Source organism: Abramis brama (assembly GCF_963993115.1).
Source record: "Abramis brama genome assembly, chromosome: 11".
NCBI lineage: Eukaryota > Metazoa > Chordata > Actinopteri > Cypriniformes > Leuciscidae > Abramis > Abramis brama.
In genome coordinates this window covers 12,210,328-12,354,506 of record NC_139973.1, presented here as the reverse complement: position 1 = coordinate 12,354,506, position 144,179 = coordinate 12,210,328, and the positions used below count along the sequence as shown (strand labels likewise).

General features: G+C 37.7%; 2 protein-coding genes across 3 annotated transcripts in view; both read left to right on the top strand.

Moving 5' to 3' along the window:
- Positions 1–31,665, top strand: part of herc2 (HECT and RLD domain containing E3 ubiquitin protein ligase 2) — a 69,912-nt gene extending 38,247 nt beyond the window's left edge. For both annotated transcript variants that reach the window (XM_084128558.1, XM_084128559.1), the window contains exons 44-92: positions 3,380–3,522; positions 3,814–4,078; positions 4,396–4,538; positions 4,651–4,749; positions 5,327–5,495; positions 5,653–5,778; positions 6,024–6,132; positions 6,219–6,358; positions 6,476–6,666; positions 7,223–7,328; positions 7,411–7,502; positions 7,588–7,763; positions 7,848–7,959; positions 8,183–8,264; positions 8,535–8,678; positions 9,307–9,397; positions 9,490–9,667; positions 10,182–10,263; positions 13,651–13,822; positions 13,941–14,085; positions 14,250–14,475; positions 14,574–14,745; positions 14,862–15,048; positions 15,258–15,395; positions 15,660–15,851; positions 15,969–16,122; positions 16,840–16,947; positions 17,041–17,172; positions 17,257–17,415; positions 19,748–19,866; positions 19,971–20,096; positions 20,182–20,337; positions 20,497–20,612; positions 20,741–20,939; positions 21,154–21,368; positions 22,117–22,294; positions 22,794–22,955; positions 23,045–23,136; positions 23,241–23,380; positions 24,348–24,535; positions 24,656–24,853; positions 24,951–25,034; positions 25,894–26,035; positions 26,151–26,345; positions 26,480–26,592; positions 28,972–29,162; positions 29,260–29,365; positions 29,453–29,665; positions 30,664–31,665. In XM_084128558.1, coding sequence (XP_083984684.1) covers positions 3,380–3,522; positions 3,814–4,078; positions 4,396–4,538; positions 4,651–4,749; positions 5,327–5,495; positions 5,653–5,778; positions 6,024–6,132; positions 6,219–6,358; positions 6,476–6,666; positions 7,223–7,328; positions 7,411–7,502; positions 7,588–7,763; positions 7,848–7,959; positions 8,183–8,264; positions 8,535–8,678; positions 9,307–9,397; positions 9,490–9,667; positions 10,182–10,263; positions 13,651–13,822; positions 13,941–14,085; positions 14,250–14,475; positions 14,574–14,745; positions 14,862–15,048; positions 15,258–15,395; positions 15,660–15,851; positions 15,969–16,122; positions 16,840–16,947; positions 17,041–17,172; positions 17,257–17,415; positions 19,748–19,866; positions 19,971–20,096; positions 20,182–20,337; positions 20,497–20,612; positions 20,741–20,939; positions 21,154–21,368; positions 22,117–22,294; positions 22,794–22,955; positions 23,045–23,136; positions 23,241–23,380; positions 24,348–24,535; positions 24,656–24,853; positions 24,951–25,034; positions 25,894–26,035; positions 26,151–26,345; positions 26,480–26,592; positions 28,972–29,162; positions 29,260–29,365; positions 29,453–29,665; positions 30,664–30,936 — 7,439 coding nt within the window. In that variant the 3' untranslated portion in view covers positions 30,937–31,665. The remainder of the gene's footprint in view (positions 1–3,379; positions 3,523–3,813; positions 4,079–4,395; positions 4,539–4,650; positions 4,750–5,326; positions 5,496–5,652; positions 5,779–6,023; positions 6,133–6,218; positions 6,359–6,475; positions 6,667–7,222; positions 7,329–7,410; positions 7,503–7,587; positions 7,764–7,847; positions 7,960–8,182; positions 8,265–8,534; positions 8,679–9,306; positions 9,398–9,489; positions 9,668–10,181; positions 10,264–13,650; positions 13,823–13,940; positions 14,086–14,249; positions 14,476–14,573; positions 14,746–14,861; positions 15,049–15,257; positions 15,396–15,659; positions 15,852–15,968; positions 16,123–16,839; positions 16,948–17,040; positions 17,173–17,256; positions 17,416–19,747; positions 19,867–19,970; positions 20,097–20,181; positions 20,338–20,496; positions 20,613–20,740; positions 20,940–21,153; positions 21,369–22,116; positions 22,295–22,793; positions 22,956–23,044; positions 23,137–23,240; positions 23,381–24,347; positions 24,536–24,655; positions 24,854–24,950; positions 25,035–25,893; positions 26,036–26,150; positions 26,346–26,479; positions 26,593–28,971; positions 29,163–29,259; positions 29,366–29,452; positions 29,666–30,663) is intronic.
- Positions 31,666–40,006: 8,341 nt separating this feature from the next.
- On the top strand, positions 40,007–140,780 carry oca2 (oculocutaneous albinism II). The gene is made up of 24 exons (XM_084128008.1): positions 40,007–40,184; positions 51,875–52,130; positions 67,646–67,741; positions 70,373–70,546; positions 71,461–71,518; positions 71,651–71,723; positions 72,256–72,416; positions 73,231–73,313; positions 73,624–73,777; positions 77,816–77,887; positions 78,659–78,724; positions 79,843–79,899; positions 85,150–85,274; positions 86,973–87,111; positions 96,642–96,774; positions 105,744–105,891; positions 106,633–106,690; positions 107,458–107,566; positions 116,824–116,951; positions 117,955–118,014; positions 119,633–119,737; positions 122,824–122,917; positions 126,022–126,115; positions 139,401–140,780. The coding sequence occupies exons 2-24, from the start codon at positions 51,901–51,903 to the stop codon at positions 139,486–139,488; spliced, it is 2,505 nt and encodes an 834-aa protein (XP_083984134.1). The 5' UTR covers positions 40,007–40,184; positions 51,875–51,900; the 3' UTR covers positions 139,489–140,780.
- Positions 140,781–144,179: the final 3,399 nt, after the last annotated feature.

The window sequence follows — 144,179 nt, the reverse complement described above, 5'->3', positions numbered from 1 at the left end:
TGTCTGGATGTATCCCATCACTACCCCCTGGTGGTCATGTGTAGATTTTTTTTAAAACACTCCACCCATTTGCATTAAGCTTTGCAATGTTAGAAACCCAGTCATACTATTGAATGGTCGTGCAACATTTTCTCATTTTCCCCTGAGACGAGAGAAATCTGTATTTACCTCTTTACACTTCCTCCTACAATGACGCAAAAATCGTCATTTTGCGTCATTGTCGGAGGAAGTGTAAGAGGGGGGGGATTTCTGTTAAGACTACAAGCACTAGTTCCCACGCTTTCAAACCCGCCCATAGGGAGTTGGACCTAATGCGCTAACAGACCTATCACAGATTAGTGCCAGTGCGTTTGGCCTCGTAGAGCAGCGAAGCAAGTGCATTCTGGGAGTTGTTGTCTTTCATCCACATGAGCCAAAAATACATTTTCTGGCTTTTCTCAGTCTAGAAAGCTCCAAATTCAAAAATAATTTCACATTTCTTCTACATAAATGACCCAATTTAAATACACATTCATCTTTCCAGAGGTGGAGTGTCCCTTTAAATATGGTGCCTATAGAGTGGTGCAGGGATTATGTCAAAACCGGGAAAACTAATTCTCCAGTGGTTCCCTCGAGATATTCCTATGGGTATTTATAATGGGGTTTTTGATTTTATGAGTAAAATTAGGTCTGTGGTTAACATAACTCAATGACACTTGGACATTTTGTTCTACAACGTAAACTGTACACACTTAAACCCCAAACGTTCTTATCTAGTTTAAATGTATGTATTAATTAATTAAAACACTTTAAAAATAAATAAACAACAGCTTTAAAATTCGCAATTTTGTTTTGACTGTGTAATTAACATTGTAGAGCAAAACGTCCAAGTATTGTCAAGTTATTTTTACCACAGACCTTATTTTAGCCATAAATTGGAAAACAATAGGTTACTGTCGTAACCCCGGTTCTCTGAAACATCGAGTGGAGAGATCCACCTATGGGAAGGGCATCCGTACCTGACCTCTGCAGAAGCATCCAATTGCACCAAGTCTGGCAAAACAGACAGAAGCGCGCAGCCAATGCCAGGTAAGGCCCCACCCCCTTACCTGCGGGCATATAAAGCCTGCATGCGGTACTGTTCTCCAGGAAGTATATTCGCTTCTCGTGTGGTAAGCGGGACAAAGTTGGTGGATGTCTCCACTCGATGTTTCAGAGAACCGGGGGGTTACGACAGTAACCTATTCTCTTTCATCATCTCGCGTTCGAGATCCACCTATGGGAGAGACATGGACAGCTCCCTGATTGCCCAATACATTCACAGTGAGATTCTGTAAGCCAGAGAAAGATGGTCACCCAAAGGGGCGGTGCCTGACATGTCCCATAATCATGAACCCGCCATACTGACGCCATAACTGCTGTGTACAGGCAGGACATGAAACGTGTGTGGCACACACAAGAGAAGGAGGGGTTAAGATGACCTCACCCCCAAAACAGAATGTGCCACCGAGGTTCTGGTGACATCTAGCCGGTAGTAACGCACAAGCGTATGGGGAGAAGCCCAGCTGGCAGCAGAGCAAATGTCCTGCAGCGATACTCCCCTGAACAGAGCCCAAGAGGCGGCTAAGCCCCTCGTGGAATGAGCTCTGATGTCCCCTGGGGGCTGCACTCCCTTCGATTCATGTGCCAAATTTATAGCGTCCACAAGCCAATGTGAGAGGTGTTGCTTAGATATGGGATTCCCCTTGCAAGGGGGTGCCCATGAAATAAAGAGCTGGTCACTCTTCCGGAAAGCACTGGTCCTAGCCAAATATGTCTGTAAGGCATGGACAGGACACAGGGCATTCAGCCTTTGATCCTCCGCAGAAGGGTGAAAAGCGGACAGCTCTAACACCTCCGATGTGAACGCAGGAAATCATTTCGGCATGAAGGCCGGATTAGGCTTAAGGAAAACCTTATCTCCTCCAAGAGAGAATTTAGTGCACGAGGAATGGACTGAGAGTGCATGTAGCTCACAGACACGTTTAGCTGATGCCAAGGCCAAGAGCAAAGCTGTCTTGAAAGACAGCAGCTTTAGGGAAATATTTCCCAGGGGCTCAAAGGGGAATTGAGACAGAGCCTCCAGCACCATAGAGACCGTTCTTCTGATGACTGGCAAAGAGCAAAAAAATTAAAAGAAAAGAAAAGGAAAGAAAGAAAGAAAGAAAGAAAGAGAGTGGACATAAATCTCCCTTTCCTGGTCAGTAGCGCTCTGTGGAGCCGGCTACTCAATGTTGAGGCGAGCGGCCACTCGCTCACACACTTCCAGGAGGATGGACTGAGGCAACACCGTGGGGGTGTTGGCCTGGGGAACGCCGAAGGGCGGGATGGCCTCCTTGTCCTCTGAGACCCCGAGAAGGCCCGTGTCGTCATAATCAACAGAACCGGCCGGTTCGTCGACGAGCGGGTTGCTGGGATGTCCTCTTAGAGTAACGCAGGATTAGACTTGTCAGCCCAGATAAGAGAAGTCGCGCCCCGGGAGGCCCTGGTAGCACGTCACAGTGTCCCCCATCCGAGTCAGAAAAGCCGAACTCGACACGCTGGGTCGCAGCAACTTTAAAGCAACGTCGCAGGAGTTTTTTCGGCAGCATCAGGCAATGACTGCAGTTCTCCGGGTTCTCCAAAGCCTCTTCCGCGTGCTTAAGGCCCAAGCAGACCACGCAGAATGGGTGAAGGTCCTTCGCGGCAATCAGCGCACCACACGTGGCTGGGCAGGCCCGTGATAGGCTGTTCCCGGGAGAAGCGGCAGATTTAGAGCGACATACCGGCAAAAAACTGCCTCGGGCAGCCATGGATAAGGAAACGGGTGATAAGATGCGAGAGCGTGGGCGGCTCAGAAGCAAACACAGCTAAACTTAGTAGAAAAACAACTGTCATGCTTGGCGGAGGCTGATCTGGCGATTTGTCCTCCTGCAGACACGTAAGTGAGCAGCATAAATCCAACCGAGCTGTGTCAGTGCAGAGATCGCGAGAAGCGAATGTCAACTGGAGAACAGTAGCGCATGCAGGCTTCATATGTCTGCAGGTAAGGGGGTGGGACCTCACCTGGCATTGGCTGTGCGCTTCTGTCTGTTTTGCCAGACTTGGTGCAATTGGATGCTTCTACAGAGGTCAGGTACGGATGCCCTTCCCATAGGTGGATCTCGAACACGAGATGATGAAAGAGAATCCCATTATAAAAACCCATAGGAAAATCTTGAGGGAACCACTAGCAAATTATTCTTCTGTGTTTTGTCATCATCCCTGCACCACTCTATTTTGACTAAGGTCTATATGTTGCTCTCAGTAACAACAGTCTATTTACTTTGTGAATGGCAATTGTGTGATGTGCTTATGTAATATGTTCTGTGTTTATGTTCAGAGGATCAGTGTGTGTCATCTCCTGATGTGGGAGAGTTGTCTCCTGAGGGTCCTCAGCCTCCCCTCATCCTCCTGCAGCAGCTGCTGTCAGCATCCACTCAACCTTCCCCCATCAAAGCCATATTCCACCGCCAGGAGCTAGAGGTGAGAGACCACATTTACACTTCCTTGATATTTGTATTAAATGCTTGTTAAATTACATCCTTTGACATGCTTTTGCTTTCTAATATAATACGTTTTTTATTATCATTGTACAATATTTTTATTCAGCAAGGGTGCGTTAAATTGATCAAAAGTGTTTCATATGTTCATATGTGAGCTTTCAGTTACCAGCTCCAGATGTACCAGATGTTACATCACAGAGTTCCACCATATTTGTTTTTTCCTCTGAATTTCAAATGTCTTTACTCAGTTTTTGTGTGTATGTGTGTTCAGGCAGCAGCTCTGGCTGTGTGTCAGTACCTGGCTGTTGAATCCACACACCCATCCTCCCCTCTGTTTGAGGACAGTAGCTCTAGCGAGGCCACAACACCGGTCACTGTGCAGCATATGCGCCCACCCAAGCAGAAGAAACACAAGACCTCACCTGTGCCCCCTGCTCCCATCGTCCTGCAGCTGATGGAGATGGGCTTTCAAAGGAAAAACATTGAGTTTGCCCTTAAATCACTTTCTGGAACCACAGGCGCTTCTGGAGTGCCAGGTAATGCTCCAATAGCTCACGTTTTTTAAATGTTAAATTGTCGTATGCTGTATTCATTGTTAGCACTACATGCTTGGGTATTCAGTTCTTTCTCTTGCATTTCTTGCATAGTACCATAGAAATGTCATGGTCATTTGTACACTAGCATGATGGTTATACTGTTGTTTTTCATGTATCTTGGAGTAAATACCATGTCATATGAATATTGTAATCATACAGTACAATATATCTCTGTCATGCTATCCCCACATAATTTTTTGTAAGAATACATAGAGCATTTTTTGCTAGCAACTCATTCATGATTGCTTGGGTTTCAGGTGTAGAGGCATTGGTGGGCTGGTTGTTGGACCATCCAGATGTTCACATTACAGATCTGTCAGATGCAGATACTGTATCAGATGAATACTCTGATGAAGAGGTGCTAGAAGAGCTAGAGGAGCCTGAGCCAGCTTTCCCTGTGGTGTGTATAATTACATGTAAACACAAACTGATCCGTCACACACCAGACATGAGGTGCAGATTCACTTGTAGTCATTTATTGTGTGACTAACGATGTTTCTTTTGCATGTCAGCCTCCTGGGGTTGTGGTAACTGAGAGTCAGACGTTTAAAAAGAGGTCGGATTTTCAGAGCAACGATGATTATGCTGTATATGTGAGAGAGAACATTCAGGTGAGGATCTTACTAACTGGTTTGCATATGCACTTAAAAAATTAGTATTTTGGGTTTCCTGTATAAGTAGTGAAACATTCTTAAAGCTACACTGTGTAATTTTTTAAGTTGATTCTTAGCAAAAAACACTTTGTTCCTTCAAAATGATATGTGCTCATTAATGTGTAATTACTTCTACCAGCTAATCAAGTATTCTCGTAAGCATAGAATCTGCCATTTAGAATACATACGAGCGAGTCGCTCGAATGGTGGCAGCCATGTTGCGCCTCCATCTTGAAAATACATTAGCCAAAGAGGGACATACCTGGAAATTCAAGCTTCGCCTTTCGCGTTTTTACACTCAGTGGCACCGTGACGAATGCGAGGGGGAGATTGCTCGCGACTGCCGGCAGATTTGAAATAATACGGTCACCGCAGGAGTTAAAACGCCCTCGGAATGGGAGGGGCTAGAAAGTAATATTCAGTTGGTAGTCATATACAATTTCATCGCTAGATGGGAGAAAATCCTACACAGTGTAGCTTTAAAATGAGATTAATCTACTTAAGAGGCAACCTGATTGAACTAAGTGTGTTACAGGTGGGCATGATGGTGCGTTGCTGCAGGACGTATGAGGAAGTATATGAGGGCGATGTGGGTAAAGTGATAAAGCTGGACAGAGACGGCCTACATGATCTGAATGTGCAGTGTGACTGGCAGCAAAAAGGAGGAACTTACTGGGTCCGTTACATCCACACTGAGCTGCTGGGTAATACTCTTTCTGTTCTGCTATGCTCTTACACACTATAACGGACAGCTTTAATAAAATTTTAAAAAAAATCGAATGACAAAAAATTTATATTAGGATTTAGGTCCTTTTTTTTCTTTTCTTTTTTTTAAAATAAATGTAATTCTGTATTTCCCAGGATTTCCTCCTCAGAGTTCTCCGTCTCATATAAAGATTGGTGATAAAGTACGAGTTAAGCCCTCGGTCACAACGCCAAAGTATAAGTGGGGATCTGTCACTCACAGGAGTGTGGGTGTGGTCAAAGGTAACATAATTGTTTAAACTATTTCTCTTCACCGCTTTAGAGGAACAGTTCACCCCTAAAATGAGCAGATCACCCTCATGTTGTTCAAGACCTGTTTGTTTTCCATTATTGAGTGAACTATCCCTTTTTGTATTTAGCAATTTGTTTCGCTATATATCTCAAACCTGTAGAACAGGGCTGTCTATTCAGCTATAATTGAACCGTTGTATTTGGGTTTCATCATAGTGTGTAACATTTGTGTCCAGCCTTCAGTGCCAATGGGAAGGATGTGATAGTGGACTTTCCTCAGCAGTCACACTGGACTGGACTGCTGTCAGAGATGGAGCTTGTGCCCAGCATACATCCTGGTGTCAGGTACACAGAGTACAAGTGAAAATCACGTCAAGACAATGACTAAATAAACAACTTATAAACATTTTCTTACCTTTCACTTTCCTTAGGTGTGACGGATGTCAGATGTTCCCTATAAACGGCCCCAGGTTTAAGTGTCGGAGCTGTGATGACTTTGACTTTTGTGAGAGCTGCTTCAAGACCCGTAAACACAACCCTAGACATTCATTCGGACGAATAAATGAACCAGGTCTGAGAGAATTCTGTGTATTCTTTAATAGCTTCTTTATGTAGTGTAGCATTACAACAGTGTAAATTTCTTTATGGGATGTAACCAGTCTGGTTTGACCTAATCATTTATCTTTAGGTCAGTCATCCACCTTCAGTGGGCGCTCAGGAAAGCAGCTGAAGAGACATCACAACAGTCAGCGTGGGATGCTGATTGACGAGTGGTCCAGAGTGGTGAAGAACCTCAGCGTGTCGTCCTCCGTTAACCAGGCGTCGAGGCTCATAGACTCTGGAGAGCAGTGCTGGCAGTCCTCAGGCTCTCAGGGCAAGGTCTGTCTCATTATAGGCATACACTACCATTCAAAAGTTTGTGGTCCGTAAGATGTTTTGAAAAAAAAAATTATACTTACAATAAAGTTACAAGTTAGTAAAATAACAATTTAGTTACAGCAAAGACATTAATAATATCACAAAAAATATTTTGAAGCACAACTGTTTTCAACATAGATAATAATAAGAAATGTTTCTTTAGCATCAAATCAGCATATTATAATGATTTCTGAAGGATCATGTGAGACTGAAGAATGGAGTAATGATGCTGAAAATTTAGCTATACCATCACAGGAATACAGAACATTTTAAAATATATTAAATTAGAAAAGTTATTTTTAAATTTTTCAGTATTATGGTTTCACAATATTTCTGCTTTACTGTATGTTTGATTAAATTCAGCCTTTCTGAGCATAAGAGACTTTAAAACAATATAAAATATATTATTGACCCCAATCTTTTGAATGGTTTTGAGTGTATCTCGCATATCAGAGATAAATTGGAAACATTTTTGAGGAAAAAAATCTATGTGTTTTGTTTTGCTGGTTTTCAATAGCACTGGATCAGGTTGGAGCTTTTCCCAGATATCTTGGTCCACAGACTGAAAATGATTGTAGATCCAGCTGACAGCAGCTACATGCCTTCACTGGTGGTGGTGTCAGGTAAAAAAACGTGAAGCCTTTTCAGGTCAGTCATAGTCTAACCTTTTATGGATGACCTGATTTAACTGTGGTTGTCCTCCAGGTGGAAGCTCGCTCAATAACTTGATCGAGCTGAAGACCATCAACATCAATCCCACAGACACCGCGGTCTCCCTACTCAATGACTGCACAGATGTTGGTTTGAATTTCCTCACAAACATCTGTTCTTTGGGGTTGTTTCTTTAGGAATGCTGAGCACTCTTGTTATTTGTGTGTTCAGTATCACAGGTACATCGAGATTGCCATAAAACAGTGCCGGAGCTCAGGGATTGACTGTAAGATCCATGGTTTGAGCATTGTGGGTCGAGTCCGTGCAGAGGATGAAGATCTGGCTACTGTGCCTTTCCTGGCATCTGACAATGAGGAAGAGGAGGATGAGAAGACAGTGACTGCAAGGTGTGTGTGATAAAGATGGTTTAGTATAGAAGAAAACATGATCTGGTATGTCATTGAGTTTCTTTTTTCGTCCACTCTTTGCAGTCTGACTCGAAAGAGGTTGTCAGGGCTGGAGTCTGCTGCCACCATCAGAACTAAAGTCTTTGTCTGGGGTCTCAACGATAAGGACCAACTTGGAGGACTTAAGGGGTCCAAGGTCAGTAATGTGTAAACATGCATTCAGTTTTGTAGTTTATTTAATTTTTTTAAAAACATATATATTTAAAATAAATTTTTAATGTATTAAATACATTTTAAAAAGTAAATAAAAGAGAAATTAATTTGATTTAAAACAATATTTTTGCTTGAATGCTTGATAGCATAACTTTTTTAGCTATAGCTTGCATTGACAAATCTTATTGTCTTGCTCTCTCTCTCAGATCAAAGTCCCATCATTCTCAGAGACGCTGTCTGCTCTGAATGTAGTGCAGGTTGCTGGAGGCTCTAAAAGTCTTTTTGCTGGTGAGTTGTTTAAAAATAACAAAAGCAGGCCTTTGTTCTTTTGCTTGCTGCATAATAAAATGTGAAATTTTTACGGAAAAAAATGTAAGGCTGGTGTATTATACTGCGGTTACTGTCATTTTGCAAAAGGACACTGAATGCCCTGTTACAAATGTGTCTTTCTAGTTGTATTTTAAATCTGAAATGATTTGCCATCGCATTGGATGCATATAATTTTAGTAAATTTTTACTCCTTTAACCAAAAGAATGATTGATTCTTTGTCTTTCCAGTGACTGCTGAAGGTAAAGTATATGCCTGTGGAGAGGCCACTAACGGAAGACTTGGTTTAGGACTGTCCAGTGGAACCATCCCTATACCAAGACAGATATCTGCCCTCAGCAACTATGTGGTCAAAAAGGTTGCTGTACATTCAGGTATGCCCTTTTTCTGTTTTAAAGGGGACCTATTATGATCATTTATTATACCGTGTTGAAAATGCCCATTTTTGAGTGCAAGTAAAAACATGTTTTCATGCATGTATCTTTAAATGCAAATGAGTTACTGTTCCCCGCCCCATCCAGAATAGTGCTGTGCCTTATGCCTCGGATACTCTGCCAAAAACGAACAAAACATCTTTTCACGTCTAATTGCTCATAACCTTGTGTGTATTTGACCAAGTTCACATAAAAACAGTCGGTTATGTCTGTGAATGTAAACAGATCTAATATACACATGCACATTTTTTCCCCAGCTGTGTATTAAATTGACAGCAGCATAATATACATTACCTACAAGATATATCTAACTGCTGAACCTTAGAACCATATGTCACAGCAGTCTGAGGCCAGCAGCCTCAGACCCGAAGTTAGGGTGGTGCTGACAATCACGTATCCCGCCCCAAACACTTCACTATAATTATAAGCTGTACCTTAACGAATTCCCAACCACATAGTTATGTTCAAAAACAATATTAAAGTGAATTTTGCATAATAGATCCCCCTTTAAGGAAAGCATCCCATGTTGCCAGAACTTGTTTAAAGTGGATAAACTGTTTGTGTGCAGGTGGAAGGCATGCCATGGCGTTGACTGTGGATGGGAAAGTGTTCTCTTGGGGTGAAGGAGATGATGGCAAGCTTGGGCACTTCAGCCGAATGTAGGTTATTTGCACCTTCTCCCGCAGTAATGTAGAACATGAAGAAGATTTCTAGAGGGATCTGATGAGAATAATTATTATTTTTAAACCAGGAACTGTGATAAGCCACGGCTAATTGAGGCATTGAAAACCAAGCGCATTCGAGACATCGCCTGTGGCAGCTCTCACAGTGCTGCCATCACCTCCAGTGGAGAATTGTACAGCTGGGGTCTGGGTGAATATGGCCGCCTGGGCCATGGGGACAACACCACTCAGCTCAGACCCAAACTGGTATTTGTTTTACTTGCCTCAGTAAACTCAGACCTCTCGGTTCAGAACTGCAGGGTTCCAGTATATTTTGTAGAGCAATCCCTATAAGGTGGAGGTGATGTACAACTTTGAAAATTGATTTGGAGAAATTCACAATAATGCTTAATACGTCGGCTCCAAAAGTCCAAAAAAATCAGGATATATCTAATACAGTTTTAAGTGTGATTTTGAACTAAAGAAACACATTTTATAATGTAATTATTGTAGGATTTTTTTATATATGCAGTTAAAACTGAATCTTGACAGTTTTGGAGATTTCTGTCTTTCCCTATTCATGTAAGTAAGAGCTGTACTTGAATGCCTGTTGCGTACATAGAAAACAACTATCAAATTGCCAAGATGACCGTAGAGTGAACTGACTTGTTTTAAAGAGACTTTACTTATGCTCTTTGTACAACAGTTGAAATAAACTTGATGCTGTGTAGTACAGTGTGTCCCTGATGGCAGTAGATCAAACTCTATATCTGGTTCGCAGGTCAAGGTGCTTTTAGGCCATCGTGTTGTCCAGGTTGCTTGTGGAAGTCGAGATGCCCAGACTCTTGCCCTTACAGATGAAGGTAGATACCTGCATTTTGTTTTGTTGATTTAATTTAAAGGTCCCGTTCTTTGTGATCCCATGTTTCAAACTTTAGTTAGTGTGTAATGTTGTTGATAGAGTATAAATAATATCTGTAAAATTATAAAGCTCAAAGTTCAATGCCAAGCGAGATATTTTATTTAACAGAAGTCGCCTACATCGAACGGCCCGTTTGGACTACATCCCTCTACTTCCTTCTTTAACCCTCAGAGGTCGGAGATCACGCCGGCGTGATCTGCTCGCTTTTTTCCTTATGAGTTGAATTGAGACCCGAAATACTCTTTTGACTTTGATTTTACAAAACAAGTTTCATACATCAATCGATTCTGTTAAATGTGTATTATTTTTGTGTATACTCACAATAAAAACAAAGTGTTTTGCTTTTTGCCAAACAAAGAAAAATAAACACGAGGCGAGTTCTGCCTTCTATCTGTCCGTGTAGTCCATTCTGAAACGCGTCCGAAAATCTGTCGTAACTCAGCGAATACTTCTCACACAGGCACGTGAGATATGTCTTTATGAAGATTGGATTCTCTTCTTTTAAATGAAGTAATTTATATAAAAAACAAATATTCTCATCTTGTGAAATCTGTATTAAAAGAGAGCGATTCTAGTCCACCTCATTAGAGCTCATTCAAATGTAATGTGACACGCCCACGGAGAGCGTGCGCTATTCAAACGCAAATGGCTGAGGTAATCCGCGCAATCCTGTGAACGCCCCCCGTATCAGCTCGAGAAAACCAAAACACAAGTTTATTCAGAACATTACTTGCTTACACCGTCGCAGCGCTGTGAGGAATAATGAGGAATCCGAGGAATACGAGCTGAGGAATACTAGTAAGTTTTTCCTTCTCGGGTTTCTGTTTATGAATGAATGAACGGCATAGATGCGCGCTGTTTACCACAGCTGGCAAAAAACAATATTACGTGACAGTTCTCCATTATGGACGCGAGCTCTAAAAAAAAACACTAAAAGACTTTCAAACTTTCACAGAGACCTCAAAACAGAAAGTACAAATCCTTCCTTTAAAACGAATTTCGTTTTGTATCAATTGTCTCTTAATTTTAATAATTTTTTCATTATCAAATTTCCTGGATTTAAAGTAAATAAGCCTATCGTCAACGAATGATGATGTTTTAGCAAACTGTATTGCTATACTGAGATGAGTAAAAATCTGAAATATGTTGAAATAAAATGTAGGCTATTTGTATAAGCAACGTAAACTGCAAACTAACATTTATATGCCCTAATATTTCATGAAAACAACTTTACAGTCAGGCGAAATATGAAAGACAACATTTTGTTTAGTAGATCTGGGTACAGTTTTTACTGTAGAATATACTGCCTCATCAAATAAGCTTTTGTTTAGCAATTTCTATATATAAAATAGCCTAATATTTTTGTCAAAAATAAAGTCATCAACTAAGATGTTAGCTGTTCCAATGTTGGCTATATTCAAAGTAATGAATACATAGATAAAATGTAGGCCTATAATCTTTTTTTTGTTTTTGTTTTTTTACAAAGAAAGAGTACACTTGAAATATTGTTGAAATTGTAATTATTTTTGTAATTGTAACCTTTTTAATAAAATAGCAAAACTTATGTACAAGATAGATGTAAGCAAAATCTTAAATGGTCAGTATAGTAAGTCTTCTAAATATCTTTTGTCCTTGCATTGTGGCTCAGCCAGTGTCACACCTGTGTGAATGGCTCATCATTATGCAGAGTGGGTGGTAATTCAGGTGTAAACCACTCCTCGTTCACGCCCCCTCGCATATTGGCTTTCCAAGCAAAACCTGTTTTACATCAATTTAAATCAATGTATGGTTTTATTTGAACGATAAAGCAAGACTATTTTCACATAATTTTGAAGAAAAAACAATAGGCGATGACATCCATTGGTCAAAAGTCTTATTGACACATATTTACTATGTGTTTTGTGGCCTTATTTCAGAAATTTTAGTTTTTAGTTTTTTCAATATCTACGCATAAACATTATTCTCTCAAAAATGAAAACATGTACATACACGTGGCTCACATATTATGTTAGCCCTGTTTGTGCTTTATAGAGTGAATTTACACCTTTGACATTAATATGTTTATAAGCAACTGAAAAAAGCACAAATGTCAGGGCTTGTCAGAACATCTCAAGGGCCCCAAAAACAGCTCAGACTCCAGAGGGTTAATGACGTCACTAGAACCGTTTTTTAACTAACCTCCGCCCACAGAAATGCTCCCTCAACTCTACCGAAATTTGTTTATGTACTTGCGCACTTCTTATAACTTACTGTGTTTACTCAGCTCTTACAGTGATTTTCTGAAGTAAAACTGACGCTTCATCTTTTGTGTGGTGTACAATAAACTTTATTAAACTCATCAGTATATGTTTGATCATCATTCGGACCTGGTCCGAAACAGCAGACTTATAGGCTATTAATAAATAATGGGTACATACAAGCAGATGACAAATACGTTATAATAACCGTAATTAAACTACTAAACTATACCTGTTTAATCTCTATACAGCACTCTGACTCTGTAGGCATTATTGTCCGACTCGAAATGAACACCGTTACTGAGAGTTTCTGATATTATCATCATTCCGTGAGATGAAATTGTCCTGAGAGACTGAGCGCGAGCTCATGAAGCTCCGCCCCCTGGGTCGTCCAGCAGCAGCTTATTTGCATTTAAAGGGCACACACTAAAACAGCACGTTTTTCTGAGCCCCAAAAAATGACAATTTAAACATGCTGTAAAAAATGATCTGTTGGGTATTTTGAGCTGAAACTTCACATACACACTCTGGGGACATCAGAGACTTATTTTACATCTTGTGAAAAGGGGCATAATACGGGACCTTTAAGGTGGTATTGTTTTGGTGTGTGTGCTCGACCTTAATGCTCTGCCATGACATGACACTTTAAGCTTGACGTCGCTGGTCCTGGCCAGTAGAGGGTGCAACAGGATAAGGAAATCTTGGAAGTCCACTTTAAACCTCTGTGTCCAAACAGTTTAAATGACAAATAAATGCATTCTCTGAGAGTGGTCCACAATATGTTTGATAATGATTATACTATCTATATGCTCAAAATTGATCGGGAGAATGCACGTTTTAATTAAACAGCTTATTGTACACGTAAGTACAAGGTGCTGTATTGTAACGCGCACACACATACAGAAGCTCGCGCATCACGTGCAGATTGCACACACAGAGAATCATTCAGTTGCGCAGAAATGTATTGTCAACACTTTAGTCACATAAATGTAGACTTAAAAAAAAAAACACACACACACACTAGGGGTTGAACGACTTCAGATTTTATTTTTTTATACATAGCTGAAGTTATATGAATGTGTATTTTGTAGGAATGGTGTTCTCATGGGGAGATGGAGACTTTGGGAAGCTGGGCCGTGGCGGCAGTGAAGGCTGTAACATTCCTCAGAACATTGAGCGTCTGAATGGGCAGGGAGTGTGTCAGATCGAATGTGGAGCTCAATTCTCCCTCGCCCTCACCAAATCTGGAGTTGTGTGGACCTGGTAGGAATTTAAAAGGATATTTGTTTTTTTCAGAGGCATTACAATACAATTCATGATTTATGAGTTAGCTTTTTTAATCCCTAACATGATTGAAATTTCATGTTGTTGCATTGTGCAGGGGTAAGGGCGATTACTTCAGACTGGGTCACGGCACAGATGTTCATGTGCGCAAACCCCAGATGGTTGAAGGACTGAGGGGGAAGAAGATTGTTCATGTCGCTGTAGGGGCTCTGCACTGCCTGGCTGTCACAGACACTGGACAGGTGGGCCAACCAGTTTGTTTTTTGCACAAGAACTCCTTCCTTTTACTTTGCATCATGAGTTGTTTAATTTGCCAAAAAAACAAGCATAGTAAACAACTCTCCTTTTATTGATGAAAAGCTATTTCGCTTTAGTGCTTGTGTAAGATGAAGTGTTGTTTTGGTAGGTGTACGCGTGGGGGGATAATGACCATGGGCAGCAGGGGAACGGTACAACCACGGTCAACAGGAAGCCTACGCTGGTGCAGGGTCTAGAAGGGCAAAAAATTACCCGTGTGGCCTGCGGCTCCTCTCACAGCGTGGCCTGGACCACTGTAGATGTCACCACACCCTCCGTCCACGAGCCGGTCCTCTTCCAGACTGCCAGGGACTCTCTTGGAGCCTCTTATCTTGGTAAAATCTTCCCTATGTCCATTACCTTGGTGTCACTGTGTGCCTGTTTCTTAAAATCTAAGATTTTGTGGGTGGTTTTCTTTCTTTTTCTTTAATAGGTGTGCCATCAGACAGTGACCCATCTTTACTGAGTAATAAGCTGAATGGTGTGAGCAGTGTGAAGCCCAATAGGCCATCTCTGGCAAAGATCCTGCTCTCTCTGGATGGTAATCTGGCCAAACAGCAGGCCCTGTCCCATGTGCTCTCATCCCTGCAGATCATGTATGCCAGGTATGACTTAAATGGCTTCAGAACTACTTTGCATCCCAGGTTTATTTGTTTTTCTGTTCCATAAAATAAAAGCTCTGGCATCACTTAATCACTCTCATGTCATTTGAAATCCGTAGGGATGCAGTGGTGGGAGCATTGATGCCTGCCTGTATGATTCCATTGGAATGTCCCTCCAGCTCTCCGGTGCCACCGTCAGATTGTTCATCAGCTTCCAGCCCCTGTGAGGCTGAGGGTCCAGCCCTGCTCTCAGAGACAGAAGAGAGGGTCAGTCCGCACCCCTGGATGGACAGCAAACGAGGAGAGGTGAAGAATTCTGCCTGTGCACGACTGCATCATTCACGTTTTTTTTATTTAATGCTTATTTGTTCAGTATCCCATAATCTTCAACTTCTTTCGTCTATTTTTTTTATTATTTTCCTTTTACGAAACAATCCATTTAAATGTCAAAACAAAAAAGTGTTCATGCTCTGCATTTAAATGCGCATTCTGTCATATGTTATTGTGTGGTCTAGGTGACCACATCTGAGGATGCCACTACCCCGTCTTCAGTGGTGACCCCTGCCTCTGCCTCATCTCGGCCCTTCATCCCGGTCACAGATGACCCTGGTGCTGCCAGCATCATTGCTGAGACTATGACCAAAACCAAGGAGGTCAGTCACAAATGCTTTCTTGCAATACTTTTTATAAATTCAAACAAATATTTGTTTAATTTATTTAAAAAAAATATATTTTAATTAGATTTTAATTGATTGATTTAAATGTTCCTGTTGATCATACTTTTTAGATGTTTGTTCCTGATCATTAAAATGAAATGCATTCATTTTAAGTCTGTTTGAAAATTGGATTACATTTGCATGTTGTGCCACAATCCTTTACATAAACTGAAGTTAGCCTGGTTTGATTTATTGAAACAGGACTCTGAGAGTCAGAGTAAAGCAGTGGGCCCAGAGCCACAATATCTGGATGAGTTCACCGGTCTGCTGGTTCCCGATGACACGCGTGTGATGGTGGACCTGTTGAAACTGGCCGTGTCTCTGCGCTCAGGTGATAAAGGCAAGGAAGTGCTGTCTGCTGTGCTATCTGGCATGGGTACAGCTTTCACACAGGTAAAAAAAACAAACAGCTCTTTGGTTACTCACTACATGTTTTCCTAGCTAAATTGGAATCATTTCATCTTTTCGTGCTTTGTGTACTCATATCTGAATGTATTTGTTTGCACGCAGGTGGCAGATATGCTGCTGGAACTGTGTGTGACTGAGTTAGAGGATGTGGCTACAGACTCTCAAAGTGGACGACTGTCCTCGCAGCCTGTGGTGGTGGAGAGCAGTCACCCGTACACTGACGACACTTCCACCAGTGGAACTGTGAAAATACCAGGTCACCTTATGCTTTTCTGTTTATGTAGCATCCTTCATTATGTAGCAGCCATTACAACCTCATTAGTGGTGCTTGCCAAAGTGTCATTATTGCTCAATTGAACACATCCCTAAACCTAAGTGTTAACTTTGTCACAATTAAGCAAAGCAAAGTTCTTCAGAAAATGTAAAGCTATAGTATTTTAATGAGGATGTGAATGAACCAACCCATTATTATTCAATGATAAATACAGTAAAAACAATAATATTGTGAAATTATTACAATTTAAAAATTTCCATTTAAATATATGTTATGTATTCCTGTGTTGGGAAATGCTGAATTTTCAGCAGTCATTACTCCAGTCTTCAGTGTCACATGATCCTTCAGAAATCATTCTAATATGCTGATTTGATGCTCAAGAAACATTTCTTATTATTATCAATGTAAAAAAACAACTTCATGGTGCATAATATATTTGTGGAAACCATGATACATTATTTTCAGGATCCTTTGAATAGAAAGTTCAAAAGAACAGGATTTATTTGTTTGTTTTTGTTTTTTAAAGTCGTAATGACTTTTATTCAGCAAAGATGCATTAAATTGATCAAAAGTGCAGCAATTTCTTTGAAAAATATTACTGACCGCAAACTTCGAATTGTAGTGTAGATGCTCTGTGGAAAATAATGAATAATTAAAAATATTCAAATCTCATAAGAAATCTTATTTAAATGATTTCAGGTGCTGAAGGTTTGAGGGTAGAGTTTGATCGCCAGTGTTCAACAGAAAGGAGACATGACCCACTTACCATTATGGACGGAGCCAATAGGATTGTGTCTGTTCGATCAGGTGACATTCTTTTGTCTTTTTATTTAAACACCAGTCAAAAAGTTGTTGTTTGAACTACTGGCCACATAACTTTACTTGTCTCCACCCCTTCAGGCCGTGAGTGGTCCGATTGGTCCAGTGAATTGAGGATTCCAGGAGATGAGCTCAAATGGAAGTTCACCAGTGACGGCTCTGTTAATGGCTGGGGCTGGCGCTTCACTGTCTATCCCATCATGCCGGCTGCTGGTAATATGACCTCTCTTCATTTTTCATGCTTCATATGTATTATGATATTCTGAAGTACTTGACCTTTTATTGAATTATTCGCAGGTCCTAAAGACCTCCTGTCAGACCGTTGCATTCTGTCTTGCCCTTCGATGGATCTAGTAACATGTCTGCTAGACTTTCGCCTGAACTTTGCTTCAAATCGCAGCATCGTGCCGAGGTTGGCAGCTTCACTTGCTGCTTGTGCCCAGCTCAGCGCATTGGGTAAGAGAAGAACCATTGAAAGAAGCGTTTACAGTTTTTATATTATCATACACACAAACTCGTCTCATTTTGGCAAAGTTTTCCTTTCTGACATTGAAGTAGGCCATTCATAATGAAAATCCAAGTTGTTTGTTTTTTGTACAAAAAAAATGTATCTATGGATGGAACTGACTGTTTTCAGAAATGTTGTGATGGTATTTTGTGCCACCTATTGACGAATGCAAAAAAATACAAATTGATTTAATTAAATAATAATATAATTAAATATATATATATATATATATTTATATTTATATTTATATTTGTTGGAGCAATATATATATATACATACAGTGAGGAAAATAAGTATTTGAACACCCTGCTATTTTGCAAGTTCTCCCACTTGGAAATCATGGAGGGGTCTGAAATTGTAATCGTAGGTGCATGTCCACTGTGAGAGACATAATCTAAAAAAAAATATCCAGAAATCACAATGTATGATTTTTTAACTATTTATTTGTATGATACAGCTGCAAATAAGTATTTGAACACCTGTCTATCAGCTAGAATTCTGACCCTCAAAGACCTGTTAGTCTGCCTTTAAAATGTCCACCTCCACTCCATTTATTATCCTAAATTAGATGCACCTGTTTGAGGTCGTTAGCTGCATAAAGACACCTGTCCACCCCATACAATCAGTAAGAATCCAACTACTAACATGGCCAAGACCAAAGAGCTGTCCAAAGACACTAGAGACAAAATTGTACACCTCCACAAGGCTGGAAAGGGCTACGGGGAAATTGCCAAGCAGCTTGGTGGAAAAAGGTCCACTGTTGGAGCAATCATTAGAAAATGGAAGAAGCTAAACATGACTGTCAATCTCCCTCGGACTGGGGCTCCATGCAAGATCTCACCTCGTGGGGTCTCAATGATCCTAAGAAAGGTGAGAAATCAGCCCAGAACTACACGGGAGGAGCTGGTCAATGACCTGAAAAGAGCTGGGACCACCGTTTCCAAGGTTACTGTTGGTAATACACTAAGACGTCATGGTTTGAAATCATGCATGGCACGGAAGGTTCCCCTGCTTAAACCAGCACATGTCAAGGCCCGTCTTAAGTTTGCCAATGACCATTTGGATGATCCAGAGGAGTCATGGGAGAAAGTCATGTGGTCAGATGAGACCAAAATAGAACTTTTTGGTCATAATTCCACTAAACGTGTTTGGAGGAAGAATGATGAGTACCATCCCAAGAACACCATCCCTACTGTGAAGCATGGGGGTGGTAGCATCATGCTTTGGGGGTGTTTTTCTGCACATGGGACAGGGCGACTGCACTGTATTAAGGAGAGGATGACCGGGGCCATGTATTGCGAGATTTTGGGGAACAACCTCCTTCCCTCAGTTAGAGCATTGAAGATGGGTCGAGGCTGGGTCTTCCAACATGACAATGACCCGAAGCACACAGCCAGGATAACCAAGGAGTGGCTCTGTAAGAAGCATATCAAGGTTCTGGCGTGGCCTAGCCAGTCTCCAGACCTAAACCCAATAGAGAATCTTTGGAGGGAGCTCAAACTCCGTGTTTCTCAGCGACAGCCCAGAAACCTGACTGATCTAGAGAAGATCTGTGTGGAGGAGTGGGCCAAAATCCCTCCTGCAGTGTGTGCAAACCTGGTGAAAAACTACAGGAAACGTTTGACCTCTGTAATTGCAAACAAAGGCTACTGTACCAAATATTAACATTGATTTTCTCAGGTGTTCAAATACTTATTTGCAGCTGTATCATACAAATAAATAGTTAAAAAATCATACATTGTGATTTCTGGATATTTTTTTTTAGATTATGTCTCTCACAGTGGACATGCACCTGCGACGACAATTTCAGACCCCTCCATGATTTCTAAGTGGGAGAACTTGCAAAATAGCAGGGTGTTCAAATACTTATTTTCATATATATATATATATATATATATATATATATATATATATATATATATATATGGTTTAGGATGTTATATCATAGAAATAATTGTTTCAAAACCACAATGCTACCTAAACGTGTAGTTTATTCAAATTGTAACATTTTCAGAATAATTAAAAAATAATTTGCTTTATTAGATACGAAATGACTAATAATACAACTAATTATTAGTATTAATTACTTTTCCACCAGTCTGGATTTTGCATTTTATATTATATTTTCCAACATTATACAAGCCTCATTTTAGTCTAAATTTTAAATGTCTTTGTAAGGATATATATTACAAGATGATTTAATGCTATTCTGAAATCTCACATTAGATGTTTTATAATACATTTTTGTTTCTGTCTTTCTGTTTCTATGTGCATGGTCAGCGGCTGGTCATCGTATGTGGGCCCTGCAGAGACTACGCAAGCTCCTTACCACCGAATATGGACAATCCATAAACATCAATCGCCTCTTAGGAGATAGTGAAGGAGAGGCTCGCTCTATGGTTAGACAATGTACATTTTTGTATTGTATGGTTGTATGTGTGTTAATGTAATATAATTTCTTTATTTTTAGTTGTATAATTAACTTTTTCTGAATGTTGTGTAGAGTTTTACAGGAAGTGCATTAGCTGCTCTGGTGAAGGGCCTTCCTGAGGCTTTACAGAGACAGTATGAGTATGAGGAACCTATAGTCCGGGGTGGCAAACAGCTACTCCACAGCCCGTTCTTCAAGGTGTGTTTGTCTGCCTAACAGATGTACTTCGTAAATTTGAGAGATGAGTTTTCCAGAAATAATGTTTTATTTTTGACATGTTTAGGTGTTGGTGGCACTTGCATGTGATCTGGAGTTGGACACTCTTCCATGCTGTGCTGAGACACACAAGTGGGCGTGGTTCCGCCGCTATTGCACCGCCTCCAGAGTGGCAGTGGCTCTGGACAAGAGGACCCCTTTGCCCCGCCCTTTCCTGGATGAGGTAGGCATTTCTAATATTGGTTTGAAATTAGAGGACTTCTTGATGGTTGAGATTCTTGACATCAACTTGAAGCATTTTGCAAAGCTATTTTATACATTTATACCTTCTTTTATATACATGTATATGCATCTGATCCTAAATTCTCTTCATTTTCACCAGGTGGCAAAGAAAGTCCGCGAGCTGATGGCAGACCATGAGAACATGAACACGCTCCATGAGAGTCATGACCTGTTTAAAAGAGAGCAGGACGAGCAGTTAGTTCAGTGGATGAACAGGTAATGTATTGTTTCAGCCAGTGAAGCATAAGCAAAAATGTTGTACCTTTTAAGTGATGCTTTAAATGGTTGGGATTCCAAAGTCATTTGTTAAATTTTGTGATTTGTTCATGTTTACTGTTATACAGACGACCAGATGATTGGACGCTCTCGGCGGGTGGCAGTGGGACCATCTATGGCTGGGGACACAATCACAGGGGTCAGTTAGGTGGTATTGAAGGGGCAAAAGTCAAGGTTCCCACACCAACAGAAGCTCTTGCAACACTGCGACCTGTTCAGCTGATCGGTGGAGAGCAGACCTTGTTTGCTGTCACTGCTGATGGGAAAGTAAGGCTTCATCTGCTTTTTACATTTTAAAAGACTTGTGTAATTTCCAACCAGCATGGTTTCTTTACATTTTTCAATACAAATTTAATTTGTATTTTTTTTTCTCTTCTTAGCTGATACATAATTAAATACAGACCTATGTTGTATAATCTCTAGTGTCAGTCACTATGTCAGCTGAATAATGTCCTTAGTAACTTGTCTTTGCTGTTCTCAGCTGTATGCTACAGGATATGGTGCCGGCGGTCGGCTGGGAATAGGAGGCACAGAGTCTGTCTCCACTCCAACCCTGCTGGAGTCAATCCAGCATGTTTTCATCCGGAAGGTGGCTGTGAACTCTGGGGGCAAGCACTGTTTGGCTCTCTCCTCTGAAGGAGAACTGTACTCCTGGGGAGAGGCTGAAGATGGGAAACTGGGTCATGGAAACAGAAGGTCAGCCTCATACTGTGGTTACTACTGTTGTCTTTTCATATGGGCACCTTTGGTTCATCTTCATGCAGTGACTTTCTGCATGCTTAACTTTCATTATTCAGCTGTTTTCCATTTTCACAATGCTTAGAGAAAAGTATATTATTGTACGTGGTACCATAGTTGTACCATGGTTTTTAGAACCATACAGTGGTATTCTTTTGAAGTGTCTTTGGTAACACTTTATTTCGATAGTCCACTTTAGACATTCTGTTGACTATGAGTAACTTTGTAACTACATGTCAACTACCAGTTATTAGAGTATTAGTAGACTGTCTGCTTAATATCTGCTAACACTTTATTTTTATGTTTCCCCAACATACATTCTACTGACTTTAAGTAACTTATTCTACTATCCCTAACCTAACTGTCTTCTAATACTCTACTATCCCTAACCTAACTGTCTACTAATACTCTAATGAGAGTAAGCTGCAAAGTTACTTGTAGTTTGTAAAATGTCTAAAGTGGACTATCAAAATCGTTCACAGTGTCTTTAAGTATCATGTAAATTCTGAATTTTATACCATGGGATATGTCAGAATACCATTGTTTTACTAGCTGATACCATCACTGTATAGTACCACAGTTCTTCCTGTAGTTCCTTAAAGAACCAAAAGTCATTACCCACTCAAATATGTGTGCTGGACGATTATCACTGATTTGTTATAGCAGCTTGTATTAATCAGTACAGTATGTGTGGTCTTTTCCCCAGCCCTTGTGACCGTCCACGCGTGATTGAGTCTCTCAGAGGTGTGGAAGTGGTGGACATTGCAGCTGGTGGGGCTCATAGTGCCTGCATCACATCCAGCGGAGAGCTCTACACATGGGGGAAAGGGCGTTATGGTCGCCTTGGTCATGGAGACAGTGAGGACCAGCTTAAACCAAAACTGGTGTGTTCATTAGGCATTTTGATTGCATATTTATCTAGCATGGAAACAATGAAAATTGCAATTAGGGAATAACATAAATGTACACCTCATTTAAAAAATAATATAATACATTATATCATAATTTCATATTGTACTTGTATAATATTTTATGTTCAGTAATTATTAGTTCATCAGCAATTGCTATGTACAATCTCTATATTTAGAAAAAAAATTGTTTTAATGAGTGACTGGAAAAATTATCTAAATTCATTTATAACATGCATAACAATAATAATTTTATTTTTTACATCTTTTTAAATTATTTTTAAAATATATAAATAACTAAACTAAGCAATCAAACTGAATTACTAAAATTAGTCAGGCTTGTTAATGGTAGTTCAATTTATTTAATTTATTTTATTTTTTGAATATTGGAACTGGACATTTTTGGAAAGGGATACTTTTGTTAAAAGTATAATATATCATGTATAATATGTGCATTGCCTGTGCATGTGTATAGGTGGAGGCTCTGCAGGGTCACCGGGTGATAGACGTTGCATGTGGCAGCGGGGACGCCCAGACTCTGTGTCTGACTGATGATGACATGGTGTGGTCATGGGGGGATGGAGACTATGGCAAATTGGGCCGAGGAGGTAGTGACGGATGTAAAGTGCCTATGAAGGTGAGACTGCTTGTGCAGATACTCAAGTGTCAAAGGTTTTCTTGTTTAGTGATTCCTGTATTCACATCTCATTCTCTTTCTCTGCTTAGATTGACTCATTAACTGGGTTGGGTGTTGTGAAAGTGGAATGCGGCTCTCAGTTCTCTGTGGCTCTCACCAAGTCTGGAGCAGTTTACACATGGTAATCAATCCCTCAATACAGTTGTACCGTAAGCTAAACTTTTATTATTCTTTTTTTTATTTAGGACACATATAGAGTAATTTAAATGTTCATGTGTGTTTTAGGGGGAAGGGTGATTACCACAGGCTGGGACACGGCTCGGATGATCATGTTCGCAGACCCCGGCAGGTCCAGGGTTTGCAAGGCAAGAAGGTCATCGCTATAGCAACTGGTTCTCTTCACTGTGTATGCTGCACAGAGGACGGTAGGTCATCTGGACTATGTTTTTAAACCTTGTTTTTATTTGTGTTAAGCAGGCCTTTGTAACCCTTATCATAATCTTGTTTAAGATCTGTAGGGTCTTTATAGCATTCATATTTTATATATAGGGTCCCCACGGGTCCTTAAAGTCTTAAATGTAGTTGTATCAAATTTAAGGCCATAACAAGTATTAAGTATCTTAAATGGTATAAGAAAAGTCTTTAATTATAATTTCAAGAGGTCTTAAATTTGGGGGCAATAAAACTGGAATTGCGAAATGGCTTGTGAATATTAAAATTCGAAAGGCGTTTATTTAATGAAATAAATGTGACTGCTGCACGTTTCAAAGGAAAAGCTGTTGCACGTTCTACAAGTTTCAGGGCTGTTTACAAATTATGAATACTGTGCATTTATGCCAATCGATAGCTTATGCTCTACTGTTAAAGAATTATGATCATTTTTACCTTATATCGTTTAAATCATGCCTACAAACTCGTTGCATTTCTAAAAAGTGCAGCTGCATTGTAAACGGGTTACCAGGGTAATCGCTATATTTCTGCGCCATCTGCAGAAATAAAGCGCCATCTGCATTTTCATTCAGCCGGTGGATCGAAAAGAAGCTAAATATTTTTAGAATTAGGATATGAATCATATTTTAAATAATATAAATGTACTCATTTAGAATTTTGACTCACCCCTTTTCTTAAAAATGGTTTAAAGGCTGAAATGTGAGGTTTAACATTTTGTTTTTGTCAAAACCTTTATTATTTGAATGGTAAAGTTGTTAAAATATTTTTTAGAGATTATGCTCTACCCATCTCATATGTATTCATTTTATTTGTGCAGGTCTTAAAAAGCCTTAAATTGATTTTTTTTTAAACTGCAGATATCCTATATATAGAGATTTAGTATTTTCTTTTGTCTTGCACTATTTTGTGAAGTATGCTAAAAACATGAATGTAAACACACAGGTGAAGTGTACACATGGGGTGACAATGATGAGGGTCAGCTCGGCGATGGGACCACCAATGCTATTCAGCGGCCTAGGCTGGTGGCAGCACTGCAGGGCAAGAAGATCAACCGCGTGGCTTGTGGTTCAGCACACACACTTGCCTGGTCCACTAGTAAACCTACCAATGCTGGAAAACTGCCTGCTCAGGTACCGTGCCACCAAATATAGCTCAGACTACAAAAACTTTTCAAAGAACTAAATATTTAACCATTCAGCCTTTTAAATGTGCTAAATGCTGCATGTAAATAATTAAATGCTTGTCTATAGGTTCCTATGGAGTACAACCACTTGCAGGAGATTGCCATCATAGGCCTGAGGAACCGATTACTGCTACTTCACCACATCTCGGAGCTCTTCTGCCCCTGCATCCCGATGTTTGACCTGGAAGGACGACTGGGCGAGACTGGACACGGTGTCTCCGTTGGCTTTGACACACTCCGTGGAATCCTCATATCACAGGGCAAGGTGAGGATATTTTAGAGGAGTTTTATTTATTTTAATTACAATTCCTAAGTATATTTATTTTACTTTTTTTAATTTTTTAATTTTTTTATGTCTATAGGAGGCAGCATTCCGTAAGGTTGTGCAGGCCACTATGGTTAGAGACCGACAGCATGGCCCAGTGGTGGAGCTGAACAGGATACAGGTACACATGCATTAAAAACTACTCACTTGGTTTGAGATTTGCATTCAACCATATCCTAATTTGGCCTCAAATACAGTAAATTTCACTGTCTTAACTAAATAAATTAATTCATTTTGGACATGTATTTATAACATTTAAAATGTGTTGCATATTTGCAATAAACAGGTGCTCATGTCAGTAAATTAAATAGTTACCCACAAGTTGTTGTTGTTATTATGATGTTTCAACATTATAATAATTTTTTGTTTTTGTTTTTTTCATTAGTAAGAATCAGGCGATCATTCTTTGTTGCAATTTTAAAATTGATTTAAATGTATTTGTTTTAATTTTGAAAAACTTGGACCAAAAATGCATGTTATTTCCTCACCAAAGCTAATTTTTACTTGCGTTTCCCACTTGGTTTGAGAGTTCATTAGGATGGTAAGCAGAATCCAAAATGAACAATTACTTTTAATGGGCAAAAATAGCTAGCGGGTCCTCCGTAAAATTGTCTCCCTTTCTCTTATCAACGTAATTACGATTGCATTTTCTGCGTCTTCCTGTCGGCATGGACACACACAAATTAATTCATTTTATTTTCGTTACCATTTTGAGTGAAAGTTAGCAGCCCTAAATCTTAATATTTTGAGAGATGTTCATTAAACATATGAATTCGTTATTTATTTTTGGACCTGCTCGTCATGAGATTTACCCCCAAATATGTATCTTTATGGGTCCAGTGTCCCTCTAATAGGGCCCCTGGAGTCTGGCAGGGATCTGCTGGAAATCTTAAGAGTGATGTTTATACAGTACTTCAGAGCAGAAGTGCTGTATATGGAGAAGCCTGTAATAATTAATCCTTTCTCATTCTTTGTATCAGGTCAAGCGTTCCCGCAGTAAAGGAGGACTGGCAGGGCCAGATGGCACCAAGTCAGTGTTTGGGCAAATGTGTGCGAAGATGAGCTCTTTCAGCCCTGACAGTCTGTTGCTGCCACACCGGGTCTGGAAGGTCAAGTTTGTGGGTGAGTTTGTATTTAGAGAGGGATGATTCTACATGAAAGAGTGGAATTGGTGGGGAACAGACCCTTAGATCATGGCCCATCTACACCATGTTTCTGACCTTGTGTGTGTTTGTAGGCGAGTCGGTCGATGACTGTGGTGGTGGATACAGTGAATCTATTGCTGAAATGTGTGAGGAACTACAGAACGGTCTCACTCCTCTCCTCATCGTCACTCCTAACGGGCGAGACGAGTCGGGAGCAAACAGAGATTGCTTCCTGCTCAACCCAGCTGCCAAGTCCCCTCTGCACATCAGCATGTTCCGCTTCCTAGGTACCACCTGCTTGTGTTTCCTAAACTAAAAATACTTTCAAGTCTTTATGGGGAAAGTCTATAATTTCACAGCTATATTATTTCCCTTCATTAGATCTGTTGGTATACCATTATCTGTTTTTATTTGTGTACAGGGGTGCTCCTGGGCATAGCAATCCGAACAGGAAGTCCTCTAAGTCTGTACCTGGCTGAACCTGTGTGGAAACAGCTGGCAGGCATGAACCTGACCATTGCTGATCTCAGTGAGGTAATAATAATAATAATTCATCATTTATGTAGTGCTTTTCTCGACACTCAAATCGCTTTACCATAGAAGGGGGAATCTCCTCAACCACCACCAATGTGCAGCATCCACCTGGATGATGCGACGGCAGCCATATTGCGCCAGAATGCCCACCACACACCAGCTTATTGGTGGAGGAGAGATAGAGTGATGAAGCCAATTAGTGTGTATATATATATAACTATTCTGGGGCGTTAGGACCCAAGCGGCAACCTCCCTGCCTCTCTCTTGAAACCAACACGGAAGTGAATTAAACGGCAATTCATCAACTGGCCGCTTGAGGCTGGCTGCAAAAGTGAGTCAAATCTACAATTTACAGCCTGGAGCAAAAAGTGGCTTTGGTCTATACAGCTAATTTTGCCCTTCATGACAACTGTGAAGGCGGTGAATTTTTTTATAACTCATCTGTTTAAATTATATTAAGCCTTAAATTTCTGTATAATTAAGGGTGTCCACTTTTGAGTGACAGGTGGATTCCCGCTGCAGTGGTCATTAGTCATCATTAGCCATTTGTCTGCTGTTTGTTAGCCGTCACGTTACCTCAGCTAATTGTCTGACTGTAAAAATAAATAAATTTCGGGAGTGACAGGCTACCAAGATGGCGACGGTCGGCCACGCCCACTTTAGGCTTCAAAAACGGTCTTCAGAAACCTACGGGTGACGTCACGGACACTACGTCCATATTTTTTTACTGTCTATGGTTAGGACCCACACAGACCACAGGGTGAGCGCCCCCTGCTGGCCTCACTAACACCTCTTCCAGCAGCAACCTGGTTTTCCCAGGAGGTCACCCATCCAGGTACTAACCAGGCTCAACCCTGCTTATCTTTAGTGGGCAACCAGTCGTGTGTGCGTGTGTGTGAGACCAAGGTTATCAACTAAAATTATTACAAATTTAAAACCTAGATTTTTTTTTTTTTTTTTTTTACATATCCAATTTGTAGTGTTATTTGTCTTTGTTTTTTGGGGGGGCAGGGAGAGGGGGTTGGTGATTTTTTTTTTTTTTTTTCTCTCTTCTTCCAATCAGTACATCAGGATTACATGACATGGTATGTCTGTAGTTGGAGCTTATGGCAAGGCCTCTTGAATCCATTATATAAATGAATAGAATGAGAGCACATACCTCTTGTGCATTCTGTACATTTTTTCTGATGGTGGTCAGCTGACATAGATGCCAGTCCTAAACCTACCACCTTTGATACATATATACTGTAAGCAGCTTTCTCTAAATCTATGAGGCATGTTTGTGCTACAGTAATGCTGCATTTCTCAGCAGTTGCTTACATCAAATTACAGGAATGTTTTGCAGTTATACAAATATAACTGTTTTAACTGAACGATCTCTGAGATATAAATTGTGTGAGAGTGTGCGCACATGCACGTGTGATGTGTAAAAATGAATGCGAGTGTACGCATCTCCTGCATTCACGCTGAAATCATGTGTTGCTGAGACGTCTGCAGTGATGGCGTTTCTCAGCGCAGGATGTCTCTTGCTCACAGAGCAGCTGTTGTTTGTTGCTTTTGCCTGGAGATATCAGAAAGGTTAAAGAGAAAGATTACCAAGCACAAGACAACAGTGAGACAGTGACTGTGATGCACTCTAAAACACCCACACATTCCTTTCATTCCTTTTCTATCGTCATTTGCACAGGTTCAGATTATCTTTAATCATCTTTGTTGAATGAATCTTGAAACAATCTAAGTCATGGACACATTCTCTCGCTAGATCACTCAGATCATCCAACTACAACTTAACTTAAATTCACTGTAGTTTAAAAGTTTGGAGTTAGAAGTATCTTAATATTTGACAATATTACTTTTGTGTTTTGATAAACACAGTAATTTTTACATCATATCACAATTTAAAATACAGTCTTCTATTTTAATATATTTTAAAAAAAAAATGTATTCCTGTGATTGCAAAGCAGAATTTTCAGCAGCCATTTCTCCAGTCTTCTTCAGTGTCAATCCTTCAGAAATTATATTTTAAAAAATATATATATGCTGATTTGGTGCTTAAGAAACATTACCTATTATTATTATCAATGTTGAAAACCGTTGTGCTGCTTAATATTTTTGTGGAAATCATAATACTTTTTTCATGATTTTTGATTAATCGAAAGTTTAAAGAACAGCATTTTTTTAAATAGAAATATTTTGTAACATAAATGTGTTTACTGTCACATTTGATCAGTTTAAGGCTAAATTAAAGTATTCATATGTTTAAAAAAAAAACTTACTATAATCTTTTGAGCAGTGTGTATATATAATATATTTATTGAAATAAAGTTTTGCTTGCTTTCCTTAATGTTTAATCCAACCTCACATTCCTTTTGTCATTAGGTGGACAAGGACTTCATCCCCGGTCTGATGTATATCCGAGATAACGAGGCATCTGCGGAGGAGTTTGAGGCTATGCCCTTGCCCTTCACTGTGCCCAGTGCCTGTGGACAGGAAGTCCAACTCAGCTCCAAATATTCCCATATCACCTTAGAGAACCGAAGCGAATATGTACGGCTAGCAATAAACTACAGGTGTGGCTAATTTGAGAGGAAAAAAAAGTGTTACCAACACATTCTGAGGAAAGAAAGAAATAAATATTACTGGTATGCTGTTGTTTTGTTCTTCCAGGCTGCATGAGTACGATGAGCAGGTGTCGGCAGTAAGGGAAGGTATGGCACGTGTGGTACCGGTGCCTCTCCTCTCTCTCTTTACCGGCTATGAGCTGGAAACCATGGTGAGTGTGTCTTCAACAGAAATGCACTCTGAGCAAATTTGTCAGGAGTTCTTGTTAGACTTCATGTCACGTGTTTGTGTTGTCTAGGTGTGTGGTAGCCCGGACATCCCCCTGCACCTGCTCAAATCTGTGGCCACGTATAAGGGGGTGGAGCCCACATCTCCTCTGATCCAGTGGTTCTGGGAGGTGATGGAGTCTTTCTCTAACACAGAACGCTCGCTCTTCCTCAGGTTCGTCTGGGGTCGCACGCGCCTCCCTAGGACCATTGCGGACTTCCGTGGACGAGACTTTGTGGTGCAGGTAACTTGTGACTTTGAAAAGTATCAATAAAAGGAATAGTCCATATATATATATATATATATATATATATATATATATATATATATATATATATATATATATATATATATATATATATATATATATATATAACACACACAGACACAGTATATGTATGTATGTATGTCTCAGTGGCGTGCAGCCCATATAAGCTCTGAATTCTCTGCATACCTAAGCCATTCATGGACTCGCTGATTAGTATTAACACTATAAATTACTATAAATTCCCTTGTTTGTGGTGTACCATAAACCTTACACGATAAAATGTTGGCAATTATACGTATGTAACTCTCCGTCATTTATTTATGTGCCAAACAACGGTAATTTTCTTCAAATCTGCCACTCACTGATAGTTCCCGGTAAGCGGATCCACAGCAGCTTTGGCACCTACGCTCTGTTGTTATGTATCGTCATCACTGTCCTGCGTTCGCATTGGTTTTTTGGCATATGGGGGATTTAATGCGCAGGGAAAGCTGTCCACGGACCGCTCGCCCCAGAGGAAAAATGTGCTGCTGCTGCCAGATCTCGATCAACGAAAATCATATTGTGTTTGATACAAGACTAACTAGACTAAATCCAGTGAAAGAAAGTCATAACTGAAACTACGTATTTTCATAGTATTTTATTTTCTCCACACGAAAACTTATAAACCATTTAAAAGAATAATTATATTTGTATTATACTTACATTTATTCTAATGATATTTTAACTCAACACCTGACTCAATTCAACAGCTTTTAATGGGTGCTTGTGAAGGCATCAACAGGTAAATGTTGGCTACTTATAATGGTCAAATATATTAGGAAACTTTTAGCTGTGTTGCAATGTGTCATGAGAGTAAGCAACTGAGCAGCTCTGTCTAGAGCAAACGTGCTCATTATAAACCCATCCAACGTGCACTGTGTGTGTGTTATAAAATATAATGGCTCATTTTTAGAGTTTTTGCCCTATTTGTCCAGGTTCTGGATAAATACAACCCACCCGACCATTTCCTCCCTGAGTCCTACACCTGCTTCTTCCTGCTCAAGCTGCCTCGCTACTCCTGTAAGCTAGTCTTGGAGGAGAAACTCAAATACGCCATTCACTTCTGCAAGTCCATTGACACGGATGACTACGCACGGATTGCTTTGAGCGGTGAACCCGCCGCTGATGACAGCAGTGACGACTCTGACAATGAGGATGCAGACTCGTTTGCTTCCGACTCCACACAGGATTACCTGACAGGACACTGAACTCTTAACCCCTGGTTAAACTCTGTATCACACACACACACACACACACACACACACACACACACGGTGTGGTCTTGAAAATAAGCTGACAAGAAGAAAAAGTTCAAATGAAAACTGAATCGAAGATGTTTGTTTTAACCTCACTTATTAATATGTGCATAGACACAAATACAACTAAATGAAGAGAAATATGTGTATATCATTATGTGCAATTAGCTTTAAAGCACTATAAGCTGGTGAAAAGCAAGATAGAGAGATTTTTTTTTTTTTATCTTTGTTGTGAAGAGAACCAGGAAGACAGGAGAAACTACACATCTCTTTGTGTTAAACGTTGTGCTCACGTTTTATTACAGAGGACAGACCGCTTAGCCTAGCACTGTGGTAGACGACTCCTGACAGGCGTCTCTGTGAAGATCTTCACATCAATTTTGTGTTAAATAGCTAGTATTATGAATTTTAGCTTCGCCTCTTTATTTGGAAACAGCAGTGTTTCTTTAAGAACCTTTTTAACTTGGAGCAGGACATTTTGTGTTCTCATTTGATCAGTGGAAGCCTGATCAGGGGTTGTTTTTAGTTCGTCGGTCACTGTATCCTCTCCTCCCATAATGTGTCTGCACTGTTCTCCTTATGGAATGTATATAATTTGATTGTGCCATGTGTTTATGAGAAATCTCATTCCCATGTTATAAATAAATGGTAATTTCTGTTAATAAATTTAAACCAAATTTCTCTTGTAAGTTTATTGTTGTTTTTTATATTTTGAATTTAAATAATTGTATATTTTTGTGTGTTTGTATTGCACATTTGAATTTGGGAAACATTTATACATTTTAAAAAGAGAGGAAAAAACATACTAGCTGATAACGATGTAGTCTCAATTTATCAGTCAAAATATTTGTCAATATATTATTTGATATATTGCACAGCATTTTTTTTCTAAATTATTTATATATATATATATATATATATATATATATATATATATATATATATATATATACACTATATGTTAGCATTTGGTGTTTTTATTCCTCACATTTTGACCAATGCCAACAGCTAATATTTATTTTTATTATGCTCCATAACCAATATGATGGCCAATATTAAAAATCCATATTCACCGTCCAATAGAAAAGATTAGTAACGGTTTAATCTTTTTTGTGACATTGAACCCAACCCCCAAATTTTACCATTTGTAAATGTAAGTCTTGCCTCATGTTATTTGTTTCCAGTGGTGATACTGGATAATAATAATAATTTATGATAATGAAATCATACAAATTGTAAGTATTTTGTATAAAAATGTATTTCTCTATTATGTGTTTATCTAATATCGTCTACTTTGGCTTTGGTCTTGTGTGGGATTTCCAGACACTTAAGACAAATTCCTGAGAAACACTGACGGAATCTCTTTAATAAAATCACCATAATGACCTGCACAACTCATACTGGCTTATGTGGTAGAGTGAGCTCTTCTACCCCTCAGCTTTCACATGCAGCCAGAGGAAAGTCAAGTGATGTTTACCCGTGAGCCGGCTGATCCATCTGGCTCATCATACATTACTCATGGTTCACAGACTTTGTTGTTAATGGACCACAGCAGGTCAAAGGTTACATTGTAAACCCACCTCCTCTATCTTTTCTACGTCAAAGTCTGAGGAGATGAAAGGATATTAGGGGTGCATGACAGAGAGGATCGAGGGGGGAAGAATTATGATGACTTAATTTGGCTTAGAAAGCAAGAGCATTCTTCACCGTCTTAATGCCTTTTTCTTTCTTTCATAAGCAGGAATCACAGAGCGCATTATGCTGGAGTAGGTCAGGTGCTCTACTCATGTCGGGTCGGCTCCAGGCAGCCTGAAGATGAAGGATGTAAAACTTCTTCATTTAGAAATTCAGCAGCAAGGTCTGAGTTTACTGTACATTCTTTCACAAATCATTCAAACAGCATGATAAAATCAAACCACAATTTGTTTTGTGTGTGTGTGTGTGTGTGTGTGTGTGTTGTGTGTGTGTGTGGAATTTTTGAAGGAATTTGCTTCCTGGCCATCAGTCACTGAAGTTCATCATGGCAAAGCCCATTAGAAGGAACCATCACATTCAAAGTATTTATGGTTGGAAACCATAGTGCAAATGCATTGCACAGTAGCTGATATGTGCGCCCTGAGTTCGATTTTAGCTTGAATCGTTTCATATACATTTTTCAGTTCATGTAACCAAAATGATGGCCAATATTATAAATCTATATTTATAATCCCATAGAAAAAGTGGATAGTTTAGTTATTTAGCAAAATACTACCCAGACAGCAACATAGTGTCGGCCCAGATCCGGCCCAGATGATCCATTCCACGCGTACCTGATGTGGGCCGGATCTGGGCAGACACTATGTTGCTGTCTGGGTATGTACCTAAAAATACAACAAAAAAAATACTGTCAATAATTAATACTATATAGCAATATTGTCTGCAGTACGTGTGTGTATATATTTATATGTATGTGTATATATATATATATATATATATTAGGGCTGTGAAACGATTAATCGCATCCAAAATAAAAGTTTGTGTTCACATAATATATGTGTGTGTACTGTGCATAATTATTTTGTATATATAAATACACACACATGCATGTATATATTTAAGAATTTTTATTTATTTATACATAAAATATTTATATTTATATATAATACAAATTATATATACAGTATATTTAAGCAAATATTTCTTAAATATATACATGCATGTGTGTGTATTTATATATACAAAATAATTATGCACAGTACACACTCATATATTATGTGAACACAAACTTTTATTTTGGATGCGATTAATCACGATTAATCATTTCACAGCCCTAATACATATATATATATATATATATATATATATATATCTGTGTGTGTTTAAAAACTAAGGTGAGGTAACTAAGGTAAAACTAAGGTAACTAAAACTGAGGTGTTGCTGTACTCTTCTTGTCGATTCAGTACGGCAAATGTTATGTAAGAAGAGTTGAATTCATTCGGTAGGTTGCATAAGCACCCCCCACTGAAGGACGGCATGTGTGCGGGCAGGCAATTTTTTCATAACTGACTTTGAAGGAATTTTGCGATTAGTGGAGCTGAGACGGCTGGAATCCTTTGATGGCTGGGTTTGGCGGATGTTTTATGGGATCTCAATAGCCACATACTGGATAAATCATACATGTCTTTACCTCTGTGTGTCTCTTTTCCTCACTATCCGAAGACTCTGTTTGACCTTGCAAAGTCCAATTATGCACTTCAGTGGGTTTCACAGTCTCTTCCATTTCCGATATACACTAGTATAAACGGCCTCCGATGCACAGGACCACTCTGACTTGATGCTACATCCAGGGTTTATTCTTTGAGAACTGTGCAGGAAGTGCTTAGGAAACACACTAATCAAAACAGCTATCTGATTGAAGCAGTAGTTTCTTGATTACTCTCAAATCAGTTCCCTCTCTTCAGTATCATGCCATCATCAGTGCATGTTCAAATGATGGAAAAGTCCCCCTTTACCTTGATGACAGCAGCACTTGAGCATGATCTCTACAAGTGTGTGTAAAACTTGATGATTACAGTATGTTATGATCACAGATTTTCTTGTTTCATTAGTGACCTAGAAATATCTACAGTATATTTCATATCTATTTTATACCAGAACATGTTTCTTCTTCTTTTTTCTTCTGTTGTTCTGCTTAGTTTTTATTTTGCTTAGTGTTTTGTTTTGCTTAGATTTTGTTTAGTTTGGTTTTGCTTTATTTTGTGTTTAGTTTTTGTTTAGCTTTAGTTTGTGTTTAGTTTTTTGGTTAGCTTAGTTTTTGTTTTGTTTTGCTTCAATTTTTAGCTTAGTTTTTGTTTGTTTTGTTTTGCTTAGTTTTTCAGCTTAGTTTTTGTTTGTTTTGCTTAGTTTTTCAGCTTAGTTTTTGTTTGTTTTGTTTTGCTTAGTTTTTTTGTTTTGCATAGTTTTGGTTTAAGATTTTGTTTGTTTTGGTTTTTGCTTAGTTTGTGTTTTGCTTAGTTTTGTTTAGTTTTTGTTTGGTTTTGATTTGCTTAGTTTTTTTTTTTTGCATTGCTTTTTGTCTCATTTTTTATTTTATTTTTTGGACTGTATTAATGTACATTTAATGTATGTGTGCATAATAATCTGTTTTTATATGAAAATTGTGTTGTTATATTGGCCATAACTCTCAGACAAAAGTGCGGATGAGTGAAGACCTCTGACTGTGCGCACTGGGCCAAAATCCAGAATCTACTAGAAGTCACATGAAAGTCTCTCACTCTTTCCTCTTCCCTACAGCGATCAACGGCACTCTTTCCGACCCGTGTGATACACCACATCACCTCCATGATCACTCAGCTCTCTTCTGCTTTTCTTCTGGCTCCTTTAAAACATTCATTTTATTTTGAACTCTGATGAACAATGGAATGTAAGAAAGTATATAATTTGAATCCCTGTCTAGAACTGTGTGTGTCAAAAGTTTGCTGCCCCACTACTGGATATTTTAGGTCTTTTCTGCTCTATTACTTCCTTTGATGTGTAAAGATGATGATGTATGGAGCTTATAATATGACAAAATGATTTGAATTGTGTAAATTTTAATTATTGACAAGTGTAATCTAACAAAATTGAATATTGTGTGGAATTTTAAACAGTTATGAATTTGATTTCTTTAAACGATTATTGAACATTTGACATTTTACAAATTGATAGACGTATTTTCAAACAGCTGTTTTTTGTTTTGTTTTTTATTTACTACTAATTATATTGATTTATATCTTGATTTCTTTTTTTTAACTTACTGGGCGACCATGCAGGCTATGACAGCCGTCATTTAGCCTACCTTGCCATACCCAGATGATGCAAAGTGTAGGTGAATTTATATCTGCACAAAAGAAAGCCCTGTCTAGGCTCTTCCCCGGTACGGGTTGTGTCGAGCCATTGGTTAGTCTGGTTGTTTGATGAGAAAAAGATTAAATGTAGCCTATACATTTTTACTACGTAGTTGCAATAAACGCGTTAAGAATCCGTGCAACTGCAGCAGCGGAGGACTATTATTAGAATATTAGAAATCTAATATTCAAGCTGTTTTCTCATTTTTCTACTCTTATTAAATCAAAAAACGACTGATACACGGATTCTCTTGAACCAGAATACTTTTTTGGCGCATAAACAACAAAAATAATGACTTTTATTCAACTATTCGTTTCCGTCTGTGTGGGCCTGAATTTATTCACGTAGTCTAACAGCGCAGCACTTCTGTGTTGTACGTCACACGCATCACACACATGACTAGCGTCGGCCAATAGTGAGCCTACGTAGTGACATACAACACAAAAGCGCTGCGCTGTTACACTACGTGAATTCACTCAGGCCCACACAGAAGAAAATGAATAGTTGAATAAAGTCATTATTTTTGTTGTTTTTTGCGCACAAAAAGTATTCTCGTCACTTGATAAACTTGTGGTTGAGCCACTGTAGTCACTTGGACTATTTTAACGATGTCTTTACTAACTTTTCTGGGCCAGCAAGTTTCGATCCCATAGAAGCCTATGGAGGAGTGATCCAGCAATCAGATTTCATCAAAAATATCTTAATTTGTGTTCCGAAGATGAACGAAAGCCTTACGGGGTTGGAACAACATGAGGGTGAGTGATTACTGACAGAATTTTCATTTTTAGGTGAACTATCGCTTTAAATAGTTTTTTGTTTTGTTTTTAGTTTTTATGTAGGAATATGAAACCAATATGGATTGGACCGCTCCTTGTTAAAGCAGGTCTTGGGCAGTAAGATGGATGTAAAGTAGGGCAGTGAGATTCCTTCAGCTCTTGTAAGTAGGAGAAGCTTTAAGCAGTAACATCATACATAGTAAGTTGCTAGTGATTAATATTTAGGGGTTCAAGCACGTAGTCCTGAAACCCTACTGTTATTGTTAATTTTCTCATGATGCAGCATTCTCCATCTAAAACTGATCTGGCAGACCGAACCGTAAGTCGTAGAGACTTGAAACTTTGATGGCTGGTAGTACTCACACTGCCTACAACGTCACCAAAGGCACGCCCGAATGGCCTGACGGGGCCGCTACAGTGGTCAAAGGTATACTCGGATTTGCTCGTCCTTCAGGCGCCATTTTCAAGTAAATTGAGTTTTTTTGAAAAACCTACTTTTGCAAACTACTCCTAGGTTTTTGGCCTGATCGGAACCAAACCACTGCAGAAATATTCTCTGGAGAGTGACTATCAATAATCATAAAAAAAATCTTAATTTCAATTCACGGTCGCTAAGGGGAACCACAATGTTCGATGTGACCGGGGCCACTTTTACTAAAACGGCTATAACTTGTGAACGGAAAGAGATATTTTCGCTAAACTCGGGACACGTTTATGAGCTGAATCTGAGATCACATGAAAAAAATTGCAACGATTGGCCACTTGGTGGCGCTATAACAGGGAAAAAAATCATGAAAATGGCTATAACCGCACCCAACCGTTAGTTCGAAGAAAATTGGCATGCAGTGTCTTTGTCCAGGGTGCCATAATAGTCTATGAGAACATTGGCGTATTTAAAAAAGTATGTGTCATCGGCACAATGCCCTGAAGGAGCCTGAGAAGTTTCAAGTCAGCTTTTTTCACGGGAGTGACCTCCTTAGACTCCTGAATCCTTGCCGAGTCCAACGATACCAAACATGCCAGGTTTCGCCTTATGGTTTGTGTAACGGTGTCATTTAGCGCTTAAAAAACTTGCGATTACGATCGAGACAAAACCACCACGGGAAATTTGAAAACATAGGTCAATAGCTAAACAATAACGCCCAAATGTCAAAATTATTATATGAACTGACAAAAACATCCAATCAATGTCGCCCATGGATCATTTTTATGCTCTCATAAATATAAATATTATCTAAACTTCAAAATGAAATGAGATATTTACAACATATTTGACACACATATGTATTGGCACACTTTGAGGACACCTAATAAAAGTGGTGGAGATCAGGCAAGACTACAACTGCTACAACTGTCAAAAAAAACTTTAAAAAAACAATTTTTTCCTTAGTAAATTGCCTCAATTGGCTGTAAATGGTCTTTTCCATCTATGATCTAACTTTATTTGTTTATTTGGATCCCCATTAGCCACTACCTAGGCAGTGGCTACTCTTCCTGGGGTCCCAACAAGTAAAAAAATACAAAACTACATTTAATCAACAACAATAAAAAGTCAAGTCAATGAAACATACTAACCAAACATTCATTCCAAATATCAAAATCAACAATTTACTATATATTGTGCCATTAAATGTTCCTTTAAATATTTTTTTTAAACTAATTTTTCTTATTAAAAAATTCATTAAGATAAATAAGATCAATGGTAAATCATTCCATATTTTCCTTCCTCTATACATTACAGTGCATTGTTTTGCAGTGGTTTTCAAAACAGGACATAAAAAACATCCCTTTTATGCATGTGTTAAAAGTATGACTAAAGTTGAGAGTACAGGACATTAGGAACTCTAGACACAGAAATATTTCTTATAAAACAAAGCAGAGAGACAATCCTTCGCCAGTGCATTCTTATTATATTAGCCCTTCTATTACAGTTTAAAGTGAGTCGTGTCGCTCTGTTCTGAACTAATTGTAATTTTTCAATTAGTTACATTTTTTGTCTTAACTTGATTTACTCGACCACACCACTGGGCAATAATCTAAGCAAGAACCATTGTTTGCACAATTTTAGAAATACAGTGTTGTGGTAAAAAGTTTACACATCTCTTAATAACTGACAAACCTCTTCCCATAGCCTACCTATTACCATATTTTCTATCTGTTTTGACCACTTCAGCCTACTGTCTAATAACTCCAAGAAGTTTTATTTTCTCTACCTGTTCAATAGGCACTCTTTACAGACAAATTTAACGTTTGATGCAATCAACTTTTATGCAATGTGATGCAAACACAATTCTTTTGGTTTTTATCAAGTTTAGAACCAACTTATTATTCCGTACCTACTTTATGACCAATTGTATTTCCTCATCCAAAGCAGCAGACAACTGCTTAATTGATGTAGCACGTAAATATAATGTTTTATCATCTGCATTCATGACTGTCCATGCACATTTTAAAACAAGAGGAAGATAATTTGTCTTAAACAACTTCCTTGAGGCACACCACATTGCAACTCTTTCTCATTGCAACAACTTTCACTATAAAATACACATTGTCCCATTAGACAGTTAACTTTTAAACCAATGTACAGTATGAGAAGTACATTTGTAACATTTCAGTTTATCCAGCAATAATTTATGATCCAGTACATCAAAAGCTGAGCTAAAATCTAACAATACTTGTTCCAATAATCCTCCTTGTTCCAAGTTCTGTTTGCTGTACCCTTTGCCACATCTCTCTCAAACATAATGTTTTTCAACTCATTAACAATCCATGGTGCCCTAACATTCTTCACTGTACATTTTTTCATAGGACGGTGCATGTTTGTCCACCAAAGTGTAAAATAATCTTTCAAATGCTGAAAATGCATTATCAAGATGAAATTCCTTATAAACATCAATCCAACATACATTATTTACGTCTGTACAAAAAGATTCTTGACTGAATCTCTTATATGATCTTTTATAAATTACTTTTGGTTAAACTAAGTGTTAATAAAACGCATGCGCATGTGTTTAAAGGCCTTAAACCGATTGAACCCCGATAAATGCTACTTGCAGCTTTAATTGAGTGTGTTTCCGCAAGAAAAAGTTTATTTAAAACGATCATTGTGCGTATTGTTTTGGTTTGGTTTGAAGGGGTGGGTGTCAAAGCATTTGGGGGAAAGTTGAGCATGCCTAAAACACCAGTGTTAATGAGTGTCCACTTCCATTCTGGGGGGCTGTGAGAGAACAGGAAACAGGGAGGGCTGTGTATTCATTCTTTCACTCTCTCCTGTCTGTGTGCAGAGTTGTGGGTCACTCCCTCAATTTCCTAGAAGAAGTCTACAACTTCCATTTAAGAGTGAGCCTCCTCCTCCTCCTCCTCCTCCTCCTCCTCCTCCCAAGCTTGTGAAAACCTGCAGCCTGTGTGCGACACTCGTGAGCTACTCAGACCTGTTTGGACCCACCAGACTTTTTATTTTTGTTTTAATGTTATAATATTATCATCATCATCATCATCATTATCAACATCATCATCATCTTGTTGCCCACTTCAGCATTTAATTCTCTGCATTGGAAGGTAAGGAGTCAAGGTAAAAGATAGGTAAAATATTTTCCTATATTTTTTAATTCAATTTAAAAATTATTCATTAGTCTGAACAAATTTAAAAAGAAAAAAAAGTACCTTCTCGGTAACAAAATTACAACAGTGAAGTGAATTTAATTATAATTTGCATATACGGTGTATTTTAACTGTTTGATTTAGGATGTAATTTAAATGTTGAATATTAATATAATTTCAGTACATGTAATTTCAACGTAATTATTTTTTATGTAAGTGTGGGCAGTGCTTGAAGTGGGGGGAAAAAGGTGCCGGTACTCTCTTGCATTGGCAAATCATGACATTTGAAATTTTTACAGTGAAAAACAAAACTTGGAGATATTGCAGGTACAACAACAATTTATTGTTATTTATTAACAACATAAATGTATTTAAACAAGTCTTGCGTGCGTGCAAACGGAACTCCTCCAAGTCTGCAAGTCCAAAAATACAATTATGGTGAGATTACTACATTTTATTTAATTAAATGCATTTATGGTGATATTATTATATTTTCATGTCATTCTGTGTTAATTTTGACCACGAACCGTGCGCTGCCACTTTAATTCAGCGCGTGCAGCACAGCAGAATAGACTCGGCGCGGAAACGAACGCAGCACTACTGTATACGCACCGCACCTGGAACGGATCACCGGACCTAGTGTGAAAGTTCTAACCTGTTAAAGCTGCAGTCGGCAAGTCTGGCAGATTAGGTCGACTTAGCCGACGTTTTCAAGTGGTACTCGATGCAGAGCCAAATAGGAGGAGCTAGAGCTCCAGCTCTTCCCCTCGCTGTTGCTCCAGCTCATGCTCCACTCCAGCTTCACCTCGCTGGATTTAGTGGGCGGGGCCGCGCAGGCGCAGATTAACTTTCGCGATAAACGCTATCAAGGAGTTACGTCACGAACGATCTTTTCACGCAGCGTTGCATTCCGGGAAGGCGCCACCATTTTGTGTGGTAACGCTATCCGTTGCCATGGTTACTAATACAGTGAGGCCGAGAGAAATGGCAAAAGAGAGAGAAAGAGCAGCTTGATATGCGTTTGCATTTTAGCGATACGCCACAGTTTCTTGGGAAGATATGGATTAGGAGGAAGCGTAAGGAAACGGGCTCTATCGGGAGAGACTAAATAATTATGCTAGGCAGCGTTATTTAGAGAAACTGCTTGTCGTTAAATTGACAGCAGCAGCGACTACGAACACTCAGCATGATTTCAAAAGCAACATATTTCAGCGCCAGATCGATTTTTATTTAACACAAATGAACACAATTGATACTCTGTTAGTCAACAAGAGTAGTTTAATTTGTTATAGATATATCTGTACCGCGAACAGTTATAAAAAGACAAATGCGAGATTGACAGAATGTAGGCTACGATCTGTTCGCTTACACGGCAGGTCCAAAATGCACATCCAATTCATATCAGATTTATTTCCACATATAAAATGACGCCTGAAACCTTCCTTTTTACCGGAGTCTGACACTCCCATTTCTGTTTTATTATTGATAAGTCTGATACTTTTTTGCTGTTATTTCTGTTTTCTTATTTTATATTTTAAGTCCGATCAATGTTTTTGCTACTCCTGTTTAAGGCTGCTCTTAGCTTTGCTGCACTTATCTGTGTTGTGCTGTTATGCAAGTATTATTCTATTTAATTTTGTAGTTCTGTAAAGCACTTAGGTCAGTCAGTGGCTGTTATAAAATGTGCTGTATAAATAAAATCAACTTGAACTTGAATCTACCAGTGGGGGTACTATGAAAATAAATTGATTGAGTTTTGTAAAATATTACAATGTTATGTGAAGTGTGTTCTTGAAATATATTCATAAAATTGATTATTTTATCTTATTATACCAAAAATGTTGTGGAAAAAAAGTGTTGTGTTCTTGGGATATACTTTTTATCTTATTAAAAGATATATATATTTTTTTATCTTATAACATTTTATCTAGATTTAGGATTAATTTTAAGTTAGATGAACATTTTGCTAATTTAGGCTAATAGAAACAAATAAATCCAACTCAGCACTTGTGGGAGAGTGGAGCAAGTGACTTTTAAATAATCTTCTCCCAAATTTGGTTGGAGTGGATAATCTCAGAGCACATTTGTTATCTTGTTTTTCCTTTAGTGTGGGAAGTCACATGGCTGGTTTTAGAGTACTGGACTGCTTGTTTCCATTTCATTAAAATAGCTTAATGCATAGCCTATCAAGGTTGAGTCTATCCAAAATTACAGTCAATATTCCATTTCAATTTACAATATAACAAAAAAAATTACAACTGGCCTGTTGGAGTAGCCTTTTACATTTACGTACAAAAAGGGCAGATTAGGTAACCTAGTCTTATTATTTTTATTTCATAAATTAATCAGATGATTTAGATTAATTCACAAATAACACACACGTTAATGCAGTGGACAAAAAATAAACGGGTGCACAGTTAGTAAGCTTTCACATTGCCTTTTAAGTCTAGTAATTTACATAATCATATAGCAGACGCTTTTGTCCAAATTGGCTTTAAAAAGTGAGGAAAACAACGAAACTGTTCATCGTAATAAAGAGAAAATAATACATAGAAACAAAGTTTCAACAGTTTTTAGAAAAACACACACATAGTGTGAGCAATGGTCTTATTAAGAACGATAAATAATCAATCATGACAAATATTAGAGAAATACAATATTATGTATGCCAACATCTTTCTATGTTCCATCATCTTTCATCTAATGTCAACACCATTAACAGGCTTGATAGCGCATCATGTTCTGTCCACTATATCAGAGCCCGTCTACGGAGAGCCTGCCCACTCCCTATTAAGTCCTATTGTACCGAATTTTGGTTGTAGTTCCACCAGAGTTCCACTGGGGGCGATCGCCCATGAGTGCAAAATGAATGGGAGTCTATGGGGCTAGACGGCTAAATTTGTCTCTTTCACCCGATTGCCGTTGAGAAATCTCAGATTCGATTGTAGGTTTTGCAAGTTCAACATGGGTTATAGGTCGGAAATTGAATGAACGAGTACTTATGTCCTTTCGATTTCTTACAGGTTGAGATGTTGTTGCCCATAACACGCTAGCATTCTGCTAATGATTGGTCAGTGAAGGACTGATTACGACCAGAGATACCGCTTGATGGCATCGTGGCATCCGAAGCGGGACCAGAAACAAACAAAACAAAAACTCGTCTAGCATGTGTATTTACCTGTGTCAGCTGTGTTGTCGATGCCTCGAGAGAAAAGAAAGTGCAGAGCGCGAAGGCACCAAAGTGACTGAAGGATTGCCGTAAAGCAGTATCTCTGGTCGCACGATGTGTATGACGTCATTGACACTTTAAAAGACTTTTTAAGTGACTAATGTGTAATTTCTTTGCATCTCTTTTCGAATACAATATTCAAATTACTAGACAAAAAAATATTTCCTGAGAAAAGTGGATTTTGATGGGTATACTGCCATAGACCTCCATTCATTCTGCACTCGTCCTGTGAGCGCCCTCATATGGAATCAGAGTGGAACTGCAACCATTTCAGAAGCCGGAAGTGTACTGAGAGTGAAACTTCTCGCCTTATTAGACATTCTCTGACTATATCCAGCGAGGGATAATGCCGCGTTCCAGGCAACCTGTAACCCGTGTTTCTCCATCTCGTAACTGGGAGTACATCGATCTAGTACGAGTTCACGGGTGGGAAGTCACGGGTTTGACTGCCGTTTCAGTGCACTTTCACGGGTATAAGGTTGGAAAAACACGGGTTACAGGTTGCCTGGAACGCGGCATTAGATCTAGAGCTCTAGCTCCTCCCATTTGACGCTGCAGCGAAGCCCTGCCCACTAAATATAGCGAGGTGGAGCTGGAGCTCCAGAAAAGGGGGAGCTCGAGCTCTAGCTCCTCCCATTTGGCTCTGCATCGAGCACCATCATTGCATGTGCACCAGATTTTATGTGAATGTGTCCACGCCATCTCTTCAGCATCGATCAACACCATGGACTCGGAGGTAGGCTGCCCTGGCTAATCTACCCATAGATAGATAGCAATAACTGAGGAATTGGAAGCTTGTTAGTAGATTTTCTCTCCGCCATCACGCTTCATACAATCCAACACACCTGCGAACTTCAGGCGTGTGCATGTGATATTGTAACGTGCGCGAGGGGGGAGTGGGATCTGTGGCGTGTGCACGACCTGTGATTGACAGTCAGATCTCACACCCCCCTGAGCTGATTGGACCCGATGATCCGGGAGCGGTGGATTTTTGCAAAACAAATAACACGCTCCAGGTGGAGTTAGAAGCTCTGTTTTTTTTCTAAAACCACCTTATTTATGTTGTTCTGTCGGATTATAGTGTCGATTTCACTGAATATGATCAAAAAAATGTTGCCGACGGCAGCTTTAACATGGGTGCGGAAAAAAATATGCACCGCATACGCACTACAAACGGAGTATATGTGAAACGGGCGTGACACTGACGCTTTTTCTGTCAGTGGTAGAGTAGTACGAGTACCAGCTACATGCGAGAAGTAGCGGTACGCAAGAAAAAGTGCAGACTACACTGTAAAATGTAGAAGTGCCGGTACTGCGTACCAGTGAGTACCCCACTTCGAGCACTGAGTGTGGGTTGCAATTTGCGTTTTATATGCACACAAAAATAAATGTATTACCATTTTTTTTATTCAATTCAAAATGGTCTCCTTTTCACACACGGTATTTGTACTGCATGCATTTTTCAATGGATTATAATATTTCTTCCCACACTGAGAGAATGGAGGGAGGGAGCAAAGAGGAATGTACAGTAATGTCTGGAGAGAGCGTGTGAGAGCTTAGTGTGTGTTAAGGTTTTTTAAGCAGATTAATATTGCTCTGATTCTCCTGAGGAAAAACCTCCAGCCTTTGCTCTCAATTACAAAATAGGTCGGACTGTCTGTCCGTCTCTATATCCATCTATCCAAGCTGCGAATCCATTTTATATGTTTTAATTAGTAAACATCTCATTATTATTCTTTAAAAATTGAGTAAAATAAAATTCTTAGCCACTGATTTAACAACAAAATTTGACAAAGTTAAAAAATAATTCAATATTAATGTTTGGTTTTTGCAGAATGACTTTGAATACTTCACCTCCCAGTGTGCCCTGAGACTCGCACAGGACGGCCCACCTTCCATCTCAAAACTGTGGCCAGGCCTAATGTGAATAGGAGTAGAAAGAGAAACTAGATGAGAAAGTTCGTCAAGACAAACTTTGTCAAGTTGGCTTGAGAAAGTTTGGACCAGAAAGTTTTTTGCTAGGCAGTTGCTAGGGTGTTCTGGGTGGTTGCTATGGTGTTGCAAGGCGGTTGCTAGGGTGTTCTGGGTGGTTGCTATGCTGTTGCTAGGGTATTTTGGGTGGTTGCTAGGCGGTTGCTAGGGTGTTCTGGGTGGTTGCTATGGTGTTGCTAGGCGGTTGCTAGGGTGTTCTGAGTGGTTGCTATGGTGTTGCTAGGCGGTTGCTAAGGTATTCTGGGTGGTTGCTAGGCGGTTGCTAGGGTGTTCTCAGTGGTTGCTATGGTGTCGCTAGGCGGTTGCTAGGGTATTCTGGTTGGTTGCTAGGGTGTTCTGGATGGTTGCTAGGCGGTTGCTAGGGTATTCTGGGTGGTTGCTAGGGTGTTCTGGGTGGTTGCTATGGTGTTGCTAGGTGGTTGCTAAGGTATTCAGGGTGGTTGCTATGCTGTTGCTAGGTGGTTGCTAGGGTATTCTGGTTGGTTGCTAGGGTGTTCTGGGTGGTTGCTAGGCGGTTGCTAAGGTGTTTTGGGTGGTTGCTAGGCGGTTGCTAGGGTGTTCTGGGTGGTTGCTATAGTGTTGTTAGGCGGTTGCTAAGGTATTCTGGGTGGTTGCTAGGCGGTTGCTATGGTGTTCTGGGTGGTTGCTATGGTGTTGCTAGGCAGTTGCTAAATTATTCGGGGCGGTTGATATGGTGTTACTAGGTGGTTGGTAGTTGTCACAGATGGTTACTATGGAGTTTTTATAGAGTTCTTAGCATGATCTTGGCATGATTTAACACTTAACTAATTGCTATTAGCATGTAGCTATTCACTGCTAGCATGTGTAGCATGTTGGAAGTGCTGTTTGCTAGCATGAGTCAAAAGAGCCAAACCTCATCTCTATACAATGTTCTGATACAGAGATATAGGTCTTGCAAAACGGTTGCTAGGGTACTCAAGTTTGGTTGTTATGGAGTTGCTTGGGAGCTGGGAGCTTTAAACTTAAGAAGTTTAAAGTGGTTTGAAGTTTAAAGTTTAAATTAGTTTGAAGTTTAAAGTAGTTTAAAGTAGTTTGAAGTTTAAAGTAGTTTAAAGTAGTTTGAAGTTTATGATAGATAGAGTTTATAAGTTTAAATGAGTTTAAGAGTTCATAAGTCTATGCATTCATGAGTTTATAAGTTAATTAGTTTATAAGTGTATGAGTTTAGAGTTTATAAGTTTAAATGAAGTAAATTTAGTAGTTTGAAGTTTAAATTAGTTTAAAGTTTAAATTAGTTTGAAGTTTAAAGTTTAAATTAGTTTGAAGTTTAATTTAGTTTGAAGTTTAAAGTAGTTTAAAGTTTAAAATAGTTTGAAGTAGATCTAGTTTGTTAGTTTAAATGAGTCTCAATGGCTCATATAGTATATAGAACTGATTTGATTTAGTCTTCAAGGTGTTTAGATTTGATTTTTTGTCGGTTGGTCAGTTTAAAAATGTGAGAATTCCACAATGTTAAAGGACAAATCCAGTGAAAAATGAACCTAGGGGTAATTAACACATGGTTACCGAGTCGATCGTTCCCTGCGATGCGTTTTCATGAAAATCGAATGTATAGAGTTTTATCTTTAAAAACAGATTAGCTCATAACAGTAGTATATGGGGCACAGAGTAAACTGTCTGTACACTTACAAAGTTCTCAATGCTTCGGTTTGTATGTAAGGACCCTCATTATGTTACCGTGTTAGTGTGAGGCTATTTTGAGCCTTGTTAGTGGTATTAACTAGCGATTTATTTTTACTTACTCTGTGCCCCATATACTACTGTTATGAGCTAATCTGTTTTTAAAGATAAAACTCTATACATTCGATTTTCATGAAAACGCATCGCAGGGAACGATCGACTCGGTAACCATGTGTTAATTACCCCTAGGTTCATTTTTCACTGGATTTGTCCTTTAAGTCAATGGGAGTTTTTCGGAGTTTTGATCGTCATTTTTAGGAAAACCGTTTGTTCGTTCAGTTAGAAAAGATATAGCATATCGAGTCAGATCAGTTTGAGTGTCTGAGCCAAGTTTGGAGTATGTAGTTAAAGCTCTAGGCTGCAATACAATTGTAAATTTCAGTAAGAAGAATAATAATAACAAGTTTAAATAGGATTTCAGTAAGTTGTCTCTCTCAGGCCAACTTAATAAGTTTAAATAGGATTTCAGTAAGTTGGCTCTCTCAAGCCAACTTAATAACACTCTACAGCAGATTACATGTTTCTGCAGGCTGTCTTAACACACTTTACTGTAAGCACTTTGTATTGACCACTGGCACAATAGAGCTTGTTCGGTTCAGCAACAGTGAGGAACGGAAATCAAACAAGCACCGGTCACTAGTCATTGGTCACAGGTCACAAATATGCCCAAGTGTCCATTAAGGCAGACCTTGAGCTTTCAACACACATTGACTCTCCTCTGTGTCTGAACTGCAGAACACAACTCTTTAAGAAAAGGGCGACCTCTAGTCAATCCAATTACCCTGGACACTCCAGAAAGGAGGGTTTATCGCCCCCATAACTAATTATTCCTTAAACATGATTGTTTTGGCTTCTCATTGATTAGTCGTGCCACTTTTTTGGTGGTTTGTTTTTTCTCACTGACCGTGGTTGCTAAAGACTACAAACACTTAGATGGTTGTCTCAAGGACATAATGGCTCTCTTTTTTCTTAGACAGAAATAGCCCTAAAATCTCATAGGCGTGTGCAGTGATGTCATACTCTACAATATAAAAACGAATTTTAATAGCTTGATCTTTTGCTATAGAGAGTTTTTTCAAGAGGCAGTCTGCTAGTAAAAAGGGGCTTTTTTGATGTCGTGTCCTGCCTCTTCTCACAATTTCCACTTGGTGGAGCTGTTTAATAAAGTCAATCTAATGAGTGATGCTCGCTAAAACTGTCACTATTGCTCATTCTTAGGGGTAAGGATTTCAGCATTGAATAGGCTCATAGAAAATTTAATTCATGGAATCAGTATGTTGAATTTTATATGGTAGAGAACTGGTTAGATTTAAAGTAGGGCAGTGTTATTTTAGTGAATATTTTGAATTAGTTTTTTTTTTTAAATATATATATACTTATTATAGTTTCCATTCATTTTAGTTTAGGTTTTAGTAGCTATACTTTTATGTGATTTTTGTATTTTTTAATTGGTTTTTAAAATATTTATTTAGCTTTAATTCATTTTTAGTTAACTTTCAGTTATTTCAACTGCCAAATTTAGTTTAAGTTTTTTAAAGTTTTTCATTTAATTTTTATATTTTATTGTACTTAAAAAATTGTACTTTACGAATTTTTTTTTTTTTAACAGTGTTTAGTTTTTACTTAATACCAACAATGGAGCTTAGGGTGTGTTTAGTTTAGGGGCTTAGAGAAAGAGAAAGATATCTCTCACGCGGAGCCACAGCGCGCACAACATGACAGCCTTCAGCTGAGTGACTATGGAGGACTAAACATTCAAACGTATGGTTAATCGTTACACTTTAGATCGGTGATATTAATCTTATCTTATTTTAGATTTAGATTTTGGCTTCCAATGATTATAAAAAGAAGATATTTGAGGTAAAACCATTAAAAACTATAGCCGCATTCTGTCTAGCGCAACTTCCTACCTTTCAGAGCGGTGCACTGTAATTTCTCTCTAAAACTCAGACTTAACGTCAGAATCAGCACAATAAGTGCTTGTAGTAAAATGCAGTCTCTACTGTTGTAAAATTGCGGGACGCGTTTGATAATAAAAAGAGCAGTTAAAATCACAAATATCTGCGCAAGACACGTTGTTCCCATGCTGCGCGCGCTCCGAAACGGACTGCGTCGAGACAAGCAAACTACTTTGGGTTTCGTGTGCGCGTCTAAAAACTATACACAAAAATATGTCAAAATGATCTGCTTGGAGATTCACTTAAAAACAGTTTATTCACTTTAACACAGTTTATGTCTAAAATGGACGTATATAGTTGGGAGAAAATATGGTGCATCAGTAGCACTCGGTCTTAAAGTGGAAGCAGTCCAATAAACCTGCTGACGATAGAGACAGAGCGCAACGTGTCATAATCTGAAGACCACGCCCACCGGGGGGGGAAAACAATCCAACCATCTCCATTGACTTTGCATTGCGAGAGGCCAACGCATTCTCTGCCTTCATTTCATTTATGACTTATAACAAAAGACAGAAAAATGCCTAAAAGCTGCTGTTGACAAGGTGTACAGCAAACAAGCTAAAAAACCCAGAAATAAGTTTTTATAATCTGTCGACCCCAAAAAACGAGCATTTAAGGACACAAAAGTGGGTACAGGCTGGAACGAATGGGTAAATTGGGATCCTGACACTCAGTATGCACTAAAAAATGCAGTAAACATTTTGTCACTGGTAAGTCAAATATCCAAATGTCAGTTTTATATATTATATTTTTGTAAGCTAAGCTATACCAGAGCCCGTCTACGGAGAGCCTGCCCACTCCCTATTAAGTCCTATTGTACCGAATTTTGGTTGTAGTACCACCAGAGTTCCACTGGGGGCGATCGCCATGAGTGCAAAATGAATGGGAGTCAATGGGGCTAGACGGCTAAATTTGTCTCTTTCACCCGATCGCCGTTGAGAAATCTCAGATTTGATTGTAGATTTTGCAAGTTCAACATGGATTTTAGGTTGAAAGTTGAATGAACGAGTACTTATGTCGTTTTGATTTCTTACAGGTTGAGTTGTTGTTGCCCATAACACGCTAGCATTCTGCTAATGACGTCAGCATTCTGACGTCATTGACATTTTGAAAGACTTTTTAAAGCAAATAAGTGACTCTAAAAAATCTAACACCCAGCAATGTGTAATTTCTTTGCATCTCCTTTCGAATACAACATTCAAATTACTAGACAAAAAATTATATCCTGAGAACCTCCATTCATTCTGCACTCGTCCTGTGAGCGCCCTCATATGGAATCAGAGTCGTTGAATCGAGTGATCCGTCACTCTTCAGTGCCGAGTCTGACCGAGGCAAGAAGAATGAGAAGCTCATTTTAGCAGTCAGTCCTATAATGTATGATATGTCTCTGTGTACATATGGTGGTACTCGCTGTACGTACTGACTCCGAGCCTGAATGCTTTCGTGAACCCAGATAGACCAGCATTTGCTGCAGTTAAATAGCCGCGATGGCAAAGAGCACTCGCTGTTTCTCGTTCATCTTTAATATTATGTACTGGTTCCATTTATATTTATACTTTTCCTTCCAAAATGTTTGTTTTTAGCGGCAAGAAAACGGATTGTTCTACAATATGGAGTAACATCCGTGAATGGGACTCACAAACATTACTAGGCAACCAGTAGTGGGAACGCCTACTAGCGACCACACCGCCAGCCACTGGCGACATGCAGCGACAAAGTCGCTTGTAGTGTGAACACAGCTTCAGGTCAACTTTATGTTAATGAGCTATGACGCGTTTCGGCAGCAACCAATCAGAATGTAGAAGTCCTCCGCTTGAGAGGATTCCAGAGAACGCAGTCCTGTAAACTTTGATTCTGACCACATTAGTTCCCAAGCAAGATAGAGGAGAGGTTGATCATGTGAATTTGATAAGAAGGCGCGCAACACTACTTATAGGCAACATTTTCGTGCTAGAATGCTTGCTTTTCAGCGGGAATGCAAATTAGACTAGCACTTAAACATGAACACAAAAACCACACCACACAAATGGCTTTTAATTTGATTATTTAGTTAGCAAACATGTCACTGTAATTGTTAAGTTCTTTCCATTGATCAATTTCTTACTTTCACATTTAAAAGTTTCATGAGGTTAACTTGTGCCCTACTTGTGGTCAGTCTGCACAAATAACAATCAACATGCTTGTTTGCTTTGCGGCCTCTTTAATTAAAGTTTAAAAAAAGACCCAAGCATTCGATCTACATCAGGGCATCCACGAATCCTTCAACGGCGTTGTTGGCAGGGCGGCGAGAATGAATTTTGACGCTCTGGCTCTTGCCGGCGGAGGTGTGAACGCACAGTGAGACTTGAAAATCGCACAGGGACCTGTAGGGCTATAAAATGTGACCATACACTTTAAGGTTTACAATAGTGTTTGTGACATTCACCCTGTGCATTAATACATATTATTCCATATATCTAACGTGTCTTTGTAATCACAATGAGTCCTGATGGGGAAAAAATTTGAATTTTATTTGCGTGTTAATGCTATATTCATGTGAAGCACTAGATGGGGCAGGTGGATCCTTATGGAATGAAATCATACGCAATGCAGTTCTGAATGTCTAAATATTTCTTTCTGTACAACATTATTCTACATGTGGCTTATAGAGGTCTCTTACATATAAATCTAGAATTGTAAGTCTCAAAAGACCTGCTAGTAACCATAAATATGACACCTACGCTGCAATAAAAGATAAGTTGACCTCAATGTTCCCCCTTATCCCCCAGTTGTGGTCCAGTGTGCCAGAGTGAAGATGTACCTGGAGAATAAGAGTAATATTGAGGTGGAGATGTCTCAAACCGGAGGCCAGGCTCAATCCAGCAGGGTGGGCAGCAGAAAGTCTGACACTGTAGCTGGCAACTTTGATGAGCTTCGTCTACTGGAGGGATTCTCTGGGAAAAGAGAGGCACAGAAATTGCTGCAGGCTGCAGCCATGCCCTCGGGACACTGCATAATCTACACCGACGTCCATCAAGAGGATAGGTAGGACACTAGTTCTTGGGTTTTTTGACTATCGAATAGTTAATCTGAATTCCGTTAAAGGGATATTTCACCCCTAAATTAAAATTCATACATCATTTACTGATTCTAATTGTTCCAAACATAAATTACTACTTTCTTCTACGGAACACAAAATAATTTTTCAACTGTTTTTGTCCATTCAGCAAAAGTCATTGAGGTACAAAACAACACTGGATCTCATTGACTTCATTATATGGGGGGAAAAAAGAAAGGAGAAATGTTTCAAATGATAACATTCAAATGCTACCAGAAATGCACTTTTTTTGGGGTGGAGTGTCCCTTTAATTTAATTTTAAGGGCTCAAGTTTATTTATGGATTCAAGTCATGTAAGAAAGATAAATTTAGGCCATCACCACCAGTGTTGGAGAAAGTTACTTTTAAAGGTAGGCCTAATGCATTACAATAATGTGTTACTCCCTAAAAAAGTTACTAATTGCGTTACTTAGTTATGGAAAGTAACGTGTTACGTTACTTTTGAATTTTTGAACAAAAACAAACTAAAGTTCTATTTTTGGCAAATGTAAAGGCCCTTTCACACCTAAATTTAAATGAAATAAGCCTCAGGCTGAAGGAAATGCAAATTCACGCTTGTACAGTAGAGGACGCAGTAATTTTTTTCTTATTGGTATTGTTGAATTGGATCATCGAAGGTCAGCACTGCAGCAAAGACATTGGTTAATAAAATGAGATTAAATATGTAAAGTATACAGTATTTGTGTAATGTAACATTTAATTATTGCAGGTTTGCATAATATTCTGAGTTTGCATTTCACTTTTTTAATTAATTTTGAGGAATACAAAATCATTTTTTGTGTGAAAATGAGATGAGTTAATATATGCTTACATTTTGTCTAGAACTACAATAATCATCATGTACACTGCACACTCTGCACTTACTTGCAATTTCTCTCAACATGGGAACGGGAGAGGTGTTAATAAATGGGAAAACAATATAACTTGCGTTACTTATTTGAAAAAGGTATTTTGTTGTATAGTAAAAAGTAATGTCATTCCACGAAATTGGTGCCTTTTGTGTCCCTGAGAAAAAATCAGACGTAGAATTACTATAACAACAAATAAATTTGTGATTTAAAAACATAATAGTACTATGTATTATTTCCTCAATATTACATAAAATTAAAGTCATTTATATATTATTTTAAATAATTAAAATTGCATTTATGCTGATAAGGGTTAAGGTTTTTGGCCTGTCCCTCCCTGTGATTGTTCTTTTTCAGCAGGACTTTTAATTTGCAAATTGAAGGCAAATTGAAGGCAAAATTATACAAAAATCACATTTTCATATTGTTCTAAGTATAGTGTCACTGTTAAGCAATGTTTTGGCATAAATATACATTATTTTTTAATAAAATATAAACCATTTTATTGGTGTCCCCTGATTTCATGTCATGCCTGTTACCCTCACCAAAAACCCCTTGTAAAATAATGGTACATTCCTGTGACATCACTTCCAGGAAGTAACATCATCTCTCAATCATTATTCCAACAGTTATAAAACAAGTAAGTTTCTCTCTCTCTTCTATAATGCTCTATTTTTATGGTTTATTAGGTATAACTGAGGTGGGGACATCATGCAATGTCAAAACTGTTACTGATTTTTAAAGTATAAATTTAAACAATTATTTATTTAACTTAATGTAATCAATATCTACAAGTAATATCCTTTCAAAGTGTACAACATGTGCTTTTGTGGCCTTGCCCTAATAGCTAGCAATTAGCAAATTAGCTTGAATTTATCAAACCTGTTACTGTCAGGCCTGTTACTTTTGTAGGCTATAGTAACAGGTTTTGACATGTGGGGTAACAGGGATGACATAGATTAGGTGTCACCTTAGCCACACTGTTTTTAAAGTTTATCTGTGTAAGTTTTGAAATTTGTTCCCTCCTTCAATGTGAAAACATGAAGTTTGTATGGCTGTTCTCATTCTATTTTAACAGCTACAAAAATGTTATGCTTAACATAAGCTACCAGTTTTTTTTACCTTATTGCCTTTTGGTAAAATGTTGGCTCCTTTTATGTGTTGGTTGTTGTTGTTGTTTGGTTTTAATACTTCCAGTTGGTTTTAACATGTTAATGACCAGGAAAAGATGATTAGTCTCAATAAAACACATTTTTTCCATAACTCATTGTCAATTCATCCATGTAAGTGCGATTACAAACAATAGCAGTAAGGTGACTGCAGACCCTCGCCCCAATCTTGTAATGTTCAAGAAAGTGAAACCAAATGTTAGCATCTGTTTTCAGATGATCATAGAAAGACCAAGATCTGATTATCTTCCTTGCCTAATAATTGAACCAAATCAGTATATTTTAAGTTCTGTGAGGGGACGTACTCACACAGACAAACAGATGGACGCATGGGTCTAATTACTCTAATTACAATACCCTTAAAGGTGCCTTGTGTCAAAAAAAATACATTCATACTGCACATTCCATACCAGATGGGGGCAGTATACCTCCAGAAAGTGAGTTGGTCTACTCTAGAGTATGAATATGACATCTTCAAGCTACTCCCCTTCACCTTTACCAGTGAATATGTTCATATTCGTTTTGTTCATTTACATTGTTATTGTTAGTTTGAATTACATTAATTTGACAGACAGCATTCGCTGATGTTGACCAAGCTAGCGCCAACGTAACCAGAGCTTCCAACTCTCTCGCATTCACCGTGAGACTCACGCAATTGACACTTTTCACACGCTCTCACGCCACACATCCATTTTCTCACGCACAGAAAAATCGCGAAGCAAAGAGGACACGGAGACCGACAGACTAGACAGAGCAGGTTATGATATAAAAAAAAAAATCTCAGCTCTCAGATTCTGTCAATTTTATTACGCAATTCAAACAATACCATTTTGGCGCTTGTAAATGTTACACGACAGATCCCTAGCGCACGTGAACCGATCATCTCTACTAATAGTAAAAAAACACGAACACTGTTAAAAGATACAGTAGGCTACAACTTACAAAAATGTATTCCTCATACATAATATCGACCAATCAGTGTTTTTTATCAGCGTGAAGAGGTCAATAACACAGTTGGAGAACAATTATGTCAGATTTACCTCAGGAAAGCCATTTAATAAACATAATATAGGTCACGTAAGTTAGTTGGCAAGAAAAAAAAGAGCTATAGAGATTGTGCTATATATGTGTAGTATTACAATACTATATTTATGTACGTTATATATACGTTTATCGAACAGCCTTCAATACATTTCTATGTTATAACTTCCCGAAAAAACTACACAAACATATAAAACAAACTTCTAACGAAATACTAACAGCATCTTACTTACCAGTCCAAAAGAAATGTTGCAAGTTCGGAGTCGAACCTCATTTCTTTCATGTCCATTAGTTGTCTCCAGCGATGAAAAGCAGTGCCAATGTTTACTCTGGTTCTGTTCCTTTTTTTTATCAGATTTTATTTGAATGTAGTAGTGGACAGTAGGCTACTTTCCACACGATTGACATCAGGTTCAAGTACGCCCACAAGCCGTGCGAGTTATTCGTGTATTGCATGTTTGACTGGTGGTTATGTTGCCCGCATACCGCCTCCCATGGCCGAAACTGGTATTACGACACCTGTCGGGCCGTGGCTAGTAATGCTAATGCTAATTCAGGTTGATATCTCTGCAGCACTATAACTTGTCATTTTTTTAATGACATCATTGCCCTTATTTCTTCTCATTCTTTTGATGCGTGTAGCTCATTTTTTGGATATTTTTACCTCAATTCTGACACATGGCACCTTTAAATCTTTAGATCTCTTAGAAATGTAATGTGCTTCGCTAATACAACTATGTCAAGTAATACAATTAAAAAAGGTAAAACTTTACAAAATTATGTAAACAAATATGTGCAGTGTACGCTGAAGAATGTGTGTCCTGTCATCCCTGTTACTCTGGTCAGTCCTGTTACTATGATGTCAATCCTGTTACTGTCATTAATTTCATAAAAAATATAAAAATTATATTTGAAATGGCCTTCCAAGTTTTTCCATTGTAACCCTATCTATATTGTATTTTTGACAAAGCCCTTCTTTTAATATCTCTCTTGTAAAAATATATATTTTTCTTAATTGACATGTGATCACCCTCCAAAATTTGTATATTCTTGGTCATCTGAATGACAAATATAAGATTGAAAAAATAAATCTAAATTTTGAAACAATTCCAGTGAAAAGAGGGACTAAAATACTGCTCATATATGTGAAAACTATAACATATTTCTAATTAAAACTATAGTATATAATAACGCATGTGTCTGTAACAGGCATGACAAAAATATCAAAACATGAGGTAGATAAATAGTCATAAAATAAAAAATTACATAGCCTGAGATGGCACAATACGATTTCTTGTTATTTTATGCTGTCTTCATTTAATGGATATTTAAAAAAAATTGTTTAAACTTATTTTATATTTTAATTTTTCAAAGTTGAAAAGGCACTGATTTCGTGGAATTACTTGAAATGCGTTACACTTTCATAATATCAAGTGGGGAAACTGAACTTTCTTTAAGCCCAGAGTTTCCAGTTTGGGGGTGTGTCAGTGAGAAAACATGGTGGATGTAATAGATGGTATTGATGGTAATTTTGTTAAAATTAAATTTATATAATTGTTATATAATTGTAGCTATAAATCTAGCTATGTTGCAAAATACAAAATACGATAGTATTGTACAATTACAATAAAACATTACAACTAGAATGTACATTTCCTGAAGAAAATGTGAAGTGGTGCTTGCAGTGGCAAAACTCGCCACTTGGTTGCTAGGGTCTTGTACATGATTGCATACAAGCCAACAACCATGTCTGTACGATGTTCTGGTGCTGAGATATGGCTTATTCATGTTGTTCAGGTGGTTGCTAAGGTGTTCTGTGTGGTTGCTAGGGCTTTGATAGGTGGTTGCTAGGGTGTTCTGGGTGGTTGCTATGGTGTTCTGGGTGGTTGCTATGGCATTGTTAGGCGGTTGCTAGGGTATTCTGGGTGGTTGCTAGGGCGTTGCTAGGCAGTTGCTAGGGTATTCTGGGTGGTTGCTAGGGCGTTGCTAGGCAGTTGCTAGGGTGTTCTGAGTGGTTGCTATGGCGTTGCTAGGCGGTTGCTAGGGTATTCTTGGTGGTTGCTAGGGCATTGCTAGGCAGTTGCTAGGGTGTTCTGGGAGGTTGATATAGTGTTGTTAGGCGGTTGCTAGGGTATTCTGGGTGGTTGCTAGGGCGTCGCTAGGCAGTTGCTAGGGTGTTCTGAGTGGTTGCTATGGCGTTGCTAGGCAGTTGCTAGGGTATTCTGGGTGGTTGCTAGGCGGTTGCTAGGGTTTTCTTGGTGGTTGCTAGGGCGTTGCTAGGCAGTTGCTAGGGTGTTCTGGGTGGTTGTTAGGGCTTTGCTAGGCAGTTGCTAGGGTATTCTGGGTGGTTGCTATGGTGTTGCTAGGCGGTTGCTAGGGTATTCTGGGTGGTTGCTAGGATGTTGCTAGGCAGTTGCTAGGGTGTTCTGGGTGGTTGTTATGGTGTTGCTAGGCGGTTGCTAGGGTATTCTGGGTGGTTGCTTGGGCGTTGCTAGGCAGTTGCTAGGGTGTTCTGGGTGGTTGCTATGGTGTTGTTAGGCGGTTGCTAGGGTATTCTGGGTGGTTGCTAGGGTGTTGCTAGGCAGTTGCTAGGGTATTCTGGGTGGTTGCTAGGGCGTCGCTAGGCAGTTGCTAGGGTGTTCTGAGTGGTTGCTATGGCGTTGCTAGGCGGTTGCTAGGGTATTCTGGGTGGTTGCTAGGCGGTTGCTAGGGTTTTCTTGGTGGTTGCTAGGCAGTTGCTAGGGTGTTCTGGGTGGTTGCTATGGTGTTGCTAGGCGGTTGTTAGGGTATTCTGGGTGGTTGCTGGGATGTTGCTAGGCAGTTGCTAGGGTGTTCTGAGTGATTGTTATGGTGTTGCTAGGCGGTTGCTAGGGTATTCTGGGTGGTTGCTAGGGTGTTGCTAGGCAGTTGCTAGGGTATTCTGGGTGGTTGCTATGGTGTTGCTAGGCGTTTGCTAGGGTATTCTGGTTGGTTGCTAGGCGGTTGCTAGGGTATTCTTGGTGGTTGCTAGGGCGTTGCTAGGCAGTTGCTAGGGTATTCTGGGTGGTTGCTAGGGCTTTGCTAGGGTGTTCTGGGTGGTTGCTATGGTGTTGTTAGATGGTTGCTAGGGTATTTTGGGTGGTTGCTAGGGAGTTGCTAGGCAGTTGCTAGGGTGTTCAGGGTGGTTGCTAAGGTATTATGGGTGGTTACTATGGTGTTACTAAGTGGTTAGTAGTTGTCACAGATGATTACTATTGGAGTTCTTAGCATTTTCTTGGCATGATTAGCACTTACCTAATCGCTATTAGCATGTAGCTATTCACAGCTAGCATGTGTAGCATGTTGGAATTCCTCTCTGCTAGCATGAGTCAAAAGAGCCAAACCCCATCTCTATATGATGTTCTGATGCAGAGAAATAGGTCTTGCAAAATGGTTGCTAAGGTACTTTGTTTGGTTGCTAGGGAGTGGCTTGGCAGCTGCCAATCATGAAACTCTAAAGCAGGGGTCGGCAACCTTTTTGTCATAAAGTGCCATTTTTAAGTTCCCGAGTTCATCACTGTGCCACAACACACACATAGCCTACATACACACACACTCATATAAATACACAAACATTTTCATAATGGCTTACACAGAAATAGTACAGAAATTTAAATATTTCTCTTGAAATTTGTTTTAGATTTAGATAGAGAATTTAATAGTATTTATAACTCCTAGATGCACCGATTACAATTTTCTAGGCCGATTCCGATTTCCGATTTTTCATTGAGTTTGACCTGCCGATACCGATTTTAGCCGATTCCGATTTATTTTTTTCTAACCACTTTACAACACACAGAAATATATATATATATATTTCTGTGTGTTGTAAAGTTTTTTTTTTATTTTTATAAAATATATCCTTTTAACCAAACTGAATAATAAAAACAAGTTTAAAGGCACAATATGTAACTTTTTTGCTTTAAAAATAGCAAAAATCACTATATCTATGTTATATATTTTTTTAGTTGTGTACTTACATTATCCCGACTGTTTCCAACAACTTTCAAACCAGGAGAAATTTTTATTTAATTCGAAGACACGGGACGTTTCTTTATTTCCGTTTTGTCGCAGTCAATGGTGTCATATCCGCGTTGTCCCTGGTTTCCGCTCGTGCTGCCATGGTAACCAGAGTTATGAACCAGAGCCCTCTGATAGTAACCAAGACGACAGATGTGGACCACTGTAGTTCGCAATTATCTATCTGCACGCTGTTGTTGTTTCGTTCAAACATTATGGACCATGGCAAGCAGACTTTGGATAAAAAAGGAGAACTAAAACGAGAATCAATATCAGCGCGGTGTTTTCGAGATGCCGAGAGCTCCCATAGACAGTATATAAACGAGAGCTCCACGTCCGAGACTTCGACCGCTCCTACATGTACTTTATTAAACAGGTGAGCACATTTACATAAAACTAATCAATGTTATATAGTTCAACAATGATAAAATGTCAGAATATGATCTGTATGTTATTCTAATGTTGATCTAGTTTACTGCTAGTCTCATACAGACAGACTAACACATACATTTCAACACATTCAAATGCAGTTTAGTGTGCTAGTGTAATGTTAGACCAAGTGAAACAGCGCTGCGTTACCTCACAAGTTTAATTTGTCTAATAAACTGACCTGTGAGTAGTAATTCTGCGTGTAGTTCGGTAGAATGAAATGTCCATATTCCTTTTATATCCGCAGGACTCGCGTCGCGTTTGGAGCTGATAGCTGTCTCTTAGCAATCCCGAACTGCTTCATATCACAGTCATGATAAAAGCATCGATGTATTCAGTCATCCATAAACATTATTAGATCGGTCGGCTTGACGTTGACGACAAGATCCATAATTCTTAGCAAATGTTGCGTCATCAAACTACGCCTTTGTTATTGTAAATAGGTTAGCGACCCCTAGTGGAGAAAAAAATCCCATACTGTACGTTTAAATGGGTAAATTTTATATAAATATTTTTGAGTCTTCATTTTCTTTTATTTCTGACATAACCTAATCCAGTTCTTGTTAAAACACACTATACATGCACATTCTGTGCATTTTGGGCACTTTTGTTTGAAATCATATTTATTTTGTCCATCAAATGTGTGCTTTCACTTTAACTGAGCGTGAGCAGCGCAGACAAAATAGACTCGGCGGCGAAACCCTCGCTTCACTGCTGCTCACGCGACGCTCCTGTTGGGCGCTCACGCGCGCTGCTCCTGCTCCCGGTGTGAATGCACTCATTGATTAACACGGCGAAAAAAATATGCGTGAAACGGCCGTAATTCACGAGGTTTCCTACATGCGTTCCGTGTGCACATGTGCGCGATGCGCGATGTTAATCATGGGGACCCCGAGTGCATTTGACCGGCATAAAATCGGCATATGTCAGACTGACTGGCCGATCACGTGAAAATCGGCTAATTTCGGTCACCAGCGGATCAATCGGTGCATCTCTACTCCTAACTTAATAAAATAAGCTTTTTTTACTATGAGGAATTATTACATCAAAATGTAGATCTGTGTGCAGGTAGACTACTTTATCTGAATGAAATCTCTCGCATTTGAATTCGCTCGCATTTGCTTGCGTGCCAGCGATTAACCCTCCGCGTGCCAGTGTTGGCACGCGTGCCTTAGGTTGCTGACGTCTGCTCTAAAGGCTGCTTGTCAGTATGAATTATTATAAACCAACTCCCATTCCTCTGTGACATTCAGAATGAAAGATATCCCTCTATGGATTTTGGTCGCTAAGGTGCTTGACAATGGTTTCTAGGGCGGGGCTAGAAAGTGTTGTGGTGTCTCATAAATGGCTGTTTGCTGCCCTGAGTCAAACTTGTCTTAACCCCATCTCTTTATGATGTTCTGATGCAGAGATATAGGTCTTGTAAAATGGTTGCTAGGGTACTCTGTTTGGTTGCTATGGAGTTGCTTGGCAGCTACCAATGATGAAACTGCAAAGGCTTCTTGTCACTATGAATGATATAAACCAACTCCCATGCCTCTGTGACATTCAGAATGGAAGATATCCCTCTTTGGATTTTGGTTGCTAAGGTGCTTGACAATGGTTGCTAGGGAGGGGCTAGGAAGTGTTGAGGTGATTCATGATTGGCTGTTTGCTGCCCCGAGTCAACTGAGACCACCCCCATGTTTCTATGACAATTCAGTCCAGAGATATCCATTTGATCTCTTTCAATGGAAGTCTATGGGACTTGTTGCTAAGGTTCTCTAAATGGTTGCTAGGGCGTGGCTTGATAGCTTCACAATGAGCCTGAGAGACTGATTGGTCGTCTGAGTAAAATGAGCCCGCCCCCTTGTCTCTATGACACTGTGATCCAGAGCTACGTTCAATAGAAAATCCCTATGCAATTTACCATAGTAGGAAAAGCATGTGTGTTTCACGGGACGTTCCTTCCCCATAGTAAGTCAATGGGGCAACTTTGGGCAGCTCCTGCCCCCCAGGGGTGCAACTTTTACCCCATTGTGAGGTATGCTCTTACAGAGTCTGTTAGCCTCTTCAAATGTGGTAAATCACACGTTTCTGCGAAATCCTCGCTCCGAGCTACGAGTGCTCAAAGTTCGTCGCAATGTTAAGTCATTGGGACTTTTTGGGCCGCTTTTTCGCCCCTGGGGCGAACACCGCCCCCCCGATTGCTTATAAAAGTCATAGCACACCTCTCCTCAATGAGCCGGTCGATTTGACACCTCATTCATGAATCTGTGACAAACGGTGCGGGACGAGTTACGCGCCAAACTTTGTGTGGAATAATAATAAAAAGAAGAATAATAAGTATGAGCAATAACAATAGTGATGCCTTGCTTTCAGCAAGCACCACTAATAATAAGTATGAGCAATAACAATAGTGATGCCTTGCTTTCAGCAAGCACCACTAATAAGTATGAGCAATAACAATAGTGATGCCTTGCTTTCAGCAAGCACCACTAATAAGTATGAGCAATAACAATAGTGATGCCTTGCTTTCAGCAAGCACCACTAATAATAAGTATGCAAGAGAACACTAATGATGCCTTGCCTTTGGCAAGCACCATTAATAAGTATGAGCAATAACAATAGTGATGCCTTGCTTTCAGCAAGCACCACTAATAAGTATGCAAGAGAACACTAATGATGCCTTGCTTTCAGCAAGCACCATTAATAATAATAAGTATGCAAGAGAACACTAATGATGCCTTGCCTTTGGCAAGCACCATTAATAATAAAAAAAAGAATAAGTATGAGCAATAACAATAGTGATGCCTTGCTTTCAGCAAGCACCACTAATAAGTATGAGCAATAACAATAGTGATGCCTTGCTTTCAGCAAGCACCACTAATAAGTATGCAAGAGAACACTAGTGATGCCTTGCTTTCAGCAAGCACCACTAATAATAATAAGTATGAGCAATAACAATAGTGATGCCTTGCTTTCAGCAAGCACCACTAAGTATGAGCAATAATAATAGTGATGCTTTCAAAAAAGCACCACTAATAAGTATGAGCAATAACAATAGTGATGCTTTCAAAAAAGCACCACTAATAATAAGTATGAGCAATAACAATAGTGATGCTTTCAAAAAAGCACCACTAATAAAAAAAAAGAATAATAAGTATGAGCAATAACAATAGTGATGCCTTGCTTTCAGCAAGCACCACTAATAATAAGTATGCAAGAGAACACTAATGATGCCTTGCCTTTGGCAAGCACCATTAATAATAAGTATGAGCAATAACAATAGTGATGCCTTGCTTTCAGCAAGCACCACTAATAAGAAGAAGAATAATAAGTATGAGCAATAACAATAGTGATGCTTTCAAAAAAGCACCACTAATAAGTATGAGCAATAACAATAGTGATGCCTTGCTTTCAGCAAGCACCACTAATTACATTTTCAGTACCTTCATAAATGGGGGAAAAAAAGCAAAAACATACCTGATGCGCATTATTTATTCACCTTTTTGTAGAAGTAGAGTTAAAAAATTATTGTAGATTTTTTTTTTTTTTTGGTATAAAAGTGACTTGAATGCATCTGATGGAAAAAAATTACTAACTCGTAAATACAAACTTCCCAGGAGGATTTCAACCCACCTATATGTCAAAAATGATTTGGACAAACAGGCAGTCCCGCCTCAAACACATTGTTTGACCAGAAGTAAAGCACAAACAGAACAATGTTTTGATAGTACCACAGTGTTTACACGCTTCAGGGAGATCAGTCTATTGCTTATATTTGTCTATGCACATTAAACTGTTGTAGGAGAAAGCATTTTTTAACATAAAAAAAATGTCACCTTCAAGATATGTTTCTAAAGAAACCTCATGGCTGGGAAAATCATTAATTTAGCGGATATCCTAATGCAAAATGTGCTTTGCGAATTCATTGTAACATTGCACTTCCACTATTATGACTGCGACATTCAGCTGAACCCATTTGGCATATAAGGTCCCCAGAACCCTTAGTGAGAGCTTTTCTGTGTGAAACAGCTGCTAATCGACTCTAAAGAGGATTGGTGCTCACGTGTGGAGTCACAATACTGTAGTAACGCAAATGTTGTGTATATGTGGGTAAAATATGTGTGTGAGATTGTACTATAGAATATGGCGATGGGGGTCTTAATCTTAAGCTTTTGGTTGTGACACTTTTCGGATTAGACACGGTTTTAGATCAGCCATCACATGATTAATTGTTAGTCAGGCATGAGATCAGATCTGGTTCTACTCTCGTGACTGCTCTCCTGCAGGAATTTTTTTAAATAACCAGTGCTCTCAATGAAATCAGCTGATCACATCACACAACATATCAAAAAATATGCATTTCAATAGTTGTTTGTTCTCTCTCTCTTTCAGCCTTATGGGATATTTTCCATAATTTAATTATATAGAAAGTTTTAATAGTTGTTTGTTCTCTCTCTTTATCTGTTCTATGGGAAATATGCCATAATTGTTATATAACAATGGCAAATTTCAGATAGTACAGAAAAAAATCTCTATATACACACATGAATTGTTCAGTATGATTTTTTTTTTTTTTTTTTGAAAATTTCTTATACTCACCAAGACTGCACTTATTTTTTATCAAAAATACAGTAAAACAGCAATATTGTGAGAATTTATTATTTAAATGAAGCTTAATTTCAGCAGCCATTCTTCAGTGTCAAATTATCCTTCATAAATCATTCTAATATGCTGATTTCGTGCTCAAAAAACAATCAACATTGAAAACAATTCTGCTGCTCAGTATTTTTGTGGGTGATGCAATTTTTTCCAGAATTCTTTGATGAATGGAAAGTTCAAAAGAACAGCATTTCATATTTATATACTTCTTTTATGATGCTTACATTGCAAAGCCATTTAAATAATATTTGTATTAAATATTAATTAATTATTAATGCATACAATAAAGTTCCATTTGTTAACATTGGTTACTTGAAGTACATTTGTTAACATTGGTTGTTAACATGAAGTAACAATGAAAAATACTCTTAAGCATTTTTTAATCTTAGTTAATGTTAATTCCAACATTTACTAATACATTATTAAAATTATGTTTTATCTGTCTATATAATTTAACAGACCTGAGTTAACATGAACTAGCAATGAAGAGTTGTATTAACGAATGTTAACAAATATGAATAAATACTGTAACAAAATGTATTGCATACTGTTATTGAATTATAGTTAATGCATTAACTAATGTTAACTTTTGTAATGCTGTAAATGTCTTTACATGGAATGAAATTGAGTGTCTCGGGTAGTATTAAATTAGACTTGTATTCTAGGCCAGAGTATGGTAGGTGTCCCACTGGGTTATGTACTCCCCCCTCTTTCGTTTCATTCTCATCTGGACCTCACACACTCAGATCCAGGCACAATAAGAGAAGGCTTTACTTCATTTATAAATCCTGCATTCGGTGAGCTAACATTTCAAATCTCCTCTCCGTTGTGTAACTGCAGAGAGCGGGATTAAAGGCCTTGAAATATCCTGTCTAATCTCCCTTTTGCCCAAACTCAACACCAGGATATATCCTGGAGGCCATGGCTATTATGTCTTGTCTGGAGCACACAGGCACACACACACATACCCCGTCCCAGCTGTTTGCAGTGAGCTGAGGCATCTGTAGGGGTGGGTGAGTTGTCTGATTCCTCTGTACTGCTAAGCAGCTGAGGTTTGGGATTTGCCCAATGGTGCGTTAGAATTGGACTGGGATTGACTCTATAGTCTGGCCTATGCTGAGCAACATTGATCTATTTTGGCATTTTGCAAAGACTTCTCCATAACTCACACACACAAACTCAGAGCCAATTGAAGAGATAAAAGGGTCTTTACCCATTTAAACTGTCATTTATTACGACAAACAGAGAATTTTCCACGATTATTACATTACTGAAGAGGCTCCAGTAATTAGCTTGCAGAATTCTCTGAATTTCCATCTGTTCTATTCATACAGGCCAAAAAATATCAACACTACTGGTGTTAATAGCTCAGAACCAATCCTTTCTCTTTCCCCTCTTCTTCTTGAGACTTATATTGATTTTTTAGTCATTTAGTATATGAGATGTGAAATGTTTGCTTTATGACTACAGTAAATAAAGATGTCCTTGTCTGAGGAGGTTGAGAGGATAAAGTGTGATTACTGAATGAAGGAATACTATCAGTGGCTAAAATTATATTGAAATATATTATTTTGACACTACAGTATGCATGTAGTACTATATATATATACCATATATAGCCTACTTTTTATGATGCTTATATTGAAAAACCATTTAAATAATAATTATTGATGCATGCCATATACAGAACAATTTAATTTTAATGCATTTTATTTTGGGAGGAACAATAAAACATTTAGTTTTAGTAATATTTTCAATTTTTTTAACATTGGTTCTTAAGCATTTCTTAATCTTAGTTAATGTTAATTTCAACATTTAGTAATACATTAAAAAAACAAAAGTGTTATGTTTATATTATTTAACAGACATGAGTTAACATGAACTAACAATGAACAGTTGTATTAACTTATGTTAACAAATATGAATAAATACTGTAACTATCATTAACTAACAGTGTACAATACATTCATTAATGCATTAACTAATGTTAACTAATGAGACCTTATTGTAAAGTGTCACTGTTTTAGTTGTTTAGTTAATACTGTCTCTTAAGTCATTTTTAATGGAAAAAATGGCAGACCCCCTGCTTTACTGCTATGGAACCTTTGCTCTAGGCCCAAGAGAAATGCAACTTGTCTAAATGAATGTATCCCTGTGCAAGACACTATGGACACAAAAGATAAATACTTTACAATCATGACACTGTGGCACTGACTTTTGTGAGGGATTCATGCATTACATGAGCCTGTCACTGGCACAGATAAAGGTAACAAAGCAATTGTTTGATTTATTTCATTGTGCCACTATGTTTTATAGCATGTAAACCAAGGTCAGAGCATTATTTCAGTCTTCAAGGCCTGGACATGCAGGATGATGTTGTCCTTAAACCTGTCATAACCATAACACACTATTGCCTCTGTGAATCTGCACACCACCTGATGCCCATCCACCCTGACAAGTTATGAGGTGTCAGTTAAATCATCAAGACAGCCTGCCTACAGACAGCTGTAGGAGGACACAATGGATCAGAAGGATGACTTATACAATTGCTATTAACATTTTGGACGTGTAACTTGTCAGGGCCATGCACAGACATTTTAAGGGGCAGGTGCTCAAGTGAGAAAAAGGCCACTAATCTCATCTCATCAAAAAAACTTAAATTAGTTACATATTGTAGAACAACTTTAAATTACTTTCTTATTCAATAAATACTTAAATAAAACAAAAGAAGATATTTTATATCTTCAAAATATCTTCTTTTGTGTTCAGCAGAAGAAAGAAATTCATACAGGTTTGGAACAACTTGAGGGTGAGTAAATTATGACAGAATTTTCATTTAAATTCTAATAAACTATCCCTTTAATGCAGTTTTTGGGCACACACTTAATTGAGAATTGATGCCATTGGTGTAAAAGGGCACTTGTCTAGTCAGAGAGAAAAAGGGGAGGTGCTTGAGCACCACTTGGGCTCTATCTGTGCATGTGCTTTGTTTGCAAATCTACATTTATGTTATGATCATTTAGCTTAGACCTTGTTTGACACATTAGACCAAGATGTTTGATAGTGCTGTAAAGATGACTAAACAGACCAAAAAGGAAGAATGACTTTCAGATCTGCTCAAAGACTTTTAGTTCCATTTTATTTCAGCTGCCAGTTTTTATAGAAGAGTCATTAAAAATGGATGTCAAGCATTGATTTCTAAATGTGGCTGAGATGTTATTTATGACAGACATCATGCTCGGATTTAATAAGTTCTCTCCTTGTTTCCAGGCACAGCTTCGGCATGGTAAACCTCCTGAAAGGCAAATCCAACCAAGCCAACCACACAGAACGGTCACCCCTTCTCACATTCCCCCAAAATGACAGGTGAGACTACTGTATATTTCCTAGTTGGTTTCACAGTATTTCATTTTTGATTGTTCTTTAGTTCTTGTTTTCTTTTCTGTTCAGCAGTAAACAGTTCAATGAAGGTTTGTAAATAAAATAAAATAAAATAAAATCCACTGTAGCTCATATTTCATAATAACGTTTTTCAAGTAGTCAATTGCAAACATTATATAATGCTTTGACAAGATCAGAGGTTGATGTGCATTCATTTATAATTATATACCAAACTATACTAATCAAATTGTAATTGCATTTCTGGCTATTTCAATGTTCATTTATCATCTGTTAAGTGTTACAGAATATCTTATTCTTTTGCAAGTTATTATATAGCATTAACCAATCATACACAGGAAATTTCTCCATCTTTCTTCCAAAGTTGCAGATTCTAAAGACCTGTTGACTTGGCTTTAGTCAAGGAGGCTTTTGCAGAACAGCTGTATGAATGTTACCTGCGGGTCTATTATTACCGACCTTGTTCTCATTTAGTAATGAGAAAAAGTGGCTTTGTGACCTTCATTTCCAACAATTACTTTATATATTACCAGGTTGAAGGCAAACAGTTCCTCACATAATGTATGGCATTTTGATATCTTGAAGTGGTCTTGACCTCTATGTAGCTACTTTTTAATTATACCAAACACTGCCTGCAGTTCTCTATCTGCACTCTCAGTTGTCAGCCTCTATAATAATCAGGAATGATTCCAGCAGATTGAATTTGATACCAGACTGAAAAAACAGTTTGCTTAACCAGTTAGGTATATGTTATTATTAGCCATGTTATTTGCATAAGAATCCCCAATTTTCCATTTTAAATGTTTTGTATTTTTATATACAAATCCATATTTTTATGTGGGAAGCAACTATAGTTCTTAGTTCTTCAATATTTTTGTCATTTTGCTTATTGTTCCATTCCTTTCCTGTTTTCCTCAGCATGTGTCCTTGATTCACCCATGCATCCCTACCAGAACTAAAAGCGCTCACTTAAGCCAGTGATTTTTATGTAACAATGTTTGAAGAGTCATAGGCATAAGGATTACACCTGTATCTAATTTTGTTGAGATGTGTAGGATAAGCCTTCTCATTGATAATGAAAATTCAAATTGAATCATACAAGGATTTTAATGTATTCATTGTTTGTCTATGTAAGGTCAAGTCACCTTTATTTATATAGCACTTTATACAATAGATTGTTTCAAAGCAGCTTTACAGTGATAAACAGGAAAATAATGATTCAGTGATACAAACAGTATTTAATTCTGCTGTAAAGAAGCTCTAAAAAGACCATAGTAAACAGCCATTATTCAGTTAAAATCAGTTCAGTGTTCAGAATTCAGTACCATTCAATAACTGTGTAAAGTTCATAAATTATGGAATAAGTTTAATTAATCTATAAAGCAGCTCTGGAGAAAACAGTGATGCCATCATTCAGCTCAGTTGTGTCAAAAAAAGTGTCAGTGCATTCAAATCAATAATATTGCCCAATATTAAGTGTCCCCAGCTAAGAAAGCCAAAAGGTAACAGTGGCAATGAACCCAAACTCCATTGGTGAAAATAAACCTTGGGATAGAGAAAAAAATCTTAGGAGAATCCAGGCCCAGTCTCCTCTGGGACCCTTATTGCAGTCTTTCTCGACCATAGGGCCGGGGTCCAGTAGGTTTGATCGATTCCCCTATGATTTGAATGATTCCCCTAGTCTTGAAAAACATGGATATATGAGGTAAAAAAAGGTTGAGAATCACTGCTTTATTGCTTGTTTGGCCTATAATAACATATGGTACCATATTCATATTTATAATTATTGTCATGATTCCAAAGCCATTAAAATAATAATTTTTAATGTTCATATACTGTACATCACACTATATTTTAATTATGAAACATTGCAGATGTTTAGCTTCTTGCTGTAGTTGAAGTTAAATTAAAATGTATTTAACATAATTCAGTTTTTCACAAATTAGTTTGATGTCAAACAATTGGTGGGCCCCCTACAGTACCGCCATAGACCTCTGAGATCAGGGAGCCTACATGTAGTAAACTGTAGTGTTAATATGGCTGGCTGCTATCTGCTGCCCTTGGTAATACATTTTTCATTCCATAGGGCAGTGAGCTGAATGCTAATGCTGCTAGCGATTATATTGTGTTCTCAGTTGGAATAATCTATCTTGGTGCCTATAATCAACACAAAAACCTCTAGTTATGCCTAGGAACTTGTATCCTGTCTTAGCATGGATTCTCCAGAACTGTGTAGCATAACAGGCTTTTAACACCTTTCGTTGGTCTTAATTTCTTTTGTGTGGCTGCTAGCATTTAGATGAATGATCGCTTTCAACTTGCAGAAGTTAATCAGCCATATGTTTTACTTTGGATGCTATTAAAAGTTATCCTAGAGGTAGTGTTTCATTTCTATGTAACTAGCGGCATCAAGAAATAATGATAGTTTCAAACAGGTTTCCCAGATCAAACTGATTAATTTGACCACTAAACAGATCCCGCCCCAAACACATGAACTCTTTGGTTGAGCCAGAAGTTGTCTCTGACAGCTCAAACAAACAGCAATATTTTGCATGCACCACAGTGTGTAACCCACTGTTTTTATACTGTTTTGTGCAGTATAACCTACATGGCAATGCATGAGCCCAGCCTGGGGTCTGGAGAGGAATCATGGGAGGCGAACTCTGCTGAATTGGAGAGGAGGTGCAGGCTGGGTAGTGAGGTGACCAGTCTTTCCCACATCACATCCATGGAGAAATGTGAACATTACTTCAAACTATCACCCCCCATCAGGTATGGCATACATACATTACCGCTCAAAAGTTTGGGGTCAGTAAGATTTTCTTTTTTTTTTTAAAGAAATTAATTGTTTTATTCAGCAAGGACGCATTATATTTATCAAAAGTGACATGCTACTATTTCTACTATTGGTGTTATTATGAACTTTTTATTCATATTCATATTCATTTTCTAATCAAAGAATCCTGACAGAAATGTATTAGTTTCCTCAAAAATATTAACTGTTTTCAGCATTAATGATAATAAGAAATGTTTCTTAAGGTCAATTCACACCGCACAGACAAACGCCAACAAACAAGTTGGCAGTTGGATTTAGAATTTTATGAAAAATAACTGTCATGTTCACACTGCCCCAACAGACACCAACAAACACTGATTGAACATGTTCAGTCAGGTGAAAACAAACTCTGACCAACGCCAACAGACGCCAAAAGGGGTAACACAATGATCCAACAAAACCCAACAAACGTGCCTTTCTGTGCAGTGTGAATTGGCTTTTAAGGACCAAATCAGCATTTTACAATGATTTCTGAAGGATCATGTGACCCTAAATACTGGAGAAATGGCTGCTAAAAATTCTGCTTTCCCATAACAGGAATAAATTACATTTTAAACATATTAATTGAAAATAGTTTTTTTTTTTTTTTTATCAAATAAATGCAGCATTTGTGAGCATAGGACACTTTTTTCAAAAACATTTAAAAACCTTACCGACCCCAAGCTAACTAAAGTTAAACAAAGTTAACAATGCTGAGTAGGATAAGGCAGAAAATATGAAATGGTTGTGCAAAGCTCTTTACTGTAGCATTTTAATTCAAAATCCCCTCTGAAAACAACTGTCTGGGACATTAACTGTGTTTCTGTTGCAAAGTAGATGTCATAACAAATGCCTACATTTGCTTTTACAGATATTGCTTAAGGACAGCAACAGTCTTCACCATCTTCATCATTGTTGTTCTCTGTTCAGTAAGTTATACAGACCTGATCAACGTTTTCTCTTCTTATGTAGAATAATATGCACTTATGATTCTATTACGTGCTTATCTCATTTTATTTGTCTGTCTTTGTGACAATAACTATATTTATTTGAATCATCAGCTGTTTTTCAGCATGTATCCTGACAGGGAGAGCCCCTGGAGGATGCTGGCAGTCTCATCTACTGAGAGCTTCTGTATCCTCGCCATTTGTGTACTTTAGAGAATCTGCATTGTATGGGTTTGCTTTGACTTGATAAATAAGAATCATTAATGCACAAGTCAAATATTGTGATGATGCGTGCCACTGCGCTAACTCCTCAGACCCTGCAGGGATTTTATATTTGGTTCGGAGATTGCACTGAAGGGCTGTTCTAATTCATTTCCGTCTCTGTGACAATCTCACCATCTGCTATTTACAGCGGCCTGTGTCATGGTAACAGTCTTGCCTATGACTTTGTGCATAACAACAGATCTGCCTGATACTTGCGGCAATCTGTGAGTCCTGCAGAGCTGTAGAGATGAATGAGAAGAGTGAACAATGCACTGAAGTGCTGCAAAGTACCTTCTGCTGGTGGGAGGGGATTGTCTGTCCGAAATGAAACGATGGCCAGCTGACATCTGTTTGCGATGCACTCAGGTTTACGCTTGTTGGATATTTTGTGTTGTGTATTTTCATTTATATCCCTAGTCCATGGAAGTTTTCCTTAACCTAACTGATCACTGTAGCCATGAATCTTACTGATTTTCGTGATAGCTCCCTGCTGAAGCTGCAGGTTGGTGGTCCGTTTTTGGGAGAGATAGAGGCAGTACAAGAGGCCCAGGAGTATATTCTGATCCAAGTGGAGCAGACTGAAGAGGCTGGGCCTCGCCGGAGAAGAGCTCAGCAGGTTAGAGTTGTTTCAACACAGCCGACAGGAACAATTAGGCGATTTATCCTACCAGCGGAATAAACTCATATTAAAATAGTTAAAGACTCAGTGTGATGATTTGCACCTGTGGTTACTATAGGCACATTCCACAATGTATGGCAACCAGACAGTGTCAAAATTCTTTCTTAATTTTGAACAATTTATCTATTGTTTAATCATTTGAAACCCATACAAAGTTTGGATTTTTTTAATGTTTTTGAAAGAAGTCTCTTATGCTCACCAAGGCAGCATTGATTTGATCAAAAATACAAGAAAAAACAGTAAAAAATAAAAATAAAATACATTTTAAAGTTACTGTTTTCTATTTTATTATGTTTTAAAATGTCATTAATTCCTGTGATGACAAAGCTAAATTTCAGCAGCCATTACATCCTTTAGAATCATTCTAATATACATATATATACTTCAATACTAACATAATTTAGTGCTCTATGAACATTTCATATTATTATCAATTTTGAAACAATTTTTTTCCAGGATTCTTTAATGAATAGAAATATAATATAATATAATAATATTAATAATTAATATATAATAATATAATATTGTGTATATGTATAATAATATATAATATTGTTATATTATTATTTTCATGTAGAGGCATTTATACATTTTAAGGTGTCACTTAATAGTATCCAAATACTTTTGGAGGATGCTTTATGTGAAATATTTTCTTCAATATTTTCTATTTTCAAATATTTTCTTCTCTCAAATAGTCTTTAGCCTAATAGCCTAAACATTCACATTATAAACAGTAAGATTTTTCCAACAGGTGCTTTATAACTGGACTATACCATTGCATTCCCAACGAAGTGACCAGATTCTGAGAACAAGGACATTTGAAATGGTTAGCAGGTACGATTACACATTCCTCATCACATAAGATCTGGACAATTCCACTAATAAACTGTAAAATCCAGGACCAAATGCAAAGACATTTCATGTTATACAATGCACATTATTGCATCTGCTGGATATTGAAAATGTACAATTATCTTGTCATACAACTGTTAGATTTTAGATTTTAAGTTAATCAGATTTTAAATTGTGCTTATAGTTCAGTTAATGTGATCATGTGATAATGTGGGTTTTGCGGTAGTTCCTGTCATGGAATGTGCTTTAATCTATCTCCACATCTGTAATCTATCTTTCTCTTCCCCTCAAGCGCTCCTATTCTGATCAGTGTGCAGGCCTTTCTGTTAGACAGTCAGGTGGTCCCTCTGTCCATGACTCACCAGTCGCTCTATGTAACCGTGGAAACACAGGTGCTTATCGCTGGATTGATCCTGGCAGGAGTCTATGTGCTCATCATCTTTGAGGTAAAATATGTGGAATTGGCGTGAAGACATTATTTTTCACACTGCAAGATAATCCATTCAATGGTCTTTCGTGACTCATCCCATATTTCATCCCCTTAAACAAGCTCATCTCGGCTGTTTAGCCACATTTACTCTGTGCAGAGTCGACTGAGATTTTTATATACATGTCTGTAGTCTTTTGTAACTTCTCAGGAAAAGTAGATGTCACAGTGGGTAAAAGTTGTGCCTTCAGATCCAGCACTGTACTGAAATTAGCAGTGGCTATTCATAAACTCACGTTTTTATTTGTACCGCTGTTGAGCACTAGAGGTCACTGGGCTCTACTTAAGTTAACAGGAATAGGTTTCTACTGGCCCACACAAACTGATTCCACTGAAGCATGTTGGATTTTTGGAATATGAGAAACGGAATTATGAATCGAAAAGTGGATTTTGCTGCTCATATTTTATTGCAACATCAAGTTGAATTGGTCCAAATGTCAGAAACCAATTTTTATTTTTAATTTAACTTAAAAAAATACACAGTTTTAAGCTTTTGTAACATTTAAAGTGGAGAAAAGTTATGAGGTAAAGTAGAGAATTCTGCATTATTTTTAGGTCACTAATTGGTCAAGTTAGACATGATCCTGAATCAACATGTTTTGTTGATCCTGGAACAACATTCTTGTCCGAAAATGATAACTTATACCTAAAATCAGAGGGAAATAATATGTGAATAACACTGATGTAGAAGCACCTAGCCCTGGTTGTAAGCCTAATCTTGACATAAACTGTAAACTTGTCCCTCAAATCTGATCGGTTGATTGGAACGTTGTTCCAGGATAAACAAAGATGTTGGTCCAGGAACATGTTGTACTTGGTGAAATAAACCAAATAAGCAATTCAGTTCATTTCCTTTGGCGAAAATGTCACATGTCCACATGCTTCCATTGAAACACAAAAATGCGTACTTCAAATCAGTCTGATAACATGGATCATCCAGTTTTACACAAACTTGTGGAGTTCATACAGCTGGAGTGCTGCTGTCAATCAGAGAGACATAATGAATACTAGGACATTCTGGCATTCACTCAAATGCTGAAAATTTAATTCGTTATAAAATAGAAGCATTTTCACTAGCTGTCTCTTTTGGACCTTATTGTAGTAGTAGAACTCAATTTTCTGGTCTCTTTCAGGATGCCTGAAATGGCCAGCTCTCATTTAAAATGAATCATTTCCATTTTTTTTTTGGTCACTATATATCTTTTTTTGTGTGAACGGCTCTTAAGGGATATATATTATTACAAAGCCTCACAGCAAAACACTCCTCCACATTTTTAACTTCCTCTTCTCCCAGTAGTGCACACTTTTTAGAGTTTGTGAGAAAGCTCTGTTTTAGTGTGGCTCCAGGGGGACATGAGGGCAGAGGGGACCTCCCTTCTTAATTACATTTATTTCTTCAGGAGGGACAACATGCTGTGTGTCGAAGAGTTTAATTAGGCCTTTGTGAGAGTGCTAATGGAGACGTTGGGGGCCCATGTTTCCGCTTTTACCGAAACACTACGTTAATACTAATGCTTCATAAATATGGCTACCCAGTCATCAAGGTGCTAAGAAAATATTGCTTTTAAAATGAAACTAATTAATTTTATGCTGTTTAGGTGAGTCATCATACTTTTATTTATGCTTATGCTTATTTATTTATTGCTTTTAAAACAGGGTTACTTTGGGTAACATTACCTCTTTGATTTTTTTTTTCATGAGGAATTTACCAAAACCTCACCCCAATTAGAACGTCTTTGAGAACAGATTACAGGTGAAGTTCATCAGATAATCACATTGTTGAAGACTGCATTATATTATATTATATTATACTGTATTATTGTCACGATCCAAGTCTTGTGGTCCCTTGTTGTATAAAGGATTTTTATGTTGAAGTTCATTTTCTGTTTCTATTGTTTCCATGTTAACTTCCTGTGTTTAGTTCCTGTTTTCACTTGTTGCATTGTCTACCTTGTTTGTTTTCATAGTTACCCTAATTTGTTTCCATGACTACTAATCTCCTACACCTGTACCTTGTTAGCCTTTGTGTATTTATACTCCCGTGTTTCTTGTGGAGTCTTGTTCCTACATGGATATAACAGTTCAACATAAAAGTCCTTTACACAACAAGGGACCACAAGACTGGGATTGTGACAATTATTATATAATTTCATATTATTATAGTTTGAGTTTGAAGTATTAGTGCAGAATCGTACATATTTCTTGTTCATTTTATGTCAATTTTTTTTTCTTTTTTTTTTTTACTCTAAAACTTAGTTATTTCCAAGTTAGTATAGATTTGATTTGCATTAGAGATTCCACAGACATCTGTGTTCTCAGACTTTAGGACCCCATTGTAAATAAGGAAGCATTTGTTGTATTGACCCGGGCCTTTTCTTCCTATCTGCATTGCACAGCAGCTTTTTGATAATCCTCAGAGCTGATCTAGAATCAGCACTCTGAAAACTACTTTGATTAAAAGGGCTCAGATGGTGAGTTTCATCAGCAGCTCTGATAGCTAAAACTCATTTGCCCCAAGAGAGGGCAAAACCTGAAATCTGAGATATATAATAGTATAATGTGCTTATAAATATTAATATGCCTTAAAAGATTCATGAATAATGTATTTTTACAATCTTATTCCAGATATCTTGTAAACATTTTAATAATGGCTGATAGATTATTCCTAAATTACACTAGAGCAGCAGTTTCTCAGTAAATGGGGGGCTTTGGGTATAAAACTAACATTACATCTCACACAGGCACATTTTGACATTTAATTTAGCCATAAACTGTTTCTTGGTCTGTAATTAAGAGTAATTGGTTTAAATCACAAAACAGAGAAGCTTTAGTCTCAGAGGATACTTTCTTATGCAAAGCAACTCAATGCATATCCATGTTGCTGATTAATTCTGCTCAGAAAGCAGTGTTCAACAATTTATCTTAATGACCGGTTTTAGACTTACAATCACAACATTGCACCAAGTGTTCCTCCCCCTCTGGGAAGTTGTCGGACTGACACAGATTACTTGCTCCTTCGAGACTGGAGTCATTAGCTGTTAGCCTGCATGTTATGAACTCATTGTCCTTCTTTCGCTCTTCTAGCTGATTACACAGTCTTGAAATGACTGCTCCAACTTGCAACATGACACCCAAAGAGGTGCATCAGACAAAGCTTGATTCAGGTGTCCCAGTCAAGTGCTCTCACCAAGAAAGCAGATGCTGATATCTGACAATGCACTTTAAGGTGGCGCTTTTAGTCCAGAGGGTGATTGAAAAGCAGAAAATCAGAAGATGCTGTCGCCGTTGTGGATCGGAATTTATCGTTTGATTATAAGAGTGCACAACAGGGTCAGAATGCATTTAATGTAAGAAATGAGGTGGATCAAACAGCAAAAGAACACATAAATTAAGTGTGGGGAAGAGGGTTATTTGGCATTTTGAAATCAGCTAATTTGTTTGGCTGTCCAAAGTCTTGTGTATTACATATTTAATAGTGTTTGCCAAGGCAGGCATCGTTATTATGGTTGCTGATGTGGAGGGTTAGGGATTTGAACAAACACCTAATCTCAAGTACTACAATTTTGTGCTATGGGTGAGAATGATACCTCATATCATGCAGCTTGTTAGATGAGTTGTGCTATTACTTTTCTAAGCAATCAGGCATGATTTTTGCCTGGCGGGTGATAACACTGCAAGAAAACCGCTTATATTGAAGGAGAACATAATTGAGAGACTTTGAGGTGAAATCTTTGAACATCCTAGCAACCATAACATGCTTAAAAACAACATGCATAACATGCTTAAAAGCAACCACTCTAGCTTTGTGCATAGCATCTAGCATTAGGCTAGATTTAAAAAAAAAAATCTATTTTGTGGTACATTATGGCTATTAGTTTATGACCAATATAGCAACAAAAAAAAGCTGTTGAGTTATTACCGTGCTGATTCCCCCCCCCCCCCCCCCTCTACCTTATTTATTTATTTATTTATTTTGTTTTGTTTTCCATGTTCCCAGATTGTCCACCGCACTCTGGCTGCAATGTTAGGATCCCTGGCCGCTCTGACAGCGCTGGCTTGCATTGGAGATGTAAGTTTGGTTTTAGAGAATGTTATTTATTCCATTCTGATGAAGACTGCTTACAATGTGTTAAGAGTTGGACAGACAGACATAAATACATTCAGACAGACAGATAGATAGATAGATAGATAGATAGATAGATAGATAGATAGATAGACAGACAGACAGACAGACAGATAGATGATCTACATTTACCCAATGAAGTAAATCAGACTGGGCCATTTCACATAAATGGTATATCGGTAATTGCACTGATTTACTCTATTGTGAAGCGTAAGATTGTGAATAATTTAAATCTTGACTTTCTCTCTGCAGATCTACGAATTAGTTATTGTATTCCAGAAATTGGAGATAAGTGCGTTATTTGAATGCAAGTGAAATTACTCGGTGCACTTCTGTCCGTTTGGAGTGCCCTTTAAAAAGACCCAGAGCTCTGTAGTCTCAAATGTCTTTTTTTTTTACTATGAACTTTAAACTTGGTTGGTTGGTAAATACACCAGTAATCATCAGAATACAGTATGTAGTCCACTGCAAAAAAACAAAAACAAAAAAAACTTAATACAACTTCACAATTTAAGTTGACTAAACTTGTGTTGGCAGCACAAACCTGTACATTTTTAAGTAAAAAAAAAAAAAGTCATTCTAATTCAAAATTTTAAGTTGTGATAGCTAATTGCAACAATTTTTTATCGTAATGGAAGCAATTATTTCAACAAATCACTGTAAGTCTGGAATGTTAAAATGCTCCTCTGTATCCATTCCATTGTCTCTTTACTGTAGAGGCCGAGTCTGATGACTGTTGTGGAATGGATTGACTATGAGACACTTGCCTTTCTGTTTGGAATGGTAAGTCTAATTCTAACAGGTCAATAGGAGCTCTCTTGCAGCTTTTTTACTCAATCATCCTGAGTAGAAGGGTTCCGATAGAATGTATTAAATATAAAGTCACAGAAGGGCTTTTTCAAATGAAAAAAATTAAAAAGGTCAAATTTATTTATTAATGGTGCTTGCTATTTTATCACTATTACTGTTGTTAATCAAACATGCATTGAAGTTTGTCATGTAAATTAGTGCACCGTTTCTGCTATGAACATGAATGATACCTCAAATGGTTACCCCACAGCATTAGAACCTGGAAAGATGTCCTGCTAAGTGCTTGACAGGCTGACAAGCCCCTAATCCAACCCCTAACCTGAACCCATATCAGCCTCTCAAGCTGCTCAATCTGACAGGCACTTAGTGGGGCACCTTTCTTTAATGTGCTGTTAACCTAGAGCTTCTTTTAGAAAGAATTCTTTAGAGGTCCGAAATCATTTATGGTGTTTCTTTGCATTGTACTTACTTTGCAGCAGTAGAGCACAAGGTTGATTTTAGAACATGTGAAATGTTTGTTAGGTATGTATGGCTGGTTGTCTGCATATGACATTAGTCCATATTTTACATGGTAGTGCAACAAAATGTGACCAAAAAAATACGAATACACATTAAAAACACACAGCCTCTCTAATATTATTGCTAAAGTGCCACCCTTTTCAAGATCTCTGTTTGTTCAGCTGCTGTCTCCATGGAAACAAATACGTTCAATCAGCCCTCATCCAAAAGACTACATGTAGGAGTATGTGAGGAAAGGCATAAAAGAAAATCAGAGACTGATGATAGAAAATGAATCACAGCATCTGTCAATTTTAAAGACTGGCTATGAAACGTGAGCTTTAATAAACTCAGAAATATTAATGTTTCTCCTTAATGATTTTCTATTTTTGAAGGATGTCTGTTTCTGTATCTGAGGCGCCAAAAAAATAAATAAATCAGAGAAGGATATAGGTGGCATGAAATTGAGTGAGAGACTGTGCGTGTGGTATTTGAGACATAATGTGATTTTATAGCAACACATGTGGCAGTAAGCACTAAAAATAGAAAGCATGAAATGTTCAAGTCTCATAACTGTTACTATTTACTTTCAGATGATACTGGTGGCTATATTCTCCGAGACTGGTTTCTTTGATTACTGTGCAGTCAAGGTGAGTTTTCTCAAACTAATGTTGCAAATGCTTGTTTGTGATTTGTTTTGCAGACGTCTGCTTAACCCTCTGGGGACCAAGAACGCGCCGGCGCGTTTTGCTCGTTTTTTTTTTTTAGCAATGAAAATAAACACTAAATGCTCTGTTAATTTTGATCTTTCATTTTCGTGTAATACATCAATCGATCCTGTTCAGTTTCTATTTTTTTTCTGTATACTCACAATAAAAATAAAGTGTTTTGCTTTTTGACAAATAAAGAAAAATTAACATGATGCGATTTCTCCCTTCTCTCTGTCAGTAAACTCCCATTTGAAACGCGTTCGAAAATGATCTATAACTCCGCGAAAATTCAGTCAAACAGGCAAACAGACCCACGGGCATAAAGCTTGAGATCGCATCTGTTAAATGAAGTCATTTATATAAAAAACAAATATTCTCAGCTTCTGTAATCTGTATAAAAAGAGAGCGAATCCAGTCGAGCTCATTACGAGATCATTCACAGTAATGTGACCACTCCCCGCAGAGCGCGTGCTATTCAAACGCAAATTCTGAGGGGTGTGAAACGCCCACATCAGCTGTAAACAAAGCGCGTCGCGATCGAGTGAGGCATAATATAGCCTACCTTATGGAGAAAAGATTCCTCAGAACAGTGCTGATATGAGGAGCAGATTCCGCTGAGTAGTGAGGTAGGCTGTTTTCTTTTCTCACGTGTGGAATAACGTTATGGAATAACGTTAGTGTAGGCCTATGCAAACCGCAAAAAGATGAATCGCATTTCTATAATATGACTATAATTCTATAATATTTCTATAATATGACTATAATTTCTATAATATGAAATTGTAATTATTGTTGTAATTGTAACATTTTTAATAAAATAGTAAAACATATTTACAAGAGAGATGTAAGCGAAATCTTAAATGGTCAATATAAGTCTTCTAAATACATCTTTTGTCCTTCCATTGTGGCTCAGTCAGTGTCACACCTGAATGAATGGCTAATTATGCAGAGTCATTATTCAGAGTGGGTGGGACACCTTAATCTAAGGTGTAAACTACTCCTCCCCCTCGCATATTGCCTTTCCAAGCAAAACCTGTTTTACACCATTTAAATCAATGTATTTTTTTTTTGTGAACGATAAAGCAAGACTATTTTTACATCATTTTAAAGCTAGAACTAAAAGGGAAAACATCCATTAGTCAAAAGTCTTGTGGACACATATTTAATATGTGTTTTGTGTTCTTAATTCAGCAACTTTCATTTTAATTTTTTCAAATAACCACGCATAAACATTATTCTCTTAAAAATACAAACATCTACATACACGTTGCTCGCATATTATGGTAGCCCTGTTTGTGCTATATAGAGTGAATTTACACCTTTGCCATTAACATGTTTATAATTAACTGAAAAAAGCACAAATGTCAAGGCATGTCAGAACATCTCAAGGACCCCAAAAACAGCTTGGTCCCCAGAGGGTTAAGCAAGATACAATTTCTTGGTTATGTCCTCATATTCTCTGTAAAATTAGGCCACCCAATCTATTCCACCCAGCTTAAATCTAATATTATATATTATATTTTATAACATTTATGTAAATTACAGTATATACGTACAGATACAAATAACCGTAACATTATATAATAAGGTTTCATTAGTTAACATTAGATAACTAGTTTAGTTAGCACGAACTAACATGAACAATACTTCTACAGCATTTATTAATCTCAGTTAATGTTAATTTCAGCATTTGTTAACATTAGTTAATGCACTGTGAACTAACATGAACAAACAATGAACTACTGTATTTTTATTAACTAACATTAACAAAGGTTAGTAAATACCGTAACAAATGTATTGCTCATTGTTAGTTCATGTCAGTTAATTCATTAATTACATAGTTCTGGCATGAAACTCAGAACCCTTCCCCTTCCCCTCCCCCAGCACCGCCTGTATAGATCTGCTACAGCAGGGATAGGCAACTCCGGTCCTGGAGGGCCACTGTCCTGCAGAGTTTAGCTTCAACCCTAATTAAACACACCTGAACAAGGCAATCAGTGTTTTCAGGATTACTAGATAGATACAGACAGGTGAGTGTTTATCAGGGCTGAAGCTAAACTCTGCAGGACAGTGGCCCTCCAGGACCGGAGTTGCCTATCCCTGTGCTACAGGGTTAATTCTTGCATGTTACATGTGCAGTAGTCTCGCGTAGCCAGACCTTCAGACTGACGGCTGAAGGTCTGGAATTCATAGCAGGTTTCTTTGGCCAAGGCCCGCCCATAAGGCCGTTTGACCGACATGTCAAACAACCAATTACAGTTCGTTTCGTTCAGCGTCACGTTTCGGGGCGTGGAAATGTCCCCACAACAACAGACCGGCGTGCAACAAGTCAGTCAGCATAGAAAATCAAAGAAGGAGAAGAAAACAAGCAGTAAGTCATTGATCTGTTCGTGCACGTATAACCTCGCATACTTTTGAGAATCCTACGTTTAGCTGATCTTGATAAATGCTCATTGTCACTCATGTAAACACAACAGTTTTTCTTCCGCAATCACACGTCTGCGCTTTGTTTCCCGGCGGACCGAAAATAAACGCGACACTCGCGCCCCCGGAAATCCGATAAAATTCAACCAATCAGATGACGACTTCGACATTCCTGAAGTGTTTCCAGTTAAGTGTACCATATGCATCAGACGTTTAGCCAACGTTCCGTGGGCGTGACGTCTGAGGCTGAGACTACATGTGCAGCATTAGCAGCATGTCTTACATGCTCACAGCAATATCTCTGAATGTATTCGCAGTAGCAAGACTCGGTACTTTCTCTGCAGTAGCAGCAGCATAGCAGATCTATTCCGCCAAGACCAAATACATTAACATTGCCATAACTATTACCATGCCAATCTCTATTACCATACCAATCTCCAGAGAGTTGTCATGACAGAACTAATAGCTGCCGTCGGCAACATTTTTTTGATCAAATTCAGTGAAATTGACACTATAATCCGACAGAACAACATAAATAAGGTGGTTTTAGAAAAAACCCGAGCTTCTAACTCCACCTGGAGCGTGTTATTTGTTTTGCAAAAATCCACCGCTCCCGTCTCATCGGGTCCAATCAGCGCAGGGGAGTGTGAGATCTGACTGTCAATCACAGTTCGTGCACACGCCACAGATCCCCCCTCCCTCGCGCAGACGCGCACATTACAATATCACATGCACACGACACGCCTGAAGTTCGCCTGAAGGTTGTACGAAGCGTGATGGCGGAGAGAAAATCTACTAACAAGCTTCCAATTCCTCGGTTATTGCTATCTATGGATAGATTAGCCAGGGCAGCCTACCTCCGAGTCCATGGTGTTGATCAATGAAGAGACGGACGCGTTCACAGAAAATCAGGTACACACGCACTGACGATGGGCGGGTGCTCGTTGGTAGTGGGGGAGGGGCATGAGAGTTGTAAACATTCAAAATTTTGGCTAAGTCCACTCAATCTGCCAGACTTGCAGTCACGACTGCAGCTTTAACAAATGAGACCTTATGGTAGAGTGTTACCAAAATAACTACTAACAGTTAGTCAGCAACAAAAAGGTTACTGCAAGTGGTCTGCTGTCTGATATGATTTTATTTCACATTATAGATATCCGTTTTTGTTTTAGTCAATGTAATCACATCATGCTACTTTACCCAGTTAGCTTTAAGGCAAAGTAAAGAAGCATCTGGCCTGAAAATCCCTATCGTTCACTCTCAAGCAAAGTGATGAGAACCCCACAAATGCTTTATACTGTATATGAAATTTATGGGTGAATATCAAGCCCCAATAGAGATGCAAAAAGAAATCAGATGAAACCAATCTTTGTCAAATGATGCAAATGTTTATAAAGCGTGAAGATAATGGGTTAGAAGTAATGAAAGCCTAAAAATAAATCTTACGAGGAGCTTCATTGGATGGATATCTCATCCCTTATTTTCAGGAATTCTCTGGACTGCGGTAAAAGCCCTGTTGTAACATTATGGATGTGTTGTGGACATTATGTGGGCACACGCTTATGTCCTCTCATCCCATTCATCAATATTAACAGGGTTCTGGACAAGGGCATGTCCCACAAATTAAAACATTGCCATAGAAACAACCCTCTTGATTGAACACCATCTCACACTTCTTCTATTAGCATGTGTAGTCATATGTGGCTGTGTTACTCTTTGGCTGTGTCCGAAAACGCCCCCCATACCATTAAATAGGACACTATTTGAGGGGACAGCCATTTGTAGTGGTGTCTGAAACCATAGTGAACATTATCGAGTGCACTCATTCAATCCCACAATGCACCACAATAACGAGCGTACAACCAATGTACGCTCAACGGCTAGAGAATACCCATAATGCACTGTGAGAGTTGCTCGTTGAATGAATTCCCGCGTCTGACCAAAAGATGGCGCCCACAGCTGAATCATCCATCCATCCATTTTACAAACCCCTGGTCCAAAGTGGCTAAAGCGTAATATCATACATTAATTGATTATTAAATTGCTGCCAGTTTGCTACATTTCAAATGATTAAAATTGACAGAAAAATTACAGAAAGCACAAACTATGCAATAGTTACAACCCTTTCGGCAGACTTATTTTCATTCACTCCTTCAAGTGGACTATATTAGTGGAGTAATGTAGAGAATAGTGAATAGGGGGCGATTTCGAACACAGCATTTGTTTTTTGTTTTTTGTCAGTTACCATTGTTTTGAGTCAGGAAGTGGTGACATCACAGGTGGGTTACAATCCCCCGGTGTTACCACTTGATTAGAATGATTCCAGACAGCCTGATAATGTCTCCATAGTGACAGGCTCTTAAAGTGCAGGTCTTTTTAAAAAAATTCTTATTATTCTTTTCTTTTCAGACTTGAACATTCTTTTAATGCTAAAGCTTGAATGAGCAAACACACTGTGGATCATTGTCAGTTTTTAGAGTGAATTACTCATTAAAGTTCACTTTTGAACATTGTGTTCTGAGACCCCCTCAGAGGACCTTATTTCATTCTCTGTCTTTGAGACGCTGTTAAATTTGTCTTTCCTTTCCACTGGAGGATTTTTGGAAAACATGATTTTGTTAATGTTCATAAACAAAGGCAAGCAATTTTTCACTTAATTTATTTCTGACCCAGTTAGTTTTCATTAATGTAAAATAATGAGAAAACATCTAACTTTGTAAACCAATTTTTAAGGTATTCCCAACAGTGTTCTTTGTCTCCACACAGGCGTATCAGTTATCGCGAGGAAGAGTGTGGCCCATGATTATCATTCTCTGTCTAATTGCGGCCGTTCTGTCAGCCTTTCTTGATAATGTGACAACTATGATGCTCTTCACCCCTGTTACAATCAGGTAATGGTTGCTCTTCCTAAAAAATCTCTCTTCCTCTTTTATTTCTCTTTTGACTTCTTTTTTTAAAACCCGGTTTAGTAATGTGCTTACAATATAATTACAATAAGTCTGTATGGCAAGCAATTGCACACAATTGCAATTCTGGAGGTTTCCCGAAGTCTAACAAAACATTGTATTTTAATTCTGGAGGTTTCCCGAAGTCTAACAAAACATTGTATTTTAATTCTGGAGGTTTCCTGAAGTCTAACAAAACATTGTATTTTAATGTTCTGTTAGACTTCGGAAAACCTCCAGAATGCCCGGCCCCATAGACTTTCAGTGCTTTGCTGTACACATGACTTTTATTTTTACAAGCTGAGGAACGAATTCAAATGATTTTCTTGGTTATTGACAGCATGCCACAGATGCTGTCAATAGAGTTAAACTTGAATTGATGCTGGAACATTCCTTTAAAAGAAGTCTGTTCAGCTGAACTACTGCTAAAAAAAAGAAAAATCCCAGAAGGCCTTGGCTTTTTTTCTAGACAATAATTTCTTTGTCAGTCTGCTTAGTATTATATGAGGATATAAAGAGTCATGTCTCCATGCTATAAACTTCCCACCTCCATTTGAGCTTATTTTCACCTTCCTTCTTTTCACCGTTACACATCGTCTCTAAGTGTGATTCATCGGTGCCTGTGCACATTATATTTGTGTTCCCGAGTCTTTTATATGTTTTATATCCTGATGTACAGCGTTATTTACTTAGCGTCATGTAGGACACCCTTTTCCTTCAGAGGATGTGATATGAATCAATTAGGCGCCGTGTAAAATTGTTTCATGTCCCATCTCTGCTGAAAAAAAAAAAAGACCAGTAAACCAAGTTTTTTTTGGAACAAGGATACTTTTTGGATATTTTTGTATTTTTCATCCCTCTGCAAATTTCATCCGTCAAATTCTTATCATCTTATGTGGACCTTAAAAATCCCTAGTCTGGTGGAATAAAATAAATCTATATTTCACCCAGCCATTAAAATGTTATGCGCTGCCTCAGCGTTTTCATGACATTGCTTGTGAGAAATGACTCCTTTTTTTTTGTTTTGATTATGCATCACCAATTGCATCTTCAAACACCTTCAGGGCTTTAGGGTTTAGAAACACAGGACACACGCATACTCGTTAAAAAAACGAATTTGAGAAATTACAGAGTTCAGCTTTTTGTTAACAGGCAATTTGCTTGTGCAAGTATTTTTTTCATGCCAATTTAGCAGGGAAACAGATTTGCTTATCTTAAGATTTGCTTTGAAATTCAGTGTTAATAACTAAACTTGAATTATGTGCACCTCAGCTCAAGCTTTTGATGATGATGAATCAGGCCCTCCCCTCTCCATACGTTATGGTACAATTACAAATATGGAAGAAGTAAAACCTATGAGCCTGTGTTCTTTTGGTCACGATGCTAGGACATTGTGATGTTTGCCATGGTGTTGCTATGCAATTGCTTAGTTGATCTGTGTGTTTTTTTTAGTCTGTTGCTATGGTGTTCTGGGTGGTTGCTACAGACCCAAATCAATTGATCCCATCACCAAGTCTCTATTATATTCAATAAGTCTGTGGGATTGTTTTGCATGTTTTATGGCACAAATTGTGAAAATAATTGCGTTGACGTTCCAGGATCAACAGTGCTAATCAGGTTTTATGATGCCTTTATGTATACTAGGTTATGTGAGGTGCTTAATCTGGACCCTAGGCATGTCCTGATTGCCGAGGTAATCTTCACCAACATCGGTGGAGCTGCCACTGCTGTTGGAGATCCTCCGAATGTCATCATCGTATCCAACCAGGATCTCCGTAAAAAAGTATGTAATTACTTCTCACCGTTCCCATTTGTCGCTGGGTCATTCACGGTTGAAAGGATATTGTGTTGCTGTCGTGTGCCTGTTGAGAGTGTCTCTGGTAACTTATTGGGCAAATTATACATGACTGAACAAATAAACAAAACACACAGGGACATTTGTGACCAAGCATTTTTCTGGCATAGAATGATAGCCTTGTGCCAAAACAACCTGTCACTATCCACTCAAGTCTAAAACACCATGGCATCCTGTCTTACACCTCTACTATTAATTATGTAGGAATATTTCTTGCCAGCTTCAGTCACACTCTGCCAAATTTTCTCTCTCTCTTTCTCTCAGCAGAGTTGAAATCTTTTTTGCTTTAGTAAAAGCAAAACCGCAAACCTGTAACAGTCATTGTGTACAAACTGTGAGACCAACGATTTCTGACTGGGGGTATGCAAGATGTTTGGCTGCAATAGACTTGTTACTCATAGGCTACGTTCACACTGTAATTTTTTTAGGCTACTTAAAGCCGTTGAAGTAATGAAGCAATGTCTCGGTGATGGATGCGTGTGATTACAAAAATTTGGTCTGCAACATCGACGTGTACTTTCCTAACTTAATCACAGGACAGAAACACAAAGACTTTCTTTCATCGTTACACAACCTCAGAGTCTATGATCAAACTCTTTCCATCAAACCCTCACTCACAGGAAAACACAATTTAAAGTTCCATCCTGCCAATTGGACAAGGCTGTCATGCCAATCACGGGCAGGCTGAATAATCTCTAGGTTTATGTAACCTCAAAGCAGAGAGTCTTGCGTGGTTATGTGTTCATTGAGCCTTGTGTAATATTGGTTTGATTGAAAAGGTGAGGGGACATTTTGTGATTTATTATTCACTTCAATGGAAGAGATGGAAAAGTGTGACCCAGGTTTGTGGTTGTGATTGAAATGCATGACCTCATAGGTGATATGACTAAATACACAGTATGTCTTGGAGTTTATTCTGTCTGTTTGTTTGACCTTACTTGAGTGTCTGCCAGTTTGTGTTTTTGTAGTTGGGTGTGTTATTTTATTGCTCTTATTTAGGATTATGGATTTGAATGCAGTTCAAATGACTAACCCTTTGAGTGCACTTTATAACACAACTCAAGTGTGCGTTGCATTCTCGGTATTGCCGCAAGTTGGCATTAGCATAAATTGTCTGCTTCTACAGATAGTTTTCCCTTTTAGATCATCCACTGCATTGACGGAGGGACAGTTTGTAAGAATGTTGCTGAGCAAGATAGATCTCATAAGTATGTTTACCTGAATAATAACAAATCAGATTTAATAGCAAAGACATTTGAAGCTAGCTCTATCATCCTGTGAGATTTATTGTTGTCACCATAGCGCATGCACGAAAGCACATTAAATATGTTCAATGGATCTGTGCTCTTGCAATGCTTTGCTTTGGCCTCACATTTGCATAAAGTATACTCCTGGCCTAAATCATGCAGCTTGTTGAAGTGCGCTATTGCTTTTCTAATCAGACCTGGTGATTTACAATAAAACAGACAAAGAAATTCCCATAGATTTGCATTGAAATTGCACTGAAAATAGATCAAGGGAATAGAACATCATAGAGACTTGACATTCCCTGTAAGCAACTACCCAAAACACCCTAGAAACCATCTTCATTCACAGTAACCTCTTAGAACAAAAAAGTTTAAACGCCATGTGTGCTAGTGTATGTGAATGTGTTAGTGTATAGTGTGCAGAAATCATCTTACGACAGGGTTCACGTATGATTCATAAAACATTTGTATGCTGCCAGTCCCATTGTACGAATGATGGTACGTTGATAAATGTGGTGGCTGTAAACAATCATCATTTAAATATCACGCCCCTAAAGATTCATGGTTTAGAAGCCTTGCTCCTATACGATTTGCGACATGGAGAAACGTATCCCGGCCAAGAAGAGGAAGTATCTCATGAAAGAGAAATTGATCTTACTCCAAAAACACCTGTTAACCTTGTAGTTGCAAACAATTATTGTTCATTAAAAACCGGTAAATAAAACGATACATTTACAAACATTATAAACACTATAGGCTATTTTAGTTTCCCTCATTCCACAACAAATCCTTTAAATTGAACTGTATTCAGAATAGAACAAGAATGAAAAATAAGTTGCTATAAAATTATATATTAAACTATATAATAAAACACAAATTAGGCTAAAGTGGCATTCATTATAAACAACATACAATCGTCAAGCCAAAACAAATTTATTTAAAGCGAAACTGAAACGACATTGAGCTCACCTCTCTCATTCGTCAAGAATCAAAATGTTTCCATGTTTGCTAAACATGCTAAACTATTATTCAAACAAGTTTTACGACCGTACTCCTAGTTTTCTGTCTTGCGTTCGATTTGTAAATGAGGCCCAAAGTGTGTGTTAGTAAGTAAGTGTTAGTGTCCAGCTAAAGCCCAGAATGAGACACAGAGGACAAGACAGAGCTCTTTCATCTCCAGCGCCAGATGCTGATTAAAGATTCTCTCTTTGGAGCCACTCTTCCCTGCAGCTCTTTCTGTCACACACTACCAAGACACAAAACCGTGTGTGTGTGTGTGTATCACTGCAAAAGAGAAAGCGAGCGGAAAGAGGGTGGCTATAAAAGTATAGGAGATCCATCTTTTTCTGACAGTCTATTTAAAAGGCTACACGCCAAAAGAACAACTAAAAAACCTCAGTCTATTTGGAGCCATACATTTTTATGCCATATAAACATCTTGTCAGCCAAATTGATTTCCAACCCCATCACAATTTTTGATAGAGATGGATGAATTAGTGTGTGAAGCACATACAGTTACCTATTTTAATTGAGTGCTTCTTCACGTTTTAAGTGTGTTTTAAAGAGAATCTCAAGGGTCATGCAAAGGTAAAGAGAGGACTTTTCTAATATGTAATATTGCCCTGCTTCCATGACAGCTGTGAGTAATGAGTTTTCGCCTGGTCTGAACGCTCTGTTTAGGCTTGAGCTCCCCAAAAGAAGTCAAAGCAAAAGATTACAAATTGTTTGGGGCTCATTTTCACCTAAACCAAATGAACGCTCGTGGACTGTTGCATTCGTAGTATTGCATTCCAATTTCCATTAGGATCAGGATAGGATGGTACTGTCTTTCTTGATAAGATATAGACAGTCCAATCTAGCACTCATCACGTCATGCTTATGGCGGCAATGAATCATTCACTCAATTGCTTTGTTTAAAAAACACTAATTCATTCTGGATATATCCTATCTACACTGAACAAAATTATAAACGCAACACTTGTTTTTGCCCCCATTTTTCATGAGCTGAACTCAAAGATCTAAGACTTTTTCTATGTACACAAAAGGCCTATTTCTCTCAAATATTGTTCACAAATCTGCCTAAATCTGTGTTAGTGAGCACTTCTCCTTTGCCGAGATAATCCATCCACCTCACAGGTGTGGCATATCAAGATGCTGATTAGACAGTATGATTATTGCACAGGTGTGCCTTAGGGGATTCCCCTAAAAAAGAAAAAAGAAAGGTTGTTGATTGTGGCCTGTGGAATGTTGGTCCACTCCTCTTCAATGGCTGTGCGAAGTTGCTGGATATTGGCAGGACCTGGAACACGCTGTCGTATTCGATTGTCTTCTAACAATTACTTGTTAGAAGACACCTTTTGGAAAGGAGACCTCTCTTAAACTAATATTGACCATATTTGCTCGAACAAAATGAAATGAAAAACATTTAGTATGACCATTTGTGACCATTTTCAGTTGTCTCATAACTCTTTCCATTCCAGTTGAGGAAATATGGGATGTGAAAAATACTTAATTTGTGATATACACAAAATGTATTGAAATGTTATCGGTAAAGGCTGATAAAAAAAACCCTCATTGAGACAGCAAATTTCACACACTTTAAAAAGAAACAAAACAATGAACATTTTCACTTTGTCGATAACAGAACAGTGTCAAAAGTGGATGGAAGCTATAAATAACAGTTTTATAGAGCATGTATTAATCCAGGTAATGTTCACTGTTCATTCATGTTTGTTTATTAACTGATGTTAGCTAATGAAGTTCAGATGTTAAATTTGTATTAGTATATGCAGAAATTAACATTAACCTAGGCTAACAAATGCTGTAAAAGTATTGTTCATTTATTGTTAGGCAATACCCAATACATTGAACTAACATTAACAAACTGAACCTTATTGTTAACGGGCTCTTAGTAAGAAAGGTCATTAAATCCATTAAAAGCCATCAATGAAGGCGTCTTTAAATATTTCATGAGAAGTTCAGTATTTGCCATCACAGTTTTAAATTTAGTTATTCCTCACACTCTTCCATCGGCGACAGAAGGGTGCCTGGTTTAAATTGTTGTTTCATCAGCTAGCTTTCAGAGCTGAAATCGCTGTGGTTTGAGTTAATTTGTGGCTCAGTAGAAACATTGTCCTTGCCTGTCAAACTGGCTGTTGCACTGGATGATGCAGCGGTATTAATGCTCAAGTTACATTTTCCACATCAAGGTCATTTCCTGCTGGGCTGCAATTGACAGTGGGAAGTTTCTAAAAAACCCAATAGCCATAAACTTACATTTCTGACAGGCCTAAATCTCTGGAGGGCAGAACCCATCAAATGCACTGAAGCCCCCGGCTCTAAATTTCCTATACTTTCTAAACATCATTTTGGGTTTCTGTCACGACGTTCGGTGATGAATATGCTCCTGTAGCAGATGCACAGAGGAGGGCTGTGATGATATACGTGTGTAGTGCTGGACAGGTTCATCCATTCTGTTCCGTTGGGAGAGATTGCATCTGCTGTAATTATTGACATGGATGCAGTGGTTTGTGTTATCTCTGTGTTACATGGGCCAGATTTGTTTATATTTGAGAGGGCTTCTGTTTGTGTTGACAACATGCAGATGATGAATGGAGATACAACTTCATGTGCAAAAACACACACGCACACACACGCACACAATTCAATACATGCTGTTTGCTTATCTGTTGATTGCTTTGTGCATTGATTTGGTACCTATTTAGCTGGGTCTTACATGTCAATCAAAAAACACTTTTATGGCATTACTAAGAGAGATTCCCTGCATTATGAAACACTTTTCTGGGTTTCACATGTGTGTGTGTGTGGCTGAGGACATGAGTTCCTGATGCAATCGAGGTAGGAGTCGATGAAACTAGGCTCTCTGTGGAGTGACTGTATGATCCAAAAATATATTTAAGCTTGTGCAAACAGGTGCTTTTAGTGTATGTGGGTGAGCTGGTGTAATGTAGTTTATTGATCCTATGTTTAAGATTAAAAGTTCTTTAAAGCTTTTTTTATTTTATTGAATGTTCTTTTTACTGTACCTGACACTTAGTATCTTGAGGTATCACATCACATCATTTTATTTTACGCTTTTGTTTTGTTCTTGTGAATTTGAATAGCTTTGAACATGCTGTGTATACTGTTGTTTTCTGCAGTATATTATGCAAATGAATGAGGGTGTGCATTTTTTTGGCTCATGTCTGTATGCTTGTGTATAGACGTGGATTTTATTTGAGTCTAGTGAAGCCATCACGTTCTCCAGGAGTCACTTAATCCGTTTATTAAGCTCCAATCAGCCTCAGCATCTTTAGAGCCTCAGTAATCTGAATCGAAGCTCTGCCATACAAATAGATGGATGACATGGTGCCATATAGCTTAATAAAAAGCACAGTGAAATGTGCTTTACTAATCAACCTCAAAAGATGTTATAAAACACCTTGACTTACAAAAGACATATAATGTTTTAAGACCAGTATATAAGACCAGCAATATCTGGAAAAGGGATGTCATGCAACATATATACTGTACACTACCTTTCAAAAGTTTGGTGTTGGTAAGATTGTTTTAATGTTTCTATAAGAAGGCTCTAAAGCTGACCAATGCTGCATTTATTTGATCTGAAATACAGTAAAAACGGTAATACTTGGTTGTGCTGCTTAAATATTTTGTGGAAAATGTAATACTTTCCCCCTCAAGATTCCTTGAAGAATAGAAAGTTCAAAAGAACCAAATATATTTGTAACATATACTGTCACTTTTGATCAATTTAATGCATCCATAGTGAATAACATACATTTTTAGAAAAAAAGAATATACAGTATATGATCAGTTTAAAGCAAATGATCAATGACAGCATGACTGACCAAATTTAGGCTACGTCTACATTAATCCAGATACATTTGAAAACGGCGTTTTTGTTTAAAAACGCTCTCCGTCCACACTAGCGTTTCAGGCGTTTTCTGACGTTTTCCGACGTTTCAGTGTGAATGAGAAACCTTTGGAAAATTCCTGAAAATGCTAAATACACCTTACTGCACATGCGTGAAACCTCACAAAAAAACATTTTCTGTCATCTTTGTAAGGCTGTGATATGAATAGTGTACAAAGTAACATATTTTAGCAACAGTGTGAAAGTGAATAGCTCATAACAGGCACAAAACCGGTATAAACATGAATATCTATTGGTACAATATGTGTCACATGACTAAACTTACGTCATCGTTTTTAAATATCTACGTTTTGACAGTCCACACTACAGCGAGAAAACAGCGTTTTCAAATATATCCGCTTTGGAGAGCGTTTTCAAAAAGCTTTGTTTTCATTAATAAAAACGCCGTCTCAGTGCGGACGGAAGGCCAAAACGGAGAGAAAAAGATGCGTTTTCAAACGAAAACGTATTAGTGTGGGCAAGGCCCCTTTTCAACATAGATGTTTTTTTTGAAGATTAATAAAGTAGTATGTTAAATAGAGAGAGGAAAATGGAAAGCGATTGGGAAATTATGGCGTGACTTTTAAAGTATTTTAAAGGCCAAGAAATCACAACTTTTAAATCCCCTACATTTCCAAGGCAGCAGTCAGTCATGACGGAACATCTTGTACTTGTGACCTCTTTGTTTATTTGTTTGTTTAAACAAACACCCCCCCCCCCCCCCCCCCCAATCGGTCTCGACAGGATCACTACAGCAGGGATGTTGCCATTTGGTCAGTCAAGCATCCATCTGTGGAGCTCTCTGTGGATCAGACATTTGTGGCTGGGCATAAGGAGTGTTTCAGGGTCGTTGAGGAGACATCTTGTACACCCTGCTGTCGCTCTCTCTTTGGCATCTACTGGGCTGTCAGTCACACTCTCAGAAATCTCAGCTGTCAATCAGCACTTCTCCAGGCCCCAGGCAGACAGGCTTTGGCGGACTCTAGTCTGAAGGTGGCCCCTGACTGCTCACTAATCAGCTAGCGCCAACAGTGAAGGTCTTTTTGCATAGTTATTTCTCATTCCCTCTTCTCTCCCACTTCCATTGCCTTTTGAAGTTATTTTCTTGGCTGATAAAAGTGGGACAGTGACAACAGAAATAGAGTGAGGGGAGGTCTCATTTACACATGTCTAAGTCATTATCACAACATGCCTGTCGGACAAAACAAGAGAATTTACAAAGAAATATTCACAAACACTGCCTATTATCTGCAACTGAATTACTGACAAAGTAATGAGGACTTATGCATCTACTCTGTATGATAGGGCATTCATTTACATTTACATTCAGCTCAACAGCACAGGAAGTCCACGAGGAATAAAGCAGAGGACCGCTTTAATGAAATGTTATCGACAGATCCCCACAAGCCCAGATAGCCTGAGCGAATCTGAGGATATCTCTTATTTTGAGTAGGTTCAGACATCATAAAGCTCTTGGCCTTTAGATGTATTAAATTAAGAATGAACTATTGCTGAAATAGTTTTTAATTTATGATGGAATATGTTCAGTTAAGAAAGAAAGAAAAAAAAAAAAAAAAAAAAAAAAAAAAAAAAATATATATATATATATATATATATATATATATATATACTTTTTTTAATGAAACTTCCAATATTTCATTCTTTATTTGAATCTTAAAGTGATAATTCACCCAAAAATGAAAATTCTGTATAATTTGCTTACCCTCATGTCGTTTCAAACCTCTGAAATGCTGAAACTTCTATGACTGGATCACTGAGTCAATAAGTTGAATTTAAGGACCGGATCAGATTGATTCTTGAACAGTTGAAGGACCGGATCAGGTTGAATCAACATTGAACAAATAGTTCAGACTTTTTCTAAGCGTATTAACAGTTTAATTAAAACGATCCCATTCAAAAGAATGATTTTTTCATGAATGATAATGTAAAAATGATAAATTAATTTTAATTTTTTTTAAATGTGTTTTTCCCATCGTCTTGCAGTGATCCTCTAATCTGCCCTGCCCCTCTTTTCAGCCTCTCTCTCTCTCTCTCTCTCTCTCTCTCTCTCTCTCTCTCTTTCTTGATCTCCTGTAGAGGTCACTGTATACCAGTCTCATGTCTTTTTGTCTCCATTCACGTTTGTCTGGCATCTGAGATTAGACATTTTGTTTGTTTGCTCGGATCTTAATTTTTAATTTTTCTAAATCATACAAGACCATGTTTATCCTTTCAATCATGGTTTTGATTTTAGGGTGGAGGTAGTACCTTGAGCTGCTTTAGGACGTTATACCGATATACGCCCCCATACCCCCCCCATCAAATCATTGTTCTGACTTACAAATAATTAATTAATAAATTATATTAAATTGCAATATATAAAACATGATATGATGATATATTTCTACATCCTTTCAATCATGTTTTTGTTTTAAAAATAACTTCTATATAATGGTAACTTAAGAGGATTTTAAAATAGTTTTTTTTTTTTAAACCAACATACAAAAACAAGCATTTGTGACTATTTTGTGTCAGAATAGCCCTGTTACAACTTCCCTTTGTGTCAGATCTCCTTTCTTCTCTCTCTCTCTCTCTCTCTCTCTCTCTCTCTCTCTCTCTCTCTCTCTCTCTCTCTCGCGCTCTCTCGCTCTCGCTCTCTCGCTCTCTCTCTCTCGCTCTCTCTCTCTCTGTAAAATATCCTTGTACTGCTTGTATACAAATATGTCATTGCGTAAACAACCATAAATACCTCACTACAATGGGTCATACACCAGCCGTATATTGGGAGATAAGTCGTAGGATTAGATTTCAGGCCACACAGATCTATTTAACACATCTCTATCAGTGGTGGCATTTTAAAATGTGATGCCATCTGGTTATAATGAGAGATGGGGTGGGTGCACAGGCAAGGAAATATAATCTGAAGCTAGATGTTTAGCAGAGAGGGCTGCATGCTCTTGATATGAATGATAATTAATAAATAGTCAAGTGCATTTTAAGAGGATTTATGCCTCATGCAGGTGCTCATTTAAATCTTATATAAGTGTTTAAATGCATCAAGATGCAAGCATTAAATGGGGAATATGATTCTGTTGATGAAATGTAATCAAGGCCTCCATCTACATTATATGGAGAGCCAGTAAAGTGGATGTGATCTCTACTTAGTGCTTTAGAATATATTTTGATGAAATACTGCAGCAAATTACAGGTAACTGCACAAGTTCACTGTAGTTGCATTTTAAAAGGGTGAAAATTAACCCACCCTTTTGTTCCTCTAGGGGATTGACTTTGCGTCCTTTACGGGGTACATGTTCCTGGGAATCTGTCTGGTGCTGCTGACCTCATTTCCTTTTCTGAGAATGCTGTACTGGAATAAGAAACTTTACAACAAGGAATCCAGCGAAATCGTGGGTGAGTATTAATTTATTCTGCTCTGTTCCTGTGCATCAGGTTTCCCAAAATCACTTGGATCTATCCTCAAGTGTACTGCGGAGAAACTCGTATTTCCTTCTTTTATGATTCAAGCGCTTTTGTTCTGACATGTGCAATGAAAAATTTATTCATAATCCCATTGACCTAGATCTTAAAGAATGAGCAATCATTTCTAAAAACTATAGAGTGGTTGAGGGAACACTTGATCTTCCTTGTTGACAGCAGTTCTTCCTATATGAGAATGTGAACGAGTGGCATACACCATTCATACACTATTTACACCAAATCTCATATCCAATCCAAAGCTCCTTACATTTGGCCTTTGAGCCCCTGTGACTGGGATAGGCACAGTCTACCCTTTCATGGATGATTATAACCTCAGCAATACATCATTTTTCATCCCCCCCTCCTCCCACACTTCCCACGATCACATTGATGCGTTTAGTCTCTCTGTACCCTTCAGGCTGTTTTCCCTGATATTTCCATTATTCTTATCGGATGAGCCTGTGCTGAAAGCCTTAACGCGTCTGTATTAAATACATAAATCCTGTCGTAGATGACCTCTCTCAAGACCTAGACTTATGCAATACTCTCAGACAGGACTTATTTATATGTTTTTTGAGGGGTCAAGGTTTGCCTGGTTAGCATGGCCCATTTTACCCATGCTGGTAGATGTTGTAAAACTCATTTAGAAGATTTACTTATTTATTTTATAGCAACTGATTAAAATATTTACAATGAATAATTTTCTCATATTATTATCTGCAAAAATACATGCTAACAAAGCGCATGTTAGAGCATGGTTAGGGTTGTACTGTAATCAGCCTGTCAGGTTGTAGGTTGTACTTGTATTTTGATATCTACCATTGTGTAACACTTGCTTGAAATGGGTCATGTGTCAAGAAATTGTGTATTTATGACTTTCTGTTGGAACAGGACACATTCAGCCCAAGTGTGAAGGTGCTAACACAGCTAGAAAGGCAGATAAAGCCATCATAGACACTGATAGGTCAATACCACTCTCACCTAGGGAGTCATTGCTTCATCATCACCACCTCCACTGAAAGCCCAGACATGCTCTGTTCTTCCCCTCTTCTTTCGCAAACAGGATTTAATATATTTTCTCGTATTTTTTTTCCCCCCCATTCTGGCCAGTCACTGAAATTAATGGACAAACAAATACACGTACTAATAGATATCACAATTTCCTCCCCTTCACCGACTTCACATTGACAACATTTTCTCACTTCCTCATGTTGTTCCAAAGCTGCATGACTTCCTTCTTACTTTCTTGAAGAATGTAAAATATCATATTTTGTCAGGGTTTCCAGGTCCCAAAGATATTTCCAGCCCAAAACCGACTCAAAACCCACCCAAAAGGAATGAAAACGGAATGTTATTCTGTTTTAAATTTTATTTGATTGATTTCATTGATTAGACTGGTTTAAATGTAGTAACCTTTTAATTATTCTTTTACTTTATTTTATTTTATTATTATGTTTTTAGGCAGTTTGCATGATAAATTGTTTAAAATGTGAGATATAACACTGTCACAACATGTTATACACTGACATAGCTATCCATACAATTCTATAAGCTAGTTTTTGTCTTAAAATGCATATTGTCCTTTCACTTCATAGATTAAATTAAAATACTCTGATGTTTTCTGATCTCAGTCAAGACCATTATTAATAGCCTACATACTCTTTTTCCCTTCATCCACTCTTCTTCTCTCCACATTCACCCTTGTTTTGTCTACTCAAGCATCAGTGAGCTATTAATCTACAATGGCACTCTCAATTAACCTGCCTTGAAATTACTGATGTGGTTGAAACTCATGTAACCTCTAGTTTGTGATGTGAAATCAAACGCGCCTCCATACAGTCTCTTCCTCTTTCAGTGGTCCTCAGGTTGGGATGTATTAATTCCAAGGATCAAAACGCATTAGTAAAATTAGCTATTTTTAATAGCCACTTTTAAAAGAACTCACATTTGGGGTGAACTATTCATTTAAGATAATCAATGTTTTATTTAATATGCACTTCATTAGCTTTTTCTGGATAATTTTAAACAAATGATTTTTGGTCTTTTTTGGTTGTGTAAATAAATATAGAAAATAATCAGATGACTCTTCCTCCAGTTCTCGAGCTCTCTCTACAGATGGCCATTAGCCTCTTGAGCAGCTGCTCCCTCTGTTCCACATTGACCAACTCCTCACATCTCCCATACACCTCCACACCTGAGCTCTCCTTCACACACCTGAAGTATGACAATAGCTCCTTAATAATAATCTACTCATTTCAGCCATTCACAGTCTGAATACAGGCTCTGAGGTTCCCAGAGAGGCTTTCACCATACCCATAAGTCATTATCTGAGGAAAGCACAAAGCCTTTTCTAGAGTCACACAGTGGTTGATCATCCAATTTAAACCAGGACTTCGAGTCATCCTTTGATTCTGTGAAATAGCATGTTGGTTGGCGGCTGCATGCTGATCAGCCCAGGGTCACAGCATTTTTATGTCCTTATAACCTCCAAGTTTGGGCTAGATGAGAAAGTACTGGTCAAACTCATGTCAAATAGATAAGAGATAAACTAGACAGATTTTTAAGATCAGGTTTTATTTTCCATTCTTATTTTTGACATTTATCTTCTTTTTATTTAACAAGGCAATTCTCTAGATTTTATTGGCTTAACATTTAATGTCTCTAATTCACAACAGTCATTTTTAAAGAGTGTTGACATGATCATTTCCAGCATTTCTCTATTTTGGTCTTGTCAGCCACCCAGGCTTTAGAATTTATTTATAGTGTTATTAGGGGTTAAAGCATGTAGTGCTGAAACCCTATTGTTATTGTTCATTTTCCCATGATGCATTCTCCATCTAAAACTGATCGGGCAGACCGAACCATAAGTCTTAGAGACTTGAAACTTTTAGGGCTGGTAGGACTCACACTGCCTACAACGTCACCAAGGCCCGCCCCGATTGGCCTCGGATTTGCTCGTCACCTGGGAACATTTTCGGGTATTTCCAAGAACCTACTTTTGCGAACTAGTCCTAAGTTTTTGGCCCGACCGGAACCAAACCAGTGCAGCAAGATTCTCTGCTTTCCAAAAAGTGGAAATTTCGGTTCACGGTCCCTAAGGGGCGCCAAAACGTTCCAAGTGGGAGGAGCCCTTTTACTAAATTGGCTATACCTTGTGAACGGAGCGAGATATTTCCACCAAACTCAGCAGACCTATGTAAGAGCTCATTCTGTGGTCGTGTGAAAAAGGACACGGTGACTGGCCACTTGGTGGCGCTATAACTGTTAAAAATGTGTCAAAATGATGTATTTCTATGGCAAATCCCATTAAAAATGTCTGAAAGCGGCCCTGTTCCTGCCTGATTTGTATAAAACCTCACAAAATCAGGCGTGCGCATGCGTCACGTGATCCTTGGAAACTTTTATGGATGTCGGGCCATTGGTGGCGCTTTAACTGTTATAAAGGTGAAAAATACTCTATATTATCCTATGCAAAATGACTGAAAAATGGTCTGCTCTGCGCAGAACTTCACCAAATTAGCTGTGCATGTGCACCATATTATTCTAAAGAAGCGTGCAAACTTTTACGGAGATCGGGCCATCAGTGGAGGTATTACAGTTTAAAAGATAAAAAAAAACCCACCAAAAAACACCACATTTCCATGATAAATGAGCTGAAAATGCAAAAAGCGACCTTTTTCCTCTCTGAGGAACATGTTAAAAGGCTTGATAAAGATTTTGTAACCAGCAGCTCAAGCGTCAAGTGCTGAGACCCTATAGTTTTTTTTTTATAGGCCTTTTTAGGCCCTTTTTATTATTAGGGGTTCAAGCACATAGTGCTGAAACCCCTATTGTTATTGTTAATTTTCCCATGATGCAGTATTCTCCATCTAAAACTGATCGGGCAGACCGAACTGTAAGTCATAGAGACTTGAAACTTTGAGGGCTGGTAGTACTCACACGGGGGCGCTACAGTGGTCAAAAGTATGAAATGGCTCATAACTCCTAAACCGTTAGGTGTCTTATATCGTTGGAATCCTTGGCTCAAGGTGGACAAAATGCATGCTTCGGATTTGCTTGTCACCTGGGAAAATTTATTCTGGGATAATTATAAATTTATAATTATCAAGAAAATTAGAAATTTCACTGCATGGTCGCTAGGGGGTGCCAAAATGTTCTATATGTCAGTGGCCATATTTACAAAAATGGCTATAACTCATGAACGGAACTAGATATTTTCACCAAATTCGGGACACGTGTATGAGCTCTATCTGAGGTTACTTGAAAAAAACTGGCCACTCAGTGGCGCCAAAAAATATAAAAATGTCTATAACCACCCAACCATTAGCCCAAATGACTTGAAAATTGGCATGCACTGTCTTTGTACGAGGTGTCACGATAGTCTATGAAAACATTGGCGTATCTCAAAAAATATGGCCGCCAATGAAATTTGAGTAGCTATCAGACAAGGTTAACGGAGGATGATCAGAACGAAACACAGTGAGCATGTTCAACTCATTGCTCTAGAGTTCTGTAAGAATTTTGAAAGAAATCGGCCCCTAGTTGGCGCTAACTAGTTTTATGCCTCTGTAATCACGTTGTTTTTCACACATACACACAATATTCATGTCATTTGCTCCATAGACAAAATAACAGCTGAAAAGTAATGTCAAACTAATAGCTTTCTTTTGTGAAGCAGGTGATGTATTATTAGTTTCATTCATTATATTAAAACTGTGATTCTACAACATGAACCAGCAGTTTTGTGACAAAGTGAAAAATTTAACAAACAGTTTGTGCACAAAAAGGTATCATCTATGGCATCACTTAATGAAAAAATTCTGTCAGTAATTACTCACCCTCATGTTGTTCCAACCCCGTAAGACTTTCGTTCATCTTCTGAACACAAATTAAGATATTTTTGATTAAATCTGAGAGCTGGATCACTCCTCCATAGGCTTCAATGGGATCGAAACTTGCCTGAGTGAATTCACGTAGTGTAACAGCGCAGCGCTTCTGTGTTGTACGTCACCACGTAGGCTCACTATTGGCCGACGCTGGTCGTGTGTGATACGTGAGCCTACGTGGTGACGCACAACCCTGACAATCACTTAGACTCACACAGACATTAAGAATCAGCATATAAATCTCAGCAATGGTGATAAAAGTATTCGTGCTACAATGCATGATGGGAGTCTGGGTGAGTACCTGTGCTGGTACCTAACATGCACTGCGACATGAAACTTTTAATGTCACCATCTCTGTGTGAGTCAGCATAATACCACAGAGGTTTTTAAATCTGATTGTCACAACAATGGATCTTACAGTATCACATTTCTACTATAATTAATAATACAAAAATAATAATAGATCACCTGTTTAAACAGATATTAGGCTCTGGATAAGTTAAGTGAATCAAGTCACTAAATTGTGAGTTTTATCATCAAAACACAACCATCAACACCTGATTATATTTTCTTTTGGCTTTTGTGCCACACCAAGTGTGTTTTATAAACACACAGTTACAGCAGCCAGAGAAAAAATTATATTATAAATTGATCTCTACAAACACTGATCTCCATCATGAAACAATAAATTAAACCTCTGTTAATTCTCAATAACAACTTCTGTAGACGCGTGACAGAAATAAAGTCAAACTGGTTAGTAATAAGTGAAGCTGGTAATGCTGTTTGTGGAGTTGTTTAATCCTCCTCTGCTGAGATCTTGAGAGATTTAACGTCTTCTTTTATCTTCAGTTGATTTCATCTAAGGCTGTAGATGAAGTCAGTTGTAGTTTCTGTGTTTCTCTTTCGTTATTTCTCGTTAGGGTTAGACTCGTTATGGTAAATTGTGGTAAATCATACTAGAACGTAGTAAATCATGGTAAACCACCCTAGTACATGGTAAATCATGGTAACTATGGTAAATCATGCTAGAATCATGGTAAATCATACTGGAACATGGTAAATCATGATAAATCATACTAGAACATGGTAAATCATTGTAAATCATGCTAGAACATGCATGCATATGTACTTACGCATATGTACTTACATTTTATAATTTATTTTGAAATAATTATTTAAAATGGAGATCAGACCATAGGTGGCACTTTAACTGTTAAACCTTTAATAAACATATATTTCCAATTGTAAATTGCCTGTATTGGCGGTAAATGGTCTTGATCTTCTATGATCAAGATGGTTATATACTTGCTAAATAAAACTTAATGTCTTTTAATGCTTATGTGCTTAAAGGCCTTAAATGCTTGAACCCCGATAAATGCTGCTTGCAGCTTTAATTAAATTTTTGTTATTAAATAACTTTTTAGTTGAAAGAATCACTCTCCCCATACTGCAGCCAAGACAGTCTCAACAAATACTTTTGGGAACAATTGTTTTTTGTTTGTTTTTTTATGTAATTTTTGATTGAATTTCATTGATTTGATTTTAGAGTATAACTACATCAACTTATCAGTAAGATAAGATAATTTAAATTTAAATTTAGAAACAGTGAATTATATCTGTTCATGGCTACAGAACACCTAGACAAGAACTGTTAGTTTGAAAACAACCAGCAGGTTGCACGAATGGATGCGTCACACCAGGAGCCTTAATTAAATTTATGTATGTTTTGTGCCTGTTATTTCAGAGATAAATACAAGATGACAGACAAGCAACTGAAAAAAAGAGAATTTATTTCTCAGAAGGCAGGAAGTCTCCTACACCATTGGCCTTTGCCTACTGTGAGGATTGTCTTCCCTTTGAGACAACATCAGCATGGGACTAGCACCAGCCAGAATGCTAATCTCCCCCTTCTTCCTGTGATTATTGGGTTATTGGGTGGCTAAAACAGTGAGAGAGTGTTGGTCGGTGTGGAGATGATGCAAAGTTTTAGAACTCTGCTCTGTAAGGAACAGAACTTAAATTATCGGCTTGTCGGTTTCCCGTGAGTTCTGCGTCTGGAATGAAAGACCTCCACTAGGCCTGATGGTGACCACTCAATGCCAGTCCAATTTCTAATTCTGTATTAAGTCCCCACAGAGCCTTACTTTCGAAAAAATCAAACCTGCTGTGTGGCTGATATAGTTTTTCAGGCCCTCGGCATGATGCATTACTGTGTCAATTAGCTTCTGGAAAGCTTTCCTAGCAGCCTCACCATCACATGGTGAGAAGTCATGCTGAAGGACTAGTACAAATCCGTGCCTATTGTATATCTTTGTTTTTCCTTCTCCCTTATCTTCTCTTTCCTTTACTTCTCCATTCTTTTTGAAACTGCCTAGTCTGTGCTTCATCCTCATCCTCTTCCGTATCCAAAAAGTAGTCCAATGCATTAACCCCATTAATTCCAAAGCAAAGGAAACAACAGTAAATCACAACTATTCACAGTTTGACTGTGGCGCTACTGTATAAATACTCAGTACATATAAAATGATTTGTAACAAAGCAAAGTAACATAAACAAAGCAAGTGACATATTTTTAAAACATTGTTACCACTGATCTATATAATGAAATTCTATATAGATCAGTGATTGTTACTCACACTTTTGTGTTGCAACATTGCTGTCGGATCCGATATAGTCACTGCATCATCTTTTATTTTCAGTCTCTCTGAAAAGTATGTGCTGAACTCTGTTGTTTAAAAATATGTCTGCAGTAAAATAAAGCGAAGAAAAGAACAGTTTCTTACTGCCGCGATCATCCACGCTTTTTTTAATGTTAGGATCACAAGGAAGGCAATGCAATGACTGTGTTTCCCCACAAACTGGCACTGCAAAACGTCTTGCAATCATAAAAGGGATCTCAATTGTTTTATTGTTGGAGTGGTCCTGTGTTTGCATCTCTCGTAATTACTACTAAGTGACGTGTGAATCGGTGGGCGAGGCTAAAGAGGCACTGATGTAGAAGTAGGCACTGATTTTCTTCTGGAGTCTTTCATTACACTTTTACGTCATACTAAAACGAGTCATTTTCTGTACAATTACATTTTATAGTACAATGACCTCTTGTATTTCAAAAGATTTCATCTCTCAATTTATGACCCCTTTAGGTCAGCCTTAAAGAGTTAGTTCATCCAAAAATGAAAATTCTGTCAGTAATTACTCACCCTCATGTTGTTCCAACCCCGTAAGACTTTTTACTGATCTTCGGAACACAAATTAAGATATTTTTGATTAAATCTGAGAGCTGGATCACTCCTCCATAGGCTTCTATGGGATCGAAACTTGCCGGCCCAGAAAAGTTAGTAAAGACATCGTTAAAATAGTCCAAGTAACTACAGTGGCTCAACCATAAGTTTATCAAGTGACGAGAATACTTTTTGTCCGCAAAAACACACAAAAATAACGACTTTATTCAACTATTAATTTTCTTTTGTGTGGGCCTGAGTGAATTCACATAGTGTAACAGTGCAGCGCTTCTGGGTTGTACGTCACCACGTAGGCTCACGCATCAAATGACAGAATTTTCATTTTTGGGTGAACTATCCCTTTAAGCTTTAACTATTGTTTTTTCTTCACATTTTAAACCGTTATTGCTTCCTAATTCGGTCACAGTATTTAAAAAAAATTCTGAGATTGGCCTGTCTGCATGTAACTGTATCTGGGTGAATGAAGTTATGAAATGAATTGTCATAGGTAGTGACTACAGACATGGCAAAGATGGTCCAATTGCAAAGCTTTGGGCTAAAAATAATCGGAATAAATGAGCTAACAAATGTGTTACAATTATCCCTCCCTTTTTTTTTTTCTGGATTGGCTCTGTTTGACCATAAATCCATATCGTTAATAGTTCTTGTTATCTGTTTCTTCCTACAGTCTATGGTTTCTTCCCAGTTTTTTTTTTTTTTAATTCTTATCTTAATTCGTATTTGTCTGTTCTACTGCTGAACCCTTTATCTTATCATGATTTGTGTCGCCCTGCAGAACTGAAGCATGAGATTCTGGTGTGGAGGCAGACAGCCCATCGCATTAACCCTGCCAGCCGAGAAGAGACTGCCGTCAAGTGTCTTCTCATGCAGAAGGTGCTCAATCTTGAAAGCCTTCTGCGCAAGCAGCTCAAGACCTTCCAGAGGTGCTACACTCATGCTCAGTCCATTCTTTTCATCGTCTGTTAAAATGGAGGCAGTCTGTCTACACCGATGCACAAGGGGTGTTTAAAGGGGACATAACTTTATGAATTTCTGCCAATCTCATGTTAATCTTGAGTACCTATAGAGTAGTATTGCATCCTTCATATCTCCGAAGAGTCTTTAGTTTTATCAGATTTATAAAAGACAGATATGCTGTACCGAGTCTCTCCGAAAATTATTAAGATAATTGTCTTGGTATCAGGTCACTTGAAAACACTTCAGGTCCAAAATATATCCATTCCCACTGCATGACACCTGTTGTGTGTGACAGTAGCACATACCCAGAAGCACAGGATGATAAATGAAAAATAATTAACCTGTAAAAAAAAGTAGGTATTTGTTCTCAATTGTGTAGGCCCTCTAAAGTTCTTGTAGAGAGCTGAAATTTTAATCAAGCAGAATCATTTTGTTCTCAACAGTATCTTATTTATTTTTTTGGTATCAGAAATGTTTCTTTTAACTAAACAAATTCGATTAGTTCTGCTTTTGATTTTGTGGGGCTTGTGGTTTGCTTTGATGAGAGATAGAATGATCACAGAAGCCATTTATAGCCTCACATGCTGAGTAGAAAAGGTTCGGGGTGACCACATGAAGTCACCTCTTCTACTCATTTGCAGGTGTCCATGCTGGCTGAAAGGATGTATTAACACACTCCATTCTGTTTTATTCCTTTATTTTCACAGGCAAATATCACAGGAAGACAAAAACTGGGAGCTAAATATTCAAGAACTGCAAAAAAAGGTAAAACAAGGCTGCATTAAGATTTAAGTGTTGTACCTCTCTGATAACCCTGCCTTATCTTTCCGATGTTATCTTATTAATTGATAAGAAACTTCCAGTGGAGTAAAGTGTTTAGATCACTGGTTCTCAAATAAATAAATAAATAAATTCATTCATTCATTCATTCATTTTGCACAAAAATAAACAAAATGTCCTTAACACACTTACATACAAATTTACATTTATTAATGTAATAATATTACTATGAACTGCATAAGCATGACATTGACTGAATAGGGAAATAAATAAAAAATGTATCGCATAAATTACTGTAACTGCAGAAATGTTTCTAGTTTAGTTTCTAAACATCAATTGAAATTTGATGGTTTTATATTTGATTAGTAGCCAATAATTCACTGAAACATATTGTGGTCAGGACACTCTATCTTTAGGCTTGTTGCAGTTAAATCTGTATGTAATGTACTCTGGTTTAGTTGGACACATGACCTTTGATGTCATAAACAAAAGATGCTTCTAGGTGCTTTCACAGGATTTATTCCCTTGTTAAAGTTCGCCTGAAAAGCTAACTATATACCTTTATATGATTAGCATTATAATATTTGCAATTTAGCATTGGTTTTTTTTTTTTTCACTCCCATAAGTGATCCAATTTGAACAGACCTGTGGATCGCAACCCACCAGAAACTCTGGTTTAGAGGGCATAATAGGTATTAGACATGTTTCTTTCTGTCTTGTCTCTAAAATGTATCTTTCATGGTCTTTTATAGCACAGAATTACTGACAAAATCCTCCTGGTCAAGTGTCTGACTGTCCTTGGGGTGGTCATCTTTATGTTCTTCCTGAACTCTTTTGTTCCTGCCATACATCTGGATCTGGGTAAGAGAGAGACAAACAAGGACACAAATAATCAGGCTTCATCCATTTCTATTTCTATTGCTGAACTGGCCCTGCTGTTTACACGCCTCACAATCTAATTATGAGGGCTTGTTTCCTCTCTGTTTGAGCAGAGGAAATGGAATCACAAGAATACTTTGCTATTTTGGAAATGATCAAAAATGTGCCAATTCCTCTACCACATAGGAAACATTTTAATTTATATGCATTAAATTAGGATTCATAGAATAAAAATAGAAAAACAAATGTTATTCTTATAAAGCTGGCCACATCCTCCCATGATCTAATTGGTGCGTGTATAAATCCGTCAATGTGTTGATGTGGTAATTGTTTGCAGCTGGGCTTTAAATGTAGAAAGAGACACAAATGCAAAGCCATAACAATGGAGTAGCGTGAGATTAAATAAGACAGCTAGTATTACTCACCCCAAAATAAGTCTTTTGTTTCTGTTTTAATTTTTTTCTTCCCGCCACACAGCCATCCTTTTTGCTCTAGCTGGTTAATAGACATGTTTATTACACGGTGAATGAGATGTCAATTACTGATAGAAATGAAATTGAGAACTTCACCAAACATTATTAGTGAGTACGAGTTGGTCAATCAGAAAATGCCTGCCACACAGCTCTCTTAGGTTGTTATATTGTTCAGGTCTGATTGTGTATTGATAATCAATTCTCATTTGTGGACAGCTTGATCTTATGGAGGGATGACACATAAGTATTATTTTCAAAATGATTGAAATGAGCATCTCTTTATACATACAAAATCATGGTTTTTTGCCTTTCCACAGCTGTGTACATGATTAATTGGCACTGATCGCAAAAATAATGTACATTATCATTTTCAAAAACAGTGTGGTTCTGCTTTCAAATTCTTCTCAGTTCCTCCTCCTGATCAAAACCAGGGTCGTCCAGCATGGGCTGCAAATGACTGTCATTAGACTTTCATTAGGTTGACACATCACCACTCCGTTTGACCTTTGATATTGATTATTTAATAATGGGCGAGGATACAGTTGCGCCTGCTGGAGAGCAATGAAGCACACAGGATGCACTGTGCTCACAGAGCACCACACGACTTTCCAACGAAAAGCACATTCATGACAATTAAGTGATTCTTAGTCCCCGAGGCCATCCATTTCCCAGAAAAATTATGTAATTACAATTTGATTATTCTATAATTGACTAGAGAACATTAGCACATTTCTATGAACAACATTAGCAGTAACAGTGCATCTGGGGAGTTTTCTCGATTTTAAGTCACTTAAAGAGTGTTAAGAGAAAAAACGGCTCTGAAAGGTCATTTCTATAGGTCCATGAAAACATTTCATGAGTAGGAAATATCAATTAGATTCTCAGTGTGCCTTTACTCTGAAAGTAAAGATATTTAGATGCTCTTAAAAAAAAAAAAAGGTTCATAGAATACATTTAATTTAAGAATCTTGTGTTAATCATTATTTGGTAATGTGGTTAGAGGTCAACATGTGTGCTAAGTAATTTTTTGTTGTTATACTTATTGATTTGACACCTAGTGCAGTGGATACAGTATTATGAAAAATCGGAAATTGTAATTTAGCACAGGAGAAATACCCTATTCGTAGTCAGTCATGATTAATTCATTCCAATGTAAAATAAAGCAGCTTTATTAGGCTATAGATACAGTATGTCTTGAGTTTAAAGATGCACTGCGGAACTTTGGCCTCTCTAACACCATCAACGTTACTTTTAACATGGGTTGTGATGCATCTGAAGGTATACATATTGAGTTTTGTTCATTTTTAACCAAAAACTCTTCCGTACTGTGACTTTGAAGTATTATTAATTTATTTGAATTTTAGGTAACATTTCATTTAAGATCTGGAGCACATGCATATTAAATATTACTAATGAATCTCAGCTCTTGATAGAGTCATTTATTTATAAATAACTAAATTAAGAAATAAGACATAATTTATCTCCTGGGCAGTACAAAAGCTGTACCACCAAATAATGAATGAGGAAACAGAGGAAGATTAATCAAAGTAGAAAACACGCAACAGCTCATTTCTTCTTGGAACATCCTGAGAGAGACAGGGTTCTTTATAAAAGGGTGCTTGTGGAAACACATTTGCTTTAAAAAGAAGAACATGATGGTGTTTGTGTCTCACTCAACGGGCCGGAATGCCTGTGTTGTTTTGGGTATGATGAATGAGCCTCCAAGGTTTCTCAGCAAACTTCTTTTAATTGCAGAGCCTTTTTCTCTCTCTTTTTCTCTCTCATTTTTCTGCTCTGTTTGTGCTGTGCATTGCTGAAGGCTCCCAATTCCTCCTCCATCTTCAGTTGGATTGCCGTGGCAGAACACTGAAGTAGAAAGCAAATCAAAAGTTACTTTTTTTGGACTGTGTTGACAAAACCGTCCCAATGCCAGTGTGGAAGAAGTCTGGGATTCATTTCACACCAAGCATGAGCCACAGTGCTTGTGTGCGTGTGTGTGTGTGTGTGTGTTTGTATGTGTTTGTGCCATCCAAATCATTGAACATAATTTACTCTTCGAGAAAAGGATGCTTGTGTCTAAAAAAAAAAAGTGTTTTAAAGTCAGATTATGATATATGTGTTGTTACTTTTCTCTGGAAAAAAAAACAAACTGTATCCAACTGATGTGAATGTTTTCATGAAATGCCTCATGTTGTGTTTGACCCCAAATTCTACTTAATGCTTCAAAAACATACTTTCAGAGGTGGACAAAGTACACAACTTTCTTACTTGAGTGAAAGTACAGATACTACTGGTCAAATATTACTCCATTACAAGTAAAAGTTGTAAAGACCGAAGTCTTGCTTTTGAAAGTACTTGAGTATCAAAAGTAAAAAGTAAATGTCAATGCATTGTTTTATTATTGTTGCATTGTTACAGTACCTTATGCCTCTGAAGCAACCTAGTGAATACACTGACCAGTTTGAAGGATCTGTGGAATTAAGAGCTTTTAGAATGTTACAAAACCTATAGAAATTAAACAACTGAATTGATAAAAAAGACAATTCTTTAATTCTTTAAAAAGCCATAATCATAATCACCCCACAAAAGAAGTACACAAGTACAAGTGCCCTGACTAACATAACTACTTTCTACTCAAGGACCTTGACAGAAATGTAGTGGAGTAAAAAGTGCGGTATTTGTCTATCAAATGTAGTGAATTTAATGTAAAAAGTTTCCAGAAAAAAGAATACTCAAGCAGGGCCGTGCACAGGGGGGTGGCCCGGTGGCTAGAGCCACTGCCCCTCTGCCCTCATCGACTGAGGTGCCCCTCTTCCCCACCCCCACCGCTCCGCTCAAAGCAATCCGCTGAGAAGAAGCTCCGCAGCATCACTCACAGTATATGGGCCCTATTTTAACGATCTGAAACGCAAGTATCAAGTGCGAAACACAAGTAACTTTGTGGGCGGGTCTCGGGCGCTGTTGCTATTACACCGGCGGGATAAATGACTCTTGCGCCCGGCGCAAATCTAAAATGTGTTGGTCTGAAGTAGCTTCATTACTCATAGGTGTGGTTTGGGCGTAACATGAAATAAACCAATCAGAGCATCATCTCACATTCCCTTTAAGAGCAGGCGCGCTTGTGCCATGGCGGATTGCTATTATAACGGTGGATTTGCCAGGCGCACGCCAGGAGCGTTCTCGTCAGGGCCGTAAAACACAGAGAAGTGACATTGGGGATGGAGAAACGCATCCAAATTAGCTTCAGTTAAACAGGCATATAATAATTTGGGTAAATGTGTAAGCTAGATTTATGCCTATTTTTTCACATCTTCATGGACACCACAATGATTTCCCTCGTGTGGTAATATTTTTCCTTGTAATAATGTATGGTTTTCTAAAAATGAGAACTGTGTCTGTGTGTAGATGAGAGAAGCAAAGTGCATGTGCGTTGTGCACACGCTACATTATGGCCAAGCATGCGCCCTTAAAATAGCATATGAATAACGTGCGCAACGCACCACTGACTTTAGACTCATTTTTTCCTGGTCAGTGGCGGAATTGTTTTCTGAAAGTGCAAAATAGCACCAGGGAACGTTTGCGCCGGAACACGCCTCCTCTTTTCGCTGAACCGCCACCCCGGGAGCGCAAGTTCATTTCCTAATTTACCGACGTGCGTCTGTGGAGGGAAAAGTCCGCTGTGCGTCGGGTGCAAAATAGGAATGATACATGCGTCGCTGTACAAAGTCAATTGCGCTGGGTGCAAGATAGGGCCCAGTGTCTGCGGCACTCTCTTGAAACTGAGAGTGAACACGACAGTTCACGAAAGCTGCCGCATTAACAGGTAGGCTATGCAAGACAGTGGTTGAATCTGCAAAATGAGTCATTTGTTTTTTTTGTTTTTTTTGTATTTATGTCGGTAATGTTTTGCTCTTGGTCTTCTACTAGTGCTAACAACTTGTACAACATATCCACGTTCTTAGAATTAGCTGCTTATCAAATTATTGTACTCTCGATCAGATCTAATACAAATAACTAGATTTTTTTGTTGTTGGCACACTTTGTAGACAAGGTTTGCTATAAAAGGAAAAGGTAAATACCAAAATGTAAAATGGTAAATAGTTTCTGTTATTATCACCAATGTGTAATTGTGAATCATAAAAAAAATAGGTTATCAAGATCTTTCAGGACATGGTACCAAATAAAAAAAGTGTTGCTGTAAATGGAACAGGTAAATATAAAAATGTAAAACAGCAAATAGTTTCTGTTATTATCAGCAATATGTAATTGTGATGTTCTATCAAAACATCTACAAAAAAGTCTAAAATGTATTTGAGCGTGTGCTGTCTTCTCTTTTAATTTAATATTTTGTAATAACTGGATAATTTGTCTTAACAAGCAACCACCCCCTTAGTGCCCCTTTTTTTGGTTTAGGCCACTGCCCCTCAAAATGTCTGTGCACGGCCCTGTACTCAAGTAAAGTACAGATACCCAAAAAGTGTAAGTACTCAAGTAAATGTACTTCGTCACTGTCCACCTCTGCTTATAATTTAAGTATCAGGTTGATTCTTCTTGACTTTTCTAATCTTATGAGAACCCAAACAAACTTTATAATCACAGTCTCAAAGAGATTAAAGCTTCATTATTTTTGTTCTCCTGGGTTTTCATTAGATGAGAGGATATTCAAAGACTCTGATGGGAAATTGGAGTTTAATTTTGGAACTACAATTATTTTAAAATATCCATCTTTAAGGTATCAACCAAAAATGAGGGGCATAACAGATATTTGAATAGTGCATGTCATTTTACATCAGCAAGGGTCAGAGTCTTATTTTTACAGTTAATTTCAACTTCGTATTACGTAATAGTTATGTATAAAAATTGCATCCTGATTGCAAAAATTCACATTTAATTTTATTTATTTATTAATAGACTTGGAGATTCCCATAACTAGTTACAAAACTTTGTCTTCCATCATTCGGATATTCTCAACAACATTGCCTTTTATGATCTTTACCTCGTTTAAATCAAACCATCGTGACCAATACATTGTCCACCACAATTACAGTACATCTGTTTCCTCTGTGACTGCATCTGAATCCTTCTCTATCTTTTTCTGTTCTTTCTCTTCCTGTCTTCTTTGACTCTTCCTCTGTTCGTCCTTCTCATCCCTTATTAAATGATTTCCCACAGGCAATCACCTGTTTAATCAAATTTTGCTTGAATTGGAAGCACTGTCTCCGATATGATTTATAGCATATCAGTTTGTTGCAGCATTTACTGACTAGGGTTGGTCATAATCCCAAAGCATGTGTGCATGCATGTGGTGTTTTGTGCTAAATATGGGAAGCTTGAATAATAAACGGTTTGACCATTGTCCAGTTTTTTTTTAGATTTTTTTAATTGAGGCACTTCACTCACTGGCATCGCTGGCTGGAGTTCAAAGCCTCTGGCTGGCTAACAGGAAATAGTCTTTTTGGTGGAAGTGGGGTCTTTAGATAATTGCTCAGTAATTCGCTATTCTGCTTTGAGTGCATGGTGTGGGTTAGATTTTGAGTTGAAATTTATGATTCTTTCTGGTGTCACAATAATAGTGAGAATGGTGAGTTTTTCATGAATGCAAAGTTTATGCAGGCTAATAATGAAATTAAAATGTCTTTTCCTAATTCTTCCTTCACTTTTTGAGGAACATTATTGCTCACAATTATCATTACTGGTCTTAATTTAAGGAGCATTGGTACAAAATGTCATGGATGACCCCACTTTGCTCGGCCCAAGTAGTGGGTTTTGCTTTAGGACCCAGATTTTACATGAACATCATGTTGGCGACCCAAAAAAGTTCTTGTTTATCGACTTATAAAAATAATAATAAACTGTCTTAAAGAGGACCTATTGTGTTTTTTACATTTTCAACTTTCTTTAGTGTGAAATGTTGCTGTTTGAGCTTGAAAAAGGTCTGCAAAGTTACAAAGCACAAAATCCACTCCAAAGGGAGTTATTCTCTTTATCAGTAAGCACTGTTTCTGAACTCCATGAAACGCCTTGATTGTAGTCTTGAGTTTTCTTCGGCAAGTACATATCACAATAATCCTCATTTAAATATTTCCAGGCCAAGGCAAACATAGAAAAGAGGTGGTTAAGTCTGATTGAGGTGTGTTAATAGTGTTTTGAACGTTGCAATTATAGTAAGGGTGTGACATTTCCAAAACACGCTCAAAGTGGTTGACCAATCACAGCACAATGGTCCAGCCGGCCAATCAGAGCACATTGTGCTTTTTTCGGAAGGAGGGGCTTCATAGAGACTGGAACAGAGCGCACCAGCAGTGCGCCTGAAATCACGCACTTTCTGAATAGGTACAACATTTGAATTTGAACTTTCTTCAAGTATTCAATTTCAAACACAACACAGATGCTGCAACAATGTAAAATATGTAAAAATAAATAAATAAATTTAAATTAAGCTTGAAAACCTATTCTAGTAGACCCCAAAAACTAAATTAATACTTTGTAAAAGTGCATAATATGGCCTCTTTAAAATCAAATGTTGTAGTTGACACATTTCAACTTGTATACATTTTCTTTTTCAATGTGTGTATTTTAATGTTGGCACCTACTTTTGCACACTTTTACCATGTAACTAATACATTTATGCCAAAATATCAACAAAAATATTTATTTTTATTTAATTGTGTTGTTTGCATTAAGCATTTTTTCCCCTTACCTTTGACCCATTGTTTTGATTGTGGTGCACCAGTTGAGAACCACTTCCATTGAGCCCCTTGGTGGTCACAGGACCTGGTTCCTGACTGTCCACCAGACAAAGGCTCTGTGTCGTTATATGATAAAAATTGTATTTCGACCCCAAAGCTTTGATAGTGTGAATGTGACCATCTGTTCAACACATGCTGTTTCAAGGACTGAACTCCTCAGAGTCCACACTACGTGTTCCTGTTTTTAAATCAAGGCCCAAATGCACTCATATACACCACACCAATCGAACACCATCCACCGTTCAAGCTCTCATATTTTTATTCTTTGAACATTGAGGAGTAATATTCAATGGAAATATCAATACTGCACTAACAAATAAATGCAAAATAACAAGAAATAAAAATTTCCCTTTCACTGCTTTGTCTTGGTAAATGATGACAAACAGTGTACTCGGGAATAATATTTCCAGGAACCATTTTACCTGGATGCTGTTGTTTATTGAATGTCCTCTTAATGGTTGCTCCGGTAAAACACAACCTAGAGATGATAATCTACTACCTGCACTTAAATATGGTTCAAAATCTGATTTTACTGCTTGTAAATGTTTCTTCCAGCATGTAAGCATTCATTAACTGCACTAATGGCTTCTGTTCGTTTGTTGTAACATTTGCAGCAAGTCTTTTTTTTTTTAAATGTTCAACGTCAAACAGTTGCATGTAATATGCAGGTCCAGAATAAAGCCTGCTTTTCTGTGGCTATTATAGTAAAGGTCAAAGGCTGACATGTGACGCATTACTTGTGCACAGCCCTGATCTCTAAATGGCATGCCTATTATGATGGACTTCCACCACCGCATGTGATGTAGCAGTATAACACTGGCCCACGTCCTGCCGTATTATCAGTCTCGCTTTAGTGACTCGTACACTTTGTTCCTGACATGCTGCATGTTTTTATTCCAAGAGGCTTCTGGGAAATGGTACATCAGCTAATCAGTAGTAAAATGTCCGGCAATAATTCTTCACACAATCATAGTTAATGTCCTTTTTAACTTCACCTCCATTCTTGGTAGATTTTTCAGATTGATATCACAATAACATCTGAGTGGATTAAAATAAACTGTGGTACGGAAGTTGACCATTTTCTGCTGCGATATTTACTGTTGAACTTGAACTTAAAGGGAACGTTCATATGAAATGAAAATCCTGGCATCATTTACTCACCCTCATGTTATTCCAAACCTGTATTTTTTCTTTATTCTATGGAACACACTAGAAACATATATTTTAGAAAAAATGTTTCAAGTACATTACATTTCCCACCGAAACTCACTGACTATTTATGGACAAAAATATCTTTTAAATTTTCTATTCATCAAAAATGAAATCAATCTTCAATCTGAGAAAATCTTCAAAATCTTCAATCTGAGAAAAAGTATCGCGCTTTCCACAAAGATAAAACAAAGATAAAAAGTTGCAGCACAACTTTTTTTCAACATTAATAGTAAAGGAAAGGAAACTGCCACATTTATGTTCTGTTCTGTTGTAGTTGCGATTCCCATCGTTTATTTCGACTGAGGTAATAAGATCAGTGTCAAACACATCACAGAAGCCTTTAATGAAGACGATCCAGTAACTGGCTTAGGCCTATTATTCTTACACCCTGACAACCCGTAGTCCATTGTGGCGTTGCAGAATTCCTTGTGGTGTCAGTATATCGATGTGCAGAGCGTTTATGAGTCTGTTTGTGAGGTGGCTGGACTGTGTTTCTAATTGAATGCCGCTGTTTGGTCTCTCTCCTGCTGACTGAGGTTTTGTGTGAGTGGAATACCAGATTTAGGACCACTGTGGTCGGCTGATGAGAATGTGTTTGTGGTCATGGGAAGTCAAGATAGATAGAGGCATAACATATGATTGATGCATTGCATTAACTACCAGTCGGCTGTTTTCCAGGATTCCATTATCTTAAATCCTTTTATTTCCTTACGTGCTACAACAGGAAATAAAATTGCAGTTGTGTTCAAAGTGTTCTCGGTTCTTTTCCAGTGATCTTGGCTTGATGTACTGTTTTGTCCCTCAGGTTGGATCGCTATCTTGGGGGCTCTGTGGTTACTGGTGCTGGCTGACATTCAAGACTTCGAGATCATACTTCACAGAGTGGAATGGGCCACCCTGTTGTTCTTTGCTGCTCTTTTTGTGCTTATGGAGGTATGGTAATGCTCCTGAACTGCACACAGACATGCTTAAAAACACAAACGCCCACATATCCCAGTGATCTGTCATGTATTACAACACAGTGATGTCTAGTCATTGTTTACAAAACTGAAAAGACCAGTTTAGTTGGGTGAATATTGTGTTTTGGATGCTTGTTCCGAGCTCGTCATGTTCATATCAAATGTGCGTTGAGTTTTAAATGCAACCTAAATCAATCAATCAATCAACCAACTAATCAACCAACTAATCAACTAATCAATCAATCAATCAATCAATCAAATGATTTAATTGCAATTATCTTTCATACTTAGATTCGTCAACTAAATTAATTTGCACAATTAATGTAAGAAAAATTGTTATTTTTCTTTTAAATGTAATATATTTTTTAATTGTAATCTTTTTTTAACATTTTTTTTTCTAAATTTGATCTTTTTTCTTCTTTTTTTTTTACAAACCTGAGCATAAGCCTAAGAGGACAAAAAGTGCAAAGTTATAAAAGACTAAATATTTCAAGTGCATTGTCATGAAATAGACAAAATAAAGATATTTTTCATAGTGTATATAATAGTGTGTTGTTATGTTTATTTTTATCTATCACATTCTTAACTAAAGAGAGAGAAAGAGGGTGACTTAGAGATTGGGAGTCTAAGTAAGGGAAAAGTTAGCATGTCAGCAGCATAAATGCTGGGTTTGCTGTTTGTGTTGGTTTAATCCTTTGTTTTGTAAGGAAGAGAGTATTCACACAGGGAAGACCACCCCTTGGGCCCAGTGGGGAGCTTAATGCTTCTCCAAGATAAACTGTTTGCCCTCTAAAGCAGAGCCAACATTCACAATCACTTATACTTGTGTGCATCGCAAGCAGCTAGACAAAAAATAGATGAATTTTGATATTACACTTCCTTTGTTTAAAAGATGGAAAATCAGGACTGTCAGATTAAATGTCTGTTGTTTTGGTTTTTTGGTCTATGGCTTGATTTTCTCTGTGGTGTGTTTTAAGGCCTTAGCCCAGCTGCAGCTCATCGACTACATTGGGGAGCAGACAGCAGTGTTGATAAAAGTGAGTATTTGCTCCAGAAATATTTTATACAGTCTTTGGGGGGGATTTCACTAAGAATTAATATTTGCAGGGGCTGTCTATGTTTCTTTGGTGCTCAACTCACTAAATGAGCTATGCAAATCAGCACAAAACCTATCCTAAAAAATCATGTTATATCTTGGGTGATACGATCACAAGTGGGGAGGTGAAACATGTTTACATTTTGGAAGTAATATGTCTCCTGTGACCACTTGCGATCGGATTTTGAGCAAAATTCTGTTTCTGCCTCAGAGTAAACACAGAATATGAAAATAAAAAAGAAATAAAGTCATTGTGTATCACATTGTAACTGCAAAATATAAAGTCCCAGTTATGAGAAACAAAGCTGCACTTATGAGATACTGTAAAGCCACATTTTGAGAAATTACATTTTAATAACTGTAAAGAAATCTCCACCAATCAGAGAATCACACCAAGCAAATCGCAACAAAGTTATCTGCCCACTCCCATGAAGCACTGCAAATAAAATAATAGATTCTGTCTTCCTACTTTCTTAAACTACTTAAGTATTTGTTCATATATTTGTACATATTTGTTTATATGTACATATTTTGCAATGAACATAAAATATCAACATATTTAAATCAATCGTTTTATACTTCTCTATTGTTTTAAATAAATCATTTTTTAATTCTCCATTGTTTTTAGTTCGATTTTCATTTGCGATGCTTCAAGGATTTGTTTTTCTTTCCCTCATTGAAGATGTTAAGTACACAGTCTTGTACCTTTGTTTTTTGTCTGATTTTCAAATACATGTTTGCTTCAAATTAAAGTTTATAATGATGTGATGAATGGAAAGGAATAAATAGGAAAAAGGCCCCTGAAAAAGTGGGCGGGCAATGTTGTACGCTATAGCTTTTTTCCCCCATACTGTTCGTACACCATAATTCTAAGAGCACGTGTTTCCACACATATAAAAACACTGTAAACCGGCCATATGAACCTCATTAAATAATGTGGCTGGCTGAAATTCTTGTTATCTTTGACCCAGTATTGGGGCTGTGTTAAGTCATAAATAGAGAGATTTCAACAGGCCTAGAAGTGTCCAGTTTTGCCTGGCTGGCGATCACACTCTGATAGACCTGTCAGCTTGTGTTTGGTGTGTGGGCCTTTTACAATCACCGTAATTATTCGTGACAGGTGCTGCTGTGGAGCTCTCATGCATTCAATCCAATCATCAGCACCAGAACCCCTAAAATCTGACCATGTACAGTAGATAAACAACCATAGAGAAGAATAGTGGGGAAACGAAATAAAACCATGTTTTAATAAACAGCGTTCGTACATGCATATAAAAAGCTACAGTGGTTTTTCACATATAATACCGGGATGAAAACCAGGCATATGGTTAGAAATTGTGTTTATTTCTGCTTGTGTACATGTGTGGTGTTGTGTTTTGGTTTATGAAAGCAACAGACCGTGAAATAATGAATTCAATGTGACTGTGTCATGAACACATTGTCTGCAAGCCTCCCACCTTTGTGTTGGCATCTATAGGCCTTGAGACTGACAGAGAAGACAGGGCTTGTGTATGTGTGTGTTTGGTTGTGACATATTTTATTGTTATCTTCTCTTCCAGGCAGTGCCAGAGGATGAGCGGTTGGCCATCGCCATCATTTTGGTCATGTGGGTCTCAGCGCTGGCCTCCTCTCTTATAGACAACATTCCCTTCACTGCCACTATGGTAAGGAACACACGCACTCCGTCAATCATTTGCACACAAACACAGAGATAAGACAAAACTAGCTCTAAAATCACACTATCTTCTCCATTATATTTAACTTTTTTTTTTTAAGGTTGCATCGGCACATTCAATTTAACCCCTGCAAACGAAGTAAAATGTGCAACATTCCAGTACTTTCTTAACAATATTTGGCCAATGTAGAAGACAGGAGCTGTTGTAGGTTTATAAATTAATTAGAAATATGTTTTTTCAAATAGTTTTTGCTATTTCCCACTCTGCAGGACACTGTCATCACTGCTTGACATGTTGTGTCAACTGGCCATGTTCTGTTGACAAATAGGTGAAAATATTGCATCTTATCCTCTATACGTGTGAGGAACAGTATAGTGAGTGATGATGTGCTATCAGAGCAGCGCATGAATCATGTGTATCATGAAGGAACACGTGCTGTGAGCTGATATGATGAACATGCCACCAAACAGACAGAGCTGTGCTGCCAATCGCTCACTGCCAAATGAGCAGAAGGGAAGAATCCAGGGCAGATGAAGAGACAAGTCACTCCAGAAATCACTTAGCATTTCAAAAGCCTTTTCATTTCCTCCTTCTCCAGCATTTTCCACACGTTTCATTTGATCCGTCTATTTTGCCCTCTTTTCTTACTTGCATTCTCTCTTTCTCTCGTCTCTCATGTGTAGTAGGGATGTGCGAAACTACATATTTTTAAAACTAGTTGTTAGGTTGCCTGAAAGACTAGTTGATTACTTTAATTAGCCAGTTAATCTGAACCCGATTATATATGTTTCTTTGGGAACGTTTACATAAAAGTCTTACTGTTCGACTAGTCGGTTGTTGGACTAGTTGACCACTGGTTGACCAGCAGCTCTCTTATTTTGTCTCATTCTCTTTCTCACTGTCTGTCTCTTTCTCTCGCTTTGTCAAAAAAGAAGAGATAAAGAGGGTGAAATGGACTTGAGCTCAGCATACACCCGTGGTGGTAATGGATCACATTGATTTTGCAGGACTCGTCACTGTATAAATACAGAAAAAACGTCTCAGCAGTGCCCTCTAACAATCTGAATCTAAAAAGGCCATGCAGTTAAGCACACACTTCACTTCTGTTGAGCACAGAATGTGCCTGTTTCGAACTCCACCAACAACAAAAATCAGCATGCATTCAGTTATTTTGAACTGCCGTCTTGAAAAGTGGTATGGTTGCTGGTATGCTCAATCAGACCTCATAACTAGCTTAACCAAAAAGTCTGATTACTGTTAAATCTCATTACTCATAACTTTTAAAAGGGTAGTTCACCCCAAAATGAAAATTCTGTCATTAATTTCTCTCCCTCATGTCGCTCTAAACCTGTAAGACCTTCATTCATCTTCGGAACACAAATTAAGATATTTATGATGAAATCCAAGAGCTTTCTGTCCCACCCATAGGCAGCAACGTCATTGCAACGAAGGTCTTACAGGTTTGGAACGACACAAGGGAGAGTGATTAATGACAGAAAATGTTTGGGTGAACTACCCTTTTAAAAGTTATGAGTAATGAGATTTTACAGTAATCAGACTTTTTGGTTAAGCTAGTTATGAGGTCTGATTCAAGCCTCATTTGATCAACCAGCTTCATTAGAAAGATGATGTTTTGCTGAAAACCAATACTAACTAGAATATAGCGGCATGGAATTGCATACTGGTCTAAACAGCAAATGTCTGTGCATTTCTGTGGTCAGAATTTTAAATTGTATTATATTGACTCCATGTCACACCATGCATAAAGCAATTTTAAATTGGCCTTCATGTGCTCGTCATGTCTAGGCACGTATTCTATACATTTTTAAACGTGACACAATCACTGACATCCACATCTGACTGATGACAATTAATTATACATACAAATAATATATCTTTGGTCATTATGCAAAACATGCTCTGTCGGGGGTTACTTTTTGATTTAAACCTGTCTGGCTGTTCATTATCCCTTAGATATAAAACTGATCTCTTCACATGTGTAAAAAAGAAGAATTGTCCCCATAAAACTTGTTTCGTAGCTGTTCCTGTGTAGACAACTTAATGAAAGTTTAATCCACATTAATTATCAAACAGCTGTTTATGTATAATAAATAGGCTAATATGAGTTATGATTACAGAGATCATGTTTGAGATCTGCGAAAATGTTTCTATGCCACCTGTGTCAAGTTAGGATTTTCCACACAGATTAAAATTTGCTATTTGCGCTCCACTGCAAACATAAAACTGCTATTTTCTTGTCAGCACAAGTGTATGGTTGCTTTGGCTCTTGGTGCCCTCTCATCCACGGTGGCGATGCCACAGCTGAATGAACCGGATGGCAAATGTAGTAGAAAATGTAATCACAGTTGTGCTGTGTAATTTATTCAAGTCGATTGCAGTTGAAGCCGCTGTTAGCTGGGAGGCCAGCGTGTCGCAGACAAGTGGCTACACACTGAAATCTTCGAGGCAGAAGTCATTTTCTGCAAATATGCAATCTTTAAATTAAGCTACACTGGTAGATCGAATGCTTATGAGAAATGGATGCATGCGTGCTTCTTGTCACCACAGGGATGCATTCTCTGCTTCTCACCGTTATATGTTCATGATAAGTACTAATATCTATAGCCATTGTGGAGCAATACGTGTTTTTGTCTTGTTTATATCTGTGTAGATTTCATGCCTGGGCCAGTGCAGTGAAGCTTGGTTCATACATGCTGTTTCATGAGGTTTTCATTTGCTGTTTTTTCGAACTGTGTGTCTGTGCAGAAAGAGAGGAAAAAGGGGGAACAAATCTAATGTCATCCACTATTGATTTTCTTGTTGACTTGTGCTGTAGTAGAATATGACTCAATCTGCTAATAGGTTGAACGGCTGTCAAAATTGTTGAATATAACACTCTTCATGACCCTGACATTTACAATGCTTAGTTTTTGACAGATGACTATTTGTAATAGGCAGTGCTTAATTGTTCAGCCTTCATGTACATTGCCTATGAGAATTATGATCAGGTTATTCTGTGCCTTCTGTCCATCCATCCATCCATCCATCATCTCATTTTGTTCCCCCCCCCATAGATTCCTGTGCTTATAGACCTCAGTCAAGATGCTGATGTCAACCTGCCAATCAAACCTCTCATTTTTGCATTGGCTATGGGAGCTTGCCTTGGAGGTCAGTTAATTTTTTTCCCCCTGTATTATATATATTATATAACTGCATTATAAAACAAACATACTATTACAGCAACCTTGATTTAAGAGGTTTGATGAACTGAAATTTCCACTGCCTTTAGAAGACATCCTTCGTATAATTTCTAGTGGTCGACCGATATATCGCAACGGCCGATATATCGGCCGATATTTGGCACTTTTAAAATATCGGCATTGGCCGATAAGTTTTTCTGATTCTGGCGATGTGTTGGAAGCGGGACTTTTATTTTGACGGCACTCCAGACTTTTATTTTGACGGGCGGCGCTGAGAACAGCAGCACCTGAGAAGAGAACAGCAGCATAGATATCATATATAAAGGCTAGTTGTCTCGTGCGCGCTGCTGGCTAATGGAGGTCGACGTCCGCACATGGCGGCCATCTTGACACAGTGTGCTCACTCACTCGTTTAATGGTGCATGTACTTTTAAATAACCATAACTTGCTCAATTTTCTACCGATTTTCAAACGGTTTGGTTTGTTATAAACGTCAGAGATGTAGTTATGACACTGCATACATACACTGCATACATATGAATAATTATAACATACATGTTCAAGCATTCGGAATTATAGCCACGTAATAACGTTTGTAAGAAACCAAACCGTTTGTAAATCCGTCAAGATTTCAGCGAGATAAGAGGATTTGTGTGCATGCTGATCACTCACCTTAATTCACAGCTTCACTGTGACAAGATGGCCGAATGGTGATGCCGGAAGTAACTGCGCCATAAGACATCTAGCGTTTATATATGATATCTATGAACAGCAGCGCCTGATCACACAGCGCTCACTCACATTCTCCGTCTTCATTAGTTTACAATCTCTTGTCAGTCATATCTAATACTTTGTTAGACAGAACTGGTAAACAAAGAAAGTAAATGGTATGCGAAAAAGTAAAGTGTTGCTTTTATATTATTTGTTACAGAAAAGGCAAACAATTAGGCTAAAATACTTTCTCATTTACTGTCAACATTCAGCAAATGCGCATCTACATCATTTAAACAAATCTCTGAATATCTAACAAACATTTAATTTCACAAACCTTGCAGATATAATGGAATCCAGCTGTGATATCTTGTGAAGTGTGCATTTGTAGCCTGCATAAACGTGTTACTGCGAGTGACGGTCGGTCCGTGCGAAGTGAGTGAATGCAAACAGAAGATCAGCTTCACGGGAGACGCGATCGAAAAACTTTAAATCCTTCATTTTAAAATATGCTGTGCTATATCCAGTTGCCCACTGTGTCATATTCATATCGTTTTCACTGTGTGCTGTATGTAATATTAGCCTTACCTTGTCTTTATTTGAAAAAATATGATTACCAGTGCGCACATTACCAGATTACTGAGTGCAATGTTACAGTGTTTACTTCCTTTTTATTCACATATTCATATATTTTTAAACAATTACTTTATTTGTGAAAAATACTGTAATAGGATTGCAGATTCAAGAAGTTGCCATCTAAAGTATAAGCATGTTTATTTTAAAGATTTGTTTTCTAATTTACTTAAAATGTATAAAATATTGATTAAAATAAATATGAAGTATATAATAAAAATATCGGCTTTATATCGGCCATCCTGCTCTCTAAAATATCGGCATCGGACATCAAAAAAACAATATCGGTCGACCACTAATAATTTCATTTGAATTGCAAGCCACCTTCTCTAAGCAAAGAAGTAATTACTTTGCCCTAACTTTTTCTGTGAGATATACCTTACTATTTTATGCTAGTAATTAATACTTTCAAATCAGAGAACAGGTCTTATTTTATTGCATCGTGTTATCCCTAATAAGCTGTAGTTTTTCAATTCCACTTGCTTTCAAAGCACAAGAGAGCTTAATAGATTGCTCTATATTTACAAATGTCGTATGCTTACAAGGCCATCTGAAAATGCCTCATTGCCTGTTTGTCTCTAAGGACACGGAGAGAGATGTGGCAGACCTACAGTCTAACCACATGAGATGTGTTAGCTCTAGTATCGATCCATGGAATGCAAGGCAGGCTTCTGGTTTTGTTGTCGCATGGACACCTTTTAAAATGTGAACATTTCATATTAAGACCATTCTTCTACAAGGCCAAAAAACACACTTTAAGAAATATGTCATTTAGGAAATGACAGATTTATGGCTGTAAACTGCATTTAGAAACTTCAACCCCTATAAGACATTTAGGAATTCAACTGAAAACGTGTTGGCAATACTTTTTGTGAAGGAATCAAGAGCCTTCATATTAACCTACATTTTTTGTTGTCCTTTTTATTGTCTTACATTATGTTGTAATTTGTGTAAAATATACATTTAAATAATTAATTACCATGCAATTATGATTGTTTCAAACTCTGCTTAGATGATCAAAGTTAACTAAATATATATATATTTATATAATGGACTTTCTTCACTTCAAAGACAAAAAAGAAAAGGCATTTGAATGATAAAGGAATGTAAATTACTTCAGTCTAAAACAGAAGCTTCCCATATGCTAAAGGCACATCACACTGGCAGTTTCATCCCAGTTTTGCAAGTCTTATGAGATTGAGGTGTGGGATTAAATGTCTGTGAATCTCCCCCATACTGCAACTGATGAAGGCACCTGGATCAGAGGCAGAATGATAAATTGAAGAACACGTCTAGACACTCCAGAGTAAAATCTTTTAGACATGCTATTGATGAATTGACGACCTCTGTCCTTCATCAGGAAACTAGTATGCCTGTGATTTGAGTTGGGACAGAAGTCCCTCTTTGTGCCATGCATTACCAAAGGAAGCACTACAAAAGAAACCCTTGCTTAATCACCTCTGCAATTTAGCACTAGAGGTCATTTCAGTGCTGATACTCTAACAGGAGTGATTGCACAGTGGAGAACTTTAAATTGCAATCAGCATAACAAAATCTGCTGTGCACATTGGCACCAAATCAATTCTAATATTCATTTATAAAGAACCATGTTTGTGCAGTGCTGTGTTTGTAGAGGACATGTAGTGCTATTTAAACATTTACAAATTCTCAGGATGTCTGAGTTATCCAAGATAGTCATTCTTTTTTTTCCTTCTCTTTCTATGAAAGGAAATGGGACACTGATTGGAGCATCTGCTAATGTAGTGTGTGCTGGGATTGCTGAGCAGCATGGCTATGGATTTTCCTTCATGGAGTTCTTCAGGTATTTATATTGAGCACAAATGTATTCGTCCACAGGTTTTATTAAAAATAAAGAGTCTTTTGTGCCCAACTGTGGTAGGAAATTGATCTCAAATTCTGCACACATTTTCTGTTGTTTTTAGTGTCTTTTAAAGAGACAAGTCATGCCATTATTTTCATAAATTTTTTAATGCCAGTCTATTCGTTCTGTATAGTCAATTTCACATGACTCTAGGATTGGTTGCTTGACATTTTGGTCAGGTAGGCTGTTTCTGTTTAAGTGGGCAGTTCTTAGCCAGAATAAGCTTCAATGAGCACCCGACTCTTACAGTAATGAAAAATGTTTCCCTCTTTGTCAAAACTAGCATTGCTAACAGATTGCTAAAATTACCCAAGCATGCTCTAGTGCAAGAGTCAATCCCCAAGCTTTATATCCAGATGTTTATAGCCTTTCATGTACTCTCACTCTTCAGGGAAAGCTGTTGGCCAGTGGTAGCTTAAGTGACACTTAGGAGGTCTGTTTCAGGGCAAACTCTGACACACTGTTTACAAGCATCTGCTTCTGGTTATGTTCTCCCTTCTCTAGTCTTCACATTATAAAATACACCATTTAAAAGTGGAGCAATATCAAAATCACAAAGAGAACAACAGAACCGTCAGTTACAATCAAAATGGCACCCAACACAAGCTCCTCATTTATGTAAATGTTATGTCGTGTAAATGCTTTAGTCTGACTGAAATCATACTGTCGGACTAACAGGACTGAGATAATGGAATTTGTAGTTGTCCAGCATGTATATATTTTTATCACATTATAGCTTGCTCTGAAAAACACAGGCGACTATTTGATCCTTTAAATTTTTGATTAGCTGTTGTGCCTTGTATACGTGGACAGAGAGATGAAGACTGTAGCTCGTATATGCAAAAATCTGATCTGATTATATGTAAATGTACTTATTGGTTACTCTACTTTGTTTACTTATTGTCGCTACCAGTGTTGACTAAGTATGCAACTAGAGTTAAAAAAGAGAAGCACAACATACAAACTTTCTTGTAAGTCCTCTGTATTAATATAATTTGTTGTTGTGAACACATTTGTCTTTACATGTTTAGTGTAAAATCAATGTAAATGGAGCATGTTCGCCATGTTCCAAAAATATCCTTAAGTGCGCCTCTCTTTTTAAGAAGTGACAGATCTAGTTTTAGAGAGACTCTTAAGACAGCTTGATTTCAAGCACTCTCTAGCATATCAACAAATACATCTGAATGTGGAAAAGGAGCCGCTCGCTGATTACCTCTTGGTGAGAGGCTTGCGAAGATATTCACACTCTCTTTTGATTCGGTTCTCCCTGCTTGTTACCACCTGCTCGATGGAAGTGCTTTCCATGCTCATGCAGATGCATACAGATATCTGGCTTTCTCCCAGTTGGTGGGGTGTTGGTGGTCAATGGTGAAAAAGAGGAACTTGAATGCACATCTGATTGGACTGTGAAATGATCCCGGTGGGAGACAGTGGGGTCTTTCAATCGCAGTATATAGAATCTGAAAAGGAAATTTAGACATGCCTAGCACAGAGCCAGACATGAAGGCACTTCACACTTTCACTGATACCTTTGGGACTTTGTGTCTTTGGATTTACTTACATGCTACTTACAGTTTGCTTTGAAATGTGCTCAACCCCCTATACTTTATATGGAGGCTTATTTATTCTCCATTAATTTCTAATTATTTTTTTATTTTATTTTTTATTTTATTTAATGCTGTCATTTGCCAATAATGTATTTTGTTTTGTTGTTTAAATGTCTTTTAAATTATCATGTGGTGGCTTTTCTTAGCAAATATTAGTTGCGATTAATTCTGTTAATTAATTGGCATATTATATTTTTATTAGATTATTATGTCATTACAAATATTGTAATGTTAATAATATGTACATATTATATATTGTTTCAATATTTGATGGTAACACTTTACAATAAGTTTAAATTTGTGTGTATGTGTATAACAGATATATAAATATAAATAAATAAAACATATACATACAAATATTAAAATGTGTGTGTATATATATATATATATATATATATATATATATATATATATATATATATATATATATATATAATGCGTTATGTAAAACATATAATATTATATATATATAAATATAATTAACATTTTAACATAACATTAACAATCCATCTTCATTTTCAAGTAGTCTATTTTGTGGTTCTTTTTCTTGTCTGTCTGAGTGGCCATGGCACTTTTAAACCCTGAAACAGGAGAAATCAATGGCATTAGACAGAGCCCAAGCTCACAGCTCAACACAGGGAAGGAACGGGAGCTCAGTCTAAACTGCACATCAGACGGGGAGATAAGGTAGATCAGTTCAAGCTAATCTTGCAGTGAATCCATTCCGTCCTAGTGTTAGAAAGAACCCCAGATTCTGCCTCGCTCTACACTTTTTGAATAGCTGCTACTTGCTTCTGATTCTGCTTCAGTAATGAAGCACCCCCGCTAAGCCAAAGACCTGTTCGCTGCGTTCACTCATGAGATTCTCTCCTTCCTTGTTCTAGGGCTCATAGCACTGTCCAGAGGCAGGTAGAGCAGCTGGGTGACTCCGGGTTGAGCCAAATAGGGATGGGCTGGTGGCAGCGGGGTGGGTGAGGGAGGAGGGAATCGCCTTTGGGATCTTATTTTTTTGGCAGTGCTAGGAAAACAAACAGGGCGGCAGCAGATGTTTGAGTAATTGCTCATTCATCAATAACCTCCCTCCTGCCTGATTCTCACAGAGAATCCAAGTCATCCTTATCAACTGCTGCATATCATCTGAACCACTTTTATACCACTTTAGGTACAGTCCCAGAAGTAGAAAAATTGCGATATAATCCTGGAATTTTCGCTTGTTGCATTTTGGGGCTTCATTTGAATGCCCTGTAATGGTTAGAACTTTGTGATGAATGGGTAAGTCCTCAGCTCAGCCGGTAATTGGCTGATTGGTCGGTTGCTATGGGGATGAAGAGGGGACTGATACTTTCTCTGGTGCTCTGGTTAGAAACTAGTGATAGAGCACCACTGATCGCAAAGCAGCCGACGTTCCTCTACAGTGTTTCTCTCCTGATTTGTAAACTAATATTTACGCCACACTTTTTTGTTTTAATTTTAGCTTAAGCTTCAATCTTTTTAGCTAATGTACTACCAAATTATTATTTTTTTGTCCCTCCTGTTTACATTCTCATTAGACATGACTGGTATCCGATATCTGTGTTTACATTAATCCCCACCCAAAATGATTTTGTTGGTGATCTCTTTACTGTATGACATGGTTGACCCTAGGGTTTTGAGTGGCCGTGCTATTAAAATTATTTATATAATTCACGTCGGGTGGTACCATGATTATTTGCCACTGCCAACACAGATAAGTTAAAAGCGGATATGGATGTTTGCAGTGTAAAATCTGATTGAGCGGATATAGACCAGCAGATCTATGGTTCATTAGATCTAGAACTCTGAAGTAAAATTGTGCGGTAAGATTATATTTGGATTAATTCAAATTAATTAACGAGAGTGTGAATTACCTGTGTCTGTACAGCATCTCTGTGTAATAGTGAAGCTATGAAAAAAACAGCAAAGTTATCACCTCGTTGCTGAAAATGTTTATGTAGCTTTCAGTAGCAACACTGTTTTATTTATAAAATTCACGGGGCAGAGACTGAAAACTTGTTTCTATGCTCCTGAATGTTTCGGTGTGTGTGCAATTTCTACTGCATACATACATGTAGATCAGTGCGTTTTTAAACAGCGTGTTCAATTTAAAAAAAAATGTAATAAAAAAAATGCTAGTAGGTTAGACAGCTCACTGACTACATTGTAAAAAGTGATAATAATTTTAAGGCAACCGGGTTCCTCCCTTTTTTTAAGTAAATTAACTTCATGTGTATTTGAAAAAAATAAGTTATCTTCACATAACTTAATTTCTTTTTTAAATTATGCATGAAGTTTATTTACTTTACTCAGAATTTTAAGGCACCTGGTTTCCTCGCTTTTTTTAAGTTAAGTCAACTGATCACTTTTTACAGTGTATACAGAATATTTACAATTTACCCATGTTATTACAATAGTCAAGTCAAGTCACATTTATATAGCGTTTTTTACAATACAGATTGTTTCAAAGCAGCTTTACAGAGGTAACAGGAAAATAATGCAAACAAGTTTGTTTCCAGAAGAAAATAGCATCACAGTCCAGCTTAAGTAAGTTCAGTGATGTTTCATTTTTGTTTTAAGAAAGTTATTAATTTAGTTAATTTATATATATATATATATATATATATATATATATATATATATATATATATATATATATATAGCCACTCTGGAGTAAACCGTGATGTCATCGTCCAGCTCAGTCAGTTCTTGTATAATAGTGTCAATGCAGGCACTATTATGATCTTTTTTTTTTTTTTACTTTTCTATGCAAGTATAAAAGTGTCCACACTGCATTCCCTACTGTTCTCTGACAATGACATTAATTTAATCTAAACTTTCTACTTGCTCCAAAAGTCTTGGTCTGATCTCTGTATTTGTAAGTGACAAAGTCTTTCACTGGATGAATCCTGATTTTATTAAACCTTGCATCACTCTCTTTTCCTGTCAGTCTCCTGCCCTTTTCCACTCACCCTAGCCTATCCCAATAGAGGTGATATTGGCTTGTGATGACTCGCTTTGCTTTGCAGCCTTGTCCCTCTGACCTCCATATATACTTTTTCTTAGAAAACCATCATTGACCGTGTTTGGCATGAGGAGGGTAGTCAGAATGACCAAGGCTTTGGGGACCTGCTCTTAAATGAAGCATGTTTATCACACCAGGGCAAGTTGCCTATATTGAGCACTTTTTTTCTCTTTCCAACATCCATCTCCATGTGGTATTTTCCATCTCTGGCCAAGCCCTCTGAGTGAACTGCTGAATTAATGAAGTGACATACGGAGACATATTCTGACCAGCTATAAAACTTTAATGATGCAGAGCTTGTAATTCCATGTTATATGCAGTTATCCAACATTATTGATAGGCTGTAAGTCTGCCACCTTAACACACAATTGTGACCTGAGCAGCTCTCAAGAGAAGAACCTGGTGGAATATATAAGAATAAATAAGAATAAATAGAGAAATTAACCATAACAGTTTGATTGCGAACATATTTTGTATTTGCTTGCCTTTTAGGTCAGCAAGAGACATTAATGAGAATAAGTAGTTAGAGACTCTACTGCATTTCTTTTTGCTTTACACTGATGAAAAGACATTAGTGAAAATTGTAAGAAGCTGCTCTCGTGTAGAGACCAATCTAACATAGTTAAATTGACTAGCACACTAGTAACTAGTAACTATATATTTTGTAAATATTTTAATATTATTTCATTTCATACCTCAACACCTTGAGAGCCTAAGTCTCTGTGTGTGTGCATAAATTATATTATTTTATATTATATTATTTTGGTGGTGCTAGTGCTGAAAAATTACACACTTTAGCTTTAATATTTTTTTTATTATGTTATCCCTTCCTAGTTTTCCTTACTTTTATTCTCTTGTGCTTATCCATACACAGTACTCTGAAATGGTAGTTTCAATGAAAGGAAAACTTAGTTTCAGTAATGCATGCATTTTATACAAGATATATATTTGCATCTGTATGTGTGTGAATGTGGTGTAGATTAAGATGGGTATAAATATAAATGTATGCATTTGCATACAAATGCATCAGCATTTTCATTAATGCTGCTGAATTAATTAAACTGAGTCTATTGCAAAACACTTCCAGCAAAGAATCCATGAATACCATCGACTTTCTTCAGGGCAGATAAACAGTCGGTGTAACTAAAAACAACAGAGACAATACTGGCTAATTTAAGGGCCTCATTCTGTTGTTTCTAATAGACGAAGCCTCGCTTTCCTCTTCTGCAGATCTCCCACATCATGCGACGTAATTAGCATTCCCATTTTCAACCGCTGTGTCTTGATACCCTCGTGTCACACACAAAACCATAACCTGTGCTTGGAGACTGCAGGGTTTGTAATTTGCATTTGGCACTGATTCACTTACTTACCCTGTATGGTAAATCAGGAACAATGAATTCTGCATGGACCACCACAGACATCCTTTCCTCAAGATGTAATAGCTGTACAAAAGAGAAAATAATAGAGCAAATCTTTTTCACAGGCTCAGTCAGGCACCTTCTGCTACCTTCTGGCTTTAAGACAATATCGAATGTACTTTATAACAATAAAACAGTTTGTTTCATTGTTGTATAGCATATTGTTTAAGGAAACATTTCTAGGTCTAGTGCAGGGCAGGTTGGGACAGAGAAGAAAACAGAGAGCAGACACATTCAAACATGGATGTGACTTCTACTCTAAACAGTTTGAATTGAGTTTTTTCTTTTGGTGCTTTGCTTAATCTATCAATCCAAAGAGTTGCAAAAGTGCTGAGATAAAGTTGTTAAGCTGTATTGTCCTTCAAAAACAAGTTTTAAACAAAAGTGATAAAGATAAGCTGGAGATATTCTGTCACGGAATGGATAATTGGAGCGAGGACTCAAGTGCAGGAAAAAGATGTTTATTAAGTAGATGTAACAAAAACCAAAACTACAAACAAAACTCCCCATGGGGGAAAATGAGACAGGTCTCCAGTGGGACAGGAACACAAGGGAACATGGACAACGAACCAGCACAGGACTGCAAACACAGGGAGACTAAATAGGAAGGAAACAAAAGAGGGTAACGAACAAAGCAGGTGGGGAAGATTAATCAATTATCAGGTAACGAGATGGGAGGGGCTAGATAATTGACAGGAGAGCACATGGCACAAGGAATACAAGACAAGCCATGTGCTCACAATAAACCAAACTAAACATAAACACAAGACAAACTGGGAATGCCAGAGCTCTGTCACCAACCCAAGATGTAACCCAAACAGAAGTGACAGAACTCTGACATATTCAAGAAAAAAGTTGTCATAAAAAAGTTTTCTTGAATGATTTTCTTTAGTTTTCAATGCATTGAAGTGTTCTTTAGAACTACTGTACATAGATTTTGATTTTACTGGTGGCACAAATGCTAAATCAAAGCATGGTTTATGCATGCAGAATTCCCTTAGAATTTGTAGAAAAATAAAATATGGATTACACATTATATGTATGTTAGCTCTGAAGCCATCTATATGTGCTAGTGTATGCTTAAACATTGACAAAAATCACTTTTAGCAGATACGCATTTAAAATGTATAGTCTTTCTTTTCCAGGAATGTGAATCAAATATTGATGGCTCATGGTGTGCCACATATTTTAGCCCAATCCAGTGCTCTCTATGAGACTGAGCCTCCTGTGACCAACCAGCATGTACTGTAGCAAATCATAGTTCATGGATGTGAGTTAACTACATTTTTCTTCCTCTTTTTTAAAAACTCAGCTTATCAAGTGATTTCATGGGACCCTTAAGGACTCCCTTCTTTCTTTCTTTCTTTCTTTCTTTCTTTCTTTCTTTCTTTCTTTCTTTCTTTCTTTCACAATTTGATTTTCCTTTTTTTTAGATAGTGTGCTTGATAAAGCTGTGTGGTAAATCTAGACGTACAAGCCAATGGCACATTGCATATGATCATAACTCAAGAGATAGTGTAAAAAGTGTAACAGAAAGACAAGGTTTCACTTGTTCTTCATACTTCATACCAAAAGATTGCATAATAGACCTTATTCAGAGCAGCGCCATATGAAAGCGAGGCTGTGAGGGAAAGACTGTATAAAGCTCCTAGATCACTTATAATTTTCCATAGCTTATATTGTCAGAAGTTTTTGTCTGCTGAAATTTCTAGTACAACCCATTGAAGAGATGCATGTCTATCCCTCGCAGCCTCGCATTTTAAAAAATGAATTAGGTCTGTTAGGCTACTTACTCGGACTGCTTTGATTTTATAGAAAGATTAAATTTCACTTAGATTGTACTGAGATTATCAAAGTCATTCAACTGTTTCTGGGTCCATTTCTAATGCTGTGCTTAGAGATTATAATTGTACAGTTGGCCTGTAAGTGTTGAGAACTGGGCCACTTAAATGTTTCTTTTTCAGAGTACATGCACTTTAACCACTTTTTTAAACCTTTATGCAATAGCTTTCTGCTTTTTGCTATATCTTTGATTTCTGCCCATTCAGACCTTCTATGATCAAAGTTTCATGCTATTACCGTGCTGCAATAAGACCCCCTCTCCATGTCAAATTTTACCCCTTTCCCATTTGTTTGAAGCGCTGTAAAAGTCTAGGCCACATAGGAATGCTTGTTAGAAATCGGACTACGTGCTAATGGATTTCCTCTTTAACATTCATTTAGAACAAAGAGAAAAGGCTTTTAAAAGTTTATTCTGATCCTGATGTTGCAGTCACTGGTCCATTAAGGTTCTGTACTTCTAAAGGCTGTCAACCTCAAGCCTCGTGCAATATTGTGTGTGTGTTTGAAGGCAAGTCTTGGCAAATGATTAGAAGCCCATTATTGCAGATAGGGAGGACCTAGATTGGAGCTATTTATAGCTCCTGCTTTAGTCACATTGGTAGCATGATGGATGCTGTCAGGCTTCTGTAATTAAGGGAGGGAATTTAAGTGGCACACCTGGGTATACAGGTTTACAGCACGGCAAAGAAAGATCTGCGTTTGAGTCTGTGTGTGAGAGAGATTCAGGCTTTCAGAAGAACACACATCCATTTGTGTACTCCATACATTAAATTAGTTTAGATAGAAATCTTAATGGAGAACATGGAATTATCATTTAACTGCATTTTGATTGTTGCTCGGTTTCTTTATTAATTTAAAATGAGAACAGTGAATGGTGTGTAAGTTTTATTTTGTTTGATATTTGGAATTCAGTTTTTTTGTTTGCACAATTTTTCAATACCACTCCAAATCAAATATGCTATTGAACATACTCCTTTATTTAATATATATTGAGATTGATCAGATTGATCCAGATTGATCTAATGGACCTAATGAGAAACATTGTTCTATTTCTTTTTTGTAGTGAGTGGAATTGCTCATTGCTTGTTCGCCTAATTTTTACACCCTTTTTTTTACACCACTCTTTTGTAAACATACCCAAGAAATGTGTCCATTTGGTGCCCGAAAACAGCTTAATTAGGGCTTCTTAATATTGATACGACTTGTAAACAAATTGTTTAGAAATTCAACCTACTTGCCAATTTTGATATGTAGTTTTGCACATCCATATTTTCCATTCCCAGTCTGTCTCTTTCCCCCATCTGTTGGTGTGAATATACTTGTATTTCTGTGCTTGTACAGAGGAGAGAAGCATCATAAGTGTGTGCAACCATGGGCAATCATGGCCTATTGTACAAACAAACCCAGAGCTTGGATCACATTGTTATTCCCAGCACCATGCCAAGCCACTTTGGCCTTCAAAATCCATCATGTGCCCCCTAATACTGGCATATAATATAATGGTGGATGTCCAAATGACAAACCATCTGGTGTGTCCCTATTGAAAAGTACTGAATGATGACAACGATGGCATTTATAATAATGTCTGAAATATCAGACCTAATCAACACTGACCTTAATTTCCACTCAGTACTGTGTCTTTGTGTGACTTTGAGAAAGTAATTTCCTTCACTAGTTTAAAAAAAAAAGCTTTCTACTTTTTTTTTTTGCTCCAGTTATAACAAAAAAAGCCCATTCTGATGTTTTTTGAGCCACATGAGATGGGTTTTCACAGTCGTAAGGAAATGTTGTGTACATCAGCAATCTTGTAGTGAGAGTGGGTGAGATTGTGGCAGATAGCTGTTCTGATCTCATCACATGTTTGAAATATCAAGGGTTTTTAATACAAAATGTGCCACATAGTCGATGGCCTTGAGAAAGGAAGGCTGGACAAAATGGATAAAAGAATCATCTGTTTTTCCCTCAACCCATTTTTTTGTCCTTAGCTCATGCATATAGATGTTGTAGTTCAGAGGTAAAAATCTGAGCTTATAATTCAAATGTTTTAGGTTTAAAGACCATTTGCATGCTGTGGATTAACTGTTAGACATTTTACATGGTTGAAATATCTGTGTAATTGTAAAATGGACTTATACAAATAGATTCACTATAGGATTCACAAGCAGTTTTATGTTTTTAAAGCTATTCATATGCAAGTCCTTTTTTAATGTTTTAAGCTTTCAATACATCCATTTTGTAAGTTTCTGTAAATATAAAAAATATGTGTATGTATGTGTACATGTTACATATTACCACAAATTCTTATTAGATCAGGCCATGCATTCAGATGGTCTTATTTGCCTGTTGCGCCTCAACTTGTTTTTTGAGCATCCCACCATGAGGGTTCCAATTTTGAGACACCTCAAAGCTTTTTGTTATGTAAGGTGTTGTTATGGTAAAATATCTAAGTTTGTAATTGAAAAGTAGATTTGAACCCAAGGAACAATTAATGAGTTACCTTGTTATCAATGAGCAAGGTATTTAAACTATGGTTACTGTGATTGTCCCTGTAGTAAGAAAAAAAAGAAAAAGAAAAAAAAGATTAATGTCACTTTAGAGAAAAGATCTGCTAAATGAATCAATGTGAATGTCATGCACTGAAGTCATTGTTGTCTTCTACATGGTCATAATGGACTGTATCACCTTTAGTCACATTACTTTTCCTTTTATTAGGCTGTTAAAGATGAGGGGGAAAAACATGAATTTTATTTTAGGAAGCTTTATGTAGTACTTAGTGCCATTTAACGTGCTATTTATTTTATTCAGACAGTTTAACAAACCACATGTGGAGCTGCTTTTCAGGTTGTACAACTCACAACCTTGATACTCGGTGTTTCGGTGCACATCGATTTGTCCACTTGACTACTTATGAATCAGGCACCTGGCTGCTTCATTCACATCACTCAAATTGTGCATTAGCCACCTGACCTGCCCTCACAACCCGAGGCACGTGCACCTGCTTTGATGTATGGCACACAAATGCTGTATACAGCTAATACACACCTGTTCCTTGTGCAATCCAGCATTTAGCATCCCCACTTGCCTTCTGGATACTGAACACCTGGCGTGTTTTCTGGACCAGCTGTGATCTTAGCAATACTTGACCTTAAATGTGTGCTTTCAAATAATCTAATCTAATTTTAGAGAATGTTAGAAATAGATGAAATAAAGAACAGGAGGCACTGGAGGACGCTTAGTTCATTTCCAATGCGATTGTGTTACCTTCATGTTTCATTTTCTTTCTAGATTTGTATGCTTTAACAGCCTCTTTCTCTGTTGATTCTTTCACCGATTCATTATTTTGATTCCTAATTTTACACTTTTTTTTTGCGTTAAGGAGACAAACTAAAATTGCATTTAAGTTATACATTTTATCAGTTTGTGACATCTTTGAGATTGACTATACTGTTTGAGCCTAAGGAACACCTCAACTTAGCACATTTGTTTTTGACAAGAGTTGTTTGAGATTGTGATTTGGAACATTATGAGAAACCCTGTTTCTCCTTCTCTGACCCGTTTATGTATTCTTTCGCTCTTTTTATCATCCATTTGCTTTCCATCTTCCTCCCTCTCTTTTCCTCTCAATCAGTGCCCACTTGCTCTTCTTAGCTTGTTGATTTCTCTATGCCCCAAATGTTCTGTATTTACCCATGCACTCAGTCAGTATCCACTGGGCTGCTGAAGGTATGCACTCGGGCTAAATGGATGTCCAGAGCTTTCATCCTCACAAGTGCTTCGTCATCTCAGCAGCTTTTTCACTCATTTATTCATTCCAGAATCCCTTTCTATGGGACTTTTATTCAGCAACAAGACCTGGCGCTTTTATGAACTATCAGTGAAGTAAACAGAACAGAAATTATTAAAATTGCATGTGGATTTTTAGTGTTCTGTGAAAAGAGTCTGAGCAGACTCAGATCAGAAGGCTGTTGAGCAAAAACAAGACACAGATTTGCTACTTAAAGGTGCAGTGTGTAATTTCTGCTTTTTTGGTTACACCAAGCACACAGGTTTCCTAAATACTCTACTATAAAGTAAACAAAAGTCGGCACACTGCCACTGCTGCTTCCAAAAATCAATTTATTAAAATGTGCAACGTTTCGACCCAAAGGTCTTCGTCAGGCAAACAAGATGTCTGACGACAACGTTCTGGTCGAAACGTTGGTACGTTTCCTGTCATTATTGGAGTCTACCAGCCATGAACATTATGAACTTTGTTATATGGAACAAGGGCTATAGATGTTTTAAAATTCTCCTTTTTTGTTCCACAGAACAATTTATATTGGTCTCGATTATTTGATAAAGGGAGGGTTGGGTGCAGATTTTTTTTTTAAAACAGATTCTATAGTTCTTGCTATGTTTGCTGTGTGCTATTTTCCCTGTATAACCTGTCCACTTCCTTTTTTAATCTGTTGATTTCTTTTGTACTGACTTACTCAACTGAGTGTCCATGTGCAATTCTTAGTTCTGCTGAAAATAAGTGAGGTTGGACAGCATGCAGTATAATCCTCATGGACAGAAGAGACGCAGCATGTTGAACTGAGGGTCAGAAGGGCACTGATGCATGCCGATCGAGTGTGGAGATTAGGCCAGTGTCCAGTTGTAATTACAATGGTAATTCCACTCTCCAGATGGATGCTTTTACAAGCGAGTACATCAAGGACGGTCCACATGTCTCTGAGAGTTGACGGCTTTGCAGAGGCTGAGGAAAGCAGCTTACGTTAAATGGGGGGACTGGTATCATCAGTCTATTGCGTCTCCAGCCTTTGACTTCACCGTTAATGCCTGGAGATCATACTTTAATGCTGTTGTCCCCTGCTTTTGACTCTGCCATAATGTTTAAAGACTCACACTTTAATACCACTTTGATGAAGCGGGTAACGTGCCTGCCATGCTCCTCTGCGGGAGAGCATCGAGACCCCTGCTGTTCAGAATCGAATTCCACACACACACAAACAGGCATAAACAAATGCACTGCAGAAGAGGAAATAATGTGGAACTGCTCAGAGATCGTCATTTGATAGAAAGAGGAACAAAGATGGAGTGGGTATGAAACATAAGAAGATGCCAGGTTATGTTGAAGGAAGAGCCTTTATTGGGACACAAGAATATCTATGGTCTTTCATAAAGAAAAATACAGATTCTTGTCCCAAATGCCTCATACTGATTTTTTTCAGTGTGGCAGTGTGGGATTTTCAGACTTTCTAAGGTTAAATTTTACTTGGTAGGAACTTTCATGTAGGAACTCAGAATATGAATTCTCACTGTGCTTTATTTCACAGGCTGGGCTTCCCCATGATGCTGATGACTTGCACAATAGGCATGTGCTACCTGCTCGCAACTCACATCGGACTTGGCTGGAACACATAAACTTTCCCTCTACATGGGGAGCCAGAAAGACTTTTGGTGTGTCTTCAGGTTTGTGTTTGTGTAGATGCAAATTCTTGTCTGTTCTTCTTGGATGGATCCATGAAGGCTTACACATTGAGACATTATTCATCCTGAGAGACTAAGCTTTACATGCAAGAGAGGTACCGACAAGATAAACCATGGGAACATCTGATTATCTGCTGTATTCTTACAGGTGTATCACACTGCTATGGTGGTACTGTTATCAAATCAAAATCAAGACCAATCACAGTCTGCAATTAATTAGATATGATCTAATTCACAAAACTGGTCAGCACTTATTCATCTTATTTGTGACCTCAAAGTACAGATATAATATATGTTATAACTTAATTGCAAAGGTTTTACTGACAAAAGTTTAATTTTCACAAAATATTGTTGGGTAGCATTTTCTATGACGTGGTATTCATAATGCCTTGCAATGCACCTTATAATCAGTTTTTGTGTTGTAAATAATTGTAACCACAGTTATAATACATTATAATGCTTACTCTACCTATTAATTGTTGTACCTTTAACCAAAATACATTAAACACTGATCAAAAATAACAATGAGAGTTAAGGCACTTTAAACGTAAAAATACAACTATTAATTGTGGTTACAGTTATTTACAGTATAAATGTGAATACCTTTATAAAACTGAAGACCTCTATAATGCATTATGGATACAGGACACATAGAAAGTGTTACTGTAATGGGTGTTCCCAGGCCTTTTCTGTTCAGTCAGTTTGTTTGCAACAGCAAAAAAATCTCGCATTTGATTGCATAGAGAGTTTCTGTAATCAGTGATACATTAGATGGCCTATGTTTTAATCAGCGCACAACATTTTTTAATTTGGACATTTCAACAACTAATTAATCATTTCTATCACAGTCCACTACAGAACTACCAGCTATATGACGAATTAAATGTGTAAGTACTTAAAGTAAATTAATGGCAAGATACCATTTCCCCCCCATGATCTCTATATTAAGCCCAGACATGTTTTTAAGCAGCTTAAAAAATGCCACCATATAAAATAGGACCTTCTATTAACCCTCTGAAACCCTCTATTAAAGTATTAATTTATGTGTGAATAAATAATAATCTGTAAATTGTAACTGCACATGAATGTTTGATTTTTAACTAATCATACCATATTGCCCATTATGAACACTTGCTGAAAACCTGTAAAGATGATCAGTTGGTTGCTTGTCTATGTTCTGACTGGGACTAACAACCATTGTACAGTAAAAAGAACCATCAAACCTTCACTTGAGAATTTGATCCAGTGCCTTTTTAAAAATTTTTAATTTTTTATTTCATGCACCAGCTACACCAGCTATATTCAAATGTCGAAACATATCAGACAAAACACCTGTGTGTACTAAGATTCTTTGTTCCCAGCATCTCAGTCATGCATCTCAGAACAGCATTCAGTTTAAAAGGGGAAAATACATTAAGATTAATAAACATAAGAAATGTTATGTTTATATATATATATATATATATATATTTATCTACAGGAAAACTTGGAATTTTGGGATATGCAGTGTATCTGTATGGCAAGTGGATCAGTAATTGTAATTTGCCTGGTTGTTTGTTTATCACATGTCTTGAATGGGCATTATCAGTGAGTGAAGTTGAGCACACATTTCTACCACAAGAAAAATACATGTTTTGGACATAAATAGTAGAAATTATGACATTCTAAGGCCTTGGCCACACTACGTTTTGTTTGAAAACGCAAGCTCCATTTTGGCCTTGAATGTTTATACTGCTATTGCCTGATATGTGCTATTTACTTTTACACTGTGATACAGAAGTCAAAATTGACAAATGACATAAAAGTCTTAGTTGATATCGATATAAAAGTCAATGATGACACTGACAATTATGAGATGAAATATCGTAATTATGCCAACAACAAAAAAAAAACCTTTATCTTATAATTTAGATTTACCAAAGCATGATTTATTTTTTCTTATGAAGTAGAAATGGGCTTCCATACAGAAGAAAACAAGCAGACAAAGAAACTGAGAAGATTGTAAGTATCATCAAATGGAAATCAAACCTACAATGAACCTTCTAAACATCTAAAATATCTTTCCAATTATGTTGAGCAATCTGTATGGGTGACAAATAAATCTGGACATTGTTTACCAAAAATAAAAGTTTGGAGTAATACACATTGATTTTTTTTTTTTCTTGTATTGTTTTACACCTCCCTTGACTGGTTCTACCAAAAAACAACAACAACAAAAAAAACACTGGTCTTGAGCATATACAGTAAGCACAGCTCTACTGTCTGTAGATGTCTATATGTATGTACATGGCTGTGGATTCTTGTGTAGTGTGTGTGTGTGTGTGTGTGTGTGTGTAGCCTTGGGAAAGAGAGAATGTTAAAAGGTAAGTCAGTTCTCCTATGAGTTAGTCTCAGAATAATGCACACTGGTCTAGACAGATGCGCATATGGCAAGATAACACTTCTGCCGTGGCAACGGGATATGGGATATGAAGTGTATCTGTATGGCAAGTGGATCAGTAATTGTAATTTGCCTGGTTGTTTGTTTATCACATGTCTTGAATGGGCATTATCAGTGAGTGAAGTTGAGCACACATATCTCCACACTAGTACATGGAATAGCTGGAATGCTGGAGGTGGAGGATATGAAATTGGCAAAGAGGTGCTGATTATCCAGCAGCCATGAAATGTCACAGGCAACACTGGGCAATGGAGCAGTCACTCAGAAACCAGAGCTCATTCCCTTGTTTCCATAAATGCCTAAACAATTTCATATGTCAAAGATATTTTTTGGGAAGTTGTTATGTCTTTAATTCATGAGAGGCAGTGAAATGTTACAACTTTTGCAAAAGTATGATTTTGACCTGATTTAATTATTATTTTGGCAGTCTAAAATCTTCAAATACTTTTGATGCCTCTCAAATTAACTCAGCTCAACATTTTTAATATTTTCAAGGAAAAGCACAGAGCTATTACATTTTTTTTTGCTAAATGTTTAAGCCACCACCCTATGCAACATTTTCTTTTCAGAAAGGGGCAATTCCGCGCAAAAATGTCACATCCATAACGCCAACTAAATACAATGGCATTGTGTTGGCGTTATGGATGTGACAGTTTTGCGTGGAATTGCCCAAAGACAAAAGCATTTCTACCACAAGAAAAATACCTGCTTTGGACATAAATAGTCGAAATTATGACATTCTAAGGCCTTGGCCACACTACGTTTTGTTTGAAAACGCATATTTTTCTCTCCATTTTGGCCTTGAATGTTTACACTGCTATTGCCTGATATGTGCTATTCACTTTTACACTGTTGCTAAAATATGTTACTTTGCAAACTCTTCATATCACAGCCTTACAAAGATGACAGAAAGTTCACTCACATTTGCTGTCCTGCGGCAATACATGAGAGCAGTTGCTTTTTAGACCAAACATAATGGTGACTGAGTGCAACCTGGACGCGTCAGTGAATGGTGACATATTTTGCTAAATAAAATGTCTGTTCTATATATAATCTCATTGAGCTTTTATGAGGTTTTAATCATGCGCAGTAAGGTGAATTTAGTGTTTTCCGACGTTTCAGTGTGGATGAGAAAGTTTATCATGGAAAGCGCTTGCAAACGATAGTGTGGACAATGGAGTGTTTTGAAATGAAAACGCCATTTTCAAATGTATCCTGTATTAATGTAGACGTAGCCTAAGCCAAAATATGACAAAGAAGTCAAAATTGACATATGACGTAAAAGTCATACACAGAATATGACACAGAAGTCAAAATTGACCAATGACATAAAAAAGTCTTAGTTGATATCGATATAAAAGTCAATGATGACACTGACAATTATGAGATGAAGTATCGTAATTATGCCAACAACAAGAAAAATTACCCACAATTATGACTTTATCTTATAATTTTGATTTACCAAAGCATGATTTATTTTTTCTTATGAGGTAGAAATGGGTAAACCCTACATTATGGGGACAAAATGTAAGGACATAAGGATGGCAATATCTGAAATCCTTGTTCGTGTGGGGACATTTTTTGGTCCCCATGAGGAAAACGGCTTATAAATCATACTAAGTGATTTTTTTGAAAATGTAAAATTGCAGAAAGTTTTCTGTAATGGGTAGGTTTAGGGATAGGGTTAGTGTAAGGGAATAGAATATACAGTTTGTACAGTATAAAAATCATTATGTCTATGGAAAGTCCCCATAAAACATGAAAACACAACAAGTGTGTGTGTGTGTGTGTGTGTGTGTGGCCTTGGGAAAGAGAGAATGTTAAAAGGTAAGTCAGTTCTCCTATGAGTCAGTCTCAGAATAATGCACACTGGTCTAGACAGATGCGCATATGGCAAGATAACACTTCTGCCGTGGCAACATCTGCTGAGCATCTTCATCTCCTGAAAATCCACTGTATGTTTCAGACTCAGAGCATTAGCATACTGACATGAGTTACTTCACTGTGTCAGTATTACAGTGTTAGTATCTCTGTGACATAAGATGCAAAATAAGACTTAAAAGAGACAAATTTTGACCAATATTAACAGGGAAAATTTTGAACTGTCCATTCAAAACATTTTCCATCAAACCTATAAATGATCTTTTTCAAATGTTAAACGGTTCCCTTTTACATAGCAACGCTA

Coding starts and splice junctions, on each gene's coding strand:
- oca2 (XM_084128008.1), top strand. CDS start 51,901: ATGTACCTGGAGAATAAGAGTAATATTGAGGTGGAGATGTCTCAAACC. Junction 71,519..71,650: donor TCATTGTTGTTCTCTGTTCA/GTAAGTTATACA, acceptor TTGAATCATCAG/CTGTTTTTCAGCATGTATCC. Junction 126,116..139,400: donor TCCTTCATGGAGTTCTTCAG/GTATTTATATTG, acceptor TTTATTTCACAG/GCTGGGCTTCCCCATGATGC.